Here is a 144,179-nt window from a genome sequence, read left to right as displayed (position 1 = left end):
TGTACAATTTGGATTGTAATTTGCCCATTGAAAGTATAGTTGTGAAATAAACCGGTTTTGTGACTCATACTACTTGTAACTGTGGATATTTGACCTTCAGCGGCATTCTCCTTCCCAGAGCTCCTTGCGGTTAGATCACCGAAAGTATCTCTGCCACCACACACCGCCATTTTGTGGTGAAACACCACAAGACTTACTACGCGTATCATTCGCGTATTTTTGTTATTAAAGGTCTCTAGTGTTTCTTTATTCCTACTGGAAAACAGGTATTAAAATATGTTATCGATAGCTGATGATGATTTTTTCGTAAACATACTGAAAACGGTGAAATGCTTATAATTTTCAAAAGAAAATAATTTCATCGCGGAATAACGGTTACTAAGGTGTTACTCGGTTCATCAAGCTGACGGCCCTGTCGATCGCGAGGCGAAGAACTACAAACTATCGAAAGCACTTCGTATTATTGAAGACTAAATCGTCTTACTGCAACACCGTTTGTGTAACAGAAATAAATAAAAAGAAGCTTCTAACTTTGAAAACAGCCAAAATATGCAAACAACGCATACACATTCTTAAAGTTCGAAAATCGAACACTTGCATGACAATGTTTTGGTGAGCGTCTTTGAAAGAAGTACTACCACTCTGACGCATCGACCAATCAACGACGAGCATAAGATCGCGTGGTGGCAGAGATATATTCGTGGGATATAACTCTGCCTGGGAGATTGGTTCAGCGGAACTTGGTTCGACCGAAATTTCGCCCGATTACTTGTTCGCCTGATTCCTCGTATGTTTGGTATTTACGTGTAGTCAAAACAAGATAACGTAGAAGTCGAAATTTGTTTTTATAAGGTGACGAACGTGAAGTTTTCAACGGGGTTGTAACGTAGTTTTATGCCGTTGCGGCCATCTTGTGTGGGTCATACCATTTGTGTATCGGGAGGAAACGATGAGTTGAGGGACAGTCACACCTTTTTGTTTGATGGTGGTACGGTTCCTTTAGTTAAATGCACCGTGACCCTTTAAAAACACATTTTTTTGTATAAGAATGTAAACCTCTGTTTTTAATGTAATTCCAATCTGATAAAACTTTATTTTTCCTTTAATATTAGCATTTTTTGGTAACTTGACACAGTAAAACACAGAGCTACAACAATTCAACAAATTGAGTTGAGGAAAAACTTTTGAAATATTTTTCTAGTATTGTGTTTGTTTTCCCAAGTTTCACTTCCAATATTGCATAAACTTTTTGTTTCATGGAAAGGGGGGGGGGGAGCAATGAAAGTAAAGATATAATGCATAATTTACATTTACATTACATTTATTTATTTACCCTCGAATAAAAATAAAGTGACACACCAGGTGCTAATACAATCGAGCAATATAAAAACAAACACTGTACAAGACAATTACAAGAAATCACAAATACCAAAAATATATATATTAGTACATGTATTACATATGGAATGTCTACGTAGAAATTGAAATACAAATTAAAAATTTACATCTTTGATTCTTTTTTTAAAAATAATGTAATAATAATTTTATTATTCAGTGATAAAATGTCTTGAAAAAAATAAAACTCAACCTAGAAACAAACTTCCAGACAAAATATTTGAAAATAGTTATGGCGAATAAATTAAAACTGCTTTAGCAAAATGTTAATATACTTCCAATCACATCAGGACACCTAAGTTAATTCTGGCCCTAATACTATATTAATTATATACAATGTTGTGTTTCTATTTCAATTTAAAAGTATGGTCGAAATTTAAATAAATTAGCGTAAATCGGGCCCTAATACTATATTAATTATATACAATGTTGTGTTTCTATTTCAATTTAAAAGCATGGTCGAAATTTAAAATAAATTAGCGTAAATCGGGCCCTAATACTATATTAATTATATACAATGTTGTGTTTCTATTTCAATTTAAAAGTATGGTCGAAATTTAGCGTAAATCGGGCCCTAATACTTGTCTGTATTGAGTATTTTTCTCATTGTATTTTATTATTTTTGCCTTCATCGATGCATCACTGGGTTCGCATATATCGCTGCTACTGCTGCTAACAGTTTTCCAGCTGACCGGTCGCCAATATGAAATTCCTCCCATAATAGGAACATACGTCCTTACATTTCTCTGTGTATTTTCTTCTGTCTCTTTCTTAATTTGCTTTCAGATACCAAGCGAGCCTGTATCGATAGTAGAGATGCCTCACGGTGTAGTAACTGTATCAGTAAATAGAAATTTAGATTTTGATGACCACGTCCGTTGACATGACTGCAGATTCAATCCACTGCATCTGGATATACTGAAATACCTGTGAATATATATAAAAAAAAAAAACAACAACATAATTTATATACAGATGTCCACACCTAAACAGAAAAAATGTGGCATATATCAAGTTGACTGCAATATGTTATTGTTTACCTTTATTGTTATGTATATTGGCCATTATTAATGTAACTTGTGCACTGCTACACTATACTACTGTTGTACTGATTATTAAATTTGATACATACCTCCTCGAGTCTTCCAGTTGTTGCCTGTCTTCTAAGTCTAGCAAACATGTCTGGAATAACTTCCGTTGGAAAACACGGGAGGGACATCACTTTACGAAGCAGCTTGAATGTTGCTTCATCCTCCATGTAGGCTCTTTGCAAGCCAGCAGACTGGATGTGTCTCCAATGGAACGCACACCCTTTAATGTTCACAGCAGGATAAACATCCCGAATTGCTTTCCACATCGCTTCTTCGAAATCTACCATGCACTCGCTAAGAGCGATGGCCTCTGGAAGTAGTTGCTTTATGCCATGTAACACACTGATGTAATCTTTCTTGCTCTTTCCGGACATCAGAATAAAACAAAGTGGGACCTGAAAATAAAAGAAAATTTGTCTTGTGAAAATTGAAAATACTAGTAGTTATACAAAATGTTAATTGTTATTTTCGTCTCTAAAAACGACCATCAGCAAACAACGGTCCAAATTAGACAGCTGCTTCTTGTAATTGGCGAAATATGTTGTCTACCCTAACTTTGATAAGACTGTGTAATGTTTTCTTAAGTGCAATATAAAAGTTCATTAAGGTCATTAAGTTATATTGTCTTTAAAATATTTTTAACAAATTGACCATTTCCTCTCTTTAAAAATATATACTATACTGTACTGTCTTACCAGCAACTTAAGGAGTCTCAAATGAGTAATAATAATTAATAATAATAATAATAATAAATATAGCTGCATAGCAGCAATCAACGGTTTTCAAACCATGGCACATGGCGAACTCACATGCAATGCATGGCCATGCATTTCTGTTTGCAATAGTCCTCAAAATTAACGTTGGTCCCATGTTTGTATATGTGATAGTGTCCGAGATATTATAGACATGCATATTTAATGAGTTCTATGACCATATATAGCCATAGGGTATGTTTGTCAATTCTCTGGTCCAATGTCTTCAATGTAGTATTGGTTACATATTCCTACTTGCATGTTACGTTAAGTCGCATTGTAATAAAAAAATCGTCCCATGTTACGTTAAGTCGCATTGTAATAACAAAAATCGTCGCATGTTACGTTAAGTCGCATTGTAATAAAAAAATCGTCGCATGTTACGTTAAGTCGCATTGTAATAAAAAAAATCGTCCCATGTTATGTTAAGTCGCATTATATCAGTCCCACTGATAATTAAAAAACCGTCCCATGTTATGTTAAGTCGAATTATATCAGTCCCACTGATAATAAAAAAATCGCCCCATGTTACGTTAGGGGTCCGGAAAGAAAACCCCTTAGGAAAAAAAACCCTAGGAAAAAACCCCATAGTGAAAAACAATTGTTTTTTATCACCAATGCTTGCACATTGTCAGTATTTGCATGTAAAATAAATGGCAACACATATTTTCTGCTATTATTTTTAGAGTATGTTAATGGTCTCATGGGGGATATGGTAACCTTTGTTCTTAGGTGTGATCAACAGGTGTTAATTTGTGTCAGTCATATAGTTAATGGAGTGGCATCCTTTGATCTTATCTATTGTACGCATTTAATGTGTTTCACATTTGTTAAATATTTAATAAATAATGAAAAAATACTGTGTAATAATGCTTGATGTTTACTTTTGCCCTTTCCTGTCCATCAATCCACCAATCTATATCAAAGATTTAAAACTAAATGAACAAGACTTATCTCATGTAAAGATCAAAGGCATCCCTCAACAATATAGAATTAAATACTTAACAAAACACCAATGAATAGGCATTCAAGATCAAAGGTTGCCTATAAACGTAAGTGATTGACACAAATTAACACTAGATGTTCACAACTAAGATCAAAGAATAACACAATGAGACAATAATACACTAGTAACATGTGTGACCATTTATGAGAATCCAGTGAATATAGTTATGAGAAACAAGTTAGTAAGTCTTCCGTACCACGTGCATTTTTTCTATTTGTTTCAAGAGATTTTACGTCTTTTAAGGTGTGGTTGAGTTATTCTTCACCTAAAGCCAACCTCGGCGTTTATCAACTTGACTAATAAAACTCGCGAATCACCGTCGACGTTTTAATAAAATACTGTTACAATAGTTTCATTGTTGTGTACGGTAGAAATAATTTTAATTCGCGCATTTTATACCAGTGTAATAATTGCATCCGTTAAATACGACTAAATAAATAGACGGACATGTAAAAAAATGTTAATGTACTATGCTAAGTTTCGGGCATATTTCAAAGTAATTATAGTGTAATTGCGTCGATTAACGACTTGTATAACAGGGAAATAGTGTAAACGTACCGCAAAGTCAGTTGTAAAAGTAAATGTGGAAATACTGTGCTAAGTTGCAAGGTTTTTTCTCTAAAAAAAACCAGGTCGCAATGACAATGAATGTACTATTGATATTCGTCGTGCCACAAGCGTGTTCATGCTCTCTGTTATAAGCTCACTTTCAATTATAAAACCTGTTTTATTATTCAGATAAAATAACTTGGGTTTTCATTCGTACAGTCAATGGCCTCGTCGTCATAATTCAAAGTACCAAATGTTGCATATTATTGAATATTGGTAATTCCCAGTTACATTTAACATTAACCATTTCTCTGACTGTAAAAAAGGAAATAATATATATATATATCAAAAAAGAGAAATAATATATCACCGATGGTGAAACAAGTGAAAAATCTGTGTATGACGGCCGATGCATACCTGTCCCATTGCCTGCCGGCTACCCCTCTATTGTGAATGGGGATGACTACCCGCAATGGCGGACATCAGTTGCAGTGTTTGCATCGGCAAGAAAACCCTGACTAAAATGCGATCATATGGTAGATTTTATGCATTTTACCAGATGTACATTTCGAATCGAAACCCCCAGTAGGCCTAGTGTGTAACATCGGTAAATCGGGCGAAAAGGAAAACGGGCGAACCGGTAATTGGGCGAACTAGTAATCGGGCGAAGGAGTTCGGGCGAAGTGACTGTACCCCTAATTTATTTACCCATAGTGGAGAATTACAATACCATATATCGTCGTCGAATCCTGCGTTGTCCCGTGTTTTTTGAAACAGATGACAATTACTCGGGTACAATTTCACTGTAATTTTGTCAGCTAGAATTATTTGTTGTTATTGGTGGCATACATTTTTGCCTGTGACTCGTAGTTTTTTGCATTTTGTTGTCCTTCAATCCCTCAATCTTATCTAGATGTTTTCTTTGTTGGAGGTTCGCAATCCATCTCAAAGTCACAACACGGAAAACACAGCGTTCTGGCGTTCGTTTATGACTCAACCACACCATGACGTTCTGGCTAGCGTTCTCTGGCGTTTGAGGAAACGTTGGTAGATGCCCAAAGTCGCTGGGACAGCGCCAGAAGAGCGCCGTGAGAACGCTAGTGAACGTCGGTAATCGTTGCTGATCGTCGGGAATCGGCGGAGAACGCTGATCCAAAAAAAAGTTTTGAACATGCACAAAAGTTCTTATTTGAGACCAGCGTTCTTCAACGTTTATTTTTAAAAGCTGTTAAACGTTAAATAACGTTCTTCGATCGTTTTGCTAACGTTCGACAATCGTTAGTCAGTCGTTGCTCTAACGTTACTTAGTTGTTACCAATCGCTCACTTTGCAGTGAACAACTCACTAGCGACCTGTCAACGACCGCTGAACGTACTCCTAGCGCACTAAAGCGTGCGACTAACGTCAAATTAACGACCTAACGTTAGATGCATGCTCACTTAACGTTTAAAAGTCGTTCGTCGCGCGCTAGTGACACGTTAGCACACGTAAATGATTTCTAGGGGTATCTATCTTACTTGGTCGCTCATTACACGCTCCTCGTGCGTTAGGAACACGCTAGTCATACGTTTAGGCACTCATTAATCGAACGCTGGATGTGTCTACCTCGTTTCAGAACGCTCGGAAATTGGACGATTGGAACGTTCAGAGAACGCTGACCAAAACGTTATGGTGTGACGGGGCCATTGGGCACCTCACGGTGTTGATGGACGGTGGTTTAGGTTTGTGTGACGAACGACAATAACCCAGCGACCAACGCTCACAACTTGGATCCCACCATTAACAAAAAACAATATTATGGTTATATAACTTTTCAGATGTTTTTAATTCAGTATTTTTTTTCAATATTCGTCCAAAATTGTATGTATTTCCGTATTAAACTTGTAGTCAATTCATGTTCCAGGGCCACTTGGTTTAGCTGTGCATTGTCAGCCAATATACCATGGATTGCATATGCCAATTTTGTGTTTGGACCAATCAAATCAATGGATTAACACCATCAATATACTGGTATAATATATTATTGACTATTTGTGGTGTTACCAATTTTGAGGCTTTTTCCACCAGAGAGAAGAGATGCAGTCTATATACTGAATGTCGGTGCTCACTTTAGTGTGATGTATTGGGATTTATTAATTAACATAATACACTTTTCCGATCAATCATCAATTTATTTTGAACAACATATTTAGCACAGTGAATGATAAATCCTATGACAGCCCTTGCTGGCCACTCGGTAGCCGTTTCCGACTTGATAGTATCATTTGTAGACTGAACAACAGGTCAAATGACAGCCTTCACCGACACAAGGACAGTATTTACTGACCGATTATATATTACATCTATTTATGTGTTCTACGCAGACAAAAAGGAGCACATACAACTTCAGAGGAGTGCAATTCCTTATTATTGTAGTCCACGATATGACTTAATCTGTTCTCATAGTTTTTTGTAAGGACACTTCAATAGCTCATTTTTTGTTTAATTTGTTTTTAATCATATTTTACAGATTAGATATAATACAAAACAAAACATGAAGAAAAATACACTATAGGAGTAATTATTGCGGACACATGGCCCAGGTTAAGCTAATTATTATAAAGTGTGCCAATGCATGGTACATTGTTTTTTTGTTATACACACTTGTAATGGCCAATCCGTTTTTGACTTTGTTGAATTACAACAAATTTTGAAAAGTGGTCTGAATTCCACAGATTATAACTTGACCAGCAGAATTAATTAGTACAGAGACCGAATAACATCTGTACTTAGATTGTTGTATGAATGGGAATATACACTCACCATAATTTCTTTGGGGTGAGATTTACTGTAATACAATATAATGTTATAGGTGGCGCTTTCAACTAAACTTGGTCACATTCGTAAGACAGGTTCATCAAACTTTCAGCATAAAGTATATTTGTCTGTGTCTACTACTTTGTGCAGGTTTAACTGTGTGATCCTATTCAGTAAACGATATTGAACGTTTCTGTGTCGAGCATCATCTGTAAACTTGAACAGTAATCTCAAGTATTAATAATAATCTATCTATCGATTATTAAAGCAGCAATATTTATTTTTAATAGAACATTTCTTGCGTCATCAGTACCAATTTGTAATGGCCATCGCCAAAATGTGAGCACAGAAAGCATACTACATATGCTATATTCAGAGTTATGGGGAAGTGGAATAGAAATAGCATATTACAGCGTATGACATGGTGGGAGTGTGTACAAATCTTTTGCAATCTGAGCAGTAGTTTTGTTCATGTGGCTTGCGTATATATCTGACAGTGTCGCGTATTTGAGGACTTCGAATACGAACACAACGTTCAGCACCATCAATGAGGTATGATTGACAAACTTCATTGACGGTGCTGAACGTTTCCTTGCATAAAATGCAAATTAATCTCACTGTGATAACGCAATACGAAAAAGGGCCCGAACATGCGCACTGCGTACACAATGTGCTAATAACTTTATTGAGGTTATGATGTAACACATCTTATGAATATTAAGAACCACGTGACCGATTTTCACAAAATGGCGACTACTAGACTCTAGTTTACAAAATGACATTACTTTCATTTTAACAATGCTAAACTTACCGAAAAGCCTTGTTTTTGTGTGATTTGTTGACTAAAATCGTCGATAGTTGGTCTTGTTGAAATTTCATTACATAGGCAGAGGCTCAGACGTATGTAGGGCAGAATTAAAAAAAATCAAAATCACAGTACAACAATTTATTGCAGAGAATTTAAACACTACAAGTCAAACAATTTTAAAAACGATTTGTTTATTCAATCTTGGGACAGGTTTGACATACAACAGGATGTTAACTTGGCCTACAACACATTTTACACCATTTTTAGTGAGATATGTAATAAACATTCACCCATTGTGAGTAAAAATGTAAAGTGTAACAATTTTAAGAGGGAAAAGCCTTGGATTACATCAGCAATTAAAAAGTCAGTTAAGAAAAAAAAACATAAACTGTACTAAGTTTTGAATAGTAATCACGCCTCCATGAATTTGCCACCTATAAAATATATCGCAACATCCTTACAAGTGTATTAAGAAAAGAAGAGAAAAAATATTATTCAGATCTATTTATTAAGTATCATAATAATTCTGGTTAAACAATAACTTACTTGGTTCCACTGAAAACATAAAACAAACTTTACCTAAAGAACTACAAATTAATATTGATAACACTGATAAAATACTATCCAATCCCACTGACATTGCAGAAGCCTTCAATAACTACTTTCTTAATATTGGACCCAAACTGGCTTCAAATATTACCAATCTCCCAACACATTTTGATCACTATCTTAATTACCCCAGTGTGAATTCCTTCTTCCACAGAACAGGAGGTAGTTTTGACATTAAGCCATCTTGATCAGAAAAAATCGTCAGGCTATGACTGTTTACCGGCATGTCTTCTTGTAGATGGAGCTGTTTTATTTTTTAATTTATCGTTTTTACAGGGACATTTTCTAAAATGACAAAGGTAACTCCCATCTACAAAAAAGGCCCACACAATATCCCCCGGAATTATAGGCCAATCTGTGTTACCCCTTTTTAGCAAGGTTCTAGAAAACATAGTTAACAAACAACTTCTGCATTATTTGGAGAAAGAGAACATTCTTTACAAGCATCAATACGGGTTTCGTAGCACAGCACAGCACTACGCTTGTCTTTTTTTTAAAGATATTTTTTATTGAGTCATTCAAGTCTCTTAAATGATACATTTCAGTTTCACATAAATCTCATATGAAATACCTTTACATGGTCAATACAGTCAGAAATTTACCCCATTTCTTAATATGTGCATTTAATTTCCCTTTTTTGTTGGAAATAACATATTCAGTGTTCTGAATATTTTGAACAAATAGTTTAAGATGTTTGAAATGTGGAATTTTTTCTTTACATTTGCAGATATAAATAAAACGCTTAGTTACCAATAACAACAAATTAAGCAATAGTGACTCATGTGGGTCTCCCAGCAGAATTGTTTCATCAGATAAAGTATTTCTCAACCCAATATGTTTTCCCCATCGCTCAGAAAATGCCTTCCAAAACAACTGAACAAGAGAAAACCTTATCATAAGGTGCATAATTGTTTCCACTTCCCCTTTACAAAATGTACACATTTTAGATTGGCAAATCTGGGGCAAAATTTTATTTAGTTTTACATTTGTCATTATTAAGTTGTGGTTCATTTTCCATTGAAATTCCCTCAATTTAGTATCTATTGTTATTTTGAATGGTAATTTGTAGATAGTTTCCCAGCCATGTATTCTCTCTCCCAGCAATTCCGAAATGACCTTCTCCGAGCGTGGGGGAATAAAACTTTGTGAAACAATACCCTTAACAACTTGCTTTGCTGTACATTGATTTAAGTGAATATGCAAATCAACAAACTTCACCCCAATCATCTGTTCCTTTCCCACAATATCAAAATATTTCATTTCCACACCTCTTTTTAACCCTGAAGGTATTGATGATATAATACCGTACCATTTCAAAAACATGTGCATTGGGACACCTTTGTTCATCATTTCTTTCTAATCCAATATAAAACACCTGTTACTAAAAAGTTGCCCCACCTCATCAAATTCTTTTCAATAAAAACTTTTATCAGCAATCCAAAGATTTTTGTTATTCCATATTATTTGATTCAGGATATGCACTTCTGGGGAGTAGTCCCTCACCGACTGCCAGGTTTTCAGCATACTGTGGTGGAAGCTGTTAAGTTGTAACGGCAACATATTAATGTCAAAATTACTTTTCAAAAGTAGCTCAATATTTCCCACTTTCAGCAAACTATTTTTCAAAAACCATTTCCAGGGATGAGGTGTGGTTTCATCAAAATAGCGACGCATCCAGTTTATACGTCGAGCTTTATGAATTGAAAATGCATCTGGGACATTTAAACCTCTTTTTTCAATACCACCAATTGCTGTCCTCCTGGCAATCCTATCAGGATCTCCCCACAAAAAACCAAAAATGAGTTTGTTAATTTTCTTCAAAACTTCAATAGTAGGCGCAGTCATATTTAAAACATATAACACTCTGGATATACCCAAGGCTTTAATAATTTGCACTTTACCTAACAGGCTTAAATTTCTCCTTTTCCAAAATTCAATTGATGATTTTAGAGATTCTAATGGGGAAGCCCAATTCATCCTGGATGTCAATTTTTTATTGTACGAAATGTAGATTCCCAAAATGTTAATGGGATTGTTAGGCCAACTATGACGTAGGGGTTTATCTTTTCTATGTTTCCATTTACCCAACCACATGACATAGCCTCACTTTTCAATTTATTTACTGCTAAACCTGACATTATCTGAAAGTGTTTAAGATTCTCAAAAAGGCGATGACAGGATGGTACATCCCTTAAAAAGCAAGTAAGGTCATCTGCATACACAGCTCCCTTAACCTCCCCCTGGCCGGGCACTTCCAACCCTTTAATATTCGGATCATCACGCATTGAACTCATAAAAATGTCTAAGGCCAAAATAAAAAGCATGGGTGATATGGGATCCTCTTGCCTCACACCTCTGTGAAGTGGGAAATAGCCAGTGCTTGTACCCCTGTGCACGACACAACTAGAAATATTTTTGTACAGTACTTTGACTTTCTGAATGAAGTCAGTTCCAAAATTGAAGGCTGCCAGTGCTTTGTATAGAAAATCGCATTCGACTGTGTCAAACGCTTTTTCTATATCAATAGTCAATAAAATGCCCGGTATTTTTTGTTTATCTGAATAATCTAGAATGTTTTCAACCAATCTCACCCCATCCCCAATGAATCGGTTTTTCACAAAAGCCGACTGATTTTCATGTATGAGTGAAGGAAGAATTTTTTCCAATCGCTTGGCCAGGCATTTTGTACCAATCTTGTAGTCTGCATTCAGCAATGAGATTGGTCGCCAATTTTTCAAAAATCTCCTGTTCTTTTCCAATAAAGTGATTACCCCTTGTTGTTGTGTTGGGGATAGCTGGCCCTTCTCAAAAGCAGTATTCAATGAATTAACCACAAAGTTTCCAATAAGACCCCAAAACACTTGTAGAAGTCAATCGGCATTCCATCATTTCCTGGAGTTTTATTTGCAGGAAATGTTTTGATTGCTTCATGGGCTTCCTCAAAAGTAATACAACCCTCACAAACTGCTGCTTGGTCCTCTGAAAGTTTTTTGATGTTAGGGGTTCCGAGAAATGATGCCTGACAAGCAGTAAAGTTTTCCATGGAAGTGTCCAGCCCTGAGGAGTATAGCTTAGTATAAAATAATTTTATCTCTGCATTAATATCCTTCTGTGATGTGATTGCTGAACCATCTGTTTTTATTAACTTAGTTATTTGTGATCTTTTATTGTTAATTTTTTCCAATTGCAAAAAAATATTTAGTATTTCCCCCCCCCCATTTCCACCCAATTTGCCCTGGATCTTATTATTGCACCATCCGTAATTTTATCATACTCGCCCTGCAGTTCCTGCTTGATTTTGTCATGCTGCTGCACTCTAATTTCAGTTGGATTTTCCCCAATTTGTGATTCAATATTTGCCAGCTTTTTTTCCAGATTTTGAATTGTTTGTTTCCTAACTTTACTTTTTTTTTTACTGTACTGTATGGTAGTTTTTTTGCTACAGTATTTCAGCCAATCCCATAAAAACCGTGCATCCCTCAGTACCGACCCTTCCCCCACTTAGTCTGGAAATTTTTCCTCAATTAACTCGATATAGTCAGAGTCCCTCAACAAACTAGTGTTAAACTTCCAATAGGAAGGCCCTTTGGTTGTTTCTTCATATTGAATATTTAGACTAACTGCAGAGTGGTCGGACAAGACACAGGGAACAATAGAAGATTCCTGAATGCAACCCATAAGGGTATCATTAATAATAAAATAATCCAAACGGCTCTGCACTACTTATGGGTGAAAACGTTTCCAAGTGAAAACAATTTTGTTTGGATGGAGTGCCCTCCACACATCAGTTAAGTACAAAGCCTCCATGAATTCAACTAGTAGATCGTTTGATTTGCGCCATGGCTGAGGGTTTCCTCCTTTCCTATCCTTATTGATATCAATTACCAAATTATGGTCACCACCCCATAACAAACGCACTTCTAGGTCTGACATACCATCTTGCATCTCCTTAAGTAACTTTTTTAAATATATAGCGTGCTCTTTTTCCGAAGTGGGGGCACAGGAATTTATAATAAAAAAATGCTTACCATATAATATGACATCCAGGATCTGATACCGACCGTCTGGGTCAGAGGTCACCTTCTGAATCTCATAGTCAATGTTTTTAAAAATTGTCATCACCCCCCTAGCTGTTGATGAACCATGGTTGAACACCAAATTTCCCCGAAATTGGCTCTGCCATTTACTTTCACACTCAGCTGTGCTATGGGTTTCTTGCAACATTATGATACTACTGCCTTTAGCAAGCCAATTAAAAACTTGCTTACGCTTCCTGAATTGGCCTATTCCCCTAACATTCAAAGTCAAAATTTACGATTACTTTTCGGGGCCCCGAAGATTCGATGTGCGTTTTCCACGGTCTTGGGATCTATACCAAATTTTTCACTCACCATTTCCCTCACAGTGCTCAGAGCATTTTCTTTTTCTTTCTCCATGATTCCATAAAATCTCAGATTGAAACTTCTGGAATGCCTTTCGTTTCTAAGACTTGATTCTTTTGTATGTTTATTTTCAGTTTCTAGCTCGTGGATCTTTTTTTTCAGGTGTTCAACTTCCTGGGCGTTTTCCCGTCCGATGTTCGCATTGTATTCTACCGTTTCCTCCAATTCACTGCACTTCTTCTCCACCTCCCCCATTCGTATTAACATTCCTGCTATATCCCTGAAACCTGCCTCTGTGCTTCGTTTTAGATCAGTGATCAGTTTAGTGATAGTCTTCAGAGAATAGCTTGAGACTTCATTATTTTCGGACCCCGATTCTTCGCCATCCCCCTTTTTGGCCTCCTTCGCGCTTGTCTTCGAAGCCAGTAGGCTTCCATAAGTTTCTTTTCCTTGGTTTCTTTTTCCTTCTGTTTTTTCACCTTTTCCTTTGTATTCCTTGATGACATTTTGTCAGCGTGTTCTCTGTACCTTTACACTTCTATCTCATATGTTTCCAGTGGAGGGCGTCTTCTATTCCTTCAGAAACGTTTTAACAAAGTGGGGCCGATGTAGCGTGGTTGCTCACCCAAACATGGTCACGTGGTCCTCCCACTACGCTTTTCTTAATAAACACACTACTACTTCAAATTGACGATTTACAAAAGCCTTTGATACTATTAATCACACAATTTTTCTGGACAAAATGGGTCATTTTGGTATATGCGGGCTTCCAAATAAGTGGTTTAAAAGTTTTCCAGCTGATAGATCACAATTCATTTTTTCAAATGGTGTTTCATCTGGGCAACTTCCTATATCATGTTGTGTACCACAAGGTACTTGGCCCTACCTTATTTCGTTTGTACATTAATGATTTCCAAAACTCTACCAATGTTTTTCACCAGGGGCAGATATTGATTTGTGTATTATTAATACACATTTAAATAGTGTTGTACACTGGTGTGATGCAAATAAGTTTACCATCAATTGTTCAAATTATATGATCATCTGTGGTAGCGTATGTGTGTGACGGTAAGAGGTGCCCTGTCCATAAAAAACAATGTAGTATATGAGACTGAATCAGCAACTTGTGTAGGGTGGGAATTGCTCGTACGCTCCTGAAAAGTCCTTGAATGTCAAAGGACCCCTGGAAAGTCCTGAAAGGTCCTTAAAAAATGTGATTGACAAAAAACAAAAACAAAAAACACACTGACTGACAGGTGGCAAAGTCAAGCAATCATTCACCAACTTTAGCTGTCAATTCAGTCACGGTCAAACTTGTCCTCTTACCATCTGATTTCTTTTTGAGAACACTAAAATATTGGAATTTGCCTCTTGAAGCAGCACATTCTTTCTGAAGCGTAGCTGGGATTTCAGTGCCCGCTCTTTTTCAGACTTGGATTTTATTGTCTGTAATACTTTCAGTTTAGTCTTCAGACTACCAGAGCCCATAGAATACCATTTCCGAAGTTTGCTGCTCAAGATTCAGAAGGCGCTTTGCCTTCAGTTCTTCTTGTTTTTTTGAAATCTGCCTCTAACTTCTCCTTCCTGATTTCATGGAAGATGGTAGTCTGGGCATGGAATTTCTTCCGGTAAGGCCAGACTTTCTTTGAACATCGGGCGGTTGTACCTCTTCGCTTTTCTTCCAATCTGCGATACTTTTCCTTCCAATACCTTTCTTTTTCATGCGATCTTTTCAAATCAGCTCTCTTTCTTGCTCGCTCATCACGCATTTTTGCTGAAGTGTTCTTTTTTTGGGTTAGTACCACAAACATGGAAGTGAGCTCCTCTGTCATATGTGCTTTGGACTTCAGCTCTATTGCCAGTGATTGCGATACTTCATGATAAGTACTTTGGGCATGTGTCACATCTTGTTTGCAAAAGGGCTGAGATGGTGACCTTCCAACGACACTGGAGTGCAGGTGCAGAGAGAAAGACTATAAACACACCTGGCAACACCCATTGTTGGCTTCACCTCCATCATCTGGGCTAATTCCCTGTTCATCAGTATTTTTCGAGAACATCCTACACCAACACCACTACCACTTGATTCCATTAGAGGTAACTGAAAATAAGCATGGTGGATAACCACAATATAAATCAATAATACTACCTACCTGATTCATTTTGTATGGTCTTTTTTTAATTATATCTCTAAACTGTCACCAAACTAATGACTTTCCAATTATGTGTATTCAATCTACCTTTTAAAAGCAATGTAACATATAACCTTGTAATAAATCTTTACTCAAACTCAACTATTCGACAAAACTCTAGTCAACTGTACTAGACAAACTTAAAAAAATGGGGATTAATATAATTTTTCTATATTTCAGTATGTCGTGATATAACAAAAAAAAATTTATAGGCAAATATGTACTATGTATGATTTGTAACCTTGTATTGCCTGATGGTCCATTCACCATTTTTTGATTCAGTGCTTCAAACTTTTAAATTATTGTAACTCTACATAAAGCATTAAGTCATAAGTGCTGGGAACCCATTGCCGTTGCTCATTTGTTTACAGATAAGACGATCAAAACCAACGTACCATCGTTAAAATCACTTCCGGGTTTGAAAAACATGGCCGTGCACATTGGCGTTCACCGTTACAGTCAATCGACTACCAAGGACAGGTTGATATTCTACACTATTAATGCCGTGATACGCTATGATATGCCGAAACAAAAACGATAGCTCATTATATTTGAACAGTTTTTAAATCGCTGCTAAAATGCACCAAAAATGCGTAAATTTACTCACTATTATCGCAACTCACAGCAGCACATCTAAGCTTTACGATGACGTGCAAGTTATCCCATGATACTTTCGAAACCATGATCTCGCATAATTTTGCGAGATTTTGACCACTTTCAAGATGGCGATCAAGCAATGATGGGTTGTAATTTGAGCTCCGCGATATATGTGTGTTTTGAGGCCTTTAGTCTACAGTAACAATATGTATTAAGTGTTATTTACAGACAGGAAATACTCGGTAAATGACATCATTCGGTTTTAACAAGTTTTGGATTCAAACACAGTTTTTTTATGTTTTACGTGTAGCAGATAGGGCGCCCCATCACTGGGATGTCTATATTCTGTGCATCCAGTCATAACTCAGCTATATATTATTTTTGGTCATCTTTAGCTCATACATCACATTGAGGACATGATGCATGTGCAGGAGTTTCATGATTGGACTAAAGATGACAGATGTGTGACTACATGTATTTTATTTGTGTGACTACTGGTGAATGTGAAGCATATTATGACAAAATCTGTCCCTGCAAATAGACTAGTAATATCATCTTTGAAGCTCAGAAAAAATGCATACAATAGACATTTATCATGATGCAATCATTCATTTAAATCTCTTGAACATTCTTCATAATTGTTACATAAACAACATTTTTCATGTTACTTACTGTTTTAAAGCAGGATGAAATGTTGTAAAAACATATGGACACTATTATAGCCATGTCGTAGTTGATTTATATTCTGAGTTGGCAAGTAATATTTTCAATAATCATTAATACTTCAATTCATCACAATAAATTTCAAAACAAGAATATGATAGTGCAATAAACTAATTCAGTTACAGAGTCATGTTACAGAAGAATAAACTTGAAACTGACCCACTCAAGTTCAACACTTGAAAGTGTTTTATAATTATGTGTCCCCAGGGAATTACATTTGTAGTCTACATGTATTTGTATCTGAGGTTGACCAAAATCGAGAATGTTTTTGACAATGTTTCCCCAAATGTACATGTTTGAAAGCCAAATTTATAATTAGATGTACATCCCATGCTGCTCAATAAGAGCTATTACTCTCAAATATATTGCATCAAAACTTTCACTGTAATCTAGCTAAAAAAAGTCCAAAATATTAATTTTGACCAAAAATGACAAAAAAACACACACAAAACATACATGTTTAAAAGTCAAAATTTAAAAAAAAAACATATCAAAACTTTTTGTGCAATTGAGCTCATCAAGGAGTACTTAAAACTTCGGAACCACCTATTCAAAATATAATCTACAAATGGCCAAAAAGTGTAAATAACTTTTTATTGGACAGACAGTATATAGCACAATAGGGACACAATGTTTCCGTTTCAACAGCTGTATTTTATGGCTTGCAAGTGAGTGATCTGTGCTTGTGACTCCTAGGGTGGTGGTGGTGGTGTTTGTCTTTTTTCTTTCTCCTACTTTTTTGGTTATTTTCTTCATCCATATACTTAGCCTGAAATTACACATACTATGTAAATATATTGTTAGAGTCCTCTGTCCAATATTGGTAAACTTTTAATACACTCCTTGCAAAACATAATTTTCATTTCTTGTAGACTAAAATAAATATTTGGTGGCTGAAAAATACCACCTAAAAGTGCACAGATCATGACAAAACATCACCTGAATGTGTAAATAAGTTGTCTTAGTTAGTACATGCATATCCAAATGGGAGACAAAACATCATTTTCACCTCAATGTTTGCCTCAAAAGACCTCCTTAACCCCCTCTCCCCCCAACCATATGTAATACAAAAAGCTAAAAAATGTTTTTGGTAAACCTACCTACCCATATTTTCGAGGAAGTCCAACCACTTATATTAGGCAAATTGGCCGATTTTTTTAATTTTATGCAATATGCTCATTCAGACAGCTGTGATTAGGGTTTCGAGTCCTTTGGGGCGAAATCCTATTGTAATTGCTATGTTTATTTATCCGCCGCATTTGTTTAAGCGCTGTAACTTGAAAAATAACGTTGAGATTGATTTGGCATTTCGTATGCTGATAAAGGGCCACGAGTTGTGGTGCATACCCCAAAACCAGCTATGTAGGTCACATGACCTGGCCGTCATCTTAGGTAGAACACAAACCAGAAGTGCTCAATTGCACCACTTTCTGAGGGTTTAGGAACTTCGTTTTTTTTGTTAGGCACCATTGGCTCATGTCTAGCAAATATCATCAACAAAATCTTTAGCGGTCATGCCGCCATATATCTTAAAAATGGGTCATTCATGTGATTAGAAATTTGCTTTGCTGCACCTATGGCCCTAGCTCTACAAAGTTACTGAAGCAGATTTTTGAAAAATGGCTTGATTTGATAAACAATTACGCTATAACTCATGAACAATTTGCCAGATTGAAACCAAAGTTGGCATACAACATCCCTTCAATAAGATGCTTATGTGTTCATGAAAATATTTCCCAAGATTCAAGTGGTTTTGGCGGCCATCTTGAATTTATCAAAAAAATGCAATGACCTTCTTGAAAACTGCTTGCTATCTGCTGAGTGTACAGCAAAATATTGCTGTCACTGTAAAAAACAACTGGTAGATTATGTTCCAGAGATGTCAACTATCAATTGTTCATACTGCTCTCAACGAACAAAACCAAGCCATCTCTTATCATGTATTAAAGCATACATAAACATCACATCAGACTCTGGCAAGATGCATAAACTTACTGCATCTGAATTCATCCTGCAAAAGCTGTGCCCTCAACATGACTTAAAAATAACAGATGAAACTAAAGAGATGCTGAAGAGCAAGAATTTCAAGTTTCTAGTTATAATATTAGCATTTCACCAGTTGATGCTCAAAATGATTCACCATTGGTACCTGCCGAGAATTACCAAAGTAGTCCATGATAGTTCAATGCCCATAAACACGCACACAGGGGGTAATTTGTTGAGTTTTAAAATTTGAAACTGATGATTTTATTTCCAGTGTTTACTATGTTTATTTCATATACAATCTATGTATATGCATTGTTATGTTCACCATTATATACTTTATGCTAAAACATTCAGTGTTTTCACTATAAGTTGGTACACATTTTCGGCAACACATTCAGGCACCATATTTATGTTGGTCCACTTAAGTTGCTGATATATTCATTCAAGTTATTAGTTTCTTTGTTCCATCCAACATTAGCATAGCAAGTTTATTTTGGGGTTTTCATATATACAACATTTAGTTTCAGTTTATCATTTGTTATACACATGCCAATATCATCTGATTGTTTATTTGTCTTAAGGATTTAAAGTTTAATGATAATAAATATAGGCTGTTATCTGTAATAATATGTGCTCGGAATTTTCGAATTAGTTTGTAGCAACATATATTGGATTCAAAACACGATAGAAGTTACCTCTCCCTCTCCCAATGGTGCACATTTCCAGTGCAATATACATGTACACACATCAACTTGCCCTGACATCAATAGCCAATGCACCAACTGACTGGCCAAAGCAGATGAATTATTAATACAGTTATTGATCTATTGCCTTGACGTACATGTAACTATCACAAAACTTTCCCATCTTGATTTGTTTCAGAGGCACCAGTTTTTCACATAATTTGGCAACAAAATGCAAAAATCCAACAGGCTCATTTAGAACTGAAAAGTTACACTAAAACAAAAGTTCAATAATACAATAATCATGATTAGAAACATCAAACAACTCCTTTATGAATGACATTGGACAGATGACTATACATTGTTATGTCTGCTGATTCCAGTGTGGTTCATAATAGCAAAATACCAGAGGACTTGTTAAAAACATTGCATTCTAGACATGAAACATTCGTTAAATAATCACATCAAGCAAGTGCAATTTTGCCATGAGCCACGCAGGCTCGAAACCAATCAGATTAAAATCTGATGTAGTGTACGGGCTTTAATTATACAGGCTGTCGGTTGCTTACTTTTCATTGTATACGGGCAATCTTTCTGTATTATATTTTGCCCACTTGAATAAACCATTAATAGACAATTGCTAGTATATTTTTATTTACAAAAGAAATTCCACAGCATTTTACAATTTTTGTCATTACCTTGAATATTTTTTCATTTCCAACAAATGTGTACACTTCCAGATACATCTTCGCCAGCCAAGGTTCGTTCATTCAGTCATCGCTTCAATTTTACATCAAACACTGAGCATAATTATCTAGAATGGAAGCAAAAAAATAAGTAAATCGTAATGATTAAAACACTGTAAACAGCTATAGTAAACGATGCAAACTGATTTTAAATTGTATAATGGTCACCGGCCCACGGCATCGACGCAGTAAATTGGAGCAAAAAATATTTCCTGATCAATTGCGATGTGTTCCAAATAAAAAATATTTTATTCCAGTCCAAATCAGCTCAATTACTTTAATAAAGAGTTATTGTATAATGTACAAAATGTTGATACAATTTAATGAATATTTACAGCTACGGCTTCAATACCGTAGACTATTTTGGCCCGATCGTCAACAAAACATCACCCGTCTCCAGGGCAAGCAACTGGAAAAAGACACCGGTGTTCGGTCGAACCGGTGGAAACAAAATCGTCACTCCCAGAATAACTACGCAAAATAACGATCTAAACTCGAACCATTCGAGCCACAATATTAACATAAAAATGACTTTTGTTGCATTTGACAATGATAAACTTCCCGAAAAGCCGTGTTATTCTCTGTCGCTAACGTCAGTATAATCCGCCATTTTATTTGAGTGTGCTTGCTCCTGACTCTGTCCGGTGACGTCATCATGTGTGCTATAGAAGGAGGTCTGTTATTCGTCGACTAAAATCGTCGATAGTTGGTCTCGTTGAAATCTCGTTACATAGGCATCTGGTCAGATGTATGTCGGGCGAAATAAAAAAAAAAACACGAAATCAAAATCAAGGTAAAAAAATAATAAAATAAAATAAAAAAGCATTATTAACAAAAGTAATAAAAAATAAAATTAAAATAAGTTTATAGCCAAAATAATTAAAGCCTGTACACTACATCAGATTTTAATTAGATTGGCTCGAAACCCGTCATCGCTGCTATATTTTTTAATTAATTTTACTGTCCTTTACTGCCTACTGTCTATTGACTTTGTCATTTTGTAAAAATCTATCACTAAAACCAACTTGGATTTGAAGTTCGACCATGATTATACATTATTACGATTATTGTATTAATCACCAAAGAGTGCAATGAAAAACAAATTAAAAATAAAATAAAATGAAATTCCTACCTACCTACCCAGTTGTCGTGGCATTGTACTGTATTAAACTCATGGCCAGATGACATTATCCAGTGACAAGTGTTTATTTCATATGGCCAAACATTAATTTTACGGTAAACAAAAACACACTTGGAAATGTCATCACAGGTCACGTGTCTGCAAACTGTAATGTAACCGTGTAACATGAAACTTGATTCGTTCTGTGGTGCCAAGGACGAAAATAACGACCAATCACAGTGGTGGATTCACACAACACAGATAGAAGGCAGTTTTGCTTTTCATCTACCCATCATTCATGCATCGGCCATGTGGGGCAATCACGTTGCCAATGATTATCGACTAAACAGTTGGGAACAACTGTAATCATTTGTGCCATAAACGTTCGGCATATATGTTTTCAAAGACCGTTAAAGCCGTGTTTATTTTTTTGGTCAGGCGATCGACTTTTCTCTCGCCTGATTTGCCAAATGCAGCCCTGTCGAGTTTTACAGACCATTATTTATAAGGAATTTACTTCAGTTTCTTAATTTTATAAAATAATCACATCGATATTCACTTTCTATAACAGGTCACTTTTACAATTTTTATAAGATTTTCACTTTGTTTTTTACAGTTTTTAAAAAGCATCACTTTGATTTTTACACCTTTTAAAACGGGTACTTCGCACTTCGTTTTTTACTCATGTGGAGGCCCAGACATGCCTCGCGGGAAGTGTATTTTCAGTAACCTCTGGTTGACTCAGCCTGAATACATTTTGTTGTTACAGAAAGCCAGTGATAAATGTTCTGCTCGCTGCAGATTTTGTCAGAAGTCTTTTGACATTACGAACATGGGAGAGGCAGCGCTAAGAAGTCACGCTAAAGAATCAAAGCATAAAGTTTTTGCTTCTTATAACAAGGCAACCAGTGGCTTCAACGAAGAGCAAGTCGAGTAAACCAAAGTCTTGAGTTCATTCCCGTCCACGTCTTCAGCAGAGATTGGGCATGCAAGGTACCCTCTGCTAAGAAGTCAGGCTTGTCGTCGTTTGTAAGCAAAAATTATGTTTTACAGGCAGAGATGTTATGGACTCTGAAGGTTGTGAGTCACATTATTCCTTCAATTCTTGTAGTGATATTCAACCATTGTTTTCAAACATGTTTCCAGATTCTGATATTGCAAGACATTTTACATGTGGAGAATGTAAATGTTCATATTTGTGTAACTATGGCATTGCTTCATACTATAAACAGTTACTGAAAAAGAAAATTGATGAGAGTGGATATGTGCTGCTGTTTGATGAGTCCCTCAACCACAAGTCTAGAAAGAAAAAATGGATATTCATTCTCGTATCTGGGATGATAGAAAGGTATTTTATATTTTGTCATAAATTTTGTTTAAATGTGGAAAATCAGAATGTTCAAGAAAAAAATATTATTCTTTCTTCTGTAATCTAGATACAATGGACATGCAGTGCTCTGATAGAAGTAATCTCGACAGTACTGTTGTTAAGGTACATCAGGAGCTATGACTTTATATTTATAAACATATAGGTTAATTCACGTGGTGCTGTTGCCATTGAATTTTAGTTCCCTATTAAAAGGTTTACTCTTACTGCAATTGCAGTAACATTATTTTGAGCCAGAAGGAATTAAAGAAAATAAGTGAAATTAATAATACATGATGTATATCTTAAAATCACAATATTCTTTATTTCAGGTAAAAACTTATTATTATGCTTCCTGTTTCATGTCCATGCTACTGCTGAGGACATGGTAGATCACTTCACTGAAGGTTTAGACATGAATAAATTTCTACAAATATCCATGGATGAACCAAAAGTAAATTCCATAGACTCATGCAAGATAAACAGTCAGTACTAGAAAAATCATTATTAAATGTTGGTAGTTGTGGCCTTCATATTGTACATGGGGCATTTAAAGATGGGACTGCTGCATCTTGATGGCCCATTCAAGACCTTCTGAAAAGCCTGTACTAAATTCTTAAAGACACCCCTGCACGACGAGATTATCTAAATGCAACAAGTTCTAACGTTTTTCCATTGACATTTTAGTTCACATAGATGGGTGGAAATACACCAGTGAGTGAAAGGGCTATTCAGATATGGCCTAATATAAAAATCTATGTCAACCAGATTGATAAGGGGAAACTGCCACACCCAAAAACTGCATCAAATAAAACTATGTCATGTACAAAAGATGCTCTCATCACAGTTAAATTATTATGCTTCCAGTCCATTGCTAAGCATTTAGAACCTTACCTATTAATGTACCAGACCAATGTACAAACCAATGATGTCTTTTTTTGCAGAAGACTTGCATAGAATACTGAATGATCTCCTTAAACGTTTTGTGAAAGCTGATGTAGTGAAACAATCGGGTTAAAAAAAATTATGAAGATAGACTTGAAAGATAAAAAATACTTAGTGATTACAACAACATAGATAAAGGATTTGCTGCTGAACAAGAACTGAAAACAAAGAGAGCACATTCAACAAAAGATTAGTGATAGACTATGGAACTAAGAATGGAGTGTGGGGAATAATTTTTTTGTTTAAGACTGCTACTTAAAATATCCACTAAAAAGGAAGGAAAAATGTCAACAGAAGATGAAGAAAATAAAGAAAAAAAGTATATTGGTTGAAGCTGGGGACAAGTAACAGGTGGTGCTACTGCATGTGATGATACTATAGTAACAACCAACCATTCCACTTCCAAGAACTTTGACCCCTATGGGGATGACAACAGAATTGATGTACTATTGTTTGAATGTATGGCAACAAATCCACACTTTATTCAGTTATGGAATATTGTGAAGAATCTTTTGCTCACATCTCATGGACAGGCTTCTGTTGAAAGGGGATTTTCAGTCAACAAGCAGGAAGAAGTAGAAAATCTTCATGAACAATCAGTGATTGAACAACGTCTAATATATGATTATGTGGAAAGTGCAGGTGGTATATATATTACTCCACAACTACTTGTTTCTGCAGCTTCTGCAAGGCAAAAATATATTGCCCATCTTGAGGAGCAAAAAACACAGAAGGAAAGACATTCTTTCTGAGATTGAAGAGCTGAAAAAAAAGAAGACTTGAGGCTGATGTGTGTGAATAAACCAAATCTTCAGAGAAGTATGCTGAGAAGGCAGAGACAACTAACATTTGTAACAAAAGCAAATAGTCTAAAGAGAAAAAATATGAAATTACATCTGTGTCGTCCAATTGGAGGAAAGATACAAAAATTAATAGAGAAACATGTATGTAAAGCTAGGTGTCTTGAAAAAAAAATTCACTGTGCACCACTCCTGGAAAATTCTTGATGTTTTTAAACTTCATAAGTCATTACTTGTATGATATAATTCACGAGAATCTCCCACAACCAATGTCAACATACAATTTGCAGTATATACATCATCAATTGATTTACTAGAATGAATACAGTAGCGGGTACATTTGCAATATCATATTTAAGGGCAAAACTTTGAAACAGCATATCAATTTCTTTAAGGTCTAAACAAAAACTTATATTCAAAAATTGAATGTCAAGAGTATTTAGAAGAGAATTAATATTTATTATTATTATATTTGTGTAGAGTGGCAAAAATTGGGGAAACATGTCAAGCTTTGCGCGATGCAAATTTGTTTCAGCGGCCGATGCTGATACAGTTTCACGATTGCCACCGCCGGTTGAAACCAATCCCGGTCAGAATGTTCAAGTTGGTTTAAATGGGAGCTCCTCGTCAATTCCGGTGCATACACTATCCGCATGGCGTTCTCAAGATAGCAAAGATGATTTGAGTCGGTGTTTCCGTTTGGGAAGAAGAGGTCGCCGTGTGATTCGTGGAGGGAATATGCCAGCAGGTTCTCGACCGACATGGCCTTATGCTTGGATAGCATTGGCCACCACAGGCCAGGATTGGGTACCGTCGGCTTATGAGACAGAATTGAATATATATTGTCGTATTTTGATAAATTGTATACATCTGATGTGCTTTTTGATCAAACATGTGCTGTTTTAGAAGCTCTTAATTATTTTAGTAAAAATGTGTAAAATTTTAGCGGTGATGGCAAGAAATACATGAAGGATAATATTTCTTGAGTCAAATTCCCCCCAGTCGAAGAAACATTGAGACTTTCATAATTAAACAGTCTAATATAATAACATAGAAAACTATCCAGTCTAAAAGCTTGTTAATTCAATTCCACGAAAACAATACTGTATAACAACTGGGATGCTAATAGATGACCTCAGCCAATTTATACAACTCCTTCGTGCAATATCCACTGTAGATGGCATACCAGAAAAGGGTCAGAAAGCCTCAGTATCCAATGTTTTGAGAGGAAGGTACCCCACAGCATTCTACATAGACCTTCAAGGTAATTTTAGTCCTGAATGAGTTATACTAGAAGAAATTGTTTTTGATAAACATAAACCATTACCATTTCTATCTATCAGCGACTGCATTACTTCTCTATGTAGGAGATGGGTACAATCAACAAGACGTCACACGGGAGCAGCCGAAAAGACAGAACTAGAAAAGACACTGAAAAAGATACTTTAACTTTAACACAAACTATCTCTACCATCCAACTAGCACTATTTGCAGGATTCGACGTCTTCTAACCTGTCGTCTTTAATGGCGGCGTCCAGTGTATTATGGATTTTTTTTTTGGTTTTGGTTTTGGTTTTTCGGAAGTACATGTGCATGGTTTCCAAACTGAAAGGAAGAATAAGTACTTTTGGTTGTCATTCTTTATTTATGCGAATGTTCTGTAATGTGTGCCACAAATACGACGACGCTACAGGCACGTATGTGACAGGATGTACATATTTTAAGTTGGATACAAATCACATTATTATTTGTTGTCATGGCACGTCAATATACTCTTTAACAGTTACTGGCTGCCATCTTGAACAGGCGCAAATCCAATGAAAACGACTTGTTAGCATATTCATAAGGGAATACGGAAATCAACCAATTGTCTGGTAGCGCGTTTAGTTACCTGCTTTAGTTCGATTACTAAATGTAAAAGGATCTTTTTGATAAAAAAAAAGCTCAGTTACAACTATCATAGTAATGCAGGGACACGTCTCAGTGAAGAGTTTAGTACCATGCCTTACAATCTCGATTTACAAAGAACATGATATATTCACTCGACACAGATGTGTATCAAATTGGATTGCCCTTTCAGGAAACCTCCTGTAGTTTGTAGTAGTATGTTGTCCAAACCATTTGATAAATTATATATTTCCCCACGCATTCTTATTGTTGCTATAACACATGCTTTAAGTTTAACCTTCTTGTCCCCCTACATAATTGGTTGTTGTGACTATATGTCGCTTTTTTTGATAGTGTGATAAGAAAGCTTTCGTAGACACGTTTTTCAAAAATGCTGCATTGATAACTAATGAAAAACATGTTCATACAATTGGTGCACTATCAAATAATCTTAACAAGAGAACGTGGCACTTGTCATTTTATCATTTATTGGCTGTGTTTATTTTTGCAGACATTTGGGTGAATTTCCCGTACAATGACAATACATGAGACCGTTAGTACTTGTACAGTCCTGGATTTGCACGAGAATTGGCTTGGAGATAGAATAGATAGTGAGACTGGGTTCATCCCATTGGTATAGATTTTGCTGTGTTTCTCATTTTGGCATTTGATTAAATCAGCGTTATCCGGGATTCTCAAGAAAACTTAGAACGGGATAAAAGAAAAGCGTTGACAGTGACACCAAGACAATGTGCGACCCTCACTGTGATTTTGATTCAGAATTATTAATAACTTTATTACTCAACAATTACCATCTGTGGGTACTGTATGGTAAGAAACAATAATAAAGAAAAAAATACAAAAAACAAAACAAAAACGTTATTTTTTATATATTTGTTTTAGATATTTAATAAGTGGAAAACTGTTGTTGGAATTGTTTATTCTTTTTTATAGCGCTCACAGTCTAAAATAACATGGATTTCATTTTCCACTTTTTTATCATTACATTTTGTACATATTCTATCTTTTTCTTCCACTTTTGGCTTCCTTCTTCGTCCTCATTCAATCCTAGATTATGGTCACTTATTCTAGTTTTGTTAATATTCTTTATATGCTGAAGTCCTTTATTTCCTCTAGGTATTTTTCAGTTTTAAATATTGCTTTGAATAAACTGTATGTTCGTAATTTATTTCCCTCGTTTTGATTGGAGAATTATCTACAACAATAATATTAACAAACTCGTCACCTATTTCTGTTTTTTAGAGTTAACTTGAGAGCCTTCCAATATCTCGATTTCTTGTTGTTGCTTGTTTTCCATATCATGTTTCTCTCTTCTGAAAATTCTGATTTTGTCTACTATTTTTTCTTGTCGTTCAAATATTATAAAATGCTGTAATACACACACACACACATATATATATATATATGCTGTAATACACACACATATATATATATATATGTGTGTGTGTGTATTACAGCATTTTATAATATTTGAACGACAAGAAAAAATAGTAGACAAAATCAGAATATATATATATTTAGTTGGCACTGCAATCTTAAGCAACGATTTCAACACATCCTCTTCATATCATTTTAGCCCATGTCATATCCTTTTGTCGCATACGACTTATTTACCACTTCCGTGTCACTGAGAATGTTCTAGAACCGTACTGTGTCTGGGTGGAATGTTCTATATTGTTTTAGAAACTGGTTGAATAGGTTATAGAACACTGTAGGAGGCCATAGAAGGTAATGGAACATTCTAGAAATTTATAGTAAATTCCAGACTCATTATGTATGCTGATGTAATGGTCTATATATAGGGGAGTTGTTCAGCACCGAGTTCAGATCGGAGATCTCGTTAATTGTATTGGAGTTTAAGTATCTAGTCATTGGAGTAGTGGAGTTTTACCGCGTTATTGTACTTGATGTTTGCAGAGTATAATAATACCAGTACCAGTTGAAACCTCATCTGTTGGCTCCGTGTTCGTATGTTATCATCGCCGCCAGGGAAGTCTTTCTGTTACTGTTGCCATTTTGGTATTTGAACCATCACACCTGTACTATACCAATTACGTTGCGTGTGACACCTTTTTGTGGAGGGGGAACACCATTCTCTGCAACATTCATATGTAACCATCTCTCGATATAGCTGTGCATAACACAGCCATAGGTTCTTATAAACTCTAGGCTGAGGATAGAGTCGATTGGCTTTTGTCACTTCATGTAAACACTTTTTAGAAATATGGTAAAAGAGGAATTTATTTTGCAGGTTTGAATAGCGTATACCTAGCAGGTTTCTATTCAAGATCCGTAGTATATATCATTTTCAAAGACATGAGTCACGCTGATAAAAAAAATTTAAAACCCAAACAACTCACAATGCCTTTATGTAAACATCTTTCCTACAATAAATTTATGTAGACCTTTTCCAATGAAATCAAACAGCGGAATGGTTTTTATATGTTCACATTGACGTTGTTTTTGGTAAAACTAAATCAATAAAATAAAAAAAAAAGATGAGAGTGTTTCTCACTTAAAGCAGTTATCCATTTGGCTGGTATTGATTTCTAGGAGTATGCATCTAAGCATGTTCATGTTTAGATTACTATCATGGCGGTACTGCGGCATATTAACAAATCCAACGGCAGCCTGAAGCAGCCATGTCAAATGGATCCATAAAAGCAAGAGATCACTTTAGTTGTTTCAATTTGGACGAGATAATTTGTATTAATCCATACCATCAAGTATGAGTAACCTTTTTAGTTGCCCTCTACGATACCTTCTAAAAAGAAATCAAATTTACATGTCAACATTACTGCTTTTTTCCAAAAAACTACTGTCCTATGAATTTCCGGTACCGACTATTGAACAACCTCAAGCGCAATAGTGAAAAAGTGATCTACAAGGCACATTTTGCCTGAAGAAGCCCTAATTTTAGGGCTAAACGTTGGAAGGAATAAACGTCATTATTACAGAACTGACCAGGTGTATTGTTGTGACAATCTTTGTGATATTTTCATATCACCAACCCGCAATACCACCTACTGGGGATGTCTGATCTATCATTGTTGAGTATTGTCCAACAAAAAGATAGTTGAGATTTCCATTCACATAATACACTCCAATACTCACATATTAACATTGAAGGACTAAATGAAAGTTCTGAGAAGGCCATTGTCGTTCCCTACCACCAAAACGACAAGCTCTTTTAACCTAGCAGCGTGACGTCATAGAGAATGTTTCTTGTTTATTTTGCTTAACATCTGAAATTACCGTATGCTCTTTGGGAATGTCGACATTTATGATGCGCAAGGGAAAAGTGACAAACCATTTGCATTAATCGCTGGAATCAACAGATTAAACAAAATATGCGAAAGTGTACAACAAATTCAGATTGATGTATTTGATACTGTATTAGGTTAGATGATGTAGGGTGCATCACCTAAAGACGTGGACAACAAAAGGTGACTAGTAAAGTGTTTAGTTCTGACCTCGAAAAGCAATGTTGTCAAGCAAATCATGATTAATAATGATATGAAGATCTGTTTAAATTGTCTTTGTGAATTCAGCGGTTTGTGTTATGTGCGACAACCAATTTATCTATTCTCCGGTATTCTGGTGAGTTCATTACTGAGTCATTTGTCATTTATTCGACAAACAAAAGAATTTTGAATAAGTTAATTTTATGTTATTTGAAATAGCATAGTATCCCTATGTAGCTAATGTACCAATGAAGTGATAATCTCACTGAAGAGCAGACTGTTCTGGTTGAAAATGATTGGTCGACTTCAAAAACCATTCATCAGATAATATGAATAAATTGCATAATCATATCTGTTGTACTTCAATTAGAGCAGTTACTCTTAACAGATTTTTTCAGCAATCAACTGAATTTACGGATACATTCTATAAACATATTGAATGAATTAGTACAATATCTGTCAATACGTGTTTATTTCATTAAAAAAATGAGTATTTATTTGAAAATAGCATATACAGTAACTCATTCTCATAATTGATGAACTATTGATTACAGCAGTATACCACCACCACCATTTTTTGGCACCCAATCACTCGCAACGAATGTAAAGTTTACTCGGCATAAATCTGATAACGAACCGAATTGTTCTAAATTTCCCTCACACTGCCAAATTGTAGGTGTGGATGTACATATTTAGTAATTGCCAAAGGCAGAAATCAAACTTCGAGAAAACCCAAAACTTTTCATTTACATTTTCTGATATGGCTTGAGAATCAACATTTCAGTGAGGTCATCGTTTCAGAATGAAGCATTAGGTGACTACCCGTCCCGATTAGCATAAAAGACAGGGTATGAGCATGGGGTTTTCGCCAAAATGAAAGAACTGCCCGTCCTTCGGTATGGGCACTTTTGGAAAATCACACTGCTGCAGATGTCATTGTATGCAATTGCATACCAAACAAGGTAATAATTTCTGGCACTTCCCAAATGGCATATCATAATGGCATATCATAAATTTATATTCCCCAGGCTGGGCTTTAAACAACAACAGTGCCCTTTGAAGGAGGAATTCCTCAATACGTATTGTATTGTCTTGTAGCTTAAACGAATGAGCCAACCCTTACCAAAATTCAAAATTCAAAAAGTATACAAATTCTGAATAAATTTGTACATTTTTTGTATAATTTTTGTATACAAGAAGTACCCTATATTTGGAACAGATTTGTATACAAAAAGTATGCAAATACTATGCAAATAGTGTACAAAAACTGTACTTTTGTATACAAGAAGTATCCCATATTTGGAACACTTTTGTATACAAAAATTGTACAAAGCTCAATTAATAAACAGTGCATTTATTTAACAAAATGAAATTCAACTTCATTGTACATTTCACTTGCCCAAGTGTATGGTCTTATTACACAACAGCAGGTATTTGTATTTACCCATACTTACATTTAGAATTCAATTTATCAATTGTTTATGCTTACCTGACTGACTGACTATATAGTACATTTATTTACAACCTATGTTGTATCTGTTTGACATATATGTGAGCCAAGGATGTACAACAAACTGATTGTGGTGAGAGTAAATGCGAAAACTAGATATATAATGGGAAATTAAATTTTAATTTAGTTAAATTGATCAAGAAAAAGTTCATAAAAATTGGCAATAAGTCATGTTAGCATCCAAAACAGGATAATTTGTAATATATGCAAATTAGGCAAACTCTAAATGACTTTGATGGGAAATGTATTATACACTCTTCTTATAATGACTGAATTCTTTCAGTAAACTGTAGTAACAATATAATTTTACTGATATTCAAAAATATACTTTAGTATTCCTGTAATTAATCTATTAAAAATGTTTTTATACTCTCTTATGAAATTAATTGAATATTAAATTCCATATTTTTGTACAGTTTATGTATACATATATTGTATTATTGAGCGTAGTTAAGTTAATTCAGATTCTAAGTCCAATTGTTGTACATTCTATGTATACATAAATAGTACTAATATTTGTCAAGATGCCAAATTATACTTCATTCTGACATCATTCTAACATAAATTTTTTTGATTACTCTTTATTTCTTAGTCATGATATTGTACATTTTATGTATATGTAAATTATACAATATTTAGGCATTGAATCCTATGCAAAAAGTCTGTACATTTCTAGTATACAACAAATATACATTAATGAATTTGTATAAAGTGTGTATACAAATAATGTACCACCGGTACTGCTGTTTTCTTGTATGTATGAATTTTGTATACAAATAATGTACACAATTTCAAAAAAGTATACTTTTTGTACAGAATATGTATACAATTAATATACTATTGGGGCGTACAATTTGGTATAGGAATCCAAAGTTGTGATGCTCAACAGTGTTTGAGGCTTGGTTTTAATAGGATTCTGACATGAAAACACCCTTTTCGCCTCTGTATTTCCAACCAATATGCACAGCACCATCAGGTTGAACATATGCCAATTTTTGAAAATAAATTTTTAAAAATGTGTGAAATGTACTGTAAATTTATTTAATCAATCTTCATTGTCAATTTGCCATACATTATCATCGAAACAACAACAGATATTTCAGATATCAGAGACAACTGGGTGGGTGTACATTGTCCTATATTGTAATTTGACAAACCTAGCATTTGACTTGTACAACAGGAAAAATCTGTTGATTATCTTGTTGATCATTGCCAAATATGTTTTGCATCAACTCAGTAGATGTATAGAAATAAAAGTGATCTTCCTGTATTTCACCCCTGTTGTGACTGGCCAATCTCTTAAATGGTATAAACTTACTACCAATGATTAGAGCAAATAGTTCACCAGTTTTATTTGTTTTGGGTACACCATAGTGCTCAAGATAATAAATACACAGTTGAGTAATCTATCTTCTATCTTGATCTAATCTATCTAATATTCTGGCTCAAATATCTAATAATAAAACAAGCAAAATAAAGATTACAATTGAGTGAGCTAGGAGTACTAATTATTTCTGAGAGAACAACATAGTTTATTGACTTAACCAAAGGTAATATTTTACCTGCATAGCTACATACAAAGGAATATGTGGGAATCTTACCCTTAGATTGTTAAATACATTCCAAAGGAATAATTGTCTGACACCATCTTCATAATTGCGGTTACCAGCCCTTCTTGCATTTCGATTCTCAAGTACTTCAATATAGTCCTCAAACTGAAACAGAAAATGAGAAAAAAGCAGTTTTTGTAAACTTAGAAACTTGAAATACTTGTAATGACATCATCAGTTAATTGCAGGAATGCTATAAACAGGTAAGTTGTCATTCGATGATGTAGACCAATTGCAGAAGGATCCCCTGTTGCTGATTCATCTTCAATCACCATAACAAGTGGTTCATGATTCTTCAAGACTGCTAATAATGTCTCACCTATGCTTAGCCATCTAATATCAAAGATTCGTTTCAATTTTATAGCCTTCTGGATTATCAACTCGGCAAAGTCCTTGAACTTCTGCAATTTGTTTGGCGAACGGCTTATATAGGCATATAATATAGATAAGGTATCATAACGTGGCACCATTTCAGGGATATTTTTGCATGCTTGACTGACTGCTAGATGTAAATAATGACATACAGAATGTATGCATACAGAGTAAGGATTGTCCTGATGAATTAAAACAATTACCCCGTTCATATCTGAAGCCAAACATTAGACCCATCTGCTCAGTCAAATTCTTTCTCTTAATTCATCTTTTAAAGCATTAAAAATAGTTTTGGCCTTTCCATCCCATGTGCTTTTCATTTTCAGGAAATGATGCAGTGGGAAACTTTGTTGTATACTATATTAATACAGCATGTGTGTTATGGCCAAAACAAACTTATTTAACTCAGTTTATCATTCCTGTTACATTGTACTTGCTCTCTTAAATCCGCTATTGTTATTCACGATACTACGTGTGGTTAGAGCGCCACCTATGGTAGCATTGGAGGTGAGACGGGAAGTAGAACTTGAACAAACAAACGAGGTGGTTATTGCAAGAAATCAATCGTATGCAGTTACACATAGCGTTGGTTAAGTTTTGTGGCAGAAACTTCGAAAGACTGGCAGGTTTACAGTTTACAAGCAATCGAACGTTTAGTTGATAGCTGGGTAGATCTACAAGTACGGTGAGAGACACTTTATGCAGATTAATCTTGTTATATTTTAGCGAGTCGTTTCTCCATGCGGCAGAGTTGTGTCGATGATGTAATAACATGTTGCAACCACGTTGGGTGATCGCGCATTCACTTAGTGATCACAGCCGGGAGCCCAAATAATGCCAGTTTTCAAATAATAATAGTTCAGTGATTCATGAATGATTTACTCTGTACTGTCATTTTCTGAATTTGTGTGGTATTTTATATACATGAAGGTTATTTACTGAAAAGTATGTGTATTTTTCTTGTTGCCTGAGGGCGCTATTACTGTTGATATATTTCCCTTTGTGTGTGCTCTTATGGAGCTGTATTTGTAACATTGACAAATGCTTGGTGAGACTTGGTGAGACATTCTGTTTTTTGTATTGTTTGTATTTTTGCAGTCAATCATTCTATACCATCAGAGTACTATTCAGACTGTATACATGTCATAACTGGTATCATGAATAGGAATAAAGCATAACTTAAAGGGAAACTGTTGTTTCATAACTGTCTGAAGAATGCATTGACGTGGGAGACCCATAGCCTGTCAACAGTGGTGTCTATATATTCCATTGAGTCAATAACATTTATACGGGGCTCTACAGTTTTGGGAAATTTATACGGACACTACAATGTGTTTCAGTTCTTCTGTTGGTGCTCTCATCTGAGCCAACGCCAACAAATATATGCTGCAATAATAGATAATTCTATTTTGTTGCAGGAACCTGATCGCACAAAATGACGACTGATGATCGTTACTTTTAAAATGGTCTTTTTGTTGTCTTCAACCTAGAAGACAAAAGAAAATGCAGATATTTTTATATTGATGTTCGAAAAAAGCATATTGTTGTTATTGTACCAGTGATGTAACAGTCAATTGTAGCAATACTAGAAACAGAATTGTTTATTTGCATTTTTAAATAAAACTGCATTTTATAGTAACTGAAATTATCTGTTCCAGTTGAAAGCCTTGGGCCACTTATTTTTTGTTTGATGCGATTATTCCTGTAACCACAGGGGCAGCAAACATTATATAACATCTCTGTACATGCATTGGTTTATTTGCTTTGTCAATGTTTATTTATCTGATGAACAACTCTGGTCCAGATCTGAATGAAACTTTCTGCTTTGAATGATTAGAGAAGCTGAAAAAATAAATCTGCCATCAGAAGGCTGGTATGGAGGAATTGTGTTATTTAATATTATTCTCTTACTGTGAGGGTGGAATTAATGTGCAAAGTATACATAGCAAATACATTTTTGGTGTTGTGGTTGGGAGAACACTAATCGAGAGTAAGAATCAAAGTAAATTAATTCAGGAAATTATAAATAAAATTTAGAGGAATTTTCCACTGGATGATATTTACTGTATTCATTTGATAGTGCTTGCAGTAATATAAATGCATCGTGTTACACTTTTGTATTGCAGGAAGACTTGCAGTTATCGTTAAAGGTGGTGAAGCTACCATCATTGGGCTTGTTACTCTTGGACAATAGCATGATAACATGCAGACTTTAATAGCAGGTAGATGGGTGGGGTGATTGTGGTGGTGATTGTGGTGGTGGGGTGGCTTATATGTGTACAGGATGTGTGATTTTAATGCATTTTTGCCCTCAGAAAGTATTTACTTATTATTCTTTACAATATTGCAGGGACGGATAAAGCTGTGACTGCATCACATGTATTACAGATGGTTTTCCTAGGAGATACTGGTTTTCGCTGCCCATTTGCCTACTAGAGAGTTTGATCCAGTAACTCTGCTGTATGCATTGTTTTGAGATGCTATTAAATGGCTTAAAAAAGCGCACTACATATGCTGTGTGGATGGAGGACAAGCAAATCGTTCAATTGTACAGTAACATTTCAATGGCAAAGATCCAGTTCTTGAGCGTTTCATTATACCAAACCTATTTACATGAGAATTGATGGTGATGTAGATAGATCCTTGGGTATGTTAACTGAATTTGGAAAATAATTTATCAGTTCTAATGAAATTGTATTTATTTTAACATTATAAAAACACTGAGTAAATCAAAATTCTTCAACCGAACATAAAAGAGCCATTTTTGTATTTCTTGTCTTTATTCAGCACAACCTGAAAAAATTTGAAAAACGCTGTCTTACGGGGAAAACGTCGCGCGCATTGCGAAATGGTGATGGAAGGATTTTATGGAAGTTTGACCAAGAATCTCACAGCCTACCCCACTACACTACAAATTTGGACGTCAGAGCATTTTCAATTAACTCCATCGACCCGAATGCGAAACTATCTAGCAGAACAAGTATTGAACAAACAAATGTTATATAATATTAATGAATTACAAATTGCCTTTGCAGACTTTCAGAACCCATCGAACTAAGGAGCAACAAGTGGTGAATGTAAAGATCTATATGCCATAATATTGTTACTCCAGTAATTTGGATTTTCTGCTACTTTTGTTTGAAGCCTTCCATGTCAGAAAATATTCCATCTTTCATTAGATCTTGTCCACCTTTTCTGCTTCTTTCTGTGCATTATTTTCTTCCGACGAGCTTCTGTCTTCTTTAGTTGCATATCACGTCTGATATTGCTCTGCACCAACATCACTTACATCTCGTGCACAATTGTTTTGCCTCTTCTTCACCTACATTAGCAATACTGAGAACAACTGCCTGCAATCCATGCAGTGTTCGAAATTAACGTCGGTCCGTCGGCCTCACGCCGAGAGTGGGTGTAAAGGGCCTAGAGCTGTAAAAAACCATCAGTCCTTGTGACCGACCATAAATTTATATTTAAAAAAACGTTCCACTATTTAGTATGATTGTAAGACCAAATATATAATAAATATTGATAGTAACTCCAGAATTGTTTCAAAATTGCGTTTTCTTGCACATTTGATCAACAAATGGCATCACTCATCGACCTGGGCATACGAGTCATAATTCAAGCTCGCCGAATGATCGCGAAATGCGCCGAACGTGAGAACTGTAACAAACGATCTGATTGGTTGTAGGCCGATCAAGCCTCTGATTCAAACCAATAGAATTCGCGCTTACATTTTATGTTCCGCCATCTTTGATTTGCATCGAACACGCTGGTATCAATAGTTGCAGAGTTACGTCCACATCGAAGTATGTGGCGATATTTAAACTGCCAGGAGCCTGCTGCTAAACGTGTGAAAACTACACAAGAAAGGCGTGACAAACAGCAAGAATACGAATGGTCTAGGCGTAAACCACGCACATTCCAAGTTAGCTGGCAGGCGGAGTTCAAAGACTGGTTACTTTTTGATAACAACAACAAGGTGATGTATTGCTGGCCTTGTCGAGGATCCTACGGTCAGCTGTCGGTTAGTAAGATTGTGAACACGATGCAAAATGCATGTCAGATTCAGAGTCGGCCAGTGATCATGACAGTGTTTTTTCTGAAGATTTTGATGAATTTAGTGACGATGAAAGAAATGATGATGACCTCTTTGAGGCTGCAGATAATGTATCTGATTAATTAGTAAATAAAGGTTTTGCAATTGCAAGCTTGTATTATCCGTTTAGTATTTGTTTGTTAGCTAGAAGGACCTACAGTTTTAATTTGACATCGGTCCTTCGGGCCTGTTATGATTTTCAGTTAATTTCGAACACTTATCCATGTCCTTCAACAACGACTTGCATGACCAACTAACGAGCCTATCTTTATGTATTTGTAAGTCACTCATGTTTATCAGTGAAACTCTTTCCTTCTCCAAAAAAAGAAATAATGTGTATGCTACATCTGAAATATGGATCGGCCCTCATTTGCGTTTGACGTCTGTAACACCTTTCCTTGAATTATGAATGTTCATGAGTATATCCAGATGACCAGATCAGGTTTTCAAACAAGGACTTTTTGGCATAACATTCCTGTAGTTTCTCTGACTGCATGTTGCAGTGAAATAATATTATCAGAGGTATTTCTTGTATCTGGATTGACACTTAAAGACTGTCCATCCTCCAACATAGAATCCGGAAATGCAGATTTGCTAACATCAGCCTGGCATCTTCTGTAGGTGTTTGCGGCTCTGCTCACTGAGTTCTCGGATAAGCCCCCTATTTATTTATTAGAGAATTGTAGCCATACATTAAATCTGGTTAATGGAGGGGGGGGGGAGAGAAGAAAGACCTTCCTCACCGCACTGCTAGTTATATAAGCATGAAGTTTTTGAATGTGAGCCGTTAATATCTTTCTTCCGTGGTCCTCCGAGTCTCCATTGCAGTTCTCTTTAAAAATCTTGTAAATTTCTGTCCACTACATTCTGATGAAAATTTCTATTTTAGCTTTATTGGCAGGCATAACAAGGTTTTGTAATATTTGGTTTATCTGAAAGAAAAAAACATAAACTGATTATCCATCTCACAATTAAAATGTATGCCTTTAAAATGTGGAATACTTATTAATGTACGTAATAAATCCATAATTTTGATTGCTGTGATACAAACTTATGATAGAGGCCTAGTCTTCAATGGATGATATTAAATCAGTCGGCCAGTGCAAGATCAGGTGTACCCATTGTGTTTTTTCCCTGATTTTTTGGCAAATGAGGATAGGATTTGGTAGTAATATATATTTCAGCAATGTAGCAGTGACATTTTGTGAACATGAGTTGATCATGTGTAGTTTTATTTTTATCTAGAATTTAGTTGACTCAAAAGTGGTACTACGGAGACTACACACACTTTCATTATAACTATAATAATACATGATTAATTTTATTCAGTGCAATCAATTGAACAAAAAAACTCGGGTTTAGGTTGGCATATAAAACATTTCCTTTTCATTCAGTACGTTCGAAGTTATTATATACTTTGAAAAAAAAGAGACCCCCCAAAAAAATGATTGTTTGCAATTTGTCTCGCAGCATGACATAATGCACTATTTGAAGACATAACGAAAACTGAGATAAGTACTACTTTGGCATCATTATTGACAGCAGTCCTGGAATTACAATATGCAATGATATTTTTTTAACACTCTCTCCAACCTTGCAAATCTCAGAACATTTCACTTCTACAGAGACTACATTATCACAAGGCAATATATTTCAATTGTTATATTAAAAAAAGTTATACATGTATGAAGACAATTAATGGGATTTGTATGTATGCAGATGTAAGAAATGGGACGATTTAAAAAAGAAAATGAACACATCATGTTTATACAAGTTTTATTTTGTGTTGCAAAAACTTTACATATTGTTCATTGTGGAAAAATATGTTATGAGTAATTTAAGTAAGTAACTTCTAGATTAAATGGCAACAAAATTCATGCAATAACCCTTGAAATTGTGGTTGCATGTTATTGAGTTAAGCTACTATGGAGACTACAGGGCAAAATCTCTAAATATGTGTACCGAGCTTGTTTTGCAAAAATGAAACATGAGCACATGTATATATGAAGTTAACATCACTTAACAACTTTACCCAGCACACCTTGTTTTCTGTTTAAACATTTTATCCTGATTTTGCAAATCTGAATTGAGCACGTTGATTGATCAAAACTGGGGGTTGGACAACACAAACAATGTATTCCTATGGCTGCCTTGCAATGTCGGTATTATCTGGCCAAGCATACAGACCTAATCTCGTCGCCTGCATAAATTTTAATTCAGCCATATCTCCATCTATCCAGTATCTGTGAAATAGGGTTGACCATTATTGCGAATCGCATGTAGTTGTCTTGTACCTTGTACCATCAGAACATGGTCGATTGCGCTGGACAGTTGACCTGTCTACATAGACGAACTGCCGGATAGATGTTGATCTTGTTTTTTCTAAATCACAATATACTGTTACAATCTTTAAATCATGGCTCATGGTAGCTTCACAAAATGTTAACAATTTTTTGGAAACATTAACGACTTCTTAGCTAGCGAATACTGCCCAATGACACATTTTTAACAATTGCCCCAAGTTCATCGCATACTGATTTTCCATGTGATGTTTCAAACTAATTTCTGGTGATGGGTATGTTGTTGTGACTGATATCTGAGAAAGGTTTGTATCCTTTATACTGGGCAGCACAACAATTTGTGAACTGGTGGATTCTTGTGAAGGCTGTGTTGTTGCTTTCAAAAACTTGGAGAACTCTAACATCAAATTGATATACACCATCATGTTTTGTGTCATTTGAGATTCAAATGATACTGTGTTTCACAAGTACTTTCTCACCATTGATGACTTTATAGTAGTACAATTAATTGTAATTGTATTGTACATGTAGGACTTTAACTCCTGATGAGTGAGGTACTCCATGTACCTTACGAAACAGTACTGTAGAGTCAACTTTACTCGTGTAGTCGTGTCTTAATTTCTCTGTCAACATATGTAAATCTGCTCTACAAACTCATCGTTTAGTATCCAGCACTCTGACCTGGAATCATCGACTACTTTCCTGTAATAATATTTAACTTTAACTCTAATCCTCCATTAGGTATAACAATAATTTATTCTTGCATCCATGGATGGGTCAAGATTTGTCCCAAAGTTGGGCGATCGGAGGGTCTTGTTGAAAACATCTATTTAATGAGGTCCTGTAATGGTTGCGAAACTGTTCCTCGAAAAGACACTTCAGCTTTACAAATTCCATCGTCACGTTCAAAAGCCATATTGAACAGCAATATTCCCAATGACCAAACTGTCGCAGATCTAGCAAAATAACGGCGGGATGTTATCCATTCTGGGGGACTGTAGACTCTAGTTCCTGAAGGAAAATCAAAATCATTAATAGTAGTTTCTGCTAATAAGCTGTAAAGATATAATATCAGTTAGGATTTCAACATTAATAAACCAAAAAATTTAAATTCTAGTTAAAATATTGTGTTGTAATGAATATGTTGTACAAATCAATAATGTCCTAGTTTTTACATGCTGTTTTGAATGGTGAAAAGCATTTGAATTCAAGATAGTGAACACAGACTTACATGAATGCTGTGTGACTATGGCTGCAAACATACTTACCACTAAAATCTGTGTCTACTTTATATATCTTTAAGAAAAGTGGCTGATCCAAAGTCAATAATTTTTAGTTTGTTCGTTTCAAGCTCCACTAAGATGTTCTCATCTTCGTGTACAACGCCGGCTTCATGGCAACTAATCAAGGTTTCAACAATTTGTTTGAGAAACCTGCGTGTTTCAACTTCGCTCAGTGCACCTTTTCTTGAGATTAATTCGAATAGATCCATTGCTGGCTCAGGTTTTTCCATTACAATGATAACATTGTGCCCTTCTTCTAAGTATTCAATGAATTGAATACATCCCTGTATCCCCTGGACCTTCTTCAATAGAATCACCTCTATCAGTGTTTGCACACCAGTGAGCTGAAGTAAAAAATAACACATGTTCAGGTAAACTAAGGTGTAAATTAATTGTGAAAGCATCTATATTTCAGTACTGGATTTTTACACGCACGAGTGACTAGATGGTGTGCCTATACTCACAAACATGAAACTACTAAATCCGAAGTTGCAAGGAGACTGCACTTAATGAATAAAATAGCCCACTTTTATAAATATATTTTGCGCATTTTTAAAAGTTGCTCTTTGATTTAGCAACAGTTACTGAATAGCCTATCCTGATCCCTGTGAGCTATGTTTGGGCTTACAATGTGGTTTTGAGCAAATAATTATATTAAATTGGCCTGCAAATTTAATTATTCAAAAGACAGTGCTTTGGTAATGTTTGGCATGCTCATCAACACTTGTTAATCTAGAGTGACTATTTTTTGCAAGGTAAAACAACAAGTCCAAGTATGCAAACAAGTCGTGTATTGTTTTATTAAACGAAATACAATCAACATATGAAACTATAGCTTTATTTTGGAATTTCTGTTAACTTTGTGTTGCTACATGATGAATGAGTGCAAGAGTTACACATTCATGCAATACAAAATATACTGATAAAATCTCATCTCAACCCACAAGACTTTACTTCTGCGAATATATTTTATCGCAATCTTGAAAGCAATTCATATAGTGATTTTTTATTTGCGACCACTTGCGACATTTTCAAATTTGGTAATTGATGGCGCATAGGAATCTTTGAAAAATGGTTGACTGGGAATCATATATGACATGTTATGCATTTGCTCTAAAAAACATATCTCGAAAATGAAAGTGAACTTGAACCACCAATTGCATTTTTTGTATTCTGCAATGTTAAAATATGGCTATTAAGATAAAAAATACGAGTAAACTATGACATGCAATTAACAAATGAGGCAGTGATACCGATTTCGTTCAAATATGTGCATAGTGGGAGTAATGACATTTAAACTCACAGGTAATTGGTTCGTCATCCTGTGTCCCTTGTGGACTCCTCCTACGACATATGTGTCAGCGACCACGTTGAAGGATAAAACACATAGCATTTTGGACCAGTTTGTTTCACAAAAAAATAGTTTTATAATAACATTTCCAACCAACAAGAATAAAGCATCGGACGAGCGAATATATTAATTAAATTCAGTAATGTCAGTAACGGACACTTTGTAGCAATGTCTTTAGTAAAATACATTATTCTCGAAATTTTCATCAAAGAGGTGACTCACTGGTAAACAAATCCAGAATATAGTTTCACTCTTGTTTATTCAACTCATCATAAGTAATTGAAATTAATTCCCATACAAAAAGCCTATAACGACCAATTGCAGTAAAAATTAATGACCACGTCTGCTCGGGGAGACGTGCAGAGGTGGTCCAGCCATAGCCAGTATGGCCGATACGGCTCCTACGGCCTTGCTCAAGAGACGACTGAAAGTAGGCAATAAAAAGGTTCTTATGAAGCGTATCGAAAGTTTGAATAAAATAAAACAGAATGAGCATAACCGCCATGATACGCTCATTAAAAAACATAACATTCGTAGTAATCAACTGATATTATCCTCAGAAAAATTCACCACAGAAGTACAATAATTGAGACGGTTCTAGACTTCTATGTGTATTATATAAACTACCGTGAATCTGTAATTATGTTACAAAACCTCATATGCACTACTTATGAAGAACCACATACAAATGAAAGCATGAATGTATTTTGTTTGATGGCGAAAAGTTCGAAGTTTGTTTAGTTGCCCGCGTCATCCGCATGACAGACTTGCATGAACCTTGATCTTTCGTTAGTCGTTGTGGCGTGAACGAGTTTGACAATTTGTTCTGTCGTTTGGAGGATATCCGCCGTCACCACTCAGATACAGCTAAAATCAGCCAATCACAACAAACGTTGAATGTCACTGTTAACCAATGACAATCGTCAATTGCACTTTCATCAATAGTCTCGTACTGAAAGCTTTATTATGTATGGTAGAAGAAACTCAACCGCAATGAAGACACTCTGTAGAAAGAATGCGCCACATATCCAGCAGGACAAAGCTCCTTGTCATTTCTGACTCAAATGGCAGAGGATTGCACCGTCATTAGACGCAAGAAAGTGTGCTGAAGCCATGGGAAGTACAAGTTGTACTTCTCCCCGGCATGGCAATTGCCCGTTTTAAAAGTGGCTGAAGACGCAGTGGCTGAGGAAAAGAAATTCTCTACAAACCATTGCCCTCCACTTGGGTGGCAACAACAGTGTCGCTTGCTCGTTGCACTAAAGGACGCCCTGCAAAAACTTCACAGGGGAATTCTCAACATAACTTGGGTACTGTCTGGGCTGCTGACTAGACCAGGTCCTGGTTTCGCCTTGGAACAAACTCAGCCACGCCAAATCATGGTCAGGTAGGTCAACAGACAGTGTGCCAAGTTATGTCACGCTGAGGCACCTCGCCCCCGTAAACTTCCAGAGGGTGTCATTTTTTGCAATCACACGCGCCTCTTCTTGTCCGGTAACGCGAACATCAAGGTGCATCTGTTTGCCGATGACGGTGTCCACCTCAACGAGGAGGGCAAGAAGGTGCTGGCAAAGGTACTGGTGAGATCTTCTGCTTACCAGCGGCAGTGAATTCCTCGAAAAAAAACCCAAACCAAACCAAACGGCCTTTTTCAGGGCCACCACATCCTTCAAAAAGGAAACTACCGTAAATTGTTGCACACATACAACATATATCACAGTTGCACTGCGTTATAATTAAATTGAATTCTGCTAAATTTGTTTAAGTGATTCTTTATTTACAGAATATGCTACAATTAACGAAAATGTCTTCAAGTTATTTGTTAAGTGGTTATTATTATCATATTATTTCATATACTTCGTTCTATGTCTACAACTAGCACACAATTCCATCCATGATACTGAGCCGCATCAACTGGCCCAATTGAATAATATGAATAAAACGAATTACTATGTCACTAACTATTACTATGTCACTAACTATATCCTTGTAAACACACACATTAAGAATAATTAGTCTTCTTGTCTGATCCATAACTGACCCTCCTCACATAGATGGTGTTCCGAGATTAGTGAGCATGAAGCATGCTGGGAGCGAGCACTCACGATGCAGTGGCCAAGCAGGGGCAGTGATATGTGTGTGTGCATATACATACGCTGACTAATGTATGGCTGGACACTCATGGTTAATAAAATAGCAAACTTGAGTAATTGTACTAATGTGATTAAACATTACACATGTGCATATATTTAGCATTTGGATGACTAATTGGCCATACATACAGAATAATCTGGTGGTGTGTAGCCCAATCAGTTCTTCTTGCCTCAGTAGCCACACAGAACTAATACGGCATAGCAGATTACATGTTCCATGCATGTCACAGCTATTTCGTGGTATAGACGAAAAATTAAACATCTGCAAAATGAGCAAACGTCAGATTGTTTGACCCAATTTCACCAATCATGGTTACTGACATCTGTGTATAATGAAAATTATCTATTGGATGTACATATTGAATGAATATTGACCTTCACTACCAAACAAAATCAAAGAACTTTTAGACATGTTCTGGTGGTATTGGAGACATGTAATTGATATAGAATTGAAAATGCAATATCATAAGGCTGCCTGGTCTACTACATGCTATATGACGCTTAAATATACACCAAGCCAATCATTGAACCACCCACTCGATCACCCAATCCATTCACCAAACCAAAAACAACCACCCTTCTAGTAAGTGAACAAAAACCATTGTCCACATCGATCAATCCATCAAACACCAAAATACCTGCCTCCTAAAACATGTGACATACCTGTGTGTGACTCATTTGTAATATACTCGGCATGTCTCCGTTCCAGCAAGAACTTCGGTACGAGACAAATGTAAACAACTAAAATAGTCAGTCAAGCTATATAGTTGACGATAATAGTCTTCAGATTTGTTCACGGATAATAAATATTATGATAGTACTATATACTAGATATGTTTTACCAACCAACAACCGGAACTATACATATAAATATTAAACTACAAACTAATAATTGTTTTCATTTTACATAGATTGGCGCATGATTTTAATCATTGTTGGATCGAATTGTTAAAATCAATAATTTTGAAAGGTAAAATTCATGTAAAACACCTATTCAAGTCCTACAAATAATCGTCCTTATGTTGCACATTCTAAGTACAGAAAAAAACAAGAGATATTCAATAAGTAACAGTATTTTAAATTCATGAAGAGAAAACAAAAGACACAATTTTAGTAACTATTGATTACCTGACTATAGTCTTGTCTGAGGTTATATTTATGCTGTCCTTCTTGGTCAACGACATTGTCTGTAGGTACATCTGCCAATACATAATCAACAAAAGAAGTTTATTATTATTATTATTGGAAAATGTGAAATTCTTACGAAGTGGTGAAAACACAGAACGATTTGCATACTGAGATTTCACAGTGTTTTGCATGAGATGCTAAATTTTCGAAACATCGAGTTACAAAATTGACCATGAATATATTTTAGAAACCACACTCGTTTTTGCGAGTTCTCGTCTAATTTGTAATCCGGTTTCCAATTTATGTTAACAATTAACATACCTTCTAGTTACGGGCAACATACATTTTTTGTTTTGTTGAACTTCAGCATATAGTAACTCGAATGTTAATTAACAGTTATTTTTCCCATAACTCGAAATTTGGTTAACTGTCGTTTGGTTAATTGTTAACCGAACGTCAAGTTACAATTTGGCGTGGCATCTCGTTTTATACTTGCCTACAACAGGATTAACAGACATAAAATGTAAATGAGGTATATACCCTAAATACACGGTGTCAGTACCCGATTCAGGTGGACGGATCACTCTTGTAAAAGTCGGTGAAACTAGCTTAATTACAGTGTTAATTATTGCAACAACAACTGTAAGCACAATTTGATCACCCCATACATCATATTTTGAATATATTGGTCCCAGCTCAATTTCATGTCCAGGAGATCTGCATTCACAAGATCCTATTAAAATAATGAATGCAGAAGCGGATTCATTCTTCATTTACTGTTTCAATTATTTATATTAACTTAATAAACAACTTACATTCGATGATTAGCAATAAATATACAGTTAGAAAGAAGAAGAATATTTATATGATATAATATTGCAACATGCATATATAATTAATTCCAAATTCAAGATTTTCTTTAGAATTTATCATGTAATCAATTACTATTTGTCGTAACATCAGATGATTCAGAACGTCTTAGGGGATATTTAGTTTTCCACTCATCTGGTCACTTAGAGCGTGGAACAGGCAATTGCCGTCACCAGAAGTCGGTGGATTTCTTATCTTTAAGCCTTCTTTCCGTAGGGCAGCATTCAGCTCATCAGTATGTTTTGCAACATGTTCTGCTTCCATTCGTGACTGTTTTAACACATTTAATAAATCCAAGAACTCTTTGATAAACACTGTATTATACAAAAACATAAGAATCGTCACAGGTCACGTTTATGCTTTACTTGTAAGACCTATATATACGACAGCATTCCATAATGTTGGTACTTTTGTTTATAAATGAGATTGGTATACATACTACTATCTTCCTGCTTTCCTGACATATCGTCTTTGTTTCCAAGTGAACCAAGTATTCCCTTGACATATTCTATGTCTGATGTTTGCCATAACGTGGTATCTCCATTGTTCCCATGTAAACAAAACCAGTGTTCCAATTTTAAACAGTTTTATACATTTTAACCTGGCATTAATCCTATAATATTCTATCTGTGGTACTAGGTGATATGTAATTATTAGATTGAACTGCATCATTGTATTTCATTAAGCATTTAGTTAATGGTATTCAATACTGTATTTCATGATTTATAATAAAGATAACAATATAATTACGTATGTAGCTGGATTTAGTGTACTGACTGGCACAGCAGAGTTATTGGCTAAAATTATAAAGTAATAGCAAAATACATACACGTGAGCACAATATGCAATGAAACGCGATTATAACGAGCGTGAATTTGAATCAGGAACACATCACTCTACCGAGTACAATAATCTGTTTTAAATAACAATCAATTAACAAATTCACGATCCCACGCCAATGTAAACAAAAATCCATTTCTATTTCTTACCGGGTATTATAAATAAACTTCAGGATACAGATTTCCTCAAAAATATCAATCATGACATCATAGGTCTCGGAGAAACATGGCTTACTCCTGAGAAACAAGAATGTTTAATTTATCTGGTTACTATGATTACTGATTTGTACGAAAGAATAATAAGAGAGGCAGGGTTTCAATCCTCATAAGAAAATCAATAAAAAAGGCATAACAATGCTGATATGATTTGGTGTAAATTAAAAAAAAAACAGTTCTTTAATATTGACGAAGATTTGTACATTTGTTTTTTATATAATCCGCCAGAAAATTCAACTAATCAGTCAAATTCTTTTTTTGATCAATTGGAAAAAGTTATAACTGGTTATAGTTCTAATGGTTCAGTTCTAATTATGGGTGATATTGATTCCCGAACTAGTCTTCTCAGTGTTCTCACCAGGATCTGTTTTTGTGGGGCCATAAAGGCCCATCGTTTGAAAAAAGCAGGGCCATAAACTATAAAATTGGGCCGGGGTAAATTGGTTTAAGGAAATGTCCCCCCTACCTATCAAAGAATAACAATTTCCATGGTGTAACCATTAATGGGTAAATAAAATTGGGTCAAGGCGAAAGTCATAACACATTTGTTTTGCACATGATGTTCAGAGACTTCTTGTTGTGCAAGGTTTAGGGAACCGAGGACTGAGGTTTTGAAAATACTCTTCTTTGTTTCTGGTTTCTCCAGTGATGAAGAGCTTTATTAAAGTCAAACTGTGCCATCTCAGGTCCTTCAATTTCTATTAGGGACAGGATATCAAGTCTCTCAGGACCTAGGCTGTTTCTTACCGATGATTTTATTATATTTTGCTCACTAAACCCCCTCACAGTCAGCTGAATGAACAGGTAAGGTAAGTGCTATTGCTGACAATTTCAGTAAATTTGGAAACAAATCTCTGAAATTTATGAATAATTGACCACAAACTGGAAAAGTTGGCAACTGGATACTGTTGAATCAATACAAGTTGTTTTAACTGTGTCTGTGTCCATTCTGCAACAGTGTTTTTACTGTCAACAATATTGATATCATTCTTACACACCATAGAATCACCACAACCTTCATTATGTTTATCACATTTATAGTGTTCCATCAGCAGTTCAATTGTGTCATTACCCAACGTTTCTAACTCTTGTTCACTGAGAAATGTTACTGGCTTCAGACCAAGAATACTAAATGCTGACACCAATTCTTGACTGTCCTGAAAAAGAAATATAGATAAATTAGTTAAAAATAATATTTTAAGCAGAGTGGTTTGCAAACATTACAATGTATTTTACGTAGTGTACACATACAATTTTAAAGTTTAAAATTATTAATTAAATTTAAATAAAAACATACCTCAGAGAATCTGTTGGAGATATTCTCTGTAAGTACATCAAGAAACTGTTTCTTGACATTCAATAAATGTTGGATCTTCTGGGCACCTGCTGACAGTTAGTGTCCTTCGTAGGTAAGTTTTCCATCATCTTCAAGTAGTTTCTGATTAAATTCCTCCAGGAAAGTTAGTTTTGACTGATGCTCACTTTTCAAGTCATGTAACTGTGCTAATAAATTGTATAATGCACAAGTCTATATCACGTTTCTGGAATAGCATGAATACTTGAGTAAAAGGAGTCATAGCATCCAGCATAAGGTGAGTAACACCTACAAATTCATATTCTGTAAGTTTCTTAGCATAGCCTTTGGACTGAAGATTAGTTTTAGCCATCTTCAACAAAGAAAGTTACCAGTGAATCCCAGGTACGGTACACAGTTTCCATTGCTTTGTAGAAAGATAGCCACCTATCTGTCTGAACTTCTTTGTAGGTTCATTTAATTGCTCCAGAATTTCAGTTATTTTTTCTACACGCTTTGCAGATCTCTTAAAAAAGTAAAAAAATACCAGTCAATGTCTCTTGATAACTGTTAATAACACTTACTTTGTTGGCAGCTTGTGATGTACACAGCGCAATTTTGTGTGCTATGAAATGAATGTTTATAAGTTTGGAATTAACTGTATTTTCAGACGTGCAGATACACTATTGCTCTTGCCTGTCATAACAGCCGCACCATCACTTCCTAAACCAGTCATACATTTGGTTTCTACTTTACATATCTTTCAGTTTTTCAGTAATAGTTACAGCTGTTCCATCACTAACTTTTTCATTTCCAAGAAAATGGGTTACTTGTATAAACTGGGAGTTTGACAAGCGACAATAAATAACATTTTTTTGTCATCGCAATGTTAGTACTCTCATCTGTTATAAGACTACAAGCAGGAGATGTAACTAGAGCATCTTGCAATTCAGACCTGAGAACATGGGCAATAGAGTCCTGAAACTCGGTTGCTATGACATCACTGTGGTAAACAGCATTCTCGCCACATTTTAATTGATTTATATCAGGACAATGCATGTCTTCTAGGAAATAGAGCAGACCACCGTATTTACGAATAGAAAGTCCTTCCTTTGACATCCAATATACACTTTTCATTCCAGCTATTACACCCATTTCGCGTTTTGACATTTCTCGCTGTACAACATCGGCGACTGTGTTTGATTGCATTGCCTGTGCAGCAACTGCAGTATTGTGATACTTTTTCTGCATGTCTCGTTAACGTACTGGTTTTGAAATTATTACCGTGTCATAGCATTATTATTTTTTGAAAATACACACCAACTACAGTACATCAAATCTTCATCATCCCTGTATTTCAGCCATGGATGAGTTAACCAGCTTCGCTGAAATCGTCGATGTTCCTTGGCTTTATTTTTAGTGACACTCTCCGCAGTCGCCTCTAATGATATTATGTCAGAATTTGAATACTTTCATGTTAATAATTTCACTATTTACTCTGATCATTGTCAAATATCCACATTACCCAAAGTTGGTTATTTGGAGCAAAAGAGTGACAGAAATAACAATTTAAACCTGCCTCCTTTAAAATGGAAATGGAACACGTTATCCTTTTTCAACTGGTACCCATTTTCCAATTAATAACTTTAATAAGACTAGTTACAGTAAAACACAGGAGAACATTAATTAACCAAGCCACTTCTTCATTTAATAATAATGTCAACCATGCTGCCACTGGAATCTTTAAGAAGCAAAACTAGAAATAAAAATCATAAATGGTTTGATAATGATTGTAAATTAAAAGACTATCTTGTAGCAACTGCAAAATTGATTAATAGATTTCCTTTTGACAATAATCTTAGGGCAACTTATTATGCAAAAAGAAACAATTTAAAAAAATATTAATCCAAAAACATGTCAATACTTTAAACAATCTCCATGCAAATAAATCTAATGAGATGTGGAATATTCTAAATCTTATGAAGGAGTCTAATCAAGACAAGAAAAATATTAACCATGTCTCAGATAACATGAACTTACATACGTTTCATGATAGTGTTAAAAATGAATTATTAAGATTTGAAAACAGTGTATCACACAAATATATATTCGATACAGAAATTACGCAAAAAGACATTGTTAATGCATTAAAAATACAAAAAAACTAAAAAAGCAGCAGGCTTGGATGGTTTATGTATTGAACTTTTGAAATACATTTGTAATTTCTTAATTGATCCTCCAGTTAAATTATTGTATTTAATTCATGAATCTTCAATATTTCCGGATATTTGGAATACCAGTATAATTACACATTTATATAAAAAAGGTGACAAACATGATTACCAAAACAACAGAGGAATATCTGTATCTAGTTGTATTGGTAAATAATTTTGTAGCATAATAATTTCTGGTCTTAAAAACCATATTGAAGAGAACAAACTAATCTGTAATAACCAAGCTGGTTTTAGAAAGTACCATCGTACTATTGATCAAATTTTTGTCTAAACCCTAATTTCCAAACAATTATGTAAGAAAAAGAAACTTTTTGTATGTTTTGTCGATTTTGCTAAAGCTTTTGATTCATTTTGGAGAATAGGACTTTCTTACAAACTTCTTAAATATAATATTGTGACATAAATTGTAAGTTAAAAGTACAGAGCCCTGACTGTGTGAATGAAAAGCGCACATGTTTGGATACTTTGCAACAACCCATTGCACATGTTTATTTTTAAGACTGCTGATACAGTCACTGGATTGTGTTGTCAGCAGAAGTTCAGATACATACATCCTGTCTCTCCCTGTGGCATAATGGTATGTCTCAGACAGTGACATGGTGATTGTGAAATACCTTGGAATGTGCTGAGCCCAGTGTTGTTGGCAATGAAAATAGATATGACATCATTGACCCGAGTCTCCTACTTTAAATTGGTAGAGCTTAGATTAAGAGTGGTTTATTCCACTACCAACATTGGCATCCTCTGTACACTGATTTGTCGGCTATTTCGAGATAACCAATCATTTCGTTATATACATTTTATTATTTGCATGGCCATAAATTAGCTAGGGTATTTAAGATGAGACATAAGGGAAAATCTTTAGTCCGGAAGGTGACCTGACTTGATCCTGTAACATCTTGTGATGCTGATTCCTGACTCCAGTGAGCTGTACCCTATACAGGGGTACATATACAGACGTGCTGTGCAGTAATCCCTGCTGATCAACAGGAACCACTGAAGCTCACTGCCTGAACTACTCCCGTTGTACCAGTGCCAGCAGATAGCAGTGCAGTTGCCGATACTCCCTGGACACAGAGCACTTATTTAAATTGTAGTGCAGCTGCTTCGACAGTGTGCCAGATACGAAGGAACGCAACATTGCACATTTCTGTCCAATGGAGAGTGGAGTGTTCCCTGCAGCATCGATCAAGTCTCTAATTTATTTTATTTTACAGTGTAGTCCCTTCCTTGCTGGTTCCAGTGACCAGCATCCCTGTTATTTGTTTATTAAAGTACAGGAAACCGTATATATTGTGTCGTGTTGATTTGTTATAATTGTTACTGGTATATTTCTTTCTCTGCACAGTCTCAGTTGTGGTGATATACATTCACCAAACGATCCCCACCCCGTGACAGCGGACGAGCTGAGAGGGAGGAGACTTATAAGATAAGCACGCTACCAAAGACAAAGACTATTAGACCGGCATTAAAGACAAGCTCCCCGATCCTGAATACGGTGTAGCCCCATAAAGCCCCCCCCGCATTTAACGTCACAATATCAATGGAAGGGTTTACCGTCTCATTAAAAATATGTACTCTAATACTAAAACACATATCAAATTTAATTACCCAGAGTTTTGAAGTTACAAAAGGGGTGAAACTAGGCTGTGTGATTAGTCCAACATTATTTAATATTTTCATTAATGATTTTAAAGACCGCCTTGACAAAACAAACACAGAACCACGAACATTGAATAATACACCAGTAATCTCATTAATATATGCAGATGACATGGTTCTTATTTCCAGTACATCAGATGGATTTCAACAAGCTTTGAATGAACTTGAACAATATTGCTCAAATTGGCAACTTAAAATAAACGTATCTAAAACTGAAATTGTTATTTTCAATGAATCACCACTGCAATCAAGACACTTCTTTAATATTGGCAACCAATGCATTAAATGTAATAAACAGTATATTTATTTAGGGATTATTTTCAGTTCAAATGGTAATTTCAATGAGACAACAGCCAATATGGCAAAGAAAGTTGGAAAAGCACTTTTTGCTATGAACAAAATACTAAACTGTATTTACACTTATTTGACGTTTTTATAAAACCCATCCTTCTATATGGATCAGAGGTATGGGGACAATGTTTCTGTCACACGCAACATAATATTACCGTAATTGGTATAGTACAGGTGTGATGGTTCAAATACCAAAATGGCAACAGTAACATAAAGACTTCCCTGGCGGCGATGATAACATACGAACACGGAGCCAACAGATGAGGTTTCAACTGGTACTGGTATTATTATACTCTGCAAACATCAAGTACAATAACGCGGTAAAACTCCACTACTCCAATAACTAGATACTTAAACTCCAACACAATTCAACGAGATCTCCGATCTGAACTCAGTGCTGAACAACTCCCCTATATATACCCACACTGTCTATAAATAGACATTACATCAGCATACATAATGAGTCTGGAATTTACTATAAATTTCTAGAATGTTCCATTACCTTCTATTGCCTCCTACAGTGTTCCATTACCTATTCAACCAGTTTCTAAAACAATATAGAACATTCCACCCAGACACAGTACGGTTCTAGAACATTCTCAGTGACACGGAAGTGGTAAATAAGTCGTATGCGACAGTTTCATCAACAACAACAAATGGGGAAAAACTCAATGGAAAAAATTCATTTGAAGTTTTGTAAGCAAATCTTGCAGACGAACAGGACCTCATGTAATTTAGCAGCAAGAGCGGGATTGGGACAATATTTTCTTTAAATGTAGAGATGAAGTTTACCTTACAGGTATTTTAATTAGTTGATTAGGAAACCAAGATGACCTCCCTTGTCCACAAAACAGGCATTCTATGAACAGAAAAAGTCATCTATATCAAATAGTTGGTTCATTAATCTTAAAACCATATTACAGGAAGTATCATTAGATTTTCTTCTGAAAAGAAAAATTCTCAAAACACAAACAGCAACAATTTGTAAAATTGTACATTCAAATTTACAAAGCAGGTATGTGAACAAGTGGAGAACTGCTATATCAAATGAAAATTTTAAACTCAGAACATATTCAAAATGTGGGGCCTTATTTACTTAATTTGAATGGTGAAAATAGAAAAATGTTCACTAAATTCAGGGTTAGCGATCATAGTTTAGCTATTGAAAAAGGCAGACATTCTATCCCAAAAGTACCAATAAATAGCAGATTATTACAAAATTACGTTGGATCAGTTGGTGTGAAGTTTGCTGGACACGCGTATTTGCTTGATATGAAGTCGTCTGTTAAGTTTGCGGTAGTGTGCATGTGCGGATTTTTTTTTCAAGATGGCCGTGTCAAGGGTTTTGTTACCGATTGCCGGAGTGATTGACTCCCGTGTGCGAAGCACAAAAGGGAGTCTTTGCAGTTACCCTGTCTGTCTGTATGTCTGTATGTATGTCACTTTTTGTTCCACCGTTATCTCAAGAACCACTAATCAAATTTTGGTGAAACTTTGTACATAGATGCTCTGGGATAATGCGCAGAGTTGATTAGGTTTTGGTAAAAATCCATGAATATTAATTATCTAATTTGAATGATAATTAACTGATTTCAAGCTGTTCCATGACTGTTCCACTGATATTTGAAGAACAACTCATTGGATTTTGATGAAACTTGGCACAGGGATGCTCTGAACCAATACGCAAATTTGATTAGTTTTGGGTAAAAATCTATAAATATTAATTACCTAATTTGCATGATAATTAACTGATTTTAAGTTGTTCTATGACTGTTCCACTGATTTTTGAAGAACCACTCGTTGGATTTCAATGAAACTTGGCACATGGATGCTCTGAACTAATGCACAGACTTGATTAGTTTTGGGTAAAAATCTGTTATTATTATTAATTACCTAATTTACATAATGATTAATCAATTTTCGGCTTTTCCACTGATATCTCAAGTACTAATCATAACATTTCAATAAAACTTGGTACATAGATGTCATATGACACTGCACAGACCTGGTAGTGTTTAGGGTAATATCAGTACATATTAATTACCTAATTTGCATAATTAATTAATTTTCAGCTTTTGATATTTCGAGTAGTAATGATCACATTTCAATGAAACTTGGTACATAATTACTTGAGGACTGTGCAGAGACCTAATTAGTTTTTGGGTAAATATTTGTGCATATTAATCACCTTATTAGCATAATTAGTTAATTTTCAGCTTTTCACCTGATATCTCAAGTACTAATCATCACATTTCAATGAGACTTGCAACATTTTCTAGGACTATGCAGAGACCAGATTAATTTTGGGATAAATAAGTGTGCCTATTAATTACCTAATTTGCATAATGAGTTAATTTTTTGCTGTTCTTTGGCTGTTGCACTGATGTCTACAAACGACTCATTGGATTTCAATGTAACTTTTAAATAGTACCCATCACATTTCAATGAACCTAGGACTATACACCATATTAGTTTTTGGTAAATATGTATGCTTCTTAATCACTTAATTAACATAATTAATTAATACTGCTATCTCAAGTATTGATCATCACATTTGAATAAAACTTGGTACATAAATGCTCTAGGACAATAGGCAGCCTGATTAATTTTGGGTTAAAATCTGTTCATATTAACTCTCTAATTAGCATAATAATTAATATTTTTTGGGTTCTAATCACATTTCAATGAAACTTGATACATTGTGCAGACCTTATTAGTTTTACACTTAAATCTGTTCATATCAGTTACCTGATTTACATAATTAGTTTTCAGCTATTCCATCAATATCTCAAGTACAAGTAATTTTGAATTAATTTTTAATGTATCTTCAATACTCTCAGCACACGGGAGTTCTTTCTAAGCTTTCTTTGATTTTTTTAAGTCTGTAAACATGACCGATCGTATTGAACGAGGTAATGCCCGAGATCGAATGATTCTCTTGTTATTAATTTTCATTTGTAGAAAAACTAAACGGATTAAAACATTGGGAATTGATAAAATGTGGACAAGTTTCCGAGTTGGTGTAAAAAACTTTCCTACCTTGTTTATATTTATTATATGCGTGTACGTATTTAATCTCACTCTTTCATTAAAGTTTTCAAATTACACATACAGAAAACTGATTGACAAGCACCTGTGGAAAGGACACTGCACAGCTGTAATCTCGTTCAGTATGAAGCATCAGGGACAGGATTTTAAGGATCGCGGGCAAAACAAAAGCAACACGTCTGTCTGTCTAAGCAACGCAGGAACACTGGACTAGGAGAATATTGGGGTAGAGGGGTGGATGATTATTGAGGGTTTGGATGAAATGGGTAGTGTCTTTGATAAGCGAATAATGAAACGAGAGGTTGGAAAAATAATAAATTCAGAAATGCATTCAGCTTAAATAAATAACAGCAGGTATTTTTTTTAGATGTGTTTGATTTTGGAAGAATTCGTTCTTTGGTCTTTTGTTCAGAAATTGAAAGGTGTATACTAGATTTAGTGATAACAGGGAAAAAGCTGGAATGGGGTTGGATGTAATGAGGGAGGAGGAAGATGACGAATGAAGAGGTAGGAAGAAGTTAAAAAATAAACTTATCCTACCCCGATTTAAAGTAATGTAGCAAAGGGAATAAAGTGTAAAAATGATAAATACAAAAGATTGATATAATAATGATCATAATTGACAGAAGAAAATCGAAATGGAAATAAAAAATCAGGAAAAGAGTATACTGAGGTTTAAAGGGCGTGACATAGAGAAAGGGGATAATGCAGTAAAGAAGAGGACAAAGTGGTTGGACTAGAGAAATAATAAACAAGCGAATGAGTTGAGACGTGAGTAAGAAGTTTGAAAAATGATGAGGGTAGTAGTAAAGCAAGTTGTGGATACAATTCTCGTGGAAGAAATATACTCCGAACAAACTGTGTGAAGAAGTAATATTTTATTACAAGTGATGTCACACAATTATGTTGTAAGGCCAACTGCCTGACACATTTTATATCTTTTAGTTTTTGCTCACCTTCATTGGTGTCAGTAGTGAACAATTGCACTGCTAGTTAGTGTTGCAATTTAAATTTGTTGATTAGACTGTTTCTATACCACACACTGAGTGACGTGTTGCAGTGGTGTATTGCAAAATATTATGCCTGAGTTATTCCTTGGCTGTAGAATAGATGTAGTGTTAGGAGGAAAAACGGGGATTAATGTTAGGACAATGTCCCATGCCATCTAAAGAGAGAAGTGCCTTTCTCTTTTGTCTACTGAGTTTTCTGTCAAACTTACGCAGACAGTAATGAACAGGTTGTCCATGATTTCTTGTTAGCATGGAATGAAACAGGAAGTTTCTTCTTATCTCCAACGTTTGCAAACAAAATCAATGTTAATCATTACTTTGATTTTTCCCACAACTGCAGTTACCCCCCTTGACATGCTTTTGAAAAAAGTCCTGTCTCATCCATATTTAAAAATGTCTCTGGGATAATACCTTTCACAAATAGTAGTTAGAAGCCGTTCTTTCCATTCATCCACCTTCGCCATTTATCTTGCCCCAAAACAATGTTGTGTCGTTTATGTAATATTTTTAACCAACCATTTAGATGTATTGGAATTCTGGTTACTGATGTCTGCAGAAGCACACGCCCACACACTGGTTATGGGGTGAGATCAGTGCCAAAATTATTTTTATTTGCTTTATTTTAATGTTTTTTTTTTTATATATATTGTCATTAAATTGAAATTTTTATATTGTCTTCGCATTAGGTTGGCATTGTTTTTGACATTTTCATGTAGATTTAATTTAAAATTAAAACACAAACAATAATTTAATGCATTTACAATATGTGATTTAGTTCATAGGGCCCTGTCATAATTTCAGGTTTGTGCTACTTATTGATAAGTAACACTGGTCCACGGTACATGTCAGATCTTCTATATAAATACCATAACGCTAGACAATTGCGCTCGTCGTCAGACGATCGTATATTAACGAAACCACGCTCCAAGACTAAATCATACAATGAACGTGCATTCCAATATTCAGGTTCAAACATTTGGAATTGCATATCCTTCTCAATTCGCCATTCAGTTTCGCATTCATCATTTAGGAGGACATTAAAAACATCACTGTAGTCAATTTTACTAGTTTTAATTTGTTTTTCTTTTCTATATTTCTTTTGATATTTATTGACACTCTTTTACGTTATGTAATGCGCATAGAGCTCATTTTAGGAGAATATGCGCATGATAAGTCCTCTAAATTATAATAATAATAATGATGAGATAACACATAATCATAGTCTTTAATTTTTAGCTCCCGTGAAACGGAGCTTATGTGTTACCGGTGTCTGTTGCAAAAATACTGGTAATATTTCATCGTCTGAAAATTTGCGAGTTTTTGTATATAATGATTTATTTGAGCAGATACAGATATCAGTACGGCGAGTACGCATGCGCAGTTACAAGAGTGACGCAGCCATTTTTTCAGTTTGACGAAAAAGCATGACCTTTTCTAAATTCAATTTCACTTCGTGCGTCATATTCATCAATAGACAAAATTGAAGGCAGAATCCTTTACAATTTTCTGCCAATCTTGATTCGCAAATATGCTGGTTACATGTACAGTGTTCTCCTCGGGCCTTTCAAGCACTGCTTGTCGCGCCCAGGTCGAACCTCGTACTTGTGATCCATTATAAGGGCGCATTGGATTGTGGGAAAATCAATGTGTATCAATACAAATATCGCGCATGCGCAGCGCGACGACTACATGTGCCTGTGAAATGCCTATTTTATGGCTTATATTATTACATTTGCAAGTACAAATGTTAGTCGTTGTATGATCACAACAAATAAATTTAACGCCAAAAAATGCTTTAGTTAATTGCACGGTCGCTGAGCTATATAAATATTCATGACATTTACATAAAGAAAAGTCCATGGTGACGTCACCATGGGCAAGCGTACTGGCTACACGCAATGTCGTTCGTCCAAGCAGTATTTTATCGTCGATTTTGTCCTTGTCAGATGACACAGACAAATTTATCAGATTATGAGAATTATGAATGGTCTACGGAACTAAATGAGCCATATAGGTTTGAATCTTGCGCAAAAGTCGCATTTTCTGACGACTGCTCTACTGTCAGAAAGGCTAATCAGCACAGATTAGTAAATACGCATTGGTAAGCACTATTTTCTGGTTTCAGTAATACTATTTCATTCCTGTTTGGGAAGGAATGATTGTCCCGAACGTGGTTATTCCGCATAGCACGTTAATGTAAGCGTTGTGTGAAAGGCCTGGCCTGTGCCGACAGCAGCCATTTTGTTTACATAATAGTTTACGTGCTTCTAATAACGAGAGAAACTTGAGTTGAGTAGTGCACTTAGCTTTTGAATGTTTTGGCATACCTTTTTTCCCTTTTTATATTTAATTTCCCTTACAAAATATTGTGTTCCGAATTTTGCTTCCTGAAATCAGCCTCGAAAAAGATTCTGATAATCAACCCAAAATATATTATAACGAATGTCAGGCGGTTGCAATAGTACAGTCAATTTATACGTTTCATCCAAATAGGTGCACCTGTAATGGACTGTGTTGTTATGCCTACTGCAATAGAGTGAGTTTGTTGCTGTGGCTTATCACAAGTTACACTCAAGATGGAGTGTCAACATGGATTCAGTTGTATTGTCGAGCATCCGGGGTGGGTATTACAAACTGCATACTATCATTATATGCAACAACATGGTGGAACACAAACTGAACACGAAAATATGATTCACTTTTGACTTGACAAAAGTATATATATTTATTTATTGACACACAAAGTAACCCAGTGGCCTGCCCAAAATTAGTAGCTGATAATAGCACTTTATAATAAATAATGTTGTTCTATTTTCCTTACTTTAACCATGAAAAACAAATTTCCTGTCATTGGATTTTACTATAATTATGTTTTTGTTATTACAGAAAATAGAGATATATTGCATATCGACAACTAGTGAGAGATGGTGTTAGATGTAAGAGTGACGTTACCAGCCTGCGCAGTTCAAAAAATTAGAGGGTTTAAGTTGCGACATCTCGGTGCATAAAGGTGCTTGATGCTACACGAACACAAAATTATTTACACAATATTTATTACACAATATTTACACTAGGCAACAATGCCCATTATAATTTTATTTAGAAAATCTTGTGATGTGTTGCTGAATACCATCATCTTTATTAGGCCTGGTAAACTGGCCGTTTAGTGGTTCAGGTACTGCACCAAGACGTGGTAGGATAATCTGGCGAGAGACACACTAATCCATTTCCGGTAACAGCTCGTCCACATAACCTGTAGAGATAGAAAAAATGTTTGTCGCTGTAAAAAACAAATTTTGAAGTATGTGTGTGATTTGTTTATCTATATATTTTTACTGTAACTGTTTTCAAAAATGTTCTTTGTGTAGATTATTTTTTATTCAAAATCTTCCCCACGACTTTCTAATGGGTCAACTTCTTAGGCTAAGGAAAACAAAATTGCTAGTCAATTAGTTTTCTAGGATCTTTCTGTATTTACCAGTATTGTACGCGCTTCTGTGTTTACACTTACCATAGGTGCAATCTTGATTAATTTGTCTGACAATGTAATCACCACCTTTATATTTTGGATATTTAATGGCAAACTGTCCTCCGGTCCTGGTTCTGCCCTGCACTTTAATGTCAACTGGCCTATGAAAATAAACAAACTAATACTGGCATTCTGGTACAATATTAAATGATATTTTATTAATGGAAAAAGCTGATGATGAAAATACCAGTCCAAAAGTAAGCAATTCGTTTTATTCCTACTAGCAGGATTTTCCCTTCTAAGACCTCACCTTGACAACACATATATATGATGATGAGAACGTTAATTTTGTAATTTGTCGACCCACTACTCTGTTTTAATTGTTGTGATGGGTCATTTACTTTTAATTTGTAATAAAATAATTTCTTACTTCGTTTCAACCATTATTTTTGTCTCTCTTCCATGCAATGGTCCATGCCTACATTTTGGAAACTGCTCACCAAGACCTGAATGTTTATTCTGGACATGGTTTGCTATAGATTTCCATTTGGCTGCTATCATCTCCCTGTCTCCACTTCGAGTTGACAAGGAGCACCAATACATATGATTTACCAAACTCATTCTCCATAAGCCAACATCTTCACATCCTTTCAGTTTAGACGGAGCATTGACCTTTTTTCTTCAAACCTGATAAAAAATATAATTGTATCGTGTAGTTTTGATATTTGTGTTTTTGGAGGAGGGTATGGCAAAGTGAATATACTGTGTTGGACCAACTATTTTAACATCAATAATCATATTTTTTTGAAAGCATTATTATATGGAATAGTTACCTTTGGCCACATGCCATACATCGTATGGATGTACTGCCTCAGGTATCTCCTCTCTTATGTATTTTGATGTTTTTTCCAGATTGAAAGTATGGTAGTCATTTTGATGATTCAAATATGTCCGACTTGTAATGGTCATGCAGTTTAAGTGTCTGTATACTTTCAAAACTTTCCCAATGTTGGCGCCAGCAAAGAGGACTGCTGCGGAGAGAATGATATTTCCAGCTGGTGTATTTTGAATAAATGGTTGGCTACACTATTCTCTCAAATACCCACAGGAATCACATTACTGGTTGATGACAACACATGAACCAATGGTTTGCTTAACAGTACCACTAGTCTCACTTCTGCATCAACATATATGCTGAACAGCTGAAGAAGATTGGTTTCAAAAACTATCAGTTTTCGCTGCAAGTTAGGCTTCTGGCTTGACACACTGGAATTACATGAAAATAATTTCAAATTGCGTATTTACGCAATATACGGGAAAACATACACACAAGAGTTTGATCAATTGTGGTTGATGATAGTCTCGTATCTTTATTTTATTTTATTATAAATAACAACCATATCATAGAGAGGTGAAAGACACAACTTTTAATTGGGATGCATAACTTCCTCATACATGAACATTTCTAAAGTTAAGAAAAATGACTGCACGTTTACCTATAACTCGTATCAAATTCAAATCCTCGAGAAAGTAATACTTAAGAAACAAAACTTTACAGGCATAATGCCAAGGTGATTATGTTTTAAACAAGATATAAATTAAATAATAGGATTACGATGGATATTCAGAGTCAATACAAAAATCTTACCTAAATAACATATCATAGAGAGGTGAAAGATCGCACAGGCAAGACAATGCAAGTGACCTGTGTGGGCGCTAATCCGAAATAGTTGGGCAAATGCCATGTTAATGATTACACAAAGATTTCCGGATATAAACAAACTCGGTGTCAACAAAGAGAGATATATTTGAGGTTCAAATAACCTGGGTCACAATACAATAAGCAAACATATTTTTGCGATCAACTTCCTCAAAGTGTTTATTATTAATCCTCTGGTTCTAGTTTTTAAAGTTTGTGTTTGAAATAATGTTGATTTGGTTTTTGTTATATTAGTTTGACAGCCTACTGTCCTGGTCTGTATGAACTAAATTATCAATGACTGTTGATAAAGGTACGTTATGAATAAAACTCAACTGTGTATACCAGAATATTTCCATCATAATTTTTACTGATTACGATGACTTACATTTTGACGGAATATAATTCCTGTTTGTACATGGACATCATTTGTGGAAATCAAAGTCTGTGTTCCTGTTGTAACACGATCTCCAAATTCACGTTGAATATACACCGGTTCTGTTGACATGTCAACAACATCAGAATCACAGCCCAGCACCGTGTCAATGTTTCTATCGATGCCTCTCGACAAATTTGCCAGTATATCCACAGATTGGCTCGGATTATCCTGCATAGCACAGCGTAGGTTACGAATGATGTCATTGCATAATATTCATGAGGCTATTGGATGTCACTCGGACAGACAAACCAAAAATATGGCAGCTTCGCAAGCGTTTCACGTGTTACGTTAACCGAAGACGATGTATCAGGTGCAAAACTTTTGCATACATACGTTAAAAACGTGGACAGGTTGAGACGATGGTTGGAATGTCGTGGATTAAAGATTTCCGAAAAAAACAATAAGATCTGGTTGGTTAATCGGTAAGAAAATTGTCGTGTGCGTCTGACGTTACCACCGGAAACCGTGTCCCGGTCCCCATAGCGTAAATATTACTTTGGCGTGCGTGAAGTGCGACATCACTTCACGCACGCCAGTCAGCGATCGATCTAATTCATATTTGAAAGTTTTTAATAAGAATCATGTGTCGTTTAGTCATCTGTCGAATGTTGCTTTGTTTATATTTAAAAATTGCATGTGAACAAAATGAAACTGCTACCGCGAGTTGCGAAAACAGATATCGTACGATCACGTCGGTCGGAACACCTCCACTTGCATGATAATATTGAACGAATGACTGGTCGGAAGGTAACATTGAGGCCTATATGCTTGTGTTGTGTCAGTTTGTGTTTTCCCCAGTTTTACTTGCCAGAGGCGTAGTGACCATGGCTAGATCGTTGCAGGTTTCGTACTTCCTGTCAGATTGCTAGGCCTTTCACGACGTTTGACTGTGAAATGTCCGATTAAATGCGTTATAGTTTCGTGTCTTTATCGTGTTCATCCCAGTGTATATCCCAGTCTAAATGGAGGCTCCTCATTAACATAATAACCTTTGCCTGAATGACCTCCCCCCCATGAAGGTCAAAATTCAATATGGCGGACGTCGGAATTTATAGTAACGTCTACTCCACGTTAATGTACAGATATCTAACTATGCGTGCAATTAATACAGTTACTTTGAAGGTAAATACATGTATAACAGTACTATTTTTACTGTAGGTGTGTTTTATTTAGTGAATAAACACGAACATAATTGAAATGAATGTCTCTCTTCTGTGTTACATCGAGGAAAACGTGCAAATGGGTACTAAAGTAAATATTTCGTGACCCCGTTCAGTGAGTTAATAATCTTGAACATTAATGAAACTTACAGGGTTAAAACATAGTTCTATAATCGATAACTGTGTCAAATTTCAGCTTTATAGTTTGATTTCCATATATTTCATGCAGTGTTGAATCAGGCCATGCGAGGATGTCAACAGCGTATCAATACCCGGAAGTGTAATAAAGCTGTTGACGTGCGTTCGTTTTTTAGACGCACCGGAGATCTTGGCGAGAATTACAATGTACTCTTTCGAGATTTAAAAAAAAAGAAGCCATTTGATTGGAGAAAACATGTATACAGTAAAACAGTACTTGTGCAGAGTAATATTTGGTGTGGGTACTATCATCCCGAGAATTCCTTTTGTACTCCACCTCTCACTCTAACCCTACCCCTCCATCCCTAATTCAATTGTGTATGCCCCTTCTTTAGGAATGACATATTTATATAAAGTGGTGGAGGGTAGGGATACAGTTAGGAATGTGGGGACATAAAGAATTCGTTTGACTTTGTACATCTCTAAATTAAGGCTACAGAACTTTACAATGTGCATAATAATATTATGAAAATTATATACTAGTAATCTGTGCTGATAATGTTTGTCTTTTCACCAACATATTTTACACTGAAGTACTTGTTGATGTTAGTAACTTGCTATAATATACCATATACTATGTTATCAGATTTACTGAGATTTAAAAATATTGATTACTGTAAAATCTGTATTAGAAGCCGCGGCTTCTATTAAAGTGATACAATGAAACAAAGGGATGCAGCTTCTATTAAAGCTTCTACACATATGAGAAATGGTGAATTTTTGGTTCTCAGTTGTTCAAAATAAATTAAATTAGAAATGCGACTTTTAATACTGATTTAACGGTACTACAATTTGGCAAACTGGAGAGGAGCACTGCTCAGCATGACTTAGTGTATTGTAACAACATCAATAAAACTGAAAAAAAAAATATTGCAGAATGTAATCAACATCTGACAGTATTTCAACGTCCAATATGTGGGCTGTAAAATTATTTGTAGTTATGTAATTATTTATTTTTATTGTTCATCCTCGTATTCCTGTTCATAATCTGCTTGGGCTGCCTCCTCATCTTCATCAAGTTCACGCACATTATCCTCTACAAGTTCATATTCTTCTTCCTCTTCTTCTATAATATCCACTTCAAGATTTTCTGTATCTGCTGACTGCATTTCTTCCACTATTAGATTAGATGTATCTTTGCTGTCAACTTCTTGGTTTTGTCCTGTGTTTGTACAATTCTTGCACCTGCATCCAGGTCCACACACTTTGTTAATTTTAAAACAGCAACATCGACGTGTAGTGCAGCCAGTCTTACATCCACACCCCTTTGTATACTCAAACACAGTGGCTTCTACCATTTCCATATTTTCTTTTGTATCCCAAATAATTTGTAAACTGTTGTTTTGTAAGCTAAAACCATGATCTCCATATTCAGGCAGTACAATTTCACTTTCATGAGCCTGGTTCCAAATTTTTGAAACAAAGCAAGAACGTGACCAGTGACAATAAAGCGCTGTTGAATTTGGCATCCATTCTTCTTCGCCACGAATTCTACTTTGAATAACATTTCGAATCTTGTGCAACCAAAGGTGATGAAGATGTAATTCATCATTATGTGGTGTATCATGTTTCATTGATTTGTACATATCGTCTGGATTACAATAATCCCCTGAAAATTCACTTAAATAATGTTTGAAATAAGGTGTTCCAATCAATCTGTAAAATGATAAGAGACCTTCATTACAGTCACAATCGCTTAGACTTCCTTTCGCCTGGACAGATTTTTCTGATATGAAACTAGAATGTTGAAAAAGTACATTGAGAAAAGCAGCTTTACCAAATCCAACAAAAAAAGAAATATAGTCACAACCTGAAACAATATACATAGATTGGAGGAGTTTGCCTCTTTCATGTGGTTGTATATCCGCCAAATCTGGATCTCTTTGAAGGGCATCATTTAATTTATTTAAAAATAAATAAGATAAATCACCAGACCTGGCACTTAGTTGTATTATCACCTCCTTTGTACCACCGATATCACCATCTAAATAATCTAACTCACCAGATGACATGTAAGGTAAACCTATATGGTAAACGTCTGTATCTGGTGAGTATATCAATATTTTTGAATACTGTGTTTTAATCGCATGTAACCACACCAAAGTGTCAGTCTCTTCATGATTACTATGAAATGCAGAATTTTCATGAATAATGCCTTCGCATACGTAAAAAGCTTTACCTCGATTGTTTCCTTCAAACCCACCAGCTACAAGAAATGTCTTACTGGTACCAAGATGGGCAGTTATGAGATGAGGCAATTCATTACAAAGAAGTTTAATTAACAAATTTGTGTTCGTTCATTCTCCTAGGAACACCATCCAGTGTTCTTTAGGGAGAGGAGTATCTAAACGTATATAATCATAAACTTTACAGTTTGGTTTCTTTAGGTCCCTCCTATCTCTCTCTAATGTTTTAGGACTAGGTTTTTCTGCAGATAAAGAACCTGGATCATCAAATAACAAGTGGACTGCCTGTGTGTAATATGTGAAGTGTGGTATGATCCAGCGGCGGAGGAGATAAAGAAGGTAGTCATGGAATGTTTTATGATATGTACGGATAGGTGCACTTTGTATTACAAACATTCCTTCTAATATTACTAACTGTGGAACCCATCCATTTGGTAAATTATCAGTGACTATTTTTTCTTTCTCATAGCGTGACTTAAATACTTTTGTACTGTTTGATTTTGTTGATTGATGATGCATTGTACCATCTGAATTGCATATGGCCCTAGGAAGAGCAATACACTGCTTGAAAGAATCTATTGGGGTACCTGTTTTAATTGAGTAAGAGATTTGCTTTTTTAGGCACAAATCAAGCAACTTTTTATCCTGATCACTACTTCGAACCTTTTTCTTTTTGGTTGTTATTGATGTGAATGTTCTTAACCTTTTTTTTCTTACAGGGGCATCTGTACTGGGCAAGTGTAATAACCTGCTATTGATGTAATGTGACTGTGCTGTTTTTCCTGTTTCATAAAAAATTTTCAGGTCTTCATGTACTGAACCTGATGCTATTTCAGTAGTGAAAAGTTTCTGTAAACCTCTGTTACTTTCAGCCACAGTGAAAGCTGAAGACTGACATGCTTTGCTGAAATATTTTTTACAAATTTCATTCTCGGCCTCACACACTGATTTCTGCTCATCTTTGTATTTTTTCAGTTTCATTTCTGATTCTGGTAATAACTGTGCTTCAAGATTATTTTGACAGGCAGCACGGTATGGTAAATACACTGCCATATTATCAAGTAATTCTGGGGATGGCTTGTTGATAGATGTCTTGACATGTAAATTTATTAAAGACTCATGGGCTTCATCCAAAGCCAATTCTCGCCAAGTACACCCACTTAAAGATGCAGAAAATCCACCTGACTTGAGATGCTCTAGAATGTTCTTTGGCATCGTAATAATGTCCATCAGATGTTTAGGTATTAAACGCAAGTAAGTAGGACGATCATAAGCATGGGATAGTGGAGCCAGCATTTTGATGGCTCCAACTCGAAGTAGCCAGTTAGAACTTCTAAATCCCCAAAATAATGAAATATAACCAAAACAATCTCTATGTATGAAATTTGACCAAAACTGGAAGGTATCATCTTTCATATTACATGTTTCCAGAAACTCTGAAAATTCCTCTTCTAAACCAGAAATTTTGATTTCCATTTCTTCCAAAATTTCCAAAATATTTTTTAATTGATTGTCATTATCAAAATCATATGTTCTGAGAGACAATTTACAAACTTGTTTCAAGATCTCATCACAATTCATGTCGCATTTCCAGAGATCTTTGTTGACTGCTTGGCGGTAAGTGAAAAACTCTGATATTTGGTGTCTGTACATTGCCTCCCATGCATGTAATATAAATTTGTGACATCTTTTGAAGTTGTGACATTGCAACAGAGAAGTCAGTAAGCCATCCTCTTTGAAAGTTTCCTTGGCAATATCCTTTAATCCTGCCTCCATGTATATTTTGAATATGACTGGTTGAGTGTTTTTAACAAATGCCAATCCCCTGGAAATGCTATTAACCAATGAAGTTCAGATGAATATTCATGCCTCAATTTTACCAAAATGTCAAATGTTTTGCCATCTCCAACAACAACTAAATATTTTAATCTTTTCCCTATTTTAAAAATATGGTGTAGTTTTTCAACTACATGCTTTACTGTATCAATATTGTCGCAGGGTTCATTCAAAACCCCAAGGTAGATTGCCTTAGCTTTCTCTGTAATAGGGGGGTGATGATGAGACAACATAGATTTCACATTTGGTAAAACAACTGAAGATTTCAGTTCAAATATGGAATGTTTTTGTAGAATGTAATTAAATAATTCTGTTCTAGTATTGTTAAGAGCACTCTTTTCATTTTCAGAGAGGTTAAAGTCATCAGGAGATATATTCTGAGTAGGAGGTGCACTCTGAAGACTCATATATGGTAAAAAATGGTGTAGACTATCAACATGTGATTTAACAGTCCTTACACTGGTTACTGTTTTCCTTTTTTTAGCATTAGGTGGATCATCATCCCCAGATATACGTGTTGCTGCATTGTATATATTGGGGTCAAAGATGCTAATCATTGATTTGATAACAATTTCAGGTTCTAATAACTGTACATTGACCACCATCCATGGTTTTAGTATCATGTCAGGCACGGATAAATCAAACAGATCAACATTACTTAGTTTCTCGTTGGATATAAGAAGACTGTAGTTTTCAAGATGATCACAGAGTAGAAATAATGGTTCTACTGTATCATATTTTAATCCAAATACATGTGTTAATTCACCTTTATCAGAATATACTTTTACAGGACATTTTAACAAAAATGATAAACATCAGAATTACACAACTGATCAGCTCTTGCAGCAAAAGTAGGAAACCTACTTGTTAGTAAAACAGATTGATCGTGACTTGAAAGGGTTTCTTCAAAAAAGTCATAGCTGTCTGGAGAAAGTAGTACATTAGCAATGGCCTTTCTGACAGCAGACACTAGTTCTAATTCAAAGTTACAAAGTTCCTCAAGTTCTGGTTGTCCATCATCATTTCTGCTGCACAAACGTAATGCACGAGAAGAACAAATAGCAATACATCTGAATAAGGAATCAGAGTCATTATTCACTTTAATCAATTTTAATTCAGAAAAAATTCTTTCTCTTGTACTGCCAGGCATGAAGTCATCCCCTGAATACTTCAAAGAATTTGGTTTTGGTTCTACCGCCTGATAAGATGTCCCATGAATGCCTCTGTTTTTAAAATCAGCTCTTACAGCTGCATGTGGTTGGCCAACATCAATGTTGTCAACTGAAGTAATGGCAAATGCATCTTGGGTAAACGAGTTTGCGAACTCTTCATCAATGATATCAGTAACGACCCGATTCATATGTTCTCTGCATGTAGTTTTTGAACTGACAAGCCCGAATGAATTAAACAAATTAGCCAACTTAGAGGAACCACTGTACGTGTCAATATTAAGTGTAGTGGATAAGAACAATTGCTATTCTTCAGAAATAATAAATGACACACATTAAAGAATAAACGCAAGTATTTTTTGTGTTTAAAAATGGAGGATTCTCTGTAAAATCCCATATAATGTTCCCCCCAAGAAAATTTATTTCTGAACATTTCTACTCGTTCAACATTACTTTTTGTGATAAGAAAAACAAAATTCCACAAAACTGGATCAATATCATTTATGACTTCATTGATTTTAAGTTTAGACAGATTAGGATGACAACTGTGTTTGGCAATGAATCTATTTGCTTGGTTATACAGTCTCTCATTCAGATCTTCAGAAGCTGCATAAAGAATAGACATTGAACTTGGACTTTTTTCTTTTGTGCTCTGCAACAATTGGTTTTCAAGTTTTGTGCATGTTTCCTGTATTTTGACAATTGTACCACGTGTATTGTGATATAGCACATGTAAAATTTCCCTAGTATTTGTACCGTGTCGGAGTATAAGTGTACCATAATAAGGCTTGACAACACCTCCAGATTTTATTGTGATGGCCAAACATTTTTGTCAATTCATGTTTCAGCTGTGTTGTAGATTTGTTTGTGTAATATTCCAGTGTTTTATCAAGTGTATATTTATTACTCATTTCTGTAATCACTTGTTGATATTTGTCTCGAGCTTCTTGAAGAAGTAGTGGGTCTTTTTTAAGCAGCTTATCTGCTACATAACATGTAACTATGTACATTGCTTCTAACTCTATATTATGGACATTACCCATGCACATTTCTTGTTGTATGTCATCTACAATTTTTTTTAAGGTTGCATTATCCGAGAGGAAACCTTGATTTTGTTTTTTAATACAATCTAACGTTCTATATAAATTCATGTAACATGAACCACACAGAGGACTGTCAGATGTCAACTCAACATTTAGGTAATCTCCCTGATCCCTGCAGTGAGCTAAAATTATTTCAGGGCTTGGGGGGGGGGGTATCGAACACTACCAACAATAACAATACCACAATCTGGAATAGTACAATGAACTCTATTCCTTTTCCGCCATAAATCATAGTGGTCACTGCACAGAGGAACTAAATCTGGAATGTCATCTGTTAAGTGCACTGCTCGGGAAAAAATGGCTTTAAAAAGTTGTTTATCATTGACAGTAGCTGTAACATTACTACTGTTTTGGCTGTCAGTACAAATGAAGCATGATGACTCAACTCTTTTTCTTTTGTCAACAAGAGCACTGGCAGTGTTTGATGCTTTTTGTTTGAATTCCTGTTCTATTTTTACTTCACAGGATGAACATATACACATATACTGATTAACACCATATTTTGTTCCCATCCAATCTATAAAGTCACTAGATTTATTTATTTTATGGTACCACCGAGAACTAGATTGACAAGAACACATACCACAAGGACCACAGTTTGGTTTACTAGGATGGGCCTGTTTAGCCAAAGATCTAACCCCACCTAATCCAGAAATATTAATGTAAATTTTATTAGGTAAAGGACAAGGTATGACATATTTAAGTGGCCTTCCAGCAGCTATGAGTTTAAATTGTTGTTTATCTATCCCTGTGATTTTCATTACAGTTTGCACCAAGTCACTGACATTAAGAGATGTCAAAGGAACTGTAAATAGTTTGTCATTAGTGCAATGTTAACACAAGTGCATGACCAGACCTGCAGGAATTTTTTCTTCTTGTTTCTAAGTTTATTAACCCTTGACATTCTCGTCCTAATATCAGTCAATACCAGTTTAATTTTTTTCTCAGATCCATGGTTTCTTTTTAAAGATTCTATTGTACACCATCGTTTGTTAATTATATTAATTTCTTTCACAACAAATGTTTTACAAAGAGAATGTTTTGCAACATTAGAAGGAGGACATCTTTTTTTCAGCTTTATGTATGACTGATAAAGTGACCGGAAATCCTTGGCAGTTTTATCATCACCACATACACTAGACATTTTTTCTACCCAATATTTGTTTATTTCTCTGACACAATTTGTGTACTGCCTGAAATGCAGTACAGCAAAAGCTTTCACCCTAGTGCTACATTTTTTGGTTACTTTCAATAAAAATTGCTTTTGCTGAGTTATTAAATTTTTAACTCTGCATAAAGTAACGTGAATGGGTGAATCACCCCTTTCAGCCAACCGATAGAGTTTAATAATAAAAAATAAATTACTCTTACTAATACCGTTCAGAGTTGAACTTTGTTTAATCCTTTTAACAAAGGCCATTACGACAAGTGAATTCACCTCTAAAGCAACAAGAAAAAGAGAAATCCAATAGAACAATCTTCACCAAAATACAGCTTTACAATCAGCTACTGGAACACAGTAATCATTTGGGCACTCTGTAAAAAAAAAGAATACATTTTTTTTATTATTAAAATGTTTGGCCTCAAAAATTATACAATTTATTCAGTAATCAATTGAAAGCTCTACCCCCAGGGAATGTAACAAAATTATAGGGTATATGTATGCCTGAACCATATCCTTGGTAGGTGGGTAGGTTTGATATGCTATGATTCAAGAAGCGAGATGTATTAATTTTGTATTGGTGCAATACAAACATGCCAAAATTTAATAAAATAGTCTTGGGTCCAGGCTTGTACAACATTATTTTTTTTGCCCAAGGTTTGTGAAGTGATGGGGGGTATAATACCTGACAGGGCTTCCCAGTATAGAGCATTAATGCTCCTATATCCAAAACAATTTTGTGGAAAAAACAGTTAATGAACCAGCTGTGTTGTGCTTACTTTATTATCTTCATAAATTTCACAAATCAAACCCAAAAATTGGTTTCTAATGACATCAATGTGCATTGCACTCATTGATTGGCTGGTTGGTTTCAATTGAACATTGAATTTTTCAAAGAGTGTATTTCTGGTAGTTATTATACACAGTACTGTTAGTAATATGAGGGTATCACGATGATACCGGGTATATGTACGAAGACAGTACAGCGGGAAAATCGACCGACGAACAGCGGAGGTCGATGCAATCACGTAAATTCAAGATATCTAAAATACATATGTTTTTCTAAAAATGACTGGCAAGAGCCTGGGCGCCGCCATTTTGAAAACACCATAGTCGATATAGGCTATATTTGAGCACGATTTAATACTATTAGGGGAGCTTGTGCAAACACTTAATGGTTGTCTACCTGCAAAGCATTATATACTCCTTAAGTAAGATCATATTTGACACATTCTTTGCAGGCCATGCTTTTCATGTAGTGTTTTAGTAGGCCTTGAACACAGACAGTCAGATCACGAATTAAACTGCTACGAGGTATCACAATCAATAAAACAATCTAAAAACAAATCAGACGTGCTTACCTTTGTTAGTAACAAAAGCGATCCTCTTCTACGGGAGAATAGGTTTAAGATGCCAAAAATCTACTGAAACTACCTCTGACAAAAATCATAACGGTCACCAAGTAAGCAGTGAGGGCGATGTTCATTCAAATCACATTTCGTAATATTTTATGTTAATGAGGAGCCGCCTTTTAGACTGTCCCTTATTAAAAGATTTTTATGAAGTTATAAAAAATTTTAATTTTAAAAATAAATTTAAGTATTCAGAAATGCTGTGATTTGTTTGTTTGGGGGGTGCACAATTTTATTTTTAATTATGATTGCTCTATATTTTAGTCAAAAATCCCTGAATTTATGTTAAAGCAACAATTCACAGTTTCAATATATAATTTGAATTGTAATATGATCATTACACACAATAATTTGTAACATTTACTGCATGTTATTTTTACCAGTCTTGAGCACAGTAAATATACATGTATACTAATCTTTCTAAATTTATGTATTTGTAGCAGAATAAACAAATGTATGGAAGCAAATAAAGGCAGTGACATTAGTATTGGATAATGGTAAATGGTATGAATTCAAGTGCAGAGAGACAATCCAATCAATACCAGCACGGGACAAAGGGCCGCCACTTTTGCCCGTCAATGTGGAAGACCAAAGCTATTATATAAACACCCTTTCTACGCACACAAAATCAACTATCACTACACATACATAAGCAAATTGTAGTATTTACTGTAAAGTCAAATAAATAATATGACAATACAATAAGTGATTGTTGACATGCCTTAAGGTGTACACCTTTAAGTAAAAAAAGGCAAGCTTTAAGGGGTATTGGTTGTCGCACCCCCTCCTGTTTAATAGTGACAGGTACAATGCATGTGAAATGCATTGCACAATATTCGAAGATACGCTGTGCTACTACCACGCCCTTTAAGCTATCATCATAGTTTAAGTGTTTAATCAAAGGATTCATACATATTCTATCCAAAAAAGGGGCATTTTATCAGTTTCTATAGGTAACAAGGAAATTCACATACATAAAGATTTTGTGGATAAGAAACCTCGAGACACAGAGATATAATACTACGCACATGTATGACATCAGTTCGATTAGTATTCCTATTCACTTTGTGGATATGAGGAAGTTTGACACCAATGTAATTTGGGTTATTCTCAGTATTGACAACCAAGGTGTTGTCTGAACTATCAAAGCAGGAAATGAAAGCTAGGGTTACAGATGAACATGAACATACATTACTGCAATTATTAGTGCAAGCCATATGAGCAGCAAAGTATTTGACATAACTATAATATATGCAGGTATCAACAATATATTTAACTGTATATGAATTTCTTACAAAAACTCTTGTATATTCCTTCGAATGAATAATTTGACTTCTGAATTTAATTCTACTAAAAAAACAAGATTAGGAACTTCCCCAAGTATTTCTGCGACTTGTTGTAATAAAGCGTTTGGTAATATTTTCGAATAGCTTTTACCTAGTGCAAATGTGTCAAAATCCAAGTGCTGAGTGACCTTTAATTTCTCAGTGTTGTGGCTTCAGATCCTAATGGTACAGATTTGATCAATGATGGCAATAATTGAATTACATTTAATGAATTTACAATTTGCAAGTCAACACTCTGTGTGCCATGGAACAGTTTGAGTAATTCTCTATTAGCATCTTCAAATGCAAAGCATGAATGTACTTAGAAAGGTTCCAAACTTTTTACACAGTCAGGCAAGTGAAGTAAAGAATGAAGATTCAAAGTGCCCCATACAAAATATTCAAAAAAGCGCTGACTTTGATCCAAGTCCATGACAGATATGGAGTCCTGGGTTAACAACCATACTGCCTCTACAAAAGAACAATAGTGAGTATAAAAGTCAGGATCCATGATATCCAACAACAATGGGAGTGAGTAAAACAAAAGCCATGGTCTGAGCTCTGAAGCTTTCCAATACTTTAAATGAGAAGTTATTGATCTTGGTGTTCTTGTTATATTGTAAGAAGGTCTGATTTTGAGTAAACGCTCATCTACAAGATCAACATGGTTTAATAATGAAATTATATTGGTAGAATACGATGGTGAAAACCACAGAGACAGAAGGCGTTTGACAATACCCAATAACACACAATGCAAATAATCAATGGTGCTACTTTGAATGTAGTTGTTCAGACCCATTAGAAAACTTGGACCTTTTATGCCATAAACAGGAACCCCACTTGTAACAGCCTCACGAGCATAGTCTAAACACCTACTACTATCCCTTTGAAGACCCAGTGGGTTAGCATCCTGATATTTATATGCATGTACATGTCCTCTATGGTCTTCTTTATAGTGAATACAGTCTCGCCATTTTGATAACATTTTATACAACTATAACCAGCATTGTACTGTACAAAATTCATAGCAAGACTTTTTGCAGGCAATTCAGCAGTTCCACAAATGAGAAAAGCTCTACAAGTTGCATAGTCATCAATTGTAATCTTAATACCTCTTTCCTCTAGTGATAATAATTTTTCATGTAGAGGCCTTGCAAAAGAAATTATAAGAGGCTTAGAGTCGCCAAACCAGAGCCCGCATAACAGCAAAATTTCCTTTTTTTTCCTTTCCTTGAAAGGTAACTCATTTATCATTGAATACATGGGCCATATCAAATATTTTGAACTTTTGAATATTGGAACACCATCGGTGTTAAAGGTAAATAAAATATTGTAAGGAAATGATGACGACAAAGGCCCATCTGGCTGTGATAATTTGTTATTGATGGTGCCATCATAAATGTCTTCATAGTTTTCAGTTTTTTTTTCTCCGCTTGAATCGTTTTTTTTAACAAATTTGAAAAACCAGAGCAGGGCGCCTGAATATATTTTAAGTTATAAATATAATATAAGTTGGATATCAACTGGTACTTCAATGAAATAGGACATTGCTTCCATATTACATTTCAGATCTCTTCCACACATTGTATTTGCACATATTGTCATCCTCCTAAACTGATAATAGACATATACTACAAAAACAGTGCTTAACAAGTGGGCTATTCATGTTAGAAAAATATTTCTTGTATTTCAAAATGCTTGTATAGGCTGGATGAACTTCAAGAAGGTGGAGTGAGATTAGTGTTAGTAAATCAGGTAACTGCATTCCTGTAATTGAATGAGTTATTGAATATACCAATATTAGCAGCAGTGAAGTTTCAATTTTTAAACCATGTCCTTCATAAATAGACTGTCCAATGTTATTATAAGAACTGTCTGGTTGTGTTATATTGTCATCTGTTACTTTTTCAAAATCCTGAGTATTATTTTCAACATCCTCAAAAAGAAGATCTGGCCATTTATCTGTGTTAATGCCATTATCATTATCACAAGCAGTCTCGTTATTGATGTCAAATATTTGATCTGATTCTGTTGTAGGTATTTTAATTTGTATTCCTTCTTCTGACAATGAGTCACTTGTGTATGGGTCGATATTGACAATGTTATCAAATACTTCATCATTCAACGTTGATGGTGCATCATGATTGCAACTTGTGTTTACATTAAGTAAACATACTTCACTTTCTTCTGTATTATCTGTACATGTTACGTTATCTGCCACCAATTCTGCATTGTGTTGGTTTTGTGTTGGCAAAACAGGATCAACACGGTGCAAGTAGGTATTATATCTCCTGGGTCGAACCTGTTCTGGTAACAGTAACTGACACATCAGCTGAACTTCCAGCTACATGATCTGAAGAAAAAAATAATGTAAAAATATTAATTTATCTACCAAAAATGGAATGCCAAATTGTTGTAATATTAACAAGCAGCCTCACGGGTGAGATAGCTCCGCTGTTATTCATCAAAATTAGAGACAAACGCATCTCAAAAGTGCAGCAAAACTATAAATATCATAGTAACTATTAACATCAAAGAAAGCTTAGAAAGAACTCCCATGTGCTGAGAGTATTGGAGACACATTAAATATAATTCAAAATTACTTGTACTTGATTGAGATAGTGATGGAAAAGCTGAAAACTAATAATGCAAATCAGAAAATTAATATGAACAGATTTGAGTGTAAAACTAATGAGGTCTGCGCAATGTAACAGACAATCTATGTGATGGGAATCAAATTAGGGAATTTATAAACAGATTTTAACCCCAAACTAATCAGGTTTGTACATTGTCCTAGAGCATCTTTGTACTAAGTTTCATTGAAATGGAATAATTAGTACTTTAGATATCAGTGTGATAGCTTAAAAAGTGGTTAATTATGCAAATTAGTAATTAATATGTACAGATTTTAACCAACAATTATCCAAGTCTGTCTATTGTCCTACAGCATCCATGTACAAAGTTTCATTGAAATGTGATGATTAGTACTTGAGATATCTGTGGAAAAGCTGAAAATTAACTAATTATGCAAATTAGGTGATTAATATGCACAAGTATCTATGTACCAAGTTTCATTGAAATGTAATGCTCACTACTTGAAACATCAAAAGCTGATTATTAATTATGCAAATTAGGTAATTAATATGCACTGATATTACCCTAAAACTATCTGTGCAGTGTCCTATGACATCTATGTACCAAGTTTCATTGAAATGTGATGATTAGTACTTGATCAGTTAAAAAAACAGAAAATTCACTAATCATTATGCAAATTAGGTAATTTTTACCAAAAACTAATCAAAACCTAACATTAGTACAGAGCATCTATATACAAAGTTTCATCAAAATCCATTGAGTGGTTTTTTAGATATCAATGGAACAGTCGTGGAACAGCTAAAAATTAGCTTATTATCATGCAAATTAGGTAATTAATATGCATGGATTTTACCAAAACCTAATCAAATCTGCGCATTGGCCCAGAGCATCTATGCACCAAGTTTCATCAAAAACTGATCATAGATGTATGGTTCTTGAGATATCAGTGGAACAGACGGACACACACTAACTGCAAAGACTCCCATTTTGTGCTTTGCACATGGGAGTCAAAAAAGGTAAAGTGTATGATACCAAAAATGATTGACAGCAGAGACCACAGCTTTTCTTGAAATGCTTTGCAGATTATGCATTTTATCATTTTAAGGCTCTCATGAATTTAATCTCCACAGAATATATACATGGTATTTTCCTTGGGAGAACACTGATAACAAACAATTGTAAACATTAATTATGAAAATACACTTAAATTTTTCAATCCAAAAATAACCCTGCAAATTAATCATTCTGTTATTGAAAGGAAACGTGCAAGTCAGTAATAATTAGTTGTTTACTTGAGTGGAGAACCCACCCTGAAACTTTATGCTAGATCTTTTGATTTTCTACAAATTGACCCAAAACATTTGATATCAAACAAAACTATTTTTTAATCAAATTACAAGACACTTCGCGAAGGGCGTCTATCGGGGTCATTAATTTTACAAAAAAATTTGTTCACTTTTTATAAAACAATTAGACAATGACACACCATTTTGACTACTTTTCCAACAAATCCAAGATCACTCAATAATTTTGTTTACATTAATGATTTGTACTATGATTACATTTGAAGTTTTGATAATTTTAATACACACATGTACACTCACAAAAATATTCCCCAAATAAGAAAATTTAGTAATAGTATATAGCCTTGTCTTAAAGCGCAATAGTCGTCGCGCTGCGCATGTGCGAGCTATATTGGTCTCATATAAACAAAGATCGCGACTTTGACTGCTGCGCAGACCAACGAGTAAGAACTGACATGTTTCCAAGCTTTAATTGGACAATTTTCATGTGATTGGAAGGTATCGAAGGAATCACCGGCGGGAATCAGTACAAGTCGCGCCCAGGTCAAACCTCATACTTGTGATTTCCATTTGAAGAGCACACTGGATTATGGAAAAATCAATGTTTATCAACACAATGTTGAACATGCGCAGCGCGACGACTACCACGCTTTAATATTGCATTTTTTTCGATCTGTGTAACTTCATGTGGAAATCCTAATGAGATTTAAAGCTCAGTTCAGTTTACAACTGACGGTTTTGCAATATTAGAGGTTGTGAACTTGTTCACGGAGACTGCAAACTTAATTTTTTTTTTAAATATTGTCATGAGTTCTACAGTATCTTTTTCTAACTGGTGTGACTGTGTAGTGTACTCGGCAGTTTTTGTTTCGATTGTTGTCAGTTATTTGTTTTGTATTCTTAGAATTTTATACACAAATCAACGACGGGTAAATAGATATATTATTTCTTTGCAGTATATCGTAGACAGTATACTTTATTCACCAGCATAAATATTGGATTGTTGGAAAGCATGAGATTGAAATGTACATTTCATTCATTAATGTTGTACGATGACACTTTCTCCAGGACCTTCAGAGTTCCGGCCCGTTTACTTACTTGGTGTCTGTGTCTGACTGGCATACACAGAATACGACCAAGTAAACATCAGAATATTAAAAAAGAAGAAACCTATTAAAATCAGTTGCAAAAAAACAATTTGTCAGCTGTCGCCTTCCACAGCGGCGATATGATTTTACACATCGAAATTGAGAATAGCAAGTGTAGACATATTGCATCAAAATGAACACTTAATACATCTATCCCGGCCAGCAATCGAATCATCAATCTTCATGAGTGATTGAGTGCTGTAACTGGTATTTGCTTCTATTCCCGCTATCCTAAAACCACAGGGAGCCCATGAACTATGATCAACTGTACGCACTATGAGCGGAAGGGGGGGGGGGGGTATCGGCTGGTATCTAGTGTAAGAAATAGACAAGGGATAAAGGCTGCAGCCAGCTCACATTTTTTATTTTTGTCAACAACCAGTCCAACTGTGCCGTGCGTTCGGGCAAACAGTTAGGAATTCCTAAATGGAGTCAATTTGTGTAGTTTTCTTGATTTATTCTGCAGATATCGGTAAAATGTAGGAAAGGCTTTGGCGAAATTTGAAGGAGCAACTAATATTCAACCTGGTATTTTTTTTAGATTTTACTTTTCATTCTTTTCGTCTGTTTTTTTTAAGTTTAAAAAATGTGAGCTGGCTGGAGCCTTCATCCCTTGTCTATTTCTTACACTACTCCCCCCCCCCCCCCCGCTCATAGGGAGTGCGTACAGTTGATCATAGTTCCTGGGCTCCCTGTGCTAAAACGGTCAAGCGAATATTGTCAAATTCGCAAGTGTGCGTATTTTCGTATAGTTGCGTAAACATTGCTACAACCAAAGACGCGCTGAGCAGGAGTACCATTGTAATTTTTTTAGAGTAGAGGACTATTTATACAGGGGACGCTCCAGTAAAAAGTTGTTAAAATTGCCCGATTGGCATATCAAAATCCTTCATTGAAACAGAACATATTCTGTATTCACTAAAAACAACGTTGTTATGTTTCTAGACCTACACCGAACTCGAAACAGTCCGATTCAAACAACCTGCGTCCTTGAAAACCCAGTCTTATCGCCCTTGCGTTTCCGAGCGAAAATAGGTCGATGCCAAAAACGACCGATTTTCGCCAAATCTTCTAAGATTTTTTGATAATAACATTAATTCAGTCCAGCGGTTAGATAGATGATTTATTAGAGACGCTGAAAAATACCCCCCCCCCCAAATGTCCCATAATACGTACCTGACATTGACGGGTTATCAATCGAAGAATTTATCTGTCCAGCAACGCATTTACTATCGATCTTTCTAATTTTACGTCGCATACTATTCGAACACACGCTGCCTGAGCTTCCATTCTGACTGGTGCGTACGGTACATGCGCATATCCGGAAGCAGTCTTGCATCTTAGGTACTATATGGACTCAAGTCGCGCGTGAATTGATTTCAAGTGGTCGAGAAGCGCCATTTCCCAAATCTTAAAGAAAACGACTTGTAAATTGTAATGGGATTCACGGTTTAAACTGATTTTAAAGTTGCTTACTATAAAGTCACTATGCTAATCAACGCTACGGATGTCGGGACGATTCTAGAGAAGCACAAATGAAGACTGACGTGAACAATCCGAACTCTGCGTGTATATATTGGTGCAAAGAAAAAAATATTTGGAGTTCAAGAGATAAGGCACTTGATGAAAAAAGACTTGTTTGACTCGAACTTAAGGTTTAGAGCAAACGTCTCCGCAAAATACGGTCCTGATTGGTTTGATGCAGTTGTAATATTCACAGTATTAGACGGTAAGAACTGTTTAACTTCGAATATGATTGTTTTGCGTTCAGTGTTGAGTGCATGGCATGTAGTGTGAATTTGCCTTCCCTAATTAGCAATACTGTGAGCTAACCAGTTGACGATACAGCTGTATTCCAGTGCATTTAATAATAACATTTTCTTGTTTCTGGACAAACAATTGCACAAATATAACTTTTTGTTCTCGACCTTATATAAAGGAAGCACGGAATGTTATTTTCCCGTTTAATAGATGGGCCATTATTTAGAAAATCCGGCAGGCCACTTAGTTTTGTGCTAAATACTTTTTCCCATGATATTTTTTTAATTGATTTTAAATGTATGATTTTCTGCAAGATGTCCCCCTTCCCTTCCCCAACCTTAAACTTTTTTATTGCTGTAAAAATGTGACTTAGTTTTTAAGTTGGGTACTGTAGGAATAGTCAGCACGGGTGTGCTGTGGTATAAGGACGAATAAAAGTGCTGTCATTCAATTGCACAAGTCTGGAGTGCAATATTTTGGGGATGGCGTATGTTCAAAGTGTATGTATTTCAATGCTTTTGTGGTTGAATTTTGGTTTCAGATTTGAAGCATTGAAAAAATAGCATTTACCATTATTTGTATTCAAAATGAGCGACTGCTATTCTTGCTCTACATGCATTTCTTTCGTTGTTGGATGTCTAACAGTATCTTGTTTTCTTTACAATATCAGACAGTGCATATCACAGATTACACAAGATTGCAAAGGCACTGAGTGGAATGGAATCTTTCAAGATGAAAAACGACACACCTAGGACAAAAAGACGATCAAAGCAAATTCAAAGAAAAGATTTTATTACACATGAGGATTATGGAAGTGAATCAACAATTGCTGATGAAGCTATTGATAACAATATTGAACCAAGCAAAGGTTTGTACTTGAACTTTTATACTTACAATTTATAGCCGCCATATAAAAAAAAACACTTGTAAAAAAAGTGTTATGACTTGCCACACATGTAATTATCTCTAATGTTCTGATAGTTGTTTATTGTATATTTGGATGAAGTGTCTATTTTGCTGTAGTCAAGAACATTTGAAACATAATCGTATAAATTTGGCAGTTCCTGACCTGTATCTGACATGCATTGATTTTATTATTATAAATCAAAGATGGTCAATTACTACCCATTATGTTCTCAAAATGCAATGAAGATATTTAAATCTTGCCTGTTTCCATCTTAAAATGATGGAAAAAAGATGGTACACTAGTGTTTCTTCACATGCACTTCAGGCCCTTAAAGAAATTAGCTGGAACAGTCCACAGAGGCTACCACTGACCAAGGATATTAAAATGTTGAATAACTTTTTACATTCCAAATCAGAATCAGCACTGACAAGTCTCAAACACAGCAACAGTTTGGAAGATTGGAAAATCCTTTGTCAGGTCACCTTGACACAAGTGATACTCTTCAATAGAAGGAGGAGTGGTGAGGTAGGGAATCTCAAGGTGCAGACGTACAACAACAGAAATGCCTCTATGGGAAATGATGAAATTATGAACAGCCTCTCAAGCACAGAAAAGAAGCTGTATGCTCATTTTTCCAGGGTAGAAACCAGAGGTAAAAAGAAGAACAAAGTAGCAATTCTGCTGACGCCCAAACACACTGAAGCCATCAATATGTTGATTAGTAAGCGACATGAAGTTGGAATCAACCCTGATAATGAATTTGTGTTTGCAAGAGCATCTGTTGGTTCCTTAAGTCATTTCCGAGGAACGGATACACTACGACAGTACGCCAATGAGTGTGGTGCTGATAATCCATCGTACATCAGGTCAACACGACTCAGAAAACAAGTAGCAACTGTGGCACAAATCTTAGAAATGGGAGCATCAGAGTTGCAGCAGCTGTCAACATTTATGGGACATAGTCGATCAGTACATGAAAAGTTCTATCGATTACCAGAAGATGCCTTTCAGACAGCAAAAGTTAGTAAGATTTTGCTATCAATGGACAGGGGCAATCTCCATGAATTCAGAGGAAAGACATTGGATGACATTGAATTTGACCCTGAAGGTAAGGTTTAATTTTCCCTTTTGAAGTCACTCTTCTGTAGGAAGAGGTACTCCTCATTCTTGGTCTTGTACGAGGATATGTCAATTTGAGGGTCAAAAATTTCAAAGGCCATGATTTCATTGGTTCCCATCAAAATTGGTTTCAATTTTTGTCCTTCAAAATTGTGAGACAATATCCCCCCACAATTTATATTTAGTCAAGGCTTTTTTCTTCAGTTTTGGTCTGGGAAATTGGATACCTTGATATTACCCATCAGGCGTCCTACACTTCTTGTGGGGACATGCCTAACGGCTTTTTACAACAACTGGACAACTATAACAGGGAACAAGTGCTCCCTGCCAGTCAAACACTGCTACAAAATCCAGTTTGCCTGCCCTTATAGCTATCACTTAGTTATCGACTAGCCTGCAAGATAGCTTGCACAAGCTACAAAAAATAACAATGCGACTGTTAGCCATGATTTGTAGTGTAATGCAAATACATGGTTAATATTAGCCAACGATGGCTAGTTAGCCTGCACCTAGTCTGTATAGTTGCTAAATTATTTAAATGAGCTAAACCATCGCAAGCTAGGCGTATTCCATGATAGCTAGTACCTGAAATGAAATGATAGCTATCACCTTGATAGCTGGTAGGAATATATGATGGTTAGTACCTAAATTTGAAAGGCAGTTATGTGGCAACTGGGTCTCAGAATTCAGCTATTTGTAATCTGTGCACTACAGTGACAAATCTTTTAATTTATAACACTATAAAAAAATGTGCTTAAACCCTGAAAAAGGATAGGATATGCTGATAGATTCCAATGTTTTTGGTAGAGTTCATGTTCTACACATATTGAAATAATACACATTAAATTGCACCATGATAGATTAGTGGGATGCAACACATTTTAATTAGAATCACTGCAACTGTGACAGTTGATTGGTATATTCAGGCCTACGATATGATGGTTGTACATGATGGGTGCCTGATGTATGTTACATTTCTTCACTTCAATTCAAATTGCCCAACGCATATCCAAAGTAATTTCTCCCACTAATTTTCCTGACAGATATAACTTACACTGACTATATTCCTTTAATAGATGTACATGTACGTGCTAAAAGAAAACAGTCTGCTGCACTAAAAAATACTGGTAGTAATGGCAAGAAAAAAATAGTCATCGAAGCTGCAAACAGCAAAGGTGAGACATTTTTTATTGGCGCAGTCTACAACCTATTTTTTACCCATCACTGTAATATCGCTCTATCTGAAATAATCTTTATTGGGTGTCTTTGTTATTATCAGATGGACATTTTGGTTGTACGTTAGTACATTCACATTTTGACTAAAATAATTTAATTTGCTACAAATTTCCAGTTTCATACACTTGAATAGTATCGCAAACAAACAAAGCACACTTTAAATGTAATATTTTTTGGAACACCCTTTTAGCTACAATGTGTGCAAAGCAGTGTTGATACCAGGCTGCATCTTAACCTCTTGATTGCACATACTCTGTAGTAGGAAATATATGTAAGCTGTATTGTATTTTGTCTTTTCAGTTTATGGAGTTAGTTAATTAAAGATGAGAGAGACTCAAGTCCGCACAACCATAAATAGAAAGTGCATGTCTATGACAAGAGCAGAGAAGGAGCACTTAAGAAAAATGGAAGCAATTGAGAATAATTTTGCTCTCCCGCCATTCACACAAACTGGGAAATGAATAAAAAAAAATAGTTCATATATTTATCATTTTGTTATTTATACTACTATTGGTCATGTTACAATTGTTGTATATATGGAGATTAGTTATTTCATATATGTATTATAACAACAGTTTTGATTGTGCAAATTGCTTGCACAATTTTTTTGTCATTGAAAAAGCTTTTGTCACATTTACAAGATGCTGGCCATAAGTGTGATGTATTAACTTTCAATATAGTTAATTTTTACAAATTAAAACATATTGAATTTTCAACCTGAGCTCTTGAGTACCTATCGCATATATACGTCAAGTACAATAAAGACATTGCAGGTAATTGACAGACATGTAGGATATGCAGATTAGTACCCAAGATTCACATCCTGGGACCTATACATGGGAGGTACCCGACAGATCCCCAAAATATGCAAAGTTAGTACGTGAGAGGTACCCAGCAGATCCTGGTACCTATACGCGGCAGGTACCCGACAGACATGCAAATTAGTACTCGATAGATACGCGAAAGCTACACAGGAAAACTTATTTGCATGTGAATTACGTATACTCGATAGGTTCACTCAAACTAAAGGTACTGATAAATAAAATGCATTTTCCTTTGTAGTGTAACACACTACAGTTGCACGTTCACACACAAATATTCTTGATTATAATTGGTTGGAAACTTTTCCCATTCTACGTTTTGTTCATTTCTTTTGTTCATTTACAGATCATACCAACTTCACAACACAGCCAGCAACAAAAAAACATTTGAGAGACTACTGGAGCATGCGACAATGGAATTGTTCTCTGGAATAATCTGTATTTCTTCAATCTCTCAATTGTTCAATGAATTCTGACTTTGGCAATGCGTTTCGTTTCTGCCTCCCCCCTTCTGCACAGTAAACCTGTCACGCCCATGAAGAGCAGGAGGTGTATTCAAATCAGCCTTCTTATCAAACATTACATCCCTAATTGTAAAGCCACAATCGGCTAGAATGAGATCACCTGGTTCTAATTTGTCTAAAAACCTTGACTCAATTACTATGTTTCCATCTGACGCAGCACCTTCAAATAAACCTGACAGGTAAGTGACTGTCCCATTTGGAGCTATCCCTACTAAAGCTTTAAACGTTGTGCGAGATATAAAACTACTATACAAATTGCCTTGTTGCTGAAAGTTGGTTGCTGTTTGTACAATTTATGATTGACTTGACATTTTTATACTTTTTTAAACACTTTGGCAAAGACTTCTTCAAAATATCCCGTAAATGGAACATAGAATCTTTCAGTGTGCTGAACTGAAGAAACGTGCACTGTACCCAAGTTAACACAATAACTTGGCTAACAACCATTATAATGGCAGCCATAGTTGACCGCAGAGCATGATGGAAGCCCGGAGTTGTGACGTAGAAAAGTCTTATACGTAATACTATGATCTTGTAAGGTTATCGTATTCCCTGTAGTAGATAGTTGTAATAAAACATCTGTGTTTACAAATATGTCTGCTTGTTGTAATGACAAGGATCGCTGCCTAGAAAACTCATTTTTTACAATACCAAACCCCAAGACGTATTTAGCAAGATGTAGACAGTGGCACAGAAATCGATTTTAAATCGTACAAATATTCTGGCTATTTTTTCGTCGCTAAAATCTCTGTTGTCTGAGCTAAAATGCAGTACTCATTTCATCCAACTTCCCGATTTTCAATCGTTTTTTTTTTTCGCTCGCTTTTGCTTTTCGACGCTTGTTGAATTCGACCGGACATAGATGTTGAACAGCCGTCTAAAGTTCAAATACTTTTTGTTTTAACTATCTATAATTATAAGCACGCAATATGACCATTTGACCTAGATAAAATAAAATATTCAATCCCAGCCAAATCTAGGTCAAAGGGTTAGATTGCGTGACGCACTGCTACAAAATGTATTTCAACACAAGTACGACATGGTTGTCTGGGTTTCTTTTTTGAAATCGTCGCAATGTGTTTACGATTTGTATAATTATTGTGGAGGCGAAGACAATGTATGTTTGTAAATATAGAAAAATCTCGTCTTTCGTTAATAATTTCGATTGTCTATCGGCCGTGTCTCAATAATTTGTTTGGAATGTCGATCCCCGTTTGTTTCTCCATACATTGACCGTAATTCCCTGGGATCATGTCCCGTAATTTGTGGGCTGAAAACCCATATAATTAAGCAAGTATATACATATATATATATAAATTTTACAAAGCGAAACTACAAAAAAGCTAGAGTTCGCGGTGAAACAGCCGCCTTTAAATTGATGAACTTAAACTATACATTTCTTCCCTATAATTAAAAAATGGCAACGAATTTCCTGCCAACAACTACAGATGCTAGCTTGAAGAACGAATAATGGCACCACATTTAAGTTGAGGTACAAGAAAAGAGATGTATTTTTTAAAGCAAGGCCACATGCTTTCTATGTTAAAATGAAAGCATAATTAATTTGACTCGATTTTTTTTTTCTTAATTGCCGTGCGAAAACATAAACAAGTCAATTTCTTGCAGCCAAACATTCTTAATTATTTCATTGCATAGTTTTTATTCTACACTATACCCAATCACTAATACATTGTATTGGTACAATGTTTTTTTTTTTTTTTTTTTTAATTTCAATGTGTCTGGGTTGGGTGAGAAACTTGTTTAAACATAGCGACTCATAACAGCTTTTGATGTGGAACTCTTGTAGTGTGCATCTCACATAACGGGGAGGCAGTTATCACACCAGCCGGTAAAAGCAAGTTTCCCGCTAAGAAAATCACGCTTGGGTGGTAAGTTCTGGCACCTATTCTTTTAAAATGACTGGAATATCCAATTCTCACGATTGAACTTGCTTTATAAAGATTTGGAAATTGATGACATATTTTACAGCGATAACAATGGCAAAGATTTTTATGGATTTTAACAATCCATCTCGCAAATGTGTGGCTTTCACAAAACTACCATGTATTCCAAAAAAGAGCCATACTGTACCAAATTACCATACTCAATAAGTATCTGCAATATGTGGCATCAGAATCGCACAATATCTTGACAGATGCTGTTACATGTAGTAAGGAATCCGATGGAACCAAAATCAATCGTGCTTGGGTGACTTTAAGTGAAGCTGTCCTATCTCAAATTGTACTGTTCAACCGTCGGCGACAAGGGTTAGAATCAAGATTAAAAATATGCGAGTTTGAACCTGACAGTGTCGACGTCGTGCTCAAAAGTTTATCTAAAGTTGAACAAAAATTATGTAGTAATTATGAGCATATTGAGGTTATTGGTAAGAGAGGCGGATTGTTCCCATTCTTCTGACGAAAAAGTTCATTAACAGCACGAAACTGTTGGTAAAGTACCGGATAAATGCTGGGGTGAATGACTGATCAAATTATGGATCATTGGAACATACCAGAGCATCGGATTGCATCCGTCAATTTGCAAGCAAGTGTGCTGCTTCACAACTTCAACTAACATCCACTGGTTTGGGAAAGCATATGGTATCACAGATAATGCATTTGAAAGAGAACGAGTTGGACGTCCTTGCCAACTATCTTGGGCATGACATTCGTGTTCATCGAGAGTACTACATGTTGCCAGAAGAAATTTGACAAATGGCTAGATGCTGGTAGCTGTTGAAAAAGGATTACTAATGCCTGCAGTCTCTTTAGATGATGTAAGCTCAGAAGAAGGTGTGATTATTATTATTATATAATTATGTCTTGCATTTGTTCTAAGCCTACATCAATTCCTGTGTTATATTCAAGATTTGGTTATTGTAGTTTTCAGAAGATAAAACCCTGCTCGATTATAAGCCCCCGCTAAATTTGCATGGTTTGTGATTCACTTGAATGTCTGATTATAAGCGCCCCATCCCGATACCCACACTGCAGAACAATTGTGAAGGGGTGTGGTGTCTTAGTTATGTTTAGCTTGCATTTGTAAATGAAATATAAACAGTTAACCATCTAGCAGTAACATGACATGATTTTCAACGCTTCGTTAAGACAAAAAACATGGCTAAAATTCGAAACCCAACTGTTCAGTCAAAACCCAAGCAGTTAGCCAATTCACTAGCGAGTTTGCAAATTGGCTGTCCCAATATGTTTCTAGAAACTGTACAGCAAATCACATATTTTCATTATTTATTGTTCATAATTATTTAATAATAAAACAGTTTTCCGTTCTGAAACCCACACAATAAGACAGGATGATATGAACTGAAATGTGCGATTATGTTTAATGGGTTATTAAGGCCACTCCTTTGCTTCAATTCTATCTATATCTCTGGAAATATCACTTGCTGTTTATCATCCATATTTTGATATGCCACAATGTCTCGATTGCGTGTCTGGTAATTCTAACGACTATTTCACAAAATTTGCCCAGCCTTGCTTCTACCAGTCATTAAAGTCAACTCCCATATTGCCCTTCACATTGAATTTTAATGAAGATGTAGTGTTACCTCTTTAATTTACAATATATTTCCCTTGCAGTCTTTGTGCTGAGGCAGTTATGATTCACAACCATCACCAGTTCTCTTGTTATTACTTGATCTCTTGTTCTGAAAACAGCCTTGTATTTACAACTGTTGCTGTATGCATGGTGAATACATTTTAATTAATAAACCATATTGTGTTGATAAATGGTATTTGAATAGCGTTAGAATATATTCTGCTTAGTGGTGATATTGAAACATGTCCTGTTAATATACAAAGACCTGAATTACAAAGGAGTCAAGGAATATATTAAAGTTACATCAAGGTTCACTCAGATTTATGAATGCAGCTCCTTGAGCAAGTACATATTTAACAAATAATGTTGTTGTGTACTCTTGGATTTTGGACAATGGAAGTATTCAGTTATCAATGCAAAACTAGATTATGGGAAATGTTGTACCCCCATACATATTAATTCACCTGAATGCAGATGTTATCTCTGACTATAACATGAGTATTTTATAAGCAAATGATAGCGACTGACATTCATGTCTCGTTAAAAATGGCAGCATTTGTTTATCATGGCAGGTGGTGATCAGTTAGTATTGCTGAAATGCACATGCAAAGTCAATTCTTTGGCAATTAGAAGCGTCATATCAGTGATTACCAAAATCATAACGGTTGCTGCAACTCCCAGTTACAATAAGAAAGTCAAACAAACCGGAAATCAACCATAATGACGGTACGCATAGTTTAACAGTTCATTATTGTAAGCATCGATGTGTTCTGGTTACGTTGCGAATTATTGGGGACACCCTAAAGTGCGTTCCTGCCCACATTTGCCTAAATAAATAAATAAATAAAATTAAATACCGGTATAAAATTGTATTTACGTATACTGAACAGCATGGGTGCGATTATTGAGCTTCCAAGTATTATTATAGCTGGTTCATTTGATGAATACCTCTCGTTATATTACATTTTCAGTTACGCATGCATGTTTTTTTGTTCAAAAGCATCTTTCATTTCATGGTAATTTATTGATTTATTTTCTTTTTTTGCTTTTCTTTTTTATTACTAGTATTGTGCTTTGTGACAGTGTCGCATACTTAGTATAGCTACAATCAGTGAGTATTCATCTATTTCAATATGCCGTATATTCTGACAAGCTTTCACTGAAGACCCGGTTTTCCAGCCTTCCTGTTTTTTAATTTGTAAAGAAATTAAATAACAACGTAATTATACATTATATATTTTGCGCATTATGAAAACCTGCCACTAAAAAGTGCAGAATTGCCATCATCATCTGTGATAACAAATAGTAGAAGCAGTGAATTATCAAATCATGTTTGTCCATTCCATAAACATGCAGACAATTTGTGATCAAGTTCTTCACAATAATTAAGTTAAAAATGAATTTAATTTCTAGGCATGCGAAAACAAAACAGCTATAATAATACTTGAAAGCTTCTAGATCTCAATAATCGCACACGTAATACAATTTTATTTATTTAGACAAATATGGGCAAGAACTCAGGAACGCAAACACTCACTTTGGGGTGTCCCGAATTATTGCTATTACCTTTCATATAAGACAAGGGTCGACTAAAAGTATTTTTTGTTGTAAAATGACCGCTCAGTACAAAGACGACTTGCCCATGCATGAGCCCAAGCAGCATAATTAATACGAAGATCGGAAAAAAATAATGACATTTTGCAATCCCGCAATGAAAACAGTATAAACAAATACTTTGAAATAGCTACATATCGTTTTAGCGAATTTTACTCATTGCATGAATTAGCTGAATCTTAATTTAGCCAATGTGTCAATAATCTTACTGTGAGGATATACTCTATTCTAATTAGCGACATTCTAATTTAGCGAAATTGTGGATTAGCTAACAAGACACGTTTTACAGTACCTTATTTTGTTTACAATTCAATTTATGCAAGACTTTTTACCCCACTTGTTCACAAGAATGATACTAGAGACTTAGCCTTGCAAGTCAGCGTACATCTTACGTGTCATGGAACTATGCAGATGTGCACAACACACACAACATAAATCCCATTTGTAAACAGAAGTTGTATCACTACTCACCATGCATACAAAAATCTAAAAAGTGTTGGTCAAGGAAAATTGGTCATATAAAATGTCAACTGCAACACAGCAGCAAAATATTTTAGGAAAAACAACATGGCGGTTTATGACATATTTCCCAGGTTATTTTGCGCGATTATTTTTTGTCCCACTTCTATGGGTTCCTAAAATCAAGTTTTAATAGCACTTCTAAAGCAACGATTCTCACAATCACTACAGTGATACCAGCGTCAACATTGAAGCGGGAGGGTAGTTATTTCTAATTCAGACTATCAACCGAATCATTTACTTTAAATATTCCACAGATCTACAGTGTAATTTTCATACATCCATAAATAGCCTAAATGTTATGTTTTATAGTGAACTGCTGAAATGCAGAATTATGCAAACTGATAATTAATTTGCTCTGATATCTACCATATTGAAATCAGGTTTCATTGACTATGAATCGATCAGCTACAAATTGTATAATTATTAAAGACAAATTTCAGATAGACCATGTCTGCCATTAGCCCAATGTACGTGTTTTATGCAGAACAATAGCATGATTAACCGCAAAAGAGGGAGTAAAAATGGGAAGATGGATTTATTCTATTTTCAGAAATGTAGATTTCAATAGACGGTGAAATTTAGTTGTGGAGTAAAAACAACAATACTAACCTTGGTGTAACAGTTCTGACAAACATTTTTTTTTAAAACTACAGGCTCTGGCATGCCAACTGAGGTATAATTTTTACCAGGATACGGGTGATTGGCCGAGACTACGAACTGGCTGCCGAGCACGCTAAAAATTCACCTCAAACATGCTCATTTCACTTCACCATTTTTGTTCAAGAATAAAAATAGCGTAATATATTGTGGTTTTCACCATCGTTATTTAAGATTTGTAGAATATCTTATCCATTAGGTAAATCACGTTCATTCGAGCAATATCTCTTCATATGATTGCCAACTAAAGGTCACTGACCCTTTGGTGTTTTTTTCAAAAGATTCTTGACACATCGAAGTTCTATAAATCTTTGATCAAATCCCTGGGATTAAATATTTACTAACGGCTCTTAAGATCATCTATCAACTCCGTAGATGTATATACATTCTATAATATTCTATTCTTATCAATTCAATTAAAATTTGTATATTGAGTTACACAATTAAAATATATTCTATATTATCAATAACATTATGTACTGTCATATTTCTTATTTTAATATCAAGGTTCTTAAAGTACCATATGTTGTACCAAATACAAGGTTCTTGGAATTCTATGCTTAGCAATTTATGAACTTGTAATATTTTTAGTGGATATTTTTTTTTAGATCACTGGTTACTTTCATATCAATTTATGATGATTTATAATTAGAATAAAAGTATCAAATGGGAGGGTTGACAATTTAAAAACCTGAGAAGAGCATAAACTGTTGCATGAAAATCAAATCAAATTGCTTAATTTTGAATGTTTTGTCAGATTCTGTACAATTGCTTTCCTCCCAGAGTATTATTATACCCTACACTGATTGATATCTATGACATCATGGCCTGCAATGAAAACTGAAACTGAAGTATGTGTGGTCTCTTACAGAAATACGGAAGGAACATGATCTTGTTTGAAGTTCTAGATCTAAAGTCCAAAATTTTGTCGAAGCAGAATATGTCAATCAGTTGCAGAGTTTGATTAGAACAAATTATAATCAAATCACCATGACCATCGACAGATATCATATAATACATGCCCACTTGCTAAAGTCAATAGCAAATGTCAACTCAGACTTTTCACGTATTTAGGTTGATGATAAGCTGTATCTAATCTCGTAGATTCTGCATATACTCCCAGTCATGTTATTAAATTCACTGTAAAAACGTCTGTGCTTATTTATGTAAATGACACTGATGTGTTATATTTTAATGATCCAGCATACAATGAATGCAATTTTTGTTTTGATACATTGAAATCATTTAAGAATATCTCGCAAACTATGTAGTTAATTTTTTTTTTTATTTGGGAGACAGGTATACAAGGTCCATAAAAAATATTGTTGGCACAGCTTCTGGAGACGGAAACTGTTTTTATAACAGTGTCAGTGTTCGGCTGTGAAGCACAGAACGTTTATCTCAGATGTTGTGTATGTACACTGGTTTATATGGAGTGCTTCATATGCCCCATTTAGTCAACCGAGTATGTACGTTACACGTTTTCATTTACGCTCATATACACTGAAATTGTATTGCAAAGATGACATTTTTTGAAATTAATTGCTCAATATTTACACTTTTTTGTGTAGTATTCAGAAGACATTGACAGCATTGTACCAATTGCTGTAGGATGTTACATTTAATTTTAAAATGTTATTAAATTACAGGCTGGGAGAAACATGTTCACATGTTGGAGCCCTTTTATTTAAAATGGAGGCTGCAGTTCGCCTAGAATACACAAACAGTACATATACAGATGAGCCTTGCCAATGGAACCAATGTTTCACACGAAATGTAAAGCCAGCTCGTGTGTCTGACATTGTTTTTTTATCAAGAAGGTGCCAAAGCCAAATTAAAGAAAAAAACAAGAAAAAAATTATCGCGGTCCATTGAAGGCGAGCAAGACTGATTTGTTAATGCACTGGCATCAATAAGCCCTAACATTGTTGGGCTTACTGGTCATGCTGATAACTTTGTTGTTAAAAAACCTACACCACCTCAGAGTCGTATGCCACAACCACTTCGAAATATTTATGTAAATAAGAAATTTGACATTGAAAAACCATTGTAATAACATTTTTAACAATTTAACTGTAAAAGAAAGTGAAACTGACTATGTTTCTGAAGTGATAAGCGGGCAGAGTGCGTCCGTGCATTGGCATGACCAAAGGGCGGGTAGAATTACCTCATCCAATGCTCATGGTTTACTGCACACAAATGAAAGCAATCTAGCACCCTCTCTCATCACAAGTGTGTTTAGTAATAGCAAATTACCTTTGCGTGTACCTGCTATTATGTGGGGAAGGGAGCACGAGAATGATGCTTTCAAGTTATATAAATATTTAAGGCGTAAAGAGTCATGTGATGCAAAGGTGATGCCCAGTGGTGAAATCATTTCTACTGTCACACAAATTCACCAGCATGTCATCGTAAATAAAGCTGGGCTGCAAATTTCACGAACAGATCCATATTTGGGAGCTTCACCTGATGGAATAATAACCTGCACTTGTCATGGGAGAGGAGTACTCGAAATTAAGTGCCCATACAAGCATAGAGTCCAAAATTTCAGATATATTGTTGGATCGGCAGTTTTGTTTGGATTCAGAGTTGCAGCTGAAACCAAATCATATGTATTTCACTCAGGAGCAGCTGCAAATGTTTATTTGTAATTCGACATATGCAGACTTTGTGATATGGACCTTATTCTACCTGAACTTGTAACAAGGCAACCAAAAAGAAGAAAAATGATGAGCAAACTGCAAGTACAAGCTCACAAAACGATGAAGCCGTTTTGCATATGCAAATCCCCAGATGAAATCCCACCTATAGTTGGCTGTGATATGTGTGACATTTGGTTTCATTTGGGATGCTTAAAGTTGAAGAGGTTGCCAAGAGCGAAACAATGGTATTGCCCAACTTGTAGGAAGAAAAAGTAGTGTGAACTTTTGTGAAAAAGGGCTCTGATAATACCATACAGCATTTTTTCAAAATGTGAAATATTGGGGTAGGGGGATTAACTTTTGTCTATGAAATTTGTAAATTTTGTTTTTTTCAGGCAGTATTTTACCATTGTTCTGTTTATTAATTATTTGCCTGTTTTTTTTTCAAATGACAGGCCGGACTAAAAATATAACATTTTCTTCATATTTAGAGCTCTGGAGTATTGAGAGGGGGCGTGGGATCTCAACTTTGAATTGTAAATTTTCTTTTTTCAGGCAGTATTTTACCATTGGTTTTTTTATTATTATTTTGCTTTGTTTTGTAAATTTGTTCCTAATATTTAGAGCTTCGGAGAATTCGGGGGTGGGGTCTCAACTTTGAATTGTAATTTTTTTTCAGGCATTGTTTTATTTTCAATAAATTAAAATAAATACACATAGTTTTTATGGCTTTAATTTATACTTTATTCCTCAAAATCTCTATATACAATACTTTCGCCCATGTTGCACAGCGAGGCACATACCCTGATAATTTTATCTATGTTGGCTAATTCCGCGTCCATGGTTTCATTACTAATTTTCTTTACACACCGAATCGGAAGTGGACCCTGAAGTATGGTGTACCTTTTTTTTTAGTTGCCCAATTACTCTCTCAATGTGAATCCTTACAGATAAAATCTTTCTTGATTCTTCAACTTCTTTGGCAGAAAGTTGTCTTTTCCCCTTAGTAAAGGCTGGTATTATCAAATGTGCGGAACATGCTGTAGCAAAATCTTCTTTGAGTGTGAAACCCCTATCAGCTAAAATCTGGTTATCTGGCATGTGGTATTTTGGGCTCATAAAACCACATTTTCGTACAAGATGTACATCAGAAACTCTGCCTCCCCAAGCTCTAGAAAGAAAATTAATATGCCCTAAAGGATCACAGGAGATACAAATTTTAACTGTTGTGTGTTTTTTATAGCTGCTGTAGCATTGGGTCCGAGCCAGCAGGGTCTTCGGTGCATCAATAAAGATTTCGAAGCAGTCAACAATGGATGTGAGGCGAGGAAACTTCTCTTTGAAGACTGGTGGAATGATTTTAAAGATATTTTCTCTTTCTGGCCATTTCACCATGAATCCAATTTTGGCTTCCATTAGATCAATCCACTTCCAAAAATAATCAATTGTCGTAGACTTTGGTGTTCCCCTAATGTGTGAGAGAAACTCAAATGTGACACCATGTCTTAATTTTACTAGTGTAAGAAATAACTGTTCTTTCAAGAAATAAATAAGTGACGCATTTTCAATGGTTCAGATTGTCCTTTTTGATAGACGATCAAACTGAGAGGAAGTGGTAGGTATACAAGTAAAATTTCTTGATGACTTTTTTTAATGTAATAAGTAGATGCATGTATTAGAGTTTTTTCAAAACATTATAAAATTTGAATTAAAAATATTTTAAATAAAAATAAGAGAAACATTGTCATTTACTATTTACTCGCTGATCTTCATTTTGTCTTCTTTTCACCCTGTCATACTTTTTCAACTTTGACAAATCTGCACTTATAGTTGATGGGTTTTGTGGAAATTTGGAAGGTGTGTAGTCTGGATGGTGTAAGTCATTACTCTTTTCACCTGCAATTAAATATAGTGAAAAGTCTAAATAAGCATTAAGGTAGAAGCCTACTCACAATTTTCGTCGATTGCGCAATTGAAAGGCAAAAATGGCAGCTTTTACGACATAGTAAATAAATATGCCAAACAAACAACATGGACCTTCTTTTTTTAATTATACATTTAATGTTAGTTGTTATGAGTATATATTATTTTTTTGACAACTTCGATGCAATATCGATGCATGTGCACGAACTTTTACGTTAGCCACTAACGTAAGTAAAACTGGTAAGCGTTGCTATGTACTCATTAGCCCAGCTGTGCTCGCGTTTTTTTTTAAAGCGAACGAGTCATACTTTGCTGTGTGTTTGTTTTGAAGCGATTTCCTAGATATTCATTTCAGGTAAGTTAAGTTTATAAACACTCAATTTCAGATTGCCAAATGAAAAATATTGTCACCTAGTGTCCGAAATACGTGTATGATAATCATCGAGACCGTGTTGACCGTGTCAAGTGAAATACGGGCATCGTTTCAAGTTGACATCTGTTCGTTTATAACACTGCAACATTTAGATGTACATGTGCTGCATGTGTACATTTATAGAATTATTTGTTTCATCTGGTTCAGGTATGAGTAAGCGAGGCCGGTGTAGTTATGGAAAGTTTTTTCCAAGTCAGACGAAAAACGCAGGTTCTACCGGTATCTATAATTTGCTAAATAATAGCTTGGTGAGAGGAGGTTGTATAGGTATGTAACAGAGTTCAGAGGTTTGATTATTTGACACTAACTGAACTCGTCTTGGACAAGTTGTCCTTGAATATAACTTAGTCTATAGTTGTTTGAATTTATTTAAAAATTTAAAGATCCTGTTTTATTGATAGCCTATATGATCTAGTGAGGATAGTTCCAGTCATCTAGTGGTAATCTGTCCATCATGATATAATAATTGTTATAAAATAATATGTTCTAGTATTATATTTGTTTCATATACAAGGTCACTGTAGCATGATAGGTGCTGAGACTGGTAACATTCTGGCATACAGTGTATGGTGTAAAAAGTGTGTGAAGCTGCTACAAGGCTAGGTTTAGAAATAAGAAAACATGATTGCCAACAAAATTGGACAGGAAGTGCCAAAGCAATGGAGACAGATGAAGAAAAGCTCTGCACCGATTGGAACTTTGATTGGTGATGAAGATAGTTCCACAATAGCACGTCTCAAAAAAAATGTTGACCCGGCTATTGAAAAAAAATTCTTGGCAATCAGCTATATGCCCTGAAGGAAACTCATAAAGTTTTAACAGTTAAAGTGATTAGATATTCAAAAAATGTTTTAATGATATGGTTAGACAAAATGAAGGAAATGAACAGAATCTTAGGCAAGGATTAAAATCACTTTCGCAGCATCCATTTGGCAACCATACTTAGTCCTTCATGATGCAGATTTCTTGAAAATCCCACCTCAAAATATAAATCTTTACCGTATAGCCGTCCACTCTGTGATACTCTATTGCAATTGAAGTTAAGCGGGATATTTGAAGATCTGTCTTCTGTTGCTGAAAAAACTAGTGTCATTAGAAAGTACACAAGCAAATGAAAGTTTTAACCATACAGTATCATCTAAAGCTTGCAAAAGTCACTTTTATAGTGGTTCTCAGAGTCTGAACTATAGAGTGGCAGCAGCAGTATCACAGAAGAATATTGGTTATACATATGTATCAGAAGTGACTTTTTAACTCAATGATGGGGAGGTTTAGGGTGTATTATTGCTCATTTGCCAATTCAGCAATGTTTAGTTGAAAAGTAAAATTGAGTTGGTGCCTTACATAGTTATGCTTATATAGCTTTAAAATATACCAAATACTGTTTACATATTTATTATCCACATTCACTGGCATTTGAGTGGTAATCATTACCTACCCATACATTTGAATAAAATTGTGCCTGGTTTTCATTTTATTCCTGTTTTTAGTTGAATGCCTTCTGTTTGATTTATAATTTATATGAATTAAATCTGTACAAACTGATTTAAGGAATCTTTTCACAATTGAAAGCACACCAATACTAATCAGAAAAAAATCATTTCTTTCAGATCTTGTTCAAATATTGAAAATAAGGCTGATAATTATTCAAAATTGTATTATTGATCTGTTATATAAGGTGCAGACCATTCAGAAATATGGAGCGGTCTTTAAAGATTATTGGAGAAACAACTTTAATTTTCCCACACTTTCCTATTGTTATTTTTTACATATTCCAAAACTGATGTATTTTCATGTTATATTTCAGGTTAACAAACAATTAGGGTTATCCCCAGGAACTTTCTCAGCAGCCAGAGCTCTTCAGATTGACAAGGAAAACTCTAAACGTCATGCTGAAAGTCAATCAAGAGATGCCAAAAGACGACGCCTTGAATTAAAAGAGAAAAAAACATGTATGACCAAGGCGCATGAGACAAGAGAAAGAAACACATACTCAACAAGCATTCAAATTTCAAAACGTAATAATTATTACCATTTTTTTAAAAGCATGATTTAAATAGAAATGTCTTTGTAAGCATAACATTTGTTGTAATAAAGCAAATACTACTATAATTTTTGCACAAACTTGTGTTTCCATAGTTTATACATGTTGACAAATATATACAAATTTATATTAATAGAATCAAACATTATAAAGTAAAATCTTAAGTTAATTTGTTTCATTTTCAGCCATCCATGACATTGACTACATTCCTGCAGCACAGTTCCTTGGGTTTATTTTGACTTGGAAACCACTGATCTGAGAAAGTTATTCATAGTTTTTAATTGTCATGCGTTTTACATTTGTTGTATACATAGCTATGGGACCCATATCAAACACGGTGTGATGCAATGACTATCTAGCTTTATTATGTATTACTGTTAATTTCATTTAGGCATGACTGTCTTTTTATAGAAATTGATTATTTATTCAAACGTAAATTTAAATTCATAAAACATTTATAAATATGTTATATAATTAAAAAAAATTATGCCTTCATGAAATTCATACTATACAATACAATGGATTAATAAAAATAAGTCTCATTTACTGTATTTGCTCTATTAGACGTACAGTTCCAAAAGAAGTACATATAAAATAAAAATTGAATTTATTGTATGTCCATCAATAGGTGTTGAGGGAAGGTAATTTACATATTTGTGTTACTGACACTATAGCAAATATGGTGTTTATAATTGATTATAACTAACACCTTTAACATATCACACATGAGGGCAGATCATATTTGTCATGAATCTTATCAAAGCATTCTGTTTGTTCTTGCAGGTCGCACATAACATATCACACAGTTGGCTGCCATTGGTCCGTCTTGTCAGCTGAATTTATATATAAAACCCCCCAAAAAATATTAGTCCTGAAGCATCTGCAATCACAGGCATCACTATTTTAAATAGAGTAATGAAATAAAAATGAGACAACTACTGAATGTTTTCCAATTAAGGAGGCGTTAACAAAATTTGTTGAGTTTCTTTCTCCAAGTGGAGCTATTTTAATAGGCCATAATATTAGAAGTTTTGACTCTCGTGTTCTATTTAACGCAGTGGTGTCTAATAAGATGGAAGATAGTTTTGGAAGCCTTATTAAAGGCTTTGTTGATTCTTTAATTATTTTTAAGCATTTACACCCAGATTGTCAAAGTTATAAACAGGAAAAATTAGTATCACAATTCACAGGGTGTAAATATAAAGCCCATGATGCAATTGCAGATGTCAAATCACTAAAATCTCTGATGCAGATTGTGCCATTAGAAGAGGTGTGGAAGTATACATTTTCATGGCGATATGTTGGTGATAGTGTCAATTATGCTTTAATGAAAACTAGCAACCTTGTGACACTAGCTCCACTTATGCAAAAAAGTGCTTTCACAGTATATGGCTCAGAAAATTGCTGGTAGTGGTTTGATGTTAGCACACCTTTTGCTGGCTCATAAAAGGAATCCAGCAGATGGTATTTCTGCCATGTTTCGGGAAAATATATTAAAGAGCTGGATAATCAATAGATCATATATATTTCTATTTGCTGATACAGTCTTTTTTAATGACATTATTGTCTGATTGCATTCAACCACCATTGAATTTATAAATATTTATATATGTAAGGGTGAATGGGACAGTTTTGTTATGTCATGAGTATTCAGTTTACCATAACAAGCAATCTTTTGATTAATAATCAGATTAAACAGGAAGTAAGTGATGGTATGTCAAGTTCAACCAGTGGGCTCAGACTACTTTTTGCAACAGAAGCATATGGTATGGGTGCTGATCCAATGAATGTCAGACGAATTATTCATGCGGGTCGACCAAGGACACTGGAAAGTATGTTCAATTAAAATTCATGTATCAGGGTATGATAAAAAATATGATATTCTTTGAAAATTATAATCTGGCTGAAATGAATAATTTTTTGCAAATTATTCATACAATATTAACTTTACTTCATTAATAAATGTGGTAAGTATACTGTAATTGAGTTTCACATGAGCATGATTTAGTGTGTAACTGATCTTTGCATTTTTATTGGGAGGTAATGTCGTAATTATTTAAATATGGTAATTAGCTAATTTGCATTTATCATGTTTTGTTGATATCCTACATGTAACAAGTGTAACATGGGTTTCCTGTATATTTTTACCAGTATATGTTCAAGAAGTTGGGCGCTGTGGAAGGGATGATAAACCAGCAAAGGCAATTTTGCACTATAATAATTCTGATATAGCAAGCAATGTTTAAGGAATGACACATGACACACTGTTAGCAGCCATCAGGAGTGAGATCAGATTTATGTACTGATGTCAATGATAATGAATTTGAACATGACCCAACTCTGGTGCTTGTTGTTCACAATTTGTTATGTCAATACTTTGATGCAGAAAATGCATTGTCAGATGTACCCAGTCCATCCGTTGTAACTGGTTAAACATCATCCTTAGCCAAGAAGATATCATCACAGTATAAAAAATACTCCAACAGCAAAAACATTCTTTCTGATTTTGTGTATTTAAATACCAAATATGTAGATAATATAGTTGTAATTATATCCCAAGTACAGTAACTGCTAATATTTAGTAGCAATGTTTATCTTGTTTATTCATATTTAATACCATAAGCAAACAAACACAAATTCCTCTTCCATCCAGCCCTCAAAGCTCTATCGTATATAATTTAAAAATAAACTTTGAGAAAATATTTGTGCAAAATACTAAAACTTCTCCTCTGTCTTGTGTTAGTGGGCTGTTTATGATGTTCTTATCATAATCAATGGTTTGCTTATGGTATTAATGTGGGTAACCTTGCTGGGTGGCAATTGCTGCATTTTACACAACAGCATTTTATTTTTGTCTCCTCTGACAAGCAAAACACCAAATCGTTTTTAGCCATGTGGTCCGGCTCTGATAAAATGAAGCAACTATTTTTAATTACATTTTTGCTTGTGGCACTATAAATAGAATGTATGCATGTCTTCCATCTTAGAATTATGGACTGCACACATTTTGTGCCATCACATTGAAAACAATTTGTGCTCTAACATCTCACTGTTTTATGATTATTTGGACAATTGTTTCAAAACAATGTTGTTACGGTTCAAAACAGATCACAATTTCCTGAACTGTACCAAAAATGAGATTCAGTCAAACTGTATAGCACTTTGTCAAAACTTAATGTTACTAAGGAAATGTAAGCAAAACGGTGAGATCCTACAGTTAAGCACATATCGGTGTAAATGAGTATTCTCAGCATGTGCATTAAAAAAACAATATGTATGAATATGTAGACTGCCATGCGCCTTATTTTTATGAAAACAAATAACAAAATCAGTCCTGGCATGTCCAGAAAATTATATTTAACAGTTCTTTCTGAGAATATCCGACAGGGATGAGTAATACAAGGAAATTACCGGTAGCTGTATTTATTTTCTGGCATAAGCAGTGAACTGCTTTTAGGGTGGCGCAATTATACAACAAACTGCACCACCAACCATTTTTCCACCTTTTTATAGTTTTTGTACATTTTAAGTTTGACAGTCAGAGGAGAGGTTCTACAATTGTGCACATCAATAGTTGCTCAGAATGGTACTTTGTACTACATAGATAAAGAATGAGGGCTGGATGGAAGAGGAATTTGTGTGTATTTGCCTACTATTGTGGACAAACATTGCTACTAAATATTAACATTTTAAAATTCTAGTTTGTGATTCCCATAGCAGTTACCAAATACCCAATTTGGGATAATGATTAGTTTAGTTCTGGAGTAGTTCTCAGTAGTGTCACAAAACACTGGACAGTGAAGCTTGAATTTCAAGTCACAGTGGTAAATTCCTAGCTTGAATTTTAAGCCACAGTTACCAGTGGTAAATTCCAAGCTTGAATTTTAAGCCACAGTTGCCAGTGGTGAATTCCTAGCTTGAATTTCAAGCCACAGTTGCCAGTGGGACATTCCTGGCTTCCATTTCAAGCCAAAGTTGCCAGTGTCGAATTCCTGCCACTTATTATGCTTTATCACAGCATTGGCCTGATTCAGGCACTTTGAGGAAAGTAATATTGAAATCATAGCTGAATAGTGTGATAAAACTCAGTAAAAGGTATGTTTTTTGAAATAGTCAAATATGACCGGAAAAAGTCATTTCCAAATGGATTCTGTTTAATATATGACAACAGATTTTATATACATATAATTTATTTTTGAATGCAGATTCGCAATTATCAAAACGTATGTACATTGTGTTGAATAGTAAATTCTATTAAATTAAGCAAACAATTGCTCAATCTAGTGACTTTTTCTCAAAAATGCACCACACCATTGTAGGTACAGATAGTTGAGTGTTCATGATGATCCAGAAACCAAAGCCCAGTCAATGCAGTGGAAGCACTTGGACTCACCACCTACAAAGAAGGCAAGGGTGCAGTCCTCCACTGGCAAGGTCATGCTCACAGTCTTCTTGGACCAGCATTGACAAATTTCCTGGCAAAGGGGACCACAATTACAGGAGCCTATTACGCTTCACTTTTGATGAAATTAAGAGAAGCTATTGAAATCAAGAGGCGGGGCAAGATCAGTAAAGGCATCCTCCTCCTGCAGAACAATACTCCAGTCCATAACTCTCATGTCGCCAGATCAGAAGCACAGGCGTGTAGCTATTAAATCCTTCCCATCCCCTTACTCTCATGACTTTGCACCCTCTGAACTTTCATCTCTTCCCAGCCATGAAGTTGCTTTTGAATTACGACGTGGTTGGAGGACCAACCCAGGGTGTCCAGAGCTGCATCAAACGATGGGAGAAATGCATAGCTCTGAGTGGTTCCTATGTAGAGAAAGACTAATAACTGTGCCAAGTGTCATTATTCTCCTGCTATGGGAAATGGGTCAGGGGCATTACTTATTGAACGCCCCTCGTATTTATGTAATATAAACGCAATCGGACTTGCGTTTTTTTTTAAAGTAGTCGAAATTATCACATTTTACCAAGAATTACAAAAAATATTCATCAAAATTAGAGAAATGAAGAAATCAGCATGAAATGAACAAATCTAAGGTACATATACACTAAGTATCAAATCATTCAGGCTTGTAGTTTTCAAGAAGTCGAAAAAGTAAAACATTGTCATGGACAATCACTAAGATGATGAGCTCCATTTTAAAGAGAGAACTAACTTCATTTCAATAAGTCTTCAAATTGAGTATGGTGAGTTGCCTTGCTTTGTAGTAGTAGAGGATTTGTTTGCTGGTAATGGTGATGGTGTGGACACTAACAATAGAATTGTTCAATTAATGACGACAAATAAAGTAGTATGGCACACAATTTTGCAGGAGCGCAGTATAATCAACAGAAGGTGGATTGGGTCAAAAGAAAAGCAGAAGTTAGCGTACAATGTCAAACCCAATTGAGACTAGGCGGCTGAATTCTTGCCGGAAAAATGTGCCATGACCATCAAACGTGAAAGAAGATTATCTCAATACCAAATGTTTCTTCTGTGAGAAAGCCGAGAATGTGAAGGACTTAAGAAAGGCATTGACACTTGGTCTTGATGAGAAAGTCCATGATGCGGCAAGAAGGACTGGTAATGCGCATCTCCAAACTTAACTGTCAATAGGTGACATGATTGCTTAGGATGCAGTGTATCACCTGACATGCCTTACTATCCTGTACAGTAAGATAAAGGCAGTGGACCAATCATCTTGTCAATCCTATACAGCCAAAGTAATGAAGGTCTAAGCTTTTCAGGAACTCGTAAAGTCCATCAAAGATAATCGCACAACTGGCATGGTTTTCAACATGGCTCATTTAAAAGCACTATATGATAAGAGCCCTGCATTTCTTGGTTACACTCAGAGTCAATGCCATACAACACGACTACGAAATGATATTACCAGTTGTATTCCTGATATCAAGGCGATTTAAAAGCCATCTGGTAGCTGGGTTTGGTATTTGATGAGGACCTCAGTCAAGCGCTTCAGGAGATGAAGAACACTATCTCATCAGACATGAGAACATTGGCACAGGCAGTGAAGATCCTACGCAGAGATATGTTGGACAAAATGCAGCCGTTTGTTGAGATCCTTTTTGCATATGTTGTTAGATGGTCCTGGTATTGCTGTTGGCACACCTCCTGCTTATTCAGAGAAGATGGTATCGTCATTGGCTCAAGTGATCGTGTATAACTCTGTAGGCAAAATGTCATCGAATCCACAGAGTGTGCCACGCCATTCACGTGAACAGAAAAATAAATTATCCATTATGCTAGCAATGAAGGTGCACATGGAAACAGGTAAGGAGAGTCTTGTGGATACACTTGCAGAGCGGCGTGTGTGTCATATCAGCTGAGCACATGCATTAACCATTGGGAACATGAAGGTTTCGTTTTACCTTTTCAAGCCATCAAAAGAGTCTTCACAGAAGGAGGGATTGAACATAGATTACAATCCATCATCTACAACTGCATTTCTCAGTCTGTCTTGCATGGGACGGGTATCAGTATCCTGCAGCACTTCTCAACAGATCAGGTACATACAGAGCAGAAGATGATCTTAAATGCTGCACAAATGGGTCAAACGACCGTGAAACCACTCCAAATGTCTTACAAAACAATGGAAGAAGTCTCTCTGTATAAGGATGAAATCTCGCATTTTCCAGTTCTTTGTACATCAGAATCTTTAGAGCACGTGCTTCAAGAAGGCTTTGGGTGGCTGCAAAATGTAAATGATCACTTGCAACTGACAATGAAACACTGGATAAAGTAAAAAAAAGAAAAGAGAACTTCTTGGTCAGCATGACAGTCTCTACCAGATTTCATCCTCCTGCTCCAATTACTGTCTTCTTCCAACCCAACAGTTGGGATGATTGAGCAGCACAATCCCGTCTTCCACAAACAGCTCTACGGTGTGAAGGACGAGGATATGACAGTGGATGCTGCACTCTTGCATTATCTATCTATTAATTAGTTTTATAAAGATTAATTTCTGGATCAAACTCAGATGGATTGTTGAGTATACCAGGATATCAGATCATACTTTTGCATTCTCTAATATTATTTTTCTAGAGTGGTCATGTGTGGGGATATTCTCTGAAGAAGAATTTCCATCCAGAACCTCCAACCAATTGGGGCTGGAACAAGAGGCTGAAGAAGCCGCCCCTGTTCCAGTTTACACTACAATACCAATCATCTCAAGAAAGTTGACCCAGCTGTACATGTTTTGTGAATAGCCAGCCCTGCACGAGTACAAAGAACTTACTTAAGTATAAGGCAGAAGCAAATGCGCAAAAAATGGTCCTCTCTGTAAAACAGACATTCATAAGTGTTCCACCTAAGGTTTCCTATGACATTGTGATACACGCATTCCAATTTTGTTATAGAATAAGCAATAAATATGTACAATGATATCATGTATATTGATTTTGTATTTCAAACTTGATGGCCTGTACAACTTCAAGAATTAGGAATAATTGTTTTTCACTAGAATCTATCCTAACTCGTGCTTTGGGAGAAAGTAATCAACAGTTAGGAAAACTTCCATAAATCCTTGATGTGTACACACACACACACACATACAGATCTTACCGTAGTTGTAACGCCTCACATTGAATTGGCGTTAAAATGCGTTCCTATATAGGGTTGCGTTTTAATTGGAGTTTAAACTCAATTACAATGCAATACAATGTAGAATTGCGTTTTAAATAAATAAAAGATATCCCGTGACTGAACATAGAGATGTTTGCAAAGCTTGGGTTTAGTAACAGGGGAAGGTATGGTACAATTATATTAATATAAATTGTACCAAACTTTCCCCTATAATATTCGATTAAATATTAATATAAATTATGAAACATTGTGAGTTCCCCATTGTGAGGCTCCACTAGTTATCAGAACTATTTTGCATAATTTATGCTAATTAAAAGGTAGTTTGAAAGAATAAATAGTGTTTTGCATTAAAGAGCTCTTAATATTGATTTTAATATTTTGAGATTATCAAATTTGAATTGTTCTAATTTGCATAATTTATGCATTATTCATAGCATTTATGAATAGCTTATGAATAGTGTATTTTTGGTCAAACTTTATAACCACTTCATATCTGGAAAATGTGTTATTTGTTATTTAAAATTTGGTACTTTTTGCTTATTGGTGAATTTGGTATATTTAGTTTTTAATATGCATAATATGCTAATTAGGTGTTATTTACATAGAGACATGTGTTTCTTTGAATGAATATTGTTCTTTGGATCCAAAGTATGTGCTTGCTAAGTAGGACATTTTTACCAAAAAATTCATTGCATACAAATTCACAAGAGTGACCTCGATAATTGACAATTTTCATGTACTAATTAGCATAATTTATTCAAGTAGGGTGGTTATTTGCATAAATAGTTGATTTATTTTGCATAATACTTTTCTACTTGCTCCATAGAAAGTTTATACCAAGATAGACATTTGTTTTGGATGAATATATATTTGTTAATATTATTTTGGGAATTTTCTGATATTTTATGCAAATTATGCCTTATTTGCATAAATACAGAGTGCCAATTGTCCCAAGGAACATCTGTGCCAAGTGAGACATTTGTACTAAAAATGCTGCGATCACCCATTTTTTTTTTGCCCTTAGCAAGTCTACTATAGATGTCCACGAGTCATACGTACGTCGGACTCACTGGAAATTAATTCAAAACCAGGTACAGGAACCACACTGCCTCATTTCGTAATCAGACTTCTAGAAATGCGACAAAACTAAGTGAGCATGTTTAGTCACTCAAAAAAAAAATTGAGCATAGAATAAATTCTTGCTCCAGTAGCCCACACAGTAGCTCCAGCAAACGATGTATTCTATGCTTGAAGGAAAAATTTATCATAATTTTTAGACCTCGCCACTCCACACTAAACAAAAGAAATGAACTCGTATCATCATGCCGACACAGATCAAAAGCCTTATTATGTAACACTTAAACCTGTACGTTTTTTGTTTTTTTTAATTTATTTGTTAATTTGCGAAGTTTATAATGTATGGTCGTTGGTGCAGTGAATTATTAAACTAAAAGCTCATACCTCTGTCTATGACCGTTGATGTTGCATTTATGTAGAAGTTGTTGTTCATGGGACGACAGAACCACATGAAGCGTTTTTTAAAAAGATTAGATATTTATCAGTACTTTCAAATATCGCCGCCACCTTGAATGTGTCAAAGGTACTACTACTCACGCGCGGCTTGCCTGAAAGAAAACGACTGCCATTGTTTCAGTATTTTAGTGATAATGGCGGAGTACACAAGATTGTTGCATGGGAAATCAGTTCTCCTGTTACATATAACCTAAGCACATCTATATATCGATCTCGATAACTTATCAGCATTGTTATTTATTTTTATCTGAAATGGAAAACCTTCGACGTATTGAGCAAGATGAATGGACCGTGTTGTGCGGAGTAGTAGAAAGTTTTCAGAAAAAGTCTCCAAGATGCGAATTATCTACTGTGATATCTTTTTTTGACGGGATAACAAGTAAACGTTGATATCTTTCGACCGTGACAATTTACCAAACTCATTCAATAATCAGAAACACTGATGCTATTCTAACACCTTCGCTACCAGAAGAAAGCATAACAAAATGAAGCGTGCAAGCTACGACCGGGAATATACCACGACAGCGGGAAATTTATTAGACATCCGTGAAGCCGGCACATCGATAGGTAAACTCAATCACCAACAATTGTGCAAACTCGTAACAAGATGCGTCCGATACACACCGACCTCTTCAGAATGGGGCCAGGACGACAAGAAACCGAAATGGTGGCCTTTTAACACTCACCAAAAAACACGTTTGACCCCTCGCATAGGCTTTTTTGCTCCTCGAATATGGCATATTTTGCTACTTGGTACTCACATATGGCATATTTTGCTACTTGGTACTCGCATATGGCACTTTTACTAGGTCGTACATACCTCATTGCATTGACAAATATACATGTGCCCGTGCGAACATTATCAAATAATTTTTACAATAACTGCTTTTGGATAGTGCATAGATGTGCTTTGTTTCTCCTGAATTAAAATTGTTCAGGTTTCTTACAGTTTATATTTCATTCGTCAATGCTGAGGCAAATTGTCATTCAGCACTGTACAATTCCTGGGTATAAACGTGTCTATAATGAAAAAGTTTGCACAGAAAACAACGACGACGTGCGTGATATTAAATGTGATGTGGGTGGGCAAAGAAGGCCAGCTACCAAATCACATAGTGCCATTATTACCACTGACTATATGGCAGTCTGTGCCTGAAGTGGGAAGAATGTTGGTCTAAATAAAATTTATTTAATGGCATTGTTTTTGTTGTTATTATCATTAACAGGTGCAGATCCATTAATAAGACTGCAAATAATGTCTGTTATGGTGCAAAGGAGACTAATCAATGTTGCAGTGTGAGCAATGTTTGTCATGGTGGCGCTATCGTTGTGCAGACCTGCATCTTTATTAGTTTCCTGGTGATGACGACAAAGATGTCAGAAATAGTTGTTGTTGCAACTAAAATATAAAGCGAGTTATATTTTGTATAAATAATGTTAAATAGAGTGAATTAAAACCCAAGTTTTTAGGAACAATTTAGATTGTTATTATTCCACTAAAATCATGATAAATATATTATGATCTGTTATGCTACTAATTTTGTTTACAGTGTTGCAACGTATATGACAATAAATGGTAATACAAAGTTATGTTAAATGGTTTAACAGGGAGTTTGTTTTCAGTCCACATGTGGTGTGAAACAGGGTTGTAATATCTCACCCACCCTTTTTAACATATTCATCAAAGATCTTCCAGGTCATTTTGGTAAAAGTGGTGATACACCAATCATGATTGGTGATAAACCCTTAAACTCTATTTTATATGCAGGCGGTCTTGTTTTGTTTTCAGACAGCAGAGGGTTTACAAAATTGTCTGAATAAATTAGCAGACTATTGTAAAACCTGGAATCTTGATGTGAATGTTAAGAAAACCAAAGTGATGGTATTCAACACAAGTAACAGAGTAATGAAAAACCAAACTTTTATTATAGATGGTAAAAACATAACTCCAGTCAAGGAGTTCTGTTATTTAGGTATGATATTCACTCCGAATGTAAAACAAACCATTGTATGATAAAAAATAAAGCAATGAAGACATTTACCATTAGACAAACTATACTGAGTCATAAAATGATTTCAACTTCATTGTGTTTAAAATTATTTGATCAGTTGGTTACACCCATTCTAATGTATGGGTCAAAAATTTGGGCAGGTGAACTAACAAATGACACAAATAACCCAGAGCAAGTTTGTAATAATTATTATCGTTTTATTCTTGGTGTCAGTAAATTTACACCATCAGTTGGTATAAGGGGTGAACTAGGTAATTACCAGTACGAATAAATGCAATGGTTTCAAAGGTTAAATACTGGTACAGAATAAATTTTCTTCCTGAAAATCACATATTAAAAGAAAATCATTCTACCTGGATTACTCAATTAAAAACATTTTTTGGAGAAAAAAACTTGTCTAAAATAAAAGAAACTTACAAGATCAACAATATTAATCAACTAACTAATGTTGTAAAAACAAAGCTATCAAATGAATTTATTCAATCATGGAGAAAACAATTAAATAAAAAAGAGGGGAACAAACTTAGAACATATAGTATATTTAAACAACAATTTGAATGAGAAAACTATCTAAATGAAATGAAAAACTTCAGCCAACGTAGAGTGTTAGCAAAGTTCAGGCTCAGTGACCACAACCTTGGAATTGAATTGGGAAGAAAGAGTAAACTACAAACCCCAGAAAATGAAAGAACTTGCAAAAAATGCAATTCAGATCAAATTGAAGATGCATCTTAGATTGCAATTCCTATGAAGTCGAGTGAAAACATGTCTTGAATTATTCTAAAATAAAAATTAATGAGTTGTCCAGAATGGAAAGCTTCATGAAAATGATGGGGGATAATATGGCTTTATCATATTATTTGAAAAAATACAATTTTCTAAAAGTTAAATATGTAACTGTGGTCTTTGAGAACCTTGTTGTTTAATCAATTTTCCAGAGATTTTCTAATTTTTCTTTCTTTTGTTGAATTTCAGTGTATTTTAATTTTAGTGTTTTTGTGCATCTTATTTTATTTGTCTTTTGTAATCACTTTTCACCTTACTAAACCCACAGATGGTTAAGTTGTGTAATAAAGTTATTATTAATATAACTCAGCATTCTCTAATGCCGTTGTATACTGTCGAAATATGTCAACAACAGAAATTTTGCGTTCGTAATCAGCGGTCTCTTAGCCAGTGCTAAGGACTAGCCATCCCAGTGCGTGGACCCAATTGGGTCTAGTCAAAATGCAAACATTGGAGATAAGCCTAAATTAGCTTAAATCTTAGCCAGTACTCCATGTAGTGTGAACACATTGCATTGTCCAGCATTAAAATACTGTGAACAAGTTATTGTAAATGACACGTCCCTGTTCTGTTCATATTTGAGTGACATATACATTCAAAGCAGATCATGACCGAAATGCACCTGCATATGTACAACACGTTACTAAATCTGAACAAAATCCATCCATGCATGACTGAGATCTGGTTCCGGAATTGTGAAAATACGTGATTTTGATGCATTTTCGGCCTTAAAATGGCCATCATTCAGCTATTGTTAAGCGGATCATGAAACAAATGCACATATCTATTTGTGACATGATGTACCATGTGTGTGTGAAGTTTGATCAATCCAGACATGTCTTGGATACGGATCCAGAACTGAATTCTTTAACAAAATGGCCGCCAGTCTGCCATTTCGAACTTGATCCGAAAAAAAAGACGTGCATCAAGGTCCTATTATGTTTAATGTATGAACCAAATTTGAACAAAATCCGTCCATGCTGAGATCCGGGTCCGGAATGGTAAAAATCTGCGATTTCAATGCATTTTCGGCCTTAAAGCGCTCCATTTGGCTATCGTTAATGAGATCATGAAACAAATGCACATACATATTTGTGACATGATGTACCTTGTGTGTGTGAAGTTTGAACTTGATCAATCCAGACATGTCTCGGATACGGATCGAGAACTGAATTCTTTAGAACAAAATGGCCGCCAGTCTGCCATTTCGAACTTGATCCGGGGAAAAAAAAATGACGTGCATCAAGGTCCTATTATGTTTAATGTATGTACCAAATTTGAACGAAATCCGTCCATGCATAACTGAGATCTGGGTCCGGAATGGTGAAAATGTGCGATTTCAATGCATTTTCGGCCTTAAGGTAGCGGGACTATTATTTGCATACTTGTTTTCATCTTCTAATTGTGACTAAATGACTACAAATAGACCCGGGAAAGTATATATTTTTAGAATCGCCAGACTTCAAGCTTTTCACAAGTGTATGTTGCATGCCCGTATCTGCATTCTACGACGCGTTACTCAATCAAAGGTGAAAAATTACTTTTTCTGTAAAAAAAATAATTACGCATTTATGCTGGCGATAAGAAGTATTTTTTTCACTTTTCCTAGTTGTTCAAAAGTCTGGTAAATTGAATGTGTCTGGTTAGTTTTATTCAAGCAACGCGTTTTAAAAAATAGTGTCCTGAATTTCAATTACTGTTTTAGTCGCATTGTCCACAACTCGTTGGTAAATAATCGATGAAATAGTTTGTCTGGACACATTCAAGTTCCTCTCATTGTCACCTTAAAGCTGTGAAAATTTGGTGTTAATCCGACGACAATAAGTATACGTTATTTTTTGTTAAAGACCTTGTATTTTGAAAAACATAAACTCCTAGAAAACGTCCATGAAGTAACAGCAAAGATTTTCAAGCTTGTTTATCGGCACAATCAATTTGTTTTCCCATCAAGGTCTGTTTTACCATGTGTAGGGACATCCAAATGTGTAAGGCTATTGGAAACCAAAACAATAAAGGAAAGGGATAGCTATAATTGGATAAATTCGGCATATGAAAACACCAAAATCAATGATTTTTTTTCAGTAGCTGTGTGACCTTGTGTCTGACACATTCATATGCAAATGACTAATCTGTGAAACAAACAGGGGCGGAGAAAAACCACTCAAATGTTTGGAAACACTAATTGTGTGTCAGATAGCTACTGATAACACATCCTAACATAGCTTTGTCTTGAGTTTATCTTTGAAAATTATAGGCACACAGATTCAACCTGTGTTGTTGATTTTGGAAAACACTACTGAGGCTGCCTTGCTTCCCTTCAGAAAATCTATATTTTAACCAACTTACATGTCAGATTTTTCTAGCAGGCAGCACATGCAATAAAATAACAAGCAGAAATCACGCCAGTGTGCGGTTCAGAATTAATACGCTTTATTAAGCTGGTAGTGAGTTCTATACACAATGAGGTGATGCTAAGGGAAATATTACTAGTTATATTAATACATGTCACAATCCGTAAAACGGCATACAATTATAAGACAAACTAGACTACACGCTCATCAAAATTACAACAATGCGTGAAGCATACACATTACATTATAAATACAAGCAGTAAATTAAGAACTAGCATTACAAGTTGGTAATACAACCGGTTAGCCCTCATGAACACGTCACACAACACGTTCAGACTGTCCTACTGTCCGGTAAGTTCAAACGTTCACTTGCTCGACACTTGCTTCACTCCACACAATCTAGAATTCCACTTCACAGCCTTCCACTCAGACTGCGCTCCATGCGTCACGACGGCTCACCACTCACAGGTCATCTGAAAAAGGGACAAGTACATTCCATAATACTCGCCGTTTTAAACACAACTAAAGAAACGTAATATGGATGTATTTAATCGGGCTACCGTACCCGGCACAGTTGAATGAACTACTAGGAAACTGAAATCTCAACTTAGTTTCTATGTGCTGGCGTCTTGTCCATCTCCCTCACCAAAAGGTGGAATCTCCAAGTCTCAGGAATATCCCCAAGCTGCAAAACCAATTTGGTAGACCTCTACTCTATATACTTGGCTGACCGAATACAGCGAAGTTACCACTGACTCCCACCAACTCAAAGCCTGAACGCCTTGCCAGTTGATAGTAAAATTACGAGTCACCACGAGTAGAATTGCAGGAGATGCTCACTCCTGGACAACTAACCACATCACACTGCAGAATTACCAAGCACACTGACCTACTTTGCATCACAAAAGCAGATCTATTCATCACTCCAGCCTACTCTAGTAAACCTCCATACACCCACCTGTAAGTGCATACCACTAACTTCCAATACATACTCGCATACCAGCACACTGCAAATCAAACTATGACCTGATTCATGTACACCTGTACACTAGTTACTAGGCAACAGACTTAGCACTATTAAGTTTATTATATGATGAGTTTATTCAATAAAGTTACTTTACAATACTATAACCTACAAACACAAATAACTAGACAATAACAAATAACATCCAAAATAGTGACAATTTTGTCACATCTATGTTATATTGACTTTATCAGATGAAAGTTTATGGTGCATTTCATCAATTAATAAATAAATGTGAAAATCGTAATTTTCAACACAAATAATAGTCTCGCTACCTTAAAGCGGCCGCCATTTGGCTATCGTTAATGAGATCATGAAACAAATGCACATACATATTTGTGACACGATGTACCTTGTGTGTGAAGTTTGAACTCGATCAATCCAAGCATGTCTCAGATACGGATCCAGAACTGAATTCTTTAAAACAAAATGGCCGCCAGTCGGCCATTTCGAACTTGATCCGGGAAAAAAATGACGTGCATCAAGGTCCTATTATGTTTAATGTATGTACCAAATTTGAACAAAATCCGTCCATGCATAACTGAGATCCGGGTCCGGAATGGTAAAAATGTGCGATTTTGATGCATTTTCGGCCTTAAAATGGCCGCTATTCGGCTATCGTTAATCGGATCATGAACAAAATGCATGTGCATATGTCCCATATAATGTGTGATGTATGAGTAAAGTTTGAACTTAATCGGTCCATGCATGTTCGAGATACAGGTGATCACGGACGGACGCACGGACGCACACAGGGCAAAACATAAGTCCCTGTTTTCGGACTACATCCGAACGGGGACTAACAAACAAACAAGCCATTCACTAGCTACACACATGGAGTTCTATGGTAGACCCCCCCCCCCCCATATAACTTACTGAGCCACCCAACACCGTTCTGTACACATGCAGTAGTCGGGGAATATTTTCACAGATATTTTTCATATCGCATTAAACCATTCGTAACAGAGAAAATAGCAAAACATAAAAATGAAGCAGAGCATCTTGGATATTTTTTAGTTGACTGTCTAAGCCACTTTAATATCGCCTCCCAATGACCTTCAACATAAACTTCTACAGTTTATAACACATATGAAAAGTTACAGGTTAAGTAATTTCAATGCAAAATGAATTTCAGTTTTCTATCATTATTAAAATGGGAATTTTTGTTATGTTTGAGGTTAACCCCACTCATAAAGACAGGCAGTGGGACAAAGAATACATAGTATCACATTTTGCTCTCTTTTTTTTTGATTAATAACTTCCTGTTTATGTGACTTTTTGGAGTAACTCGCTGTTTATGTGACTATTTTTGGTGGAAAGTCAGTTGCTGAGTATTTTTGGGGTTGCACACTTTTCGAAGATTCAGTAGTGAATGTCTTGTTTGTTCAAGGTATTATAATGCTGGACATTGCCTTTATAAGAACAGGATGTAGTACAGAGTCTCATATTCAGTCCATTTTTATCTCAAGAAATAATGTCAAAGAATGTGCTTGTATTGATTGTCAAGTTTAGTATAGTATAGTTATGAATATAATAGTATATATAAACTTTGAAATGGACATTGAGTACAATGGTAGTTTGGGTGCTTATCCTGCATGGGCTCAATGTTTGCACAGACTTTGTTAGCCCATGGAGGTACCTTCCATGGTTAGCCTGTGTTAAGGGCCTAGACCAGATTTTTAAAATGGTCGCCTTCTATGTTTAATAACATTGCATTACACTATATATTATTAAATCAACTGTATCAAGTACATGATTTGAAAGTGTCTGCATTTTAAAAAACAAATTAACCGAAAACTTCATTTTTTTAAGATAAATAATTCCATATTTCAAATTTTCAAAATCTTTACGTTCATATATTATTTAACAATTTACGTTTACCTACAATTGTACTGGCTTAAAATTGAAGGAGGGAGGAGAGCTGTCAATCCCCATGTGCCATTTTATTTATGTAATGAAAAATTAAATGATCATTATATTGTCATCCACTCAACCATTAAATAAAAAATTACCATTACTCTGACCAGTATAAAAATAGTGGTCATTATAACTACCAGTTTAAAAATAATAAAATCTCTGAGGAGGGAGTGTCTGTACCTTGATTGCAAATAACAAAAACGCAGAGTGACCACAATCTAGTACTTTTAAGTAATTCTTAGATTTCTATTTGTTTTGAAATGTTTGAATTTTTAGTGTGGTCCAACATGCACCTGTAGGGAAGTTTAAGATTTTAGATTAGATTCGCTGAAATTGAAATATTTTATCAAAATCCACCAATAAACAAACTAGCCTATTATTCGCCCTGGATTATCGACCCACATACGTTCAATGGAATAAATTAATAACACAGTCCATCTAGAGAGTGCGCTAATAACAATTATACAGATATTAAATCTTACCCAACAGAAATATTCAGTCTCCAAAACGCTGAACAAGTCCGAGTTTATTAATATTCGTTGTTATAATTGTACGTCAATCAACTGTGAAATAAACTACGTGTTGTAACTCACAGTTTCAACTTGCATCTTCGATATACTTGCTAAGATAAATCGTTAGCTTATGTTAAAACTAGACAATTGTTTTTATACAATGGGACTAGACGTTTTCGCAGCACGTCTTAGCACGTGATCAGTTGTTTGTCACGGTAACCTATGACATATTGTTTTTGGTAACGTGGGTTTGTTGTTTTTCCGGTTAGGCGTACCTATATCTGGAGGTCAGTTGTGCCACTCATACTATTACTTGGTTCCTGTCATGGCACTATCAGCGAATTCCGTTCTTCGAAAAAAACAACGCTTATGTAACAGTAATCTGTTACCGATGCCCACTGCAACGTCGTCGCCAGTCCCGAGACAAGCGCCAGTGTCACGTCGGCATAGCAATGCAAATGCTTCAGCCACCAGTTCCATTGCCAGTACAATTAGAACAGCGTCCACGAGTAGATCATTTGGGTTTGATACCAATACAAGCATTATTGCGGCGTCCAATTCTATCAGGAAAGATGACTATCAGTATCTTGATTGAAAATCAACGACAGCTGATGGCCTATCAGAATGAGTTGAAAGATTCAATGCAAGACACGCGAGTTGCCTTATCTGAGCAACAAAAGAAACGTAAAGTCAAGCCGTCGAAGGCAGTGCAGGTATGATTGAAATTTATCAGTCCAAAAGTTGTATGATACTTGTAATATTCAATCCTGTGTAAATTTATAACTACCACTCACATACTACTAGTTGTTTTGTTGAATAGCTATTTGTTTGAACCATTTTTGTTTTGTTTGCCATTGCATGGAAGGTAACACTTAAAAAGGAGGACATTTTGAGTAGACTAGGAAATTTCATGCAATTACATTCGATAGCTACCGTAGTTGTTAATTGTTTGGTTGGTAATGAAACAATGCATGTTGCTTCTCAGGTTTAGAGCTGCTGAAAATGCAGAAGTTAATAGAAGAGTGCTGCTTGGTGTTAACAATGTAATGCCAGGAGTTAAGGATGATGTAATTACTAGTAAGTGTTCTATTATCTCTCATTTCATGTCAACTGTTTTACATGTGTGCTATTCAAGGCTTGTTTGATCCATGGTCAGGGAGGTGGATAAATAATTGTCTATTTGCTAAGTCTAACTTTTGGTGTTATTCCTTGTCTTTAAGCATAATGCATTTTGCAAACTGTATTAAATGACTACAATCCCCCCTCCCTGAATAAACAAGGGTACTTATTCCAGCTTATATCAGGGGCCATTTACTAAAGTCTGAATTAAGGATTATAATTTGCATAAAGCTAATGTTGTACACAGGAAGCTATTGACACCTTAGAATTCAATAGGGAGTCAATTGAAATATTCATCCTCAAATAATAAAACAACAGGAAGTTGAGCTCATGTTGCACACTGACTTCAAAAAGTCAATGATCTGCCAGGCCAATTATAAACAGATGTTGACTGCTTAAATACTGTTCATCCAACACAAGAAAAATATATTTTAATTTTCTGGGTTATTTTGCAAGTAAAAGAACAATATTGTTTTTCGTTTGATGTTTCTCTTTTTTTTAACTGACATATGTCAAGCAAAATTTGTTTTTTACTCATTTGTTTTGAATGTCAACAAGAAGTTCTATAAAATAGTTATTTTATACCAATCTCTTTTACATCACGATCAACACTTTCTGATAATACTGAACATTCCATTATATTCAGGAAGCTGCCTGAGCTAAGAAAAGTTCTGATTGACATTCTACAAATCCTATTGAGTTAGGAAATGATACTTGTAATTTTGTTATGCCAATCAGAATAAAAGATGTTGACCACGTGTGATATCAATGAAAGAAAATCTCTATAAAAAGGCCACCTGCCTAGTGGCCACTTTTAGGCAGTCCCAAGGCATATAATGTATGGGCAACCTGTGTATTCACCATTGTTTAGAGTCCAAAATAAAATTTACCATGTCATTTATCAAACAATTTTTAATTTCCTCTAGTAAAACTTGTTTGACTTTGATTTGGATCAACTCAAATAAATACCATCTCATTATTTCTGGAACAACATTAATATGTCAAACCTCAATACAAAGACCACCTATCTATAAAAGTATGCATGTGTTACTATGCACATATCAAATGAGATAGCCATTGTTAATTCACCCTCTTTACATATTCCAGTGGCAATGAAGACATACTTCATGAGTAAAAAAAGAAGGAAAAGAAGGAGGTCAGCGGCACATATGACGAACAAAGATTATATTCAGTGAATCACTGGACAATTATATATTCTTGTTCTTTTTCACAAATCTGTAGCCCAAGTGCTTTGAATATGATCATGTACTCAGTGTGTGTTTTATATTTGATAAATTTAACTTATTCAGAACCATAACTCACAATGCATTTACATTTGATATGAATGTTTTTTCTATTATCTTGTTTATTTTGTCTCAAAATCACAAATTTTATATTCAACTTTTGATGAACAGGTTCCTTTTCATGATTATCTCATAAAATTGTTAATTTTTAGTGAATATTTTTTCAAATGTTGGTCAAATACCTAACTCTGCGTGCATGCCTTCAAATTTAATAAAAAGTTTTTTTTTTAAGATACAGCAAAAATGTTTTGTTTTTTTTAATCTTCAGTCATATCGTCAACACTGTACTTTTGACTTCTAATACAGAACGGTAACTCTGAATGCATTCAAATTTGACATTCAAGTTCATCCGATAGTTGTCCATTTCGTGTCAGCATTTAAATTTCTCTAATTTTGTAATGTTGGGTTATAATTTATATTTTTGAGTACTTCTGAATGCTTGGGAAGTTTGCTTTCAATTTTGGTTGATTTTATGTCAAAATGTTTGGTAAATATTTTTATGAAAATTGGAATTTGACTATATTTTCAGAAAAGATTCAAAAAATTCATACATGCGTGCCATGGCTGGTTCTCTCAGAATGGTTATTATGTACGTGAAATTAATTTCATGTCAAACCCCTTCTATTCTTTAAGAATATGTCGGAATACTCTCAAATTTGATATGCAAGTAGCTATGGCTGTCCCACAGATTTGTTCACTAGTGTCAATACCACATATTTTGATATTTTAGGCCATATTTAATGGCTTAATTCCTTCTTCAAAGCCATAACACAGTGTTTTAAAATTCACATACAAGTACATTGTGCTGTTATCTCTTGAAGTTGTTCATGCATGGGTAGCCTGTATATCTTCAATCTAAAAAGAGAAAACAATTCAGTAATAGGGAGCACATAATTAAGTGGCAGCATCTGACCCTAGTTGTCCTGGTTGTCCCTGCTTTTTGGTTATGCAGGTGGTCTGAAACCTTGATCGATCCTACACGCCCTGTCCATTAAAAAAAAACACCAACAAAACGAAAGATTAGCATAGAGGAGTTCTCACTAGGAAAAATGACATTGATTTCACATTATGATTTACATTTATTTTAAACCATAATCTAAAAGTGACATTCTGCCCATGGTTCATGATGGGCAGTAGAATTTTCTAATATTTTTGTGAATTTTTTTCCTATTCTTTACAATCATATAAATTGTCAACTATGTTATGTGTTTGTGTTGTTTAACTACTTTTTGTACATGTACCTACTATCCAATACTGATTGCTTTGTTGAATTGTATTCTAATGTATTTGTATTGCTTCTGTATTTCACTGACAATAGGGCAGCAGAGCTCAGTTGATCATCAGGTCGCTTGTTATTTTATGGCTACCTTTAGTGCACACCGAATTTCACACTAAATATGAATGCAATCATTGCATGAATGCACTTTTAAATCCCAGCAACACACATACAGCAACACACAACTAGTTGATTTCAAGCTTTAAACAATTAATCTGGAAGTCAATGCTTTAATAGTCTTTTTTTCTTTCTTAAGAGCATGTGTTACCAATACATGAACCCATACACTTGAAGATGTGGTATGAGTATCACATAATGTTCAGATGTAACCAAATATATGTATTGTGTTGTTTTTTCTTTAGCAGTGAAACAAATTTAGTTGTGAGGTTCACATTATGAAAATATGTTATTTTTAATTGATGCATTTTCCTTCAAATTTTAGAATCTAACCCAATTTTGTTATTGTTTCCACAGAAACTGAACAAGCGTGTAACAGAATTGAACAGAAACAGGTCAATACCTGAAGGAGATAAAGAGCTGTATGCTAGTGCGATGAAAGTGGGGTATATGTCTAGTGAAGTGTCTGGCAGCGAGGATGATGAAGAAGACCAGAGAAAACTCCTCGTGTTAACCCACTTCCATGGCGTTCAGTCATACTGAACAATTTGTTCAAGAATCTTGACGAAAAACACGCTAAACGCGTTCAGGTTAAGGGCGTGATACAAGAACGCTGTCGAAGGAAGGTGGGAGCCCAGTCGACTAGAGATTACCCTAGAAATGCACCCAGGTTCTCCTTGACTGATTTCAGCTGTGGAGAGGAAGAGGTGTAACAACAACAGTCAAGAAGGTAAAGGAAAAGTTGCCGCTGCTTCAACAGAGCTTTTTCCAACTTTTCAATTTTTTCTGGTCGATTGATATTTGTTTTTTAAATGTAATAAATATGAATAGTGCTGTATATTTTGCTTTTGTTGGTTCTACAGATGCAACGGTCCCCCATCCCGGTTAACCCAAATTCGCTGCTAATTCCCCAACGTGTCCCAATCCTGTACTTTTACTCATTAAAGATGCAATGTGGACAAATTGAGACATTTTTAAGGATCTTTCTTCCATGGCTTTGTTAAGAATCAATATTATATGACTTATTGAAATAAATGTGCACTTTGTGTAGCAATCTTAGAAGTATTCGTTCACAAAGAAAGGACAAAGGTTCACTTGACTTATCCTTTTCTTTGCCAAATAAATACTTCTGGAATTGCTAAAAAAAGTGCACTTTTATTTCTTGATAAATCATATAATTATTCTGAAAAATTGCAGTATCAAAGGAAGATTTTTCAAAAATTTAGCAAAGTTATTCATATTTCTTCTTTAATTATGTCTCAATCTGGTGATATCACTCCATTATCTACATGGGTGAATATGGTAGAATGTGGTGGTTGGACCAAATAGATTGATATAGATAACATGTCTGAATCTGGTGTTATCACCCCATTATCTACATGGGTGAATATGGTAGAATGTGGTGGTTGGACCAAATAGTTTGATATTGATAACATGTCCGAATCTGGTGTTATCACCCCCATTATCAACATCTAGCCCACACTGTAATGTCATTTCTTCAAAGCTGGTATCAGCATCAGAACTCCAACTGTCACTGTCAAATTGTAGGTTGCATGTATCTCTGAAGAGTTGACGGGCTACAATTGATACAGCATTTTGAGCTGGCTGTAACTGTAAGATTAATAAAAATGTATCTAAATACACTGAAGATGTATATATTAAATAACAAACATCTATAAGGGAACATTTAACATGAAATATATAAATGTTTAAAAAGACTAGAAGTCTTTATTGGCCTAAAATGCATCAATATGAAATGAAGTATAGTATAGTTAATTGCAACTCATAGTCTTTGTGCCTTAGCATCACTTCTAAATTTTTGTACTTTGGGTTGTATTACCTTTGATGCTATTTCTTCTTTCCAAAGAAGCATTTCCTTATCATAACCAGCCCTTAGCCTGTCAACAACTCCCCTGCCTCCAGCCTTTGTCAAGCTTATCCCCATATTGCTGAAACACTGGAAAAGCTGAAAGTGTATAAATTTGTTATCATTATAGTATCAATTGTGCATGAAAAAAGATTTGGTAGTATTTAATATTATATTTATAGAAAATACCTGAATACCAATTACCATGGAAAATCAAACAATCATGTTGGGCTACTCTTTGTTCACAAAATGAATATATTTTTTAGGAACATGTTATTGTCAATCATGATATCAATATCATCCACTTGTAATATAACTGGGAATTGTATAAACATGCCCTTTCACTACATTCACATCTCCACTGCATTTACAGAAGAAAGGAATTTAAATTTTCTTGTTTTTCTGATATCCAACCCTATAGATACCATGGATCCAAACTGCGCTGCTAATGGACCATATTTTCCACTGGCTTTCCTTTTGGCAAATGAATAATATAATGAAATTAATTCAGATAAGTTATAAAATATAGTGTAATGTTAGAAACATTGAGGCATTTAGGAATTGACCATAAAAACAGAATTGATTAAAAATTTGACAAAAGAATTTATAACAGGTAACTTGCCCTCCCTAAAAAAACAACACTAATATTTCATAGGGTGAAAACAAAAACAGCAAATCACAGCATTACATCATGTAACTCAATATTATGTAAAGGAGTTTAATACGCACCATGCTCTTGTAATATGGTTTTGTTTATACATCCCATAGTGTACCATAAAATCTGAAGTGAATAAAGCTATAGGAGACTATTCTAGAAAATTATGTTATATAATTACACTGAAATTATAATGCACCCCATTTTGACATTTTTTATTTTAAGTGATACTTACAAAATTACGTGTTGCCAACAAAGATGATGTGTGGTAGACAGTTTTTGACTTCATTTACCACATCTTCCCAATCAAATTTTTCCTGATTTTCAAGCGTTACCAATCTGGAAGTTGGCCTTTCTCCCTTGCAATAACGCCAAACTTCTCGCTTCACTAAATCATAAACAGAATGGAAAGCATTTTTTGCTACCTTACTGTTGTTAATCAAGGCATTAAATGCCCACATATATTTTGATTGCTTAATGGCTTTGATTGCTGTTGATCGGAATGAATACTGCAAGGCAAAAATAAAATCACAATTATTAACTTAGGAACTGAGAAACTTAATGTATTTTCATCTATACATATATATGTTGTGCCAATATATAATATCTAGTTTATTAATATCGGTAAACAATTAAACTTCATGTTGACAATATAAATAAAAATAGTAATAAATAATAACTTACCACATTATTTGATCTACGAACCGAAACACTTTTTTTTCTTTACTGGTGTGCTTATCCTGGTTCTCTTCGCTGGCCAGGGTGTGCTAGGTGTCCGTGGTGAAAGGATTTTGTGGGCAATATAGCCGTCCTTGTTTTCAGTTTTTTAAAAAAAATCTTGTAGAATTTTGTTTGGAACTTTGAATTTTTTCAAATTCAAAGAACAATTCACACACATATTTTTTTACCAGGTGTGACAATGACATTGTATTCTCTTTTCAAAACATCACCAGCAGTATCTTCTAATGAAGGCATATATCGATTGGCGTTTATAGTCTTTAAGCTTTTTTTGAAATTTTGAGTTAAAATAAATGCTGGGAAATTAAATTATAAATATTTGTGTACTTGAGAAAAACATTAAATGTAATAAATTATCATTACAATAACATTACAATAACAACAAAATTAAGAAATACAATTTTTGTTGGCCTACAAAAAAGTCCAAACGACACGATTTAGACGCCGATGCGCTTTTGTTTAATGAGTTGTCACGCAATGCATTGTTGGTAATCTCAAACAACAAAATGGCGACGTATTTATAAACAAAAAGTTGTTTCTTTTTAGGAAAAATTAAATTTAAGCGTAAGCTGATGCGCTGGCGACCAATTATGCGAGTAAGAACCTGAGAAATTTGTGGAAGAAAGTAAATTCATATAATAAGGCACATCCTCTATCTATATCAGTAGGTGGGTGTGATGGAAAAGATTATATTACTGATATGTGGCGTAGTCATTATGCAGATTTACTTTCATCTGTTAAAAATAATCAAAATGAATCTTATGTTTGATCTAGTATTTCTAATATTATATATGAATATTAAACCAATTGAAATTCGAAGTGCAATAAATAAATTAACCCCAAGTAAATCAGTTGGACCTGATGGCATCACAGCTGAACACTTGAAATATGCAGATCAGCGTTTTGGTGCGTTACTTTGTTGTTTTCAATGTGCCATGTACATGGCCATTTACCTAAACGTATGCTTGATACAATTCTTGTGCTCATTATAGAAGATACAGATATAAATGATTTCAGACCTATTGCTCTTGCTACATCTATCTCAAAAGTCTATGAACTGATTATTTTGTCTCATTGTGAAACTTTTTTTACAACTACTGATCATCAGTTTGGTTTCAAACAGAGTCACTCTACTGATATGTGTTTCTAGTCAGAGTAATTGTATTCTGGTATAGAAATGAGGACTATGTCTGTCGTTCGCTGCTTTAAATGGTGTCAGACAAGGGGGGAATATTATCTCCTCGCAGTGTATATGGATAAACTGAGTAAAGATCTAATGACTGAGAGTGGGCAGTGTATGAATCATCTATTTTATGCTGATGACATTCTATTACTTTGTCAGTTAAAGGTCTTAAAATACTAGTTGCTATTTGCTGTATATATTCTGTATCAAACAGTATTATTTTAATCCTAAAAAGTCTGTATTTCTATAGTACCTCCTCGTTGTAGAATTAGACAAATTACATGCATAGTTTTGAATGGTGTTGCAGTGCGATTTGTCGACAAGCACACCTATTTGGGTGTGGTCATAAATAAACATGGAGATGATACTGATGATATTAATAGACAAATGAAAAGTGTTTACGCTAGAGCAAACTGGCTTATTCGAAGATTTGCTCTCCAAAAATAAAAAATAAATTGTTTCAGAGTTACTGTACGACTATGTACTGTTCCCATTTGTGGTCTATATATACTAAAGGGCAGATTAATCAAGTTTTTGTCGCATATAATAATGCATTTAGAATTTTACTAAGGTTGGTAAGAGGGGATATTAGTACGACTCAAACCCTTGTGCAAAATCGTCAGTACCTTTGAAGCTCTTCGTACTTCGATTTAAGAATTATAACAAGTAAGAATGCAATAATTACAGCTATTTATAGCCCAGATATAATGAAATGTAGTACACTTGAGTACTATATATTTATGTACATTTTCTTGGTATTTATTCTTATTTTTCTGTAATTTTGGTTATGTTAATATGAGCTAGTACTCGAAATAAAGTATATTGTATTATTATTCTTATTGAGAATGAATCATTGTTAACAGAAGTGGTCATTACTCTTAGTGACATCTTGTCATTTTTCACAGGAACCCGATCATTATTACCCCCTTTAGGTTTAAACGCTAAGCCATCAATTGCATTTTTTGAGCATTCCACTGTGCCAACAGCCAACACATGTGCAAATATATATCTGCCAAGAAGCTTTAGCTGTGTAGAAGAATTCTCTGAGAGAGTCAAGTTTGCACTTACAAAATGTCTTGACTTTGTACTACCAATAAATTTGAGCATTTACTGAAACCTTGTGTACATGTATTTTATTCAGAATATTGGGTAAGGTTGATCGATACAGTTCTTGGAAATTGCTGACACGGATACTCTTCTGTTTTAATATGCAAAAACAACAATTTTGCAACAGAGTTACATGCAATACATACATGGGAGTCTATGCAGCAAAAGAAAAGCACTACTTGTTATTTATGAATAGTTGTTGAAACTAATAAGACAATGAGAACTATATTTTTAAAAATTCAAAAAAAAGTTAATTTTATTTTTAGGGATAAAAAAAATCTGAATATTGGTCTGCAAAGAGATTTGAACTATTTTTTAGACATTACATGAAATTACTAGCAATAATATACGTCTAACACACAATAGAATGTACCAATCCATGAAAAGATGTAGCTGCATTTATTCCAAAAACAATCTACTTTTGTTTGAATGTTTAATATTATTGACGTTCCATTTGAACACTTTCATTTGCTTACGTAAGACGCAGAAGTGCTATAGTTTGTGGCTGAAATAGAACCCTGAATGGTTTGAATACATTTGAATGACCAAACAAAATTATTTGCATAGATTAGACCTGGTTTCGAATTTTCAGAATTATTCAGAATAGTGGTAAATCTTAATTCACAACCGGTTTACTAGCAAATATTATGAGGTTATCATCTGATATCACTTGTTTGCCTAGCTGGTTGATACAACTTGTTCCATGGTCTGTATCATTTAAATATCCGAGGTTATTTTATAAGACTAGCCTATATCATCACTCGCATCAAACAGCTCTACGAACAGGTGATAACATAATGTATCCTTAGGAATGGTATACACTCGTGATTATTTCACAAGTGGCTAATGAGCCTTTAAGAATTGTGTCGAAAATCTTCAGTATTTAAAGTTTCATTCCCACATTGCAAATGTGTTAAACAATACTCTGGGAGTGAGCTAAAAACATAAAATGTTTTAGCTAAAAAATATGGTATATTGAAACAAGCAGCCTCTCGCCTGAGATACATGTAGATCCGCTGTTAGCAATGCACATTTCAATTAGAGAACTGAAGATATCATTAGATAAGCCATGCATGGCACAGTCCCCGTTAGCTATTGAATTCAATCAACATTTGATCATTGACATTTGTATCTGATCATCAAACGAGTTACTTGTCAGTAGGCTGGTTGGCGATCTGCTCCGCTAAAAAAACAAGCAATATGTTTTTGGCTGTTTCCATGTTAGGAAGCTAACGCCGGTTTATAACTAAATGGGGCCCATATACGAAGTTCGCAAAAAAAAAAACCATTCAGTCTTTTAGAAGTTACTTTACTTTATTACTAGGACGTATTCTGCTGTTACATTTATTATTTCCAACTGTGTTGCGATAGTATTTACAGTCCATTGAAAGTTGCGTTGGGATTACGTTAATAGAGTGTAACAATGTAGGCACCGATGATGTCTTACCACTGCGCAGCGTAGCCAAAATAAAAAGCATGATCATTTGAACACTACTATTACAAGACTGGTAAGGGACAACATCAAAAGTTCAATGTAGGATAAAAAACTTAATTCCTTTAGTTTTTTCCCATCCCCCCTACTGAAATTGTATTGATAAATATTGATCATGGCGTCAGACTACATTCACCATTAAATACAAATTGAGAATCGGACAGTAGTATTGCATAGCAGTTGGTTGTCGGGTAGGTGTAAATAGATTTTACAAATGCACCTAATTTGACGCACATATTTACACTGGAACCAAACCATTTTCTCGTCTTGGATGTTTTTCTTTCATTTCCTGTTATTTCTGTCCATGATTGGATAGAAAAAAAAAACGAACTACAAATACTCCAAGATTTTTTTGACTTCATTAAAAAATAAAATCGTTTTTGTAGGATGGAAACTTTTTGAGGTCAACAAGCCCACCCCACCCCTAAAACTAAAAAAGCAAATAAGTTTTTTATCAGACATCGATCTTTTGACGTCGTCCCTAAGTGGTAATAAATTTGAAACGAAAGTATTCAAAAATCAGTTTTTGGCTGCTGCCATGGCAGTGGTGAGTATGAACAAAATCAGCCAAGCCCAAAAAATCAGAGGAGTTAAAAGCCGTTGCTAGTTAAAATATACGTAAAAAACAGTAAATGTTTGCCCGCACTCAAACTGAGTAGAATTAGCTACGTCCGTGCTTTTAATCCTAGAATTGTAGGGTGAGATACATTTGGCGCGAAGCTATCCGAAAAACAGTTTTTTGGCTGTTGCTATGGCACTGGTGGGCCAAATTTTTTTTCAGATTTGTCCTAATAACTCGGGTGAAGGTTTTACCTACCTGCCAAGTTTGAGCGAAATCGGCTAAGCCAAAAAAAATCACATTAGTAATAATACGTGGAAACACTGGAAATCACACAAATAGCCACAAAAGTGATAAGGGCAATCCGAAGATATTGCTATGGAACAGCGCTAATTAAAACAAAATCAGCCATTTTGAATACATGTATATGATGTATAACAAATATATAAAATTTGAACATCATCAGTCAAAGCAAGTCAGAGATATGGCTCCAGAAGCCCAATCATTAAAACAAAATCCAGTAACAAATTGATGTGCATATGTATAATATCATGTATGATGTATGTGTGAAGTTTGATTATGATTGGACCAGGCATTTCTAAGATACAGGCCCGGACGCACATACACACGGACGGACACACAAGGGTCAAAACAAACTAAAAATGAACAAATCTGAGAAAGGTTCACATGTACCTATATATGTAATATCAAAGCAATCAGACTTGTAGTTTTTAACAAGAAGTCGAAAATATCACTTTTTACCAAAAACGACAAAAATATTCACCAAAATTAGAGAATTGAAGATATCATCATGAAATGAACAAATCTAAGAGAGGTCTACCAAAGGTACATACACACCAAGTATCAAAGCATTCAGGCTTGTAGTTTTCAAGACTGACAATCACTCATATGATAAGCTCCGCTCGAATAAGTCGATGGCAAAGCTAAAAAGTTAACTTCTGACTTGTAACTAAACACTAAGCAATTAGAGTCATATGTATAATTAGTCAAACTATCCCACATCTTGTCTGTTCTCCAAAGTAATGTGAATAGATTCTTTTACTTTTTCAAATATTTCAATTCCATCTGATATGTCGTCTCCTAGAGGATTTATGGTGTAGACTAAAGTTTCTATTTCACGATTCAATGGAGGACACTATATTGGGAATATCCACAATACTATCTTCTGGCACAGGTCCAGTCACAGTCTATTTCATAATGATTTATTTGTTCCTAATGGAATAATCAAATAATATCAATAATTATTATGAAACACTTATAGCAGGCTGCTCGTATGAGATCTGCTCGACTGCATCCTACTTAACTGTTTTTTCAATGCAAGATGACAGTAATTAATTGATATACACTTCTTTTGAAGTTCATATTATTGATTATAAACTGATGCTATTGAAATTTACAAACCTCGGTTCTCAGTTTAAACACCTCATGCATCGCTCTATGATTAGTTCCAGCCATATTTAAACTGCCCCGAATCCACAGTTGTCGTGGACTGTTATGTGCTGAGCTGACTTTGTGGTGGTTCCAACCCTCTCTCCATAAACACAAGTCACGATTTATCCTTGGTTTGTATACACAATGAAGCGAAAACATATGAACATAATCTTCTAAATTCAGCATAAAGATGTCACCTAGATGGTAGAATAAATAATAACACTAAAATAAAATGCTGATTATGCACACTCTTTCCGGCAATGAAGCTGCCTCTGCCGGGTCCTCTCTCTGGGTGTTTTAACATGAATAGTGCTACATGCGCATTTTCACCTCCTTTATCGGCTCTTATGCGTGAAGGAATGCCAAACAACTGAGTAGCATGCTCAAAGCAATCTAAAACGGTGTTAGATCCATTGTTATCATTGCATACTAAAAAATCAAGAAGACGGGAAAAGCCATCAATGCCACTAATTTCAACTTGTAGAATACAAAGACAATACAGAACAGGTCGACCATCCACCTTGAATATACATATTGTAAAAGAGTATATGTAGTCAAATGCAACAAAATTAGTCAAGACATGTCCAGGGGGCACACACGGTCCCAGTTTTAAACTTCCTCAAAAAGCATGACGATTACATAATATTACTCTCACACTAGGGATAATATTCAGATCTTGATCGGGAAAAAAGTGCATACATTTGTTTTTTGGACAGTAAATGTTCTTCTGTTAACTACTCCATGAAGTTCAACACGTCGGAGACATTAATAACCCATCCAATGATTTCATACCCGTATTTGGTAAATGCTCTATGATCTTGTGTACTTTATTGTCAAGTTCTGCATCAGACCATACAGCGTACGAATCGGAAATAAAGATACCGTACTCTGACATGCGTTTCTCAATGATACGTTTCAATACACTCAACATAAGTGCCATGAATGAATGAATGAACTTTATTGTTCCCGTGTAAAAAAAAAAGAGTAGGTTACATAGGGTGTTTGCAACAATAAAGAATTTTTGTTAACAAGACAATATTTTGAAAATAACTAGAATGAATGTACTAAAAATTTACAAATAAATAAATTTGTATCAATATAAATACACAAATAAATGATTAAAGAAATCTAATCTCTAATTTTGGTTGCAGCTAAAATAAAGTTTGATATCTCTTATTGAATTTATTTATCTTGATGTGAAAGTAAATATGTGAAATGAAAAATGTTACTGTCAGCCGGAATTTATGTAACAGTTGAGATCTCTGCTGTTCATACTTTGGACAATCTGAAAGGAAATGGATCTCATCTTCAATACACTTATTACAAAATTGCCAAAGTCTGCTATTTATTGGTACTTTTGGGATAGAATGTTTGCCTTCTTCAATAGCTAAACTATGGTCGCTATCCCTGATTTTAGTGTACATTTGTCTATTTTCACCATTCAAATTAAGTAAATAAGGCTCCAAATTCTTTGTTTTAAATTTTTAATATGTTCCGAGTTTAGAATTTTCATTTGATGTAGCAGTTCTCCACGTGTTCACATACGTGCTTTGTAAATTTGATTGTGAAATTTTACAAATTGTTGCTGTTTGTGTTTTGAGGATTTTTCTTTTCAGAAGAAAATCTATTGATGCTTCCTGTAATATGGTTTTAAGATTAATGAACCATCTATTTGATATAAATGACTTTTTTCTGTTCGTAAAATGCCTTTTTGTTACGATATGCAGCCAATATTTTATTATTTGTTTTTTGATGTCAATTAAAAGAGGATATTGCCCCATTTATGCTCTTGCTGCTAGATTACATGAGGTCCTGTTAATCTGCAAGATTTGCCGACAAAACTTCAAATGATTTTTTTCTATCGTGTTTTTTCACATTTGTTGTTATAGAAGGATGGGTTTCATAAAAACGTTAAATATTTTTATTATCCCATAGTATTTTGTTCATAGCAAAAAGTGCTTTTCCAGCTTTCTCTGCTATATTGGCTGTTGCCTCATAGAAATTACCACTTGAACTGAAAATAATCCTTAAGGTAGCGAGACTATTATTTGTGTTGAAAATTACGATTGTCACATTTATTTATTAATAGATGAAATGCACTATAAACTTTCATCTGATAAAGTCAACGTAGCCTAGAATGTCATGTAAGTTGGTTAAAATGTAGATTTTCTGAAGGGGAAGGGAAGCAAGGCAGCTTCAGTAGTGTTTTCCAAAATCAACAACATAGGTTTAATCTGTGTGCCTATAAGTTTCAAAGATTAACTCAAGACAAAGCAATGTTATGTGTTATCAGTAGCTATCTGACACACAATGAGTGTTTCCAAACATTTGAGTGGTTTGTCTCCGCCCCTGTTTATTTCACAGATTAGTCATTTGCATATGAATGTGTCAGACACAGGGTCACACAGCCACGGAAAAAAATCATTGATTTTGTTGTTTTCATTTGCCGATTTTATCGAATTATAGCTATCCCATTCCTTTATGTTTTGGTTTCCAATAGCCTTACACATTTGGATGCATATAGATGGATGCATAGCCTTACACATATGTTAAAACAGACCTTGATGGGAAAACAAATCGATTGTTCAGATAAACAACCTTGAAAATCTTTGCTGTGACTTCATGGACGTTTTTCAAAATACAAGGTCTTCAACAAAAAATAACGTATACTTATTGTCGTCGGATTAACACCAAATTTTTACAGCTTTAATATGACAATGCGAGGAACTTGAATGTGTCCAGACAAACTATTTCATCGATTATTTACCAATGTGTTGTGGTTTGAGTTGGGGGCAATGCGACTAAAACAGAAATTATAATTCAGGACACTACTTTTCAAAACGCGTTGCTTGAATAAACCTGACCAGACACATTGAATTTACCAGACTATTGAACAACTATGAAAAGTGAAAAAAAACTTCTTATCACCAGCATAAACTTTTGATTAAGTAAAGCATCGTAAAATGCAGATACGGGCATGGCAAACACACCTTTGAAAAGCTTGAAGTCTGGCGATTCCAAAAATATATACTTTCCTGGGTCTATTTGTAGTCATTTAGTCACAATTAGAAGATATAAACAAGTATGCAAATAATAGTCCCGCTACCTTAAATAAATATACTGTTTATTACTTTTTTACTATTGACAACCAATGCATTACATGAATCTTTTTTGCAGTGGTGATTTATTGAAAATAACAATTTCAGTTTTAGATATGTTTATTTGAAGTTGCCAATTTGAGTAATATTGTTGAAGTCAATCTGATGTAGTGGAAATGAGAGCCATGTCATCTGCATATATTAATGAGTTTACTGGTGTATTATTCAATGTTGGTGGTTGTGTGTTTGTTTTGTCGAGGCCGTCATTAATGAAAATATTAAATAATGTTGGACTAATCACACAGCCTTGTTTTACCCCTTTGTAACTTCAAAACTCTAGGTAATTAAATTTGATATTTTTGTATGTGTTTTAGTATTAGAGTACATATTTTTAACGAGACGGTAAACCCTTCCATTGATATTATGTTTAAGATGTTTGTAAAAAAGTCCTATTCTCCAAACTGAATCAAAAGCTTTAGCAAAATCAACAAAACATACAAAAAGTCTCTTTTTCTTACATAATTGTTTGGAGATTAGAGTTTAGACAAAAATATGATCAATAGTACGATGGTTCTTTCTAAAACCAGCTTGGTTATTATAAATTAGTTTGTTCTCTTCAATATAGTTATTAAGTCGAGAATTTATTATGCTACAAAACAGTTTACCAATACAACTAGATACAGATATTCGTCTGTAGTTTTGGGGATCATGTTTGTCGCCTTTTTTATACTAATAATCCAAATATCCGTAAATATTGAAGATTCGTGAATTAAATTAAATAATTTAACTAGATGGTCAATTAAGAAATTACAAAAGTTCAATACATAAGCCATCCAAGCCTGCTGCTTTTTTAGTTTTTTGTATTTTCAATGCATTAATCTTAATATTTTCTTGTCTTGATTAGACTCCTTCATAAGATTTATTCGCATGGAGATTGTTTAAAATATTGTTTTTGGATTAATATTTTTAAGTTTAATTTGTTTTTTAAACTGTTTCTTTTTTGCATAATAAGTTGCTCCGAGATTGTCAAAAGGAAATCTATTAATCAATTTTGCAGTTGCTACACGATCGTTTTTTGTTAATTTACAATCATCAAACCATTTATGATTTTTATTTCTAGTTTTTGTCTGTATTTTTAAATGTTTGCTTCTTAAAGATTCCAGTGGCAGCATGGTTGATAATATCATTAAATGAAGAAGTAGCTTGGTTAATGTTCTCTTGTGTTTTACTGTAACTAGTCTTATTAAAGTTATTAATTAGAAATTGGGTATCAGTCGATTTAAGTTTCATGTGATAGTTGAAAACAGATAACTTATTCCATTTCCATTTTGAAGGAGGCAGGTTTAAATTGTTATTCCTGTCACTCTTTTGCTCAAAATAACCAACTTTAAGTAATGTGGATATTTGACAATGATCAGAGTAAATAGTGAAATTATTAACATGAAAGTAATCAAATTCTGACATAATATCATTATAGGCAATAGCATAGTCTACTGTACTATTCCCATTACATTGATAACAAGAAAATTTTTCACATAAATCACGAGGCAATCTGCCATTTAAGATACGAATATTGCAACATTTACAAATATCAATCAAATAGTTTTCAAAATTATTTTTCTCGTTATCCATATTAGATCTATTTGTATCAGAATCTACAAAATAGTTCAAAGAAAATTGATGGTATAGTGAAACTTTCATCCACGAAAAACTGAAGCTGTTCTCGTGGAATATGAAATTTGGGCCTTCCTTGATCTCCGACGAATAATTTTTCAGACTGGTATGGCATCAAAATATTAGGGAGAGATAAATTTAAATAAATTTTGTAAAATGGGAATGGCATGAGTGATTTCAGCGAACACCTCCTCAGCAATATTGTTGTCAATGGTAGGAAAAACAATGTCAGCTTCAATAAGACGTAAATTATCTAAAACAAATTCCAGGTCTCGTAACTGAATGTCTGAATTCAGAGAACAAGCTACATCACGCATTTCTCCAGCCAACTCATTGATGCGAACAGTGTCATGATAATCCGAAGTCGCCATATTGTGCAATGCATTGTGATATGCGGCCCGGGACCATGGATTGAATGTTACATCTATATCGGGGTCAGGTAATGTAGGTCAAGCGAACCGAATGTCGAGACATTTGGACGTGAAAATAACCGAATGCCAAGAAAATTTCTAAATAATGACACAATTGTAACATAATGAAACAATGACAAAATAATATTGTCGCAATTAAACAATAATGAAATAATTAAGAAATAAAGTTGAAATAATGATACAACAGCAATACCATGATGTAGTAATAACACAGTAATGGAATAAGCGCAAAATAAATTTTAAATAAAGATCAAATAACTGAATAATGACCAAATAATAACCAAACAAGTTTTCAAATAAACTAAACAATATTCAAATAATGACACCAAGCTAATTTTGGCGGTATTCTCACCCTTTACTCAGTTTCTTAATTTGGCACGTTGACTTCCGGGGTGTAGTTTAGGGAAAATATTTTCTCCTGCTTTGGCAATTGGATGGATCTTTTTTCTTCACAATTCACAACATAGTTGTTCTAGTGTATGTATTTCCTCTATTACATCAATGACCTTAGGTGCTCTGAACAAGTAATATGTTGAACATTCCATCAATGAATTAGTGCAATTTTTATTTATGTGCACTTAAATTAGAGATATGTTACTTGTCCACTTTGAAAAAAAACTAATAATTCGTTGTTTTGTATTTGGAGTAAATATACAACTATGTCAACCCAAGCAACATAAACAAGGATTCATACATGATTAACAATATTTATTTTCTAATATCAAATCATTCTCATGTTGTAACAATGCATATTTAAAATAGTAAAATTACAATGAATTTTCCACACTTTTAACACTGGTCCCTGGTTGCCAGTAAGAATAGAATATTGACTGAAAAACATGCTATGCATTTCACGATAAGGTGAGACAAGATGGAATTATTTAAAGTAATTTTCATTATTCAAAAAATGTACAATTTCCGCAACTGTTTTTGCAAACTTTTTTCTCCCTTCTTGGAAATGACAGCAGACTTATCTTTATTTTTCCTCAAATATTTGTAAACACTGGCATATGAATTACAGCGGATGTTCACATATAGTTCAATAACTCTGGGAGTAATGATGATTATACCTGACTACTTACACTCTGTCATTTGTGAGTGTGCGCCATGAGCTAGTTACACTTGAACATTCCATCAATTTTTGAGTTAGAACTTGCTTCAAATTACACCCTCTAAAAGATCGTATTTGATCTAACTTCAGGTGCTTCCTGCTCTCATTCTCAACTCTCCTAAAGAAGAGATAAACGCTGTCATTCACTAAAAATAACCCTCCACGGTTCACCTCGTCAGTCCATCGTTTAGTAAATTGTAAAAATGAGTGTGAACTTGCAGCATTAACGTTGGCTTCCCAATTCTGACTAACATGCAACTAAAAACTCATTGCCAGAAAACTTAGATACTTGAAAAGGAACATAACCAGCTGTGTATCTGAGGACCTGTTCTTCATCTTTAGATAAAGATATATCGTCACCATTTGTAACATTCGTAGATGATGGCACATTTGGCTTGCAGAAGTAATTTTACAACTGTGGTTGAAAGGAACTGACACAAAAATGACTTTGGCCTGGATGATATATTGAGCCTGCATGATAGCAAGTACTTATCAATAACTGATGGGATCTTGTCACCAAGTCTCAATGAATGAAGTGTTGTGTACATAGAGTCAAGGTCGTTATTAATCCTTATCACCGCCATTGTCAACTTTAGGCACCACCGACAAAATAGTCTGGCTTGTAATCTGCTCTTTCCCGCTTAAAATATTGATGGAAAACCGCCAAACTTTTGATCCAATAGTATAAGTAATATTTAATTCTGTTTATTTGGTCCAAAATTAAGACTAAATTCTGTACATCTCACAGAAAATTTGCACAAAAATTTAGACAGGGAAAACATCTGGCGGTGAAAATTTTAATTGTCCATCAATGTTCTCCACAATTTACAGAATAGTTATATTTCAACATGAAGTTGTTTAATGACTCCCATCCATTACATGTAATTAGATTTACTATGAATGTATAAATATTTGTTGTTTGATTTATATGAAATTAAAAATACTTACCCTCGATATTGCGTTTTCTACTAAAATTAGTTTTCTTCTTTCTCTGTGATGCAATCTGATTTCCTGTCACCACAAAGAAAAAAATACACATATTAAAAACAAAATCGAGATAATCAATGAATCATATACAGCACAAAAGAACAATTATATTCACTAAATCTACGATGTCATAAACGATCAGATTTAAAAGACTAAAGTACCTGAACAATCCGAACAAAACCATGGTGAATCGCAACAGGTCATCTCGTCAGTTTCGACTCCATTACAAGGACAAAACCTTTCCTCATCAAATCCAGACTTTCCAAGGCTTCTATATTGTCTAAATCAAAACTTTCGCCCAGAGAATCTTCTAAGAGTTGTTATCGAAGATAAGGTCATTGATCACATCGAAGCGATCCGAAGTTGCACGAAGCACCCTAAAGCCGACTAATCTGTGTTAATCACCTTTGACGTATTGAGCATAATGCATGGACCATGTTGTGCAGAGCAGTTGAAAGTTTTCAGAAAAAGTCTCTAAGTACAGGTATCTACTGTGATATCTTTTTTTGTCGTGATAACAAGTAAATGTTGATTTCTTTCGACCGTGACAATTTACCAAACTCATTCGATAATCAGAAACATTGATGCTATTCTAACATCTTCGCTACCAGGAGAAAGCATAACAAAACAAAGCGTGCAAGCTACGACCGGGAATAAACCACGACAGCGGTAAATTTATTAGACATCCGTGAAGCCGGCACATCGATAAGTAAACTCAATCACCAACAATTGTGAAAACTCGTAACAAGATGCGTCCGATACACACAGACCTCTTCAAAATGAGGCCAGGACGACAAGAAACCGGAATGGTGGCCTCTTAACATTCGCCAAAAAACACATTTGACCCCTTGCATAGGCTTTTTTGCTACTCGAATATGGCATATTTTGCTACTTGCGACTCGCAACTTAGTACTCGCATATGGAGTATTTTCTAGGTCGTACATACCTCATTGCATTGACAATAATACATGTGCCCATGGTGTATGAATGTACAATTTGTGTGGGGCGAACATTATCAAATAATTTATACAATAATTTTATCATTTTTGACTTCTTGTAAAAAGTCTGATTAATTTGATATTGCATGTGGACCTCTCTCATATTTGTTCATTTCGTGATGATATCTTTAATTCTCTAATTTTTTGAATAATTTTGTCATTTTTGGTAAAAAAAATCTTGTTAAAAAACCACAAGTCTGATTGCTGTGATACTATGAATATATAGGTATCTCAGGTCGACCTCTCTCAGATTTGTTTATTCCCAACGATATCTTCAGTTATTTAATTGAAATTTGCATTGCTAAAAGCGGAGCTATCCTTGCAGACAGACTGCTTGTTGGCATTTCTTATAAGTGATCAACTTCATATCTTTTGCGTGTATCTTGCAGAGTCACATCTTTTCGTTAGACAGATTAAATATTTTGGAATTTTGCATACTCTGGTCACCATCTTCAATTTCCTGTATAAATGGCCAAAGATTTACATTTTTATTGATTGATATGATTTTCGTATGTTTATACTATTTACAGAGAATCTTATTTTTTTTTTATAAGTCACTTGGTTTGACTTAATTTTATGAGAAATACATTTAGCTAAAACAAGAAGTGCTCTGTTGTGTGCAGCCTGTGTGTTCTTACTTCACTAAAAAAAGACTTTAGCAGTCACATTTCTTGGTTTTCGATAAAGCTGAAATTTTTCAAACATCTCCCAATAGACAATCCACATTAAATTTGGTATGAACCCATTGGAAGACATTCAATATTTTTTTCAAATTTACACAACTACATTTTAGTAAACCATGTCCACCACAGGCATTGTGAAATGAATAAATTTTATAAAATTGGTTTCCATTTGGGTAGACATTAAGTCCCTTTTTACCTCCGCTGTTGACTTTTTCAAGCGGAGCTTATCATATGAGTGATTGTCTGTCGTCCGTGTCAATGTTTTACTTTTTCGACTTCTTCTTGAATGCCTGAATGCTTTGATATTTGGTGTATATGTACCTTGGGTGGATTTGTTCATTTCACGATGATACCTTTAATTCTCTAATTTGGATGAATATTTTTGGTAAAAAGTGATATTTTCGACTTTGTTAAAAACCGCAAGTCTGATTCCTTTGATATTATACATATTGTTCATTTTCTAATGATATTTTCAGTTCTTTAATTGAAATGTGCATTGCATTGCTAACGGCCGAGTGGCTGCTTGTTTTACTAACATTATCATGACATGTCACTTACACTGCTTTCCAATATTTACAGGTGGTGATTAGACCAATACCTAATACAAGTACTCCAATTCATCATCGAGAGGCATCAAATGAAGAGGCGTTTATTAATTTTGATGGCGATTACTCCATTCAGCCGAGTGTTATGGATATGAAGGTGTACAGAGCGTCTACGACTATGACGGTCTCCATCCTGATATGATGGTTGCAGTCTTTGTACCACATGTCAAAAATACTCCCCAGGCAAGGTAGTTGATGGAGAAACTTTTCAACGTTATTGGTACAGTGGCTCGTGGACAAGTCAATGGAAGCCATGCTTTCTTGGTGTTGCCAGAAACAGAAAAGCAAATGTAGATAAAGTCTGGCTGCAATTTTTTGGGATTTTCAGCTCACTAAGGGTGGAGCCCTTCATAAGTCGACGCAAAATGTATTGAGGGAACGATATAGAGAGGTTGAAGATGACTTTGGTGAGGAAGATTAATTATATAATGAAAAATGTATTATTAATGTTTTTAATTTTCCTATTTTTCACTGATAGTAAAAAGTCTATATGTTCATTTCAAATATGTCTGATATTGAGTAGTATTTAATACAACAATTCTCTTTTATCCAACAAACCTAGACTCTTGATTTATGTGTGTCTGTATTGCATTGTACTTTGATCCACCTGTACATTTGTCCACTCCAATAACCATTCGCGAACAATTACATATTAAATATGCAAGATCATATCTGCTGACACAGCAATCTCAACATTCGTGACGATTGTTATATACATTTAGCTGTGCTTTGCTGCTTATTTTCTCCTTTCAGAATCAAGGGAAAAACAGTGTGTAGAAATTCCATGGCCACATTATTTTGAATGTCAAAGTCAGATCTTCTGTTCTCAACTACTCTTGCGATTTAATAACACATGACCTATGTTCCTGGTGCACAATGACCCCCTGTTATGAGGGCTACAACGCCAATGACCCCCCACCCACATATTCATATCCAGTATGACCCTCTGTTATCAGGGGTACAACTTAAATGACCCTCTCACATCAGGGGTACAGGGTCATAACCTGTATGACCTGTTATCAGGGCCATAGCCTGTATGACCTTGATATCAGGGGCACAACTTAAATGAGCATATTATAGCAATTAATTGATAATTGATTTTACTAGTGTGTAAATATCTCTGTTGTTGTACGGCAAGTTTGCTTTGAAGGACAAAATTGGTTATATACACCAAAAAGCTAAATGAAAAAAAAAATTGTACAAAGTATTTCAGTTTCATGCAATAGCTCAATTTTACTGATAAATCTAAGAAACCTGAAATAGTTTTAATTATATTAACTGCTTTTGGATAGTGCATATAGATGTGCTTTGTTTTTCGGTAATTCAAATTGTTTAGGTTTCTTTCGTCAATGCTGGGGCAAACTGTCATTCAGCACTGTACAATTTCTGGGTATAAATGTGTATATAATGAAAAAGTTTGCACTTGTGAAGTAGAAAAAAATGAAGACATGTGTGATATTAAATATTTTGGACGGCGATCATTGGTTGTTTAAACCGGACGTTGCGTCACATTGACTTCAGACTGTTAACTTCCGGCCTTTTCAAACAACAGTGCGTACTGTTAAACTTCCCGTTGAAAAACATCTGGTGAACAACCGGTTTCTTGGCTATAACTATGAGAAATCCGTGGAACTTCGCCAGTACGATCTCGCTTGTCGGGCTTCAAGTGAAAATCAGGACGGGGAAGAAGGCACTAGTTTACTAGGTGCTGAGCATCATGGTTGTGCCTGTTGAAGTTTCTGTTATGATATGGACAGTTTTTCTAGGTTCTCTCATTTTTTGATGACAAAATTGCAACTTTTAATAAACAAAAATAAACAAGATTACTTGTTTTCCTATTACATCATAAAAATGTGCTTCTATACACAGGATGTGACGGCAGACCAGCCTCAAGATGTGACGATAGACCAGCCCTTATTGATCCCTGTTCCAGCCCCTGAGTTACAAACAGATGACACCCTAGTACCAGATGATGTTGGTAAGTTGCATTCAATGATAAACCTCGTTCATCAAAGTATTTTTGTGCTGTCACCCACTCTATCAGTGCTATAATTTTGATAAACATTTCAGGCAAGATGACAATTAACACTGACCACTAATTGTTGACCATTTCTGGAGTCATTCCTTTTCTCGGGGATCTCTGCGCAAAACACCATAGGGACGAGTATCAACTGCTATTGTTGTAATAAATAATACCCCTCCCATTTGAAATTCCTACTTTAGTAGTATGCAACTTGACATTTTTAATGGCTAGGAAACTTTCATGTAACTGAAGATCTGGCCAAATTATTTGGATAGGTTGGTATTCTGAAATATTGCAATTCTAAACTTCTAGAATCGATTTACTATGTATGAATTCCACTTATCCCAAAAACTTGATTTAGAAGCAATGATATTTGAGACGAAAGCCTTAGAACCAGACATTTATGCCGTATGTTATACTGCAGGAGCTCAGGAATATTCCACAAATAATGAAGACAACATATTGTACATGTTTCACTTCAGGTTATGCTCACTCTTTTCGAAACACTTCTTGGTCTTCTCCTTGAAGTATCATTCTTTTGTACATTATTTATTGTGAATGTGCCCCGGGATTTCTTGTTTCTTCTCGTGTAGCACATTCATTTCTGTACTACTATACACATGATCCATGTTTGTATGTTTATGTAATATGTCCATTGTAGTAAGTTTTTGTTGTATGTTCTTTATCAAGTTTAATCCCTATACGACTACGGAATTCGCTCGCTCGATGGATGGTATGTCTGCTGTTCTATTTTTTTTCCATAGCCATGTGAATATGGCTGTGTTATGGCATAATGTAGTAGTTGATACTTTGTTTAGTATCGTTCTGCAAAAAAGCATGGGACAAGGTAGTATATAGCAGTGTCTTGTGTACCTAAATATTAAAACCTTCAAGGCAATACATTAAACTCCATGCATTTCCTTCAGTACAGAACAATCTCCCAACTATTCAAAATGAAGAACTCATCAGAATGACCAAGAAAGCAGTGAAATTAACACCAAAATTATGGTACTCTAATGTACCCTGAAACCAGACTCTGACAAACCAATGTACATGACAGACCAGCCTGGTGCAGTTGCACTAATTGCAGAGACATGACTAACCAGTTCCGATCTGAGGGCAAGCACACCCCATCTGACCAGGAAAGCTGCCTATAGAAGTTTCATCCTCTAGCAGAATGGGCGGCTTGGGCGAGGTAACCGCAGAGTTGTGCCTTCTTGTGCCGTCCTTAAAATAAGACCAGTCTATCCATCACCAGATGGTCGATACATGGGTTTTAAAGAGTATTAACCCATGAACGCCAAATACTTTTTCCACCAAAATTTTGCTTCAAATTTTTTCACATTTTCTGTAATTTACATTGAATTCAGTTTACATTTTGGACCAGGCAGATACAATGTGACAAACCTATTACAGCGAAAACGGATCGAACGTGCACTTTCGTCTGATTACTACACAAGAAAAATCGTCGGCGCCAAAAACAACTTGTCACCCGGCAAACCAATTATTCTCGGGGATTCTAAACAAAATAACATTGATTTGCCGCGTGCAAAATTGTTTGGCGCCAATGATTTTTCTTCATGTTTCGTTCAGACGAAAGTGCACACTCAATCAGTTTCCACTGTAGTTTTTGCCTTGCCTGTAAACTTTAGTTGAGGGTAAGGTACACGTGGCACTTTTTCCGTAGTCCATCTTTGATGAGCTCAATTACCAAAATGTTGATGTTATGTTTTTTTAAAGTGATAGATCTTATAAAGTGACATGAGATTACAATTTGGGCTTTGAAACATAATTTGTTGGTGTGTTTTTATTTTTGACTCTTGTGAGCTTGATTACAGGAAGTTTTGATGCAATGTATTTGAGAGTGATATATCTTATAAAGCCAAATGAGATTGGAACCTGATTAAAATTTGGACTTTCAAACATTTTTTGTAATTTTTGGTCAAAATTGATCTTTCGGACCTTTGTGAGCTCGATTACAGTAAAAGTTTTGATGTACTGTATTTGAGAGAGATAGCTCTAATTGAGCAGCATGATGTGTGCGTCAGATTATAAAATTAGCTTTCAAACATTTATATATTGGGGAATAATCAAACCTAATTATAAAAAACACTTTCAAGGGTTGAAACTTGGGCAGGTCAGTTTAAAGTTTTTCCTCTATGTGTAAATTACTCCTGGGGGTTTTCAAGACGGTTTTTCTTAGTGCAATAAACTAATTCGGTGACCTGACAAACTTCACTATCATATTCTTGTTTTGAAATTCATTATAATGAATTGAAATATTGATCATTGATACTACTACTTGCCAACTCAAATATAAATCAACTAGGGCAAGGCTATAATAGTTCCCCTATGTTTGATCGAAAGGGCTGACAATTCTCTTCAATAATTTACAAGAGAAAGAGCAGAGTACAAGATGTTCTCTAAAGTTGTCATTGGTGGTCAAAAGGTTTGGGGGGTACTGGGCTTGCATACAGTCGGTTGTTTCCTGTTTTCCAATAATTTGCTAAAAAGTAAAAATATTTTTTTTTTCAACAATTATATTTATTATGAAAAGATAACAAGCAGGGAAACGACAGACTGTATGCGAGTCCAGAAGGTTGCCAGGGAGAGAGATATCAGAACACAACTACAGAAATCTCGACAGAAAATTACACATTGGTGATTTGTTTGTATTTAGAGTTATCCATTTACAATACATTTCTCTAGGTTACTTGAGGGCATGTCAACAGTTTAGCCACTCTTCAACAATTTTGACATGTG

The 144,179-nt window shown here is 35.0% G+C and overlaps 3 protein-coding genes, 3 long non-coding RNA genes and 1 pseudogene across 7 annotated transcripts; 3 read left to right on the top strand and 4 right to left on the bottom strand.

The window, feature by feature from the left end:
* Positions 1 to 2,175: 2,175 nt before the first annotated feature.
* Positions 2,176 to 2,875, bottom strand: LOC144363041 (uncharacterized). Its single transcript, XM_085492310.1, has 2 exons — positions 2,528 to 2,875; positions 2,176 to 2,322 (listed from the first exon to the last, which is right to left on the bottom strand). Exons 1-2 carry the CDS (start codon positions 2,858 to 2,860, stop codon positions 2,251 to 2,253), a joined length of 405 nt encoding a protein of 134 aa, XP_085348436.1. The 5' UTR covers positions 2,861 to 2,875; the 3' UTR covers positions 2,176 to 2,250.
* A 19,260-nt stretch (positions 2,876 to 22,135) lies between these two features.
* On the top strand, positions 22,136 to 26,057 carry LOC144363039 (uncharacterized; annotated as a pseudogene).
* Positions 26,058 to 33,944: 7,887 nt separating this feature from the next.
* On the top strand, positions 33,945 to 36,159 carry LOC146732740 (uncharacterized). The gene is made up of 3 exons (XR_014926822.1): positions 33,945 to 34,032; positions 34,509 to 35,632; positions 35,761 to 36,159. It is a non-coding gene; the product is annotated as an uncharacterized LOC146732740 (long non-coding RNA).
* A 23,778-nt stretch (positions 36,160 to 59,937) lies between these two features.
* On the bottom strand, positions 59,938 to 63,107 carry LOC102807632 (uncharacterized). 2 transcript variants are annotated; one of them, XM_078013968.2, is made up of 4 exons: positions 62,805 to 63,107; positions 61,148 to 61,404; positions 60,760 to 60,878; positions 59,938 to 60,501 (listed from the first exon to the last, which is right to left on the bottom strand). In XM_078013968.2, the coding sequence occupies exons 2-4, from the start codon at positions 61,336 to 61,338 to the stop codon at positions 60,467 to 60,469; spliced, it is 345 nt and encodes a 114-aa protein (XP_077870094.1). In that variant the 5' UTR covers positions 61,339 to 61,404; positions 62,805 to 63,107; the 3' UTR covers positions 59,938 to 60,466. The 2 variants fall into 2 exon arrangements, with proteins under 2 accessions (XP_077870094.1, XP_085347957.1); XM_085491831.1 differs by lacking the exon at positions 62,805 to 63,107 and adding an exon at positions 61,551 to 61,919.
* Positions 63,108 to 63,195: 88 nt separating this feature from the next.
* On the top strand, positions 63,196 to 73,786 carry LOC146732738 (uncharacterized). Its single transcript, XR_014926760.1, has 2 exons — positions 63,196 to 63,277; positions 73,522 to 73,786. It is a non-coding gene; the product is annotated as an uncharacterized LOC146732738 (long non-coding RNA).
* On the bottom strand, positions 71,887 to 73,139 carry LOC146732739 (uncharacterized). The gene is made up of 2 exons (XR_014926912.1): positions 73,031 to 73,139; positions 71,887 to 72,043 (listed from the first exon to the last, which is right to left on the bottom strand). It is a non-coding gene; the product is annotated as an uncharacterized LOC146732739 (long non-coding RNA).
* A 21,877-nt stretch (positions 73,787 to 95,663) lies between the features above and the next one.
* On the bottom strand, positions 95,664 to 96,227 carry LOC144363037 (uncharacterized). The gene has a single exon (XM_078013972.2). The coding sequence runs from the start codon at positions 96,225 to 96,227 to the stop codon at positions 95,664 to 95,666; it is 564 nt and encodes a 187-aa protein (XP_077870098.2).
* Between the last annotated feature and the right edge of the window lie 47,952 nt (positions 96,228 to 144,179).

This window comes from Saccoglossus kowalevskii, chromosome 17, assembly GCF_978046115.1.
Source record: "Saccoglossus kowalevskii chromosome 17, keSacKowa6.1, whole genome shotgun sequence".
In the NCBI taxonomy this organism is placed as follows: Eukaryota; Metazoa; Hemichordata; class Enteropneusta; family Harrimaniidae; genus Saccoglossus; species Saccoglossus kowalevskii.
Note: the sequence above shows the minus strand (reverse complement) of the source record. Positions and strands in the feature narration are given on the sequence as shown.

What these genes read in the sequence shown, in the direction of transcription:
- LOC144363041 (XM_085492310.1), bottom strand. Translation starts at nt 2,860, where the DNA reads ATGTCCGGAAAGAGCAAGAAAGATTACATCAGTGTGTTACATGGCATA. An exon ending in CAACTGGAAGACTCGAGGAG is followed by an intron (nt 2,323 to 2,527) that starts GTATGTATCAAA and finishes ATATATTCACAG; the next exon opens with GTATTTCAGTATATCCAGAT.
- LOC102807632 (XM_078013968.2), bottom strand. Translation starts at nt 61,338, where the DNA reads ATGAGTTTGGTAAATCATATGTATTGGTGCTCCTTGTCAACTCGAAGT. An exon ending in AAAATAATGGTTGAAACGAA is followed by an intron (nt 60,879 to 61,147) that starts GTAAGAAATTAT and finishes TTATTTTCATAG; the next exon opens with GCCAGTTGACATTAAAGTGC. An exon ending in TAATCAAGATTGCACCTATG is followed by an intron (nt 60,502 to 60,759) that starts GTAAGTGTAAAC and finishes CTATCTCTACAG; the next exon opens with GTTATGTGGACGAGCTGTTA.
- LOC144363037 (XM_078013972.2), bottom strand. Translation starts at nt 96,227, where the DNA reads ATGGAAGCCAAAATTGGATTCATGGTGAAATGGCCAGAAAGAGAAAAT.